General features: G+C 51.5%; 1 protein-coding gene and 1 long non-coding RNA gene across 2 annotated transcripts; both read left to right on the forward strand.

Moving 5' to 3' along the window:
* The first annotated feature begins 277 nt into the window (after window positions 1-277).
* LOC117977346 (uncharacterized) lies at window positions 278-33,719 on the forward strand. The gene is made up of 3 exons (XR_008622393.2): window positions 278-484; window positions 9,788-9,928; window positions 32,492-33,719. It is a non-coding gene; the product is annotated as an uncharacterized LOC117977346 (long non-coding RNA).
* A 15,784-nt stretch (window positions 33,720-49,503) lies between these two features.
* UMODL1 (uromodulin like 1) lies at window positions 49,504-117,508 on the forward strand. Its single transcript, XM_055105199.2, has 21 exons — window positions 49,504-49,998; window positions 54,621-54,863; window positions 62,375-62,536; window positions 63,587-63,708; window positions 66,570-66,756; window positions 68,571-68,711; window positions 77,126-77,380; window positions 80,628-80,740; window positions 82,343-82,562; window positions 87,999-88,136; window positions 89,320-90,150; window positions 92,010-92,267; window positions 94,451-94,563; window positions 97,670-97,883; window positions 99,651-99,788; window positions 101,379-101,698; window positions 104,833-104,978; window positions 105,496-105,732; window positions 106,222-106,381; window positions 108,274-108,358; window positions 115,633-117,508. Exons 1-21 carry the CDS (start codon window positions 49,923-49,925, stop codon window positions 115,812-115,814), a joined length of 4,341 nt encoding a protein of 1,446 aa, XP_054961174.2. The 5' UTR covers window positions 49,504-49,922; the 3' UTR covers window positions 115,815-117,508.
* The last annotated feature ends 24,740 nt before the right edge of the window (window positions 117,509-142,248 follow it).

A 142,248-nucleotide genomic window follows, 5' to 3' on the forward strand; every position in this document is an offset into this window, starting at 1 on the left:
GGTGGCGATGGAACGTAGAGCCCGGACTTTGCTAGGCAGTGGGCAACGGGCAGGAGTCAGGCTCTGGAAGCCTGGGATTCCGAGCTCCTCCAGGGTGTTTAGCCCCTGGGGTGAAGGGGACAGGGGACAGGGCACAGAGCTGTGCGAAGCCCCACACTGGCATTCACCTCAGGCTGATGAGAGTGGCAGTGCGCAGCGGCGCTGCAGGAGGCCGGGGAAGGCGAGGTCACAACAGGCACAATAGGGAGTCGTTGCCAGGCAACCTCTCTAGGCTTCTGTTGTGATTCTGCTTTAGTTGGGTCTGGGGGGTCTCTCTGGAGAGTGGCTGTAAATGCTAGCCTTTGTGCTGGGCGGCAAAGCAAATCATCGGAAATAACCCAGGAGCCTGGCAGGGAAACCGCTGCACTATGGAGAGGACGCTTCCAGATACAGAGGACAAATCAAGTGAAGGGACAGAACAGGTCACACCCAGAGCTGCACAGAGGTGTGTGAGCTGTTCCCACGGTAGTCAGAGCCTCTGTTCCAACTGTCCTCCCTCTGGGTTCTCTCCGGTCCCCAGTGCATGGGCTGGAGTGTGGCCCCTGGCAGAGCCCTGGAGGCCGGCTCTGCTTCCTGCCCCCTTCCAGCTTGGAGCAGCCCGAGGGCGCAGCATTCCTGGGGCAGGCCTGAGCCCTGTGGTGGGCTGAGTTGAGTCCCCAGAAAGGTAGATTGAAGCCCAAACTCTCTGTATGTTTGAACGTGACCTTATTTGGAAGAAGAGTCTTTGTAGCTGTGTTCAGGTTCAGATGAGGCCATCCTGCATTAGTGGGGGTCCTAAATCCAATGCTGTGACTTGATAACTGGGGGATGCACAGGGAGAGGCCGCGTGAAGATGCAGGCCAAGACTGGGGCGATGCTGCTGCAAGCCGAGGAGCACCAAGGACTGAAGACGCCCGCGGGGCGCCGGGCCAGGTGCAGAGGGATTCTTCCTGGGGGCTTCAGAGGAGGGTGGGCCTGCCCGCACCTCACTTTTGGACTTCTACTCTCCGGAACTTTGAAAGAACACATTTCTGTGGTTTTCAGCCACCTGGTTTGTGGGAATTTGTTATGGCAGCCCCAGAAAACGAATACAGGCAACATCACTTAGTGCTTAAGAAAGAGCCTGTGCCCGGGCGCGGGGGCTCAGGCCTAGAATCCCAGCACTTTAGAGGCTGAGGCAGGAGGATCGCTTGAGCCCAGGAATTTGAGACCAGCCTGGGCAACAAAGTAAGATCCTGTCTCTACAAAAAATAAAAAAATTAGCTGGGCGTGGTGATGCGCGCCTGTGGTTCCAGCTACATGAGAGGCAGAGGCGGGAGGATCGCTTGAGCCCAGGAAGTCAAGGCTGCAGTGAACCATGTTGGCACCACTGCACTCCAGCTTGGGTGACAGAGTGAGACCCTGAAAAAATAAAAAAGCCTGTGGGCCCACGTCTCACATCCTGACCCCGCCGGCGATCAAGTGTGTGACCTTGAGTGAGTTACTTAAACTCTCTGTGCCTCGGTCTCCCCATGGGTTGTGGAAGGGTTGAGTTGATGAGTGTAAAGTAGGCAGACAACAGCCAGGTGCCCAGCATGATGTAAGCACCGCAAGAGCACTGGCTGTTGTGAAAGGTGCCGTGTTTAAGAATTGGAGTTTCCTAATGGGTTCAGTATTAGCACCTGTTCTTTAGGGCACAGACTTTCTGTGCCATTTCACCTGTATCCATTTCAACCAGACTTACATCTTTTCGAAGGAAGGCCTGAGAAAATCTCAATTCTCAACTGGAGTGATGATTCAACCCCTTGTTTCCCTTCCTTTTCTTTGGGGTCTCTGTTAGTTTCCTGTGGCCAATGTAATTAATTACCACAAGCAGGGAGCTTAAACATCAGAATGCATCTTTCACAATCTGGAGACCAGAAATCCAGGTGCAGGATTTTACAGGGCCATGCTGCCTCTGAAGGCACCAGGGTAGGGTCCCTCCTCGCCTCTCCCAGTTTGCTGGCATGCCGGCAAGGCTTGGCACTCTTTGGCAGGCACCAGCCGTGCTCCAATCACTGCCTGTCTTTGCATGGTCATCTTCTTGTGTTTCTCTGTATCTCTCCTCGTATAAGGTCCTTGGTCATTGGATTCAGGACCCACCTTACTCCAGCATGACTTCATCATCACTTAATTACATCTGCAAGAACCCCGTTTCCAAATAAGGTGACATTCTTAGGTACTGGGGGTGAGTATGTATCTTTTCTTCAACATATCTTTTTGGTGGAATGCAATTCAACCCAGAACACCACCTCTCACGAAAACGGCTAAAAATGGTTGGGGAGGCATTTTCAAGAACTTTCACTAACAAATTTTAAAGAATAGATTTCACTGTAAGCCTTGGGCAGCCACTGAAGAGTGTGTTGGAATAGCTGCTGAGTGTGGGCCACTACTGGGTGACGTTTCCTTAATGGCTGGAAGAGTGAAGGAATTAGGGCCGAGCGTGTATGCACAAAAACTTCTTCTGTTTTGACTGTATGGGCTTCTTCCTTTCATTTGTTCATTTAGCAAACATGTATTGCCTTCTTTTGTCTTCTACGATCTATGAAAGATAAAACGTGGTGTGAGGACACGGCCCAGCCCCACCGTCGTCTTCCAGCCCCACCATCGTCTTCCAGCCCCACCGTCGTCTTCCAGTCCCACCGTCGTCTTCTAGCCCCACCATCGTCATCTTGGACTCTCTGGGTGGCACCACGCTGTGGGTGCTGCTCTCCTCTGTGTCCCAAACGAGTTTGTGCCTCACTTTGTCGGGTTTTGGCTGTGACTTGGAGCCTCACCAAGCTCCCTTTTCCTCTGTCTCCCATTCTCCTCTCCAGGCCAGGGTGGCTTCCCCAGCCCTCCTCCCTGGGTCCTGCCTGTGCCGAGCCTTCCTCCCAGGAGGGAGGTGATACTGACTTGAGATCTTATGGGTGTTTTGTGTGTGGCTGGGCCTGGCCGACCCTCTCTCCACAGCCTTAGATCATGCTCTGGATGGATAGGACAGTCGTCCTCAATACTGAGCCTCTTTGGAACATACCCACTGATGGTGGTTCACAAGCTACCCACGCCCACAGGCTGACCCAGATCTCCGTGAAATTAAAAAATACTGTGAAAGGAAAAAGAGCCAATGTCATGTGGATAATGAAGCGTCAGCCACTGAAAAATCTCAAAATAATAAATATGGCGTGTTTGTCAGGGTTCTCTAGAGAAACAGCAGCAACTGTGTGTGTGTGTGTGTGTGTGTGCGTGCAGAGAGAAAGAAGGAGGGAAGACTTATCCTAAGGAATCAGCTCATGCAGTTGTGCAGCCTGGCACGTCCACAGTCTGTAGGATGGGCCGGCACGCTGGAGACCCAGGAAAGAGCTGCAGTTTGAATAGGAAGGCCATGGGCGAGAGAGTTCCTTCCTGTTCAGGGGACCTCAGTCTTTCTCTAGAAGACCTTTGGCTGACCGGATGAGGCTCATCCACGCTATGGACACAAATCAGCTTTACTCAAAGTCTACTGATTTAAACGTTAATCTCATCTACAAAAAGTACCTTCACAAAAACATCTAGAACAACGTTTGACCAAATATCTGGGTACTGTGGCTTAGCCAGGTTGACACATCAAATTAACCGTCACCTTTTGCTTAATCTACTTTTTAATTTGCTTTTACTTTGAAAACAAGTAAAGTTTTTGTAAGCCTCCAAGTTGAGATTAACGATGTGAGAAGGAGAATCCATAAACTTTCCTGTTGAACAAATAGCAGATGGATTTTTTCAGGAGGTGGGGACCACACAGGGCTGGCCTGCTGTGACGTGGCAGCCGCAGAGGGGTGGCATCAGCAGCAGACAGTCTCATGTCCTCAGCCCTGCCGACGTCCAGATCACTGTGGAGTGTAGCTATTACTCATGCCTTTTTCTTTGATCTTTGCCTTTTTCCTTATTATTTTTTTCCTTGCTGAAGATAAAAATAAAATGGAAGTAATGATAAAACCACAGTTCATAACCTAAAGTGCCACAAGGATTAATGACAAATTGGTGCCCTGGACATGTTCGTCACACAGCCAATGTCCCCACTGTGCCAGATCCATTTTGAACGTAAGCCGGACTGTCTCACCCCGACACAGTTTCCAGTCCTCTTCCTCCCAGGTTCTCAATGTGGCCAGTCCAGACATCTGCCTTGCACCACTGCCTCCTGGTGACCCCTCCTCACGGGACAGCTGGACACAACCTGCCTGACTCGCCCTCAGACCCCACACCCCACATGGACTGTGCAGACCTATGCCCCAGTGACCCTTCAGTCACAGTGTGACCCCACGGAGCTCTTGCCTGCTTGCTCCAGACCCACCGATTAGAACTCCCGTGGTAAACCTGCTTGGCTAACTCCTTGGTCCCCATAAAGGTGTTGGCCCCTGGGTCTCCCTATCTTTCCCCCTGCCCGATGGTTGAGTGTGCATGTCCCCAGTGGCTCCCCACTCCCGCCAGCCCTGCGAGGTGGGCTGCCCTCTCCTCTTGCGGCCCTGGGAGACATCAGCTGCTTCTGAGCTCATGAGCGCTGCAGTGCCGCCTCCTGATCTCAGCCCAACTCGCTCCTGGTCAGGGCTAGAATTTACAGCCACTCTCAAGAGAGACCTCAGGCCAAATTAGAAAAAAATTAATATTTACAAAATAGCGTGTGTGTATGTGTGTGGGGGGTGTGTGTGTGGAGGGCTGTGTGGTGTGTATGTGTGTACCTGTGTATGTGTGTGGGGTGTGGTGTGTATGTGTCTGTGGTGTGGGGTATGCGTGTGGGGTGGAATGTGTATATGTGTATATGTACATACGTATACACGTTTAAAGGTCAAGCTGTTCTTTAATCAACCAGAAAGCGTAGGACACACATATTTCTTAGTTTTTTTCCAAACTGAGATAGAGAAAGGAAGATGTTTTTAAGTATGTATAAATTCGTATTCATTTTATGAAGAGAGAAGGAAAGGCCCGCTCTGCCAGTGCCCCATTACAGCCCATACACCCTGCAGGTGGCTGGGGCATGAGAAGCGTTGAGTTGCCTCTGGGTGACAAGGGGCCTAGAGCCCTTGCATCTTGGCTGTGTGTGTAGTGTAGGGTGTGTGGGGTGTGCGTATGTGTGGTGTGTGTGTGTGTGTGTGTGTGGCGTGTGTGTGTGTTGTGTGTGTGCTATATGTTTGTGTGGGAAATGGGTGTGTGTGGTGTAGGGTGTGTGTGTGAGGTGTGTGTGTAGGGCGTGTGTGTGGTGTGGAGTGTGTATGTGTGTGTGGGTATGTATGTGTGATGTGTGTATGGTGTGGGGTGTGTGTGGTGTAGGGTGTGTGTGTGTGGTGTGGGGTGTGTGTGTATGTGTGGTGTGTGTGGGGGATGTGTGTGGTATGGGAGGTGTGTGTGTGGTGTGTGTAGGGTATGTGTGGGGTGTGGTGTGTGCATGTGTATGTGTGGTGTGTATGTGTGGTGTGTGTATAGGGTGTGTGTGTGTTGTGTGGTGTGTGTGTAGGGTGTGTATATGTGGTGTGGGGTGTGTGTGGGGTGTGTGTGTGTATGTGAGGTGTGTGTGTGGTGTGTGGGTGTGTGTGGTGTGTGGTGCATTCATGTGTATGTGTGGTGCATGTGTGTGAGGTGTGTGTGTGGGTGTGTGATGTGGGGTATGTCTGTGGTGTGTGTGTGTGTGGGTGTGTGGTGTGTGTGGTGTGTGTGTGGTGTGTGTGTAGGGTGTGTGTGTTGTGTGGGTTGTGTTGTGTGGGGTGTGTGTGTGGTATATGTGTGTGTATGTGTGGCATGTTTGTGGTTTTATTTGTGTGTGTGGTGTGTGTGTGTGGTGTGGGGTGTGTGTGTGGTGTGGAGTGTGTGTGGTTGTGGTGTGTGTGTAGGGTGTGTGTGTTGTGTGGGGTGTGTGTGTGTGGCATCTGTGTGGTTTTTTGTGTGTGTGTGATGTGTGGTGTGTGTGTGTGGTGTGGGGGGTGTGTGTGGTGTATTTAGGGTGTGTGTGTTGTGTGGGGTGTGTTATGCGGGGGGTGTGGGGGTATATGTGTGTGTATGTGTGGCGTGTGTGTGGTTTTGTGTGTGCGATTATGGTGTGTGCATGTGTGTTTGTGGTGTGTGTGTGGTGTGATGTGGCGTATGTTGTGTGTTGTGTGGTGTGTGTGTGTGGGGGGGTGTGTCACACGTATATTGGAATCTGAACCAGGTGCTGTTTGTCATCACTCGGCCTCTGTACTTCGCTGAAGCAGCCCACATGGACGATGGGGCCCTTCCCAGTGCTGCAGAGTCTTGAGCTAAGAGTTCACGTATTCCAAGACAACGCACATGGGACATGGGACTTCCTCCCCCGTGCTCCTCCTGTCCTCCGCCTCCTTGATGAGCTGGACGTGCAGGGAGACCCCAGACCTGGCACATGGCTGGTTTTGCTCTGTGCCTGCACAGACCGGAGATGCCCTTGGTGACGCCGTCTGCTCCTCCCGTGCTTTCAGACACAGTGAGCGCCCTGTACCCAAGTGTGTGTCACGCAGGGGTGCTGGGGTCCCTTTCGTCTCTATTCCCCATTAAACATCTTTCACCATTTTAACATGCAGGCATTTAGAAACTCTTTTTTCATATAATAATTGTCTGAGCTCAGAAAAGCCAGCAGCGTTACTCACTGTCACCGAAGTCCAGATGGTATTTTTATTCTGTGCTCAAATTGGCTTCCTCATTTCTTTCCAGGCCCTGTAAGCAGCTTAAAATTTCCATTTTCCAGGTCAAGCTGTTCTTTAATCAACCAGAAAGCGTAGGACACACATATTTCTTAGTTTTTTCCAAACTGAGATAGAGAAAGGAAGATGTTTTTAAATACGTATAAATTCAGATTTGTTTTATGAGGAGGGAAGGAAAGGCCCGCTCTGCCAGTGCCCCATTACAGCCCATACACCCTGCAGGTGGCTGGGGCATGAGAAGCGTTGGGTTGCCTCTGGGTGACACGGGGCCTAGAGCCCTTGCATCTTGGCTGTGACCGTGGCCTTCGATCGAGCACAGTGGGTGAGGGCCTTGTGAATAAGAAGGGCACCACCACACCCTGTGGGGCCGATGAGCAAGTCAGTTCCTCTAACACAAACTCTGCATTCCTTGTGGCTCCCCAAAAAGGTCAGAGGACTTAGGAGATGGAGAGGAACCAGGAGGTCTTCTAGTTCAACTTGCTCACTTTTCAGATGCAGAGTTCAGTTCACCGAGGCTGGGGCAGCATCAGGATCAGAACCCAGACCCTTTGACCCCAGGGCTCTTTGCCCGCAGCATAGGGAGGCTGGAGAGGGCCCTCTGCCTGTCCCCAGTCTGGGGAAAGTCCTTCTCTGTGCGGCGGTGAAATACTCAAAGAGAAGTGAAGGCGGGGACTCTCTGGGAAGGTGACCTGGGGTAAGGAGCCTGGGTTGCAAGTCTCTGGGAGTCAGCGGGACCCTGCTGTGCCCTTGGCTTTTCCTCTGTGGCCCTTCTCTAGCTCAGGAACTCTACTATGCTGTTCCTGGTGCCACCTGTCCCAGAGGTTGTGAGCCAGTACCGTGTTCTCTGCCCTCAAATATGACTTCCATCTGTTTCCTCCTCAGTATTTACAATGCAGACAGAGATTGCCTGATTCTGGGTTGCCGCCCTTCCACTCTAGGCTGCCTGGGTCAGCTGCGTGTCTGTTTCTGTAGATTTGGAGGGGCCTCATCCTGGGCTGGCTTTGCATAACGAGAACAAACAAGAGCTGTCCAAACTGCTGTGGAACCAACTTTCCTTTCCTTGAGAGGAAGCTGGAATTCAAGGTGCTGAGTGAACCTACTTCCAGACAGGTGGTCCTAAATGGGAACTGTTGCATGGGATCTCAGAAAATGACAGTCCCTAAAATAAGTCCATTTATTTATCCAAAATCACCAAAAACCTGGGAGTGGAACGCAGTCACCTTTGAGACACAGCTTGACAGTGACTGTGGCCTTCGATTGAGCACAGTGAGTGACAGACTTTTGATTAAGAAGGTCACCACCACACCCTACAAGGCTGATGAGCAAGTCAGTTCCTCCAAGGCAAACTCTCCATTCCTTGTGGCTCGAAAAAAGTCAGAGGACTTTGGAGATGGAGAAGAACCAGGAGGCCTTCTAGGTCAATTTGCTCACTTTTCAGATGCATAGCTTAGCTCACCGAGGCTGGGGCAGCATCAGGATCAGAACTCAGACCCTTTGACCCCAGACAGGTAGTCCTAAGATTATTATAAGCTCCGTTTATTACAACTTCTGGGAGCCAATCATTTGAAGCAGAAGGTAATGTTTCCTGCTCTGGTGAAATGAAGACTAGTTGAAGAAAGAGTTTGCAGAAATATTGAAGTGTAGCTCCATTCAGCTCTGTCTTAAATAGTGTTTGTGGCAGCAGTCAGGCCTTGAGGGGTGTTAAGGGCTGAATTGCATCCACCCCAAACTCATACGTTAAAGTCCGAACCCCCAATACCTCCTGATGTGACTCTATTTGGAGGTAGAGTCTTTAAGTAAGTGAATAAATCAGATTCACTAGTGTGGGCCCTAATTCAATCTGACTGTGCCCTTATCGAAAGAGGAGATGAGGACCCAGACACTCACAGAGGGACGGCCACGTAAGGACACGGAGAAGTCACCATCTGCAAGCCAAGGAGAGAGGCCTCCTGGGGAACCAACCCTGCCGATGCCTTGATCTCGGACTTCCAGCCCCCAGAACTGTTATGAAATAAATGTCTGTCATTTAAAACCACCCAGTCTGTGGTATCTTGTTATGGAAACCCTAGTAAATTGATGCAAGGGACAAGGCAGTCAGAAGTGGCATTTGACTTCCAATTAGAAGTCTTACAAATGCTGTAGCCTCCAAGCCCAGGGTCAAGGTGGGAGGCTGTGTGCACTCGGGAAGTGCTAAATAAATGCCTGATCACTACTGATTGGTCCACACATGGGGCCGTGGGTGCAGAAACTGCAGTTGTTTTTAGCAACACCCTCATAGACCTAGGAAACAATGCCATCATCACCAACTACAACTCTGCCTCTCTTCACATGTTAACTTTGTAAATAGAAGAAGATAACTTTGATAATGATGGCCTATAAGGACTTTCTTTTGAACAGGATAAATCTCTGTGGCAGAGATCGCTGGTTGCCACCCCCACATCCACCCTCCACCTTCCCTTCCTTCTTAGCAACAGAGCTCTGCTTTATCTGGAGTGTTTAATGTGCCCAGCTAAAAGACCACTTTTCCCAGCCTCTTGTTCCTTTTGGCCCTCATATGATGTTCTGCCAAAAATATGTCCACGGAAACGTGCTGTGGGGATTCTGGGAAGTCTTCGTCAAGGGGAGGGGACATTTCTCTTGGATCCCTCTGCTTCTTTCCCTCTGTTGCCTGGAATATGTATGTCATAGCTGGTGCTCCAGCAGCCATATTGTTCCTTGAGTTGCCTCTGAGAAGGGAAGCCACATGTGGTAGAACACAAAACCAGGAGCAGCCTGGGAGTCTGGTGGCTTCCATATTTTCCCCGAAACACCTGCTTTCACACTCGTTTTATGTATGAGAATGAAACCTTTCTGTGTTTAAGCCACCGCAGTAAGAGCTTTGCTACATCCAGCTGAGCATAATCCTAACATTGTCTGTAGTTCAAGATGAATGAACGCATCTTAGTCCAAAGAGGTTAAAAAAAGTACCTGAGTGTACATTTGGTGACTAGAAACGCCTCCCTCTTTTCTGGCCCTGAAGGGATGTGAGAACCTCTGGGTTACATGAATCTGGTGCACTCAGATACATGGGGTGTCCTTCTTGTTCCCAGATTGACGACTCTGCTTTCTCTTGGTCCGTGATGGAAGAGGAAGCCCGAACGCACGCCTCTATCAGCAACTCTGCAGCACCGCACTTGCCACTCGGAGAAAATGCTTTGAAAGCCCAGACAGCCACATACCATTAGAAACAGGTAAGAGGGCTGCAGCTGGCAAAGACAATGCGTAGCTTTTTCCTTTCTTTTCACTTGTGTTTTCTTTTCTTGGCTTTAGCTTGATCTTAATCCATATTAGCATTTCCATGTGTTTTCTCTGTAAAAGGAGCGACTTTGGAGCTTTGCAGATTGGAAAAATAAGTAGGGTGAAGGAAGGGTGAGACCTGGGTGAGCCCAGACCCGGGGGTCCAGGATCCAGGCCCTCAGCATGGACTGCCCGTCCCCCAGGCAGGTACAAGCCCAGGGTTGGGGATTGGGTTCATGGAAGAGACCCTGAAGACACCCTGGAGAAGCAGCTGTGTCGTTCCTGGCAGCCACAGTGCAGAGACAAACTGCAGGAAACAATGGGGAACCTGGCCCAGTTACAAATGGGATCCGTGGGCACAAACAAGGGCAGAGCCCAGCAAGGAGGCAGCGAGCACTCTGGAAATAGCATTGTTGGCTGATTGAAGGTGTTTGTGGTTGAACCAGGTGGCCTATTTCAAAATAGCAACCTGACCAGGCGCAACTGGGCTCTCCTTCTTTCCTTACAGATGTTGTGAGGACCTAGAGGCGGGGCCAATCCAGTCACTTCCAGAGGCTGCTCTGGTCCATGCCCCAAGGGCAGGAGTTTAAGAGGTGGTCCCAAGAGGCAGTCCTTGGTCTCAGTCTGGCCTTTTGGGGTCCCTGCACTGGCTGAGGCTCAACACTGCAGGGGAAGGCTGACTCTATCTCCAGCCATCCTGGAATTTCCCTTCATATGCAGCCCATGACAAGCTGGACCCCACAACTCTCTGGAGTTCTGGCCCATGTTGGAGGTGCCACGCTGTCCTCAGAGGGGCTCAGACAGAGGAGTCTGCCTTTGAGGGAAGCAGGTACAAGCCCACCTCATTGCAGCCTCTTCTCTGCTGCTGTGTTTTTACCTCCATTGCTCCAGACTTGGCCTTTGAAAGCTCATGTTGAAACATAGAGTTCCATGAATCATGAGATGTCACTGGTTACAGAGTTTGTTTTTTTTTTGGTTTTTTTTGAGACAGAATTTTCCCTCTTGTCACCCAGGCTAGAATGCAGTGGTGCAATCTCGGCTCACTGCAACCTCCACCTCCCAGGTTCAAGTGATTCTCCTGCCTCAGCCTCCCAAGTAGCTGGGATTATAGGCATGTGCCACCACGCCTGGCTAATTTTTGTATTTTTAGTAGAAACGGGGTTTCACCATGTTGGCCAGGCTAGTCTCGAACTCCTAACCTCAGGTCATCTGCCCACCTTGGCCTCCCGAAGTGCTGGGATTACAGGTGTGAGTCACCGTGCCCGGCCAGGTTGCAGAGTTTTAAAAATTTTTTAAATTATATGCCCAGGTTATCATTGGTCCACTGAGCATTCTCTTGAACAAGGATGAAGACCCAGAAACCCCTCTGCCCTGCAGAAGGCCCCCTCTGGCCCAAGGTCTGTCTCATCTTGGCTTTAGATCAGGGTTCCCCTGGGAGCTTTCCAAAAGCCCAGTGCCAGGCCGCACCCCAGGCCACTCTGGTCCGTTCTCCTGGGGAGGGTGTGGGTGCTCCCCGCCATCTCAGTGTTTGCCGGGGCTGAGGGTTGTTGCCAGATGTGGACACAGGGCACAGCCAGGGGCAGGTGGGTGCTCGAGCAAGGCCCTGCTGTCAGCTCAGGAAGCCTGACCTTTTGAGGGGCCCAGCCTTGCCAAGGGCAAGTGAGCTTCAGCCTCTGAAACTCAGGTTGCTGTGGCCCAGGCTGCAGTTAGAGACCTGGGCAAGGGTGGGTCTTCACTGATTAGCAGCCTTGGGCACATCCTTGCTCTGAGCTATAGGGCCCTCCTGTGTACCCAGGGATGACAGCAGCCCCTTGCAGGCTCACTGTAAAGGTGGAGGCAAGAGCAGTGGGGGCCTTGCACAGTACTGGACCCACACTGCCCTGAGTCTCTTCCACTTGAAAAATATGCACACTCAGATCTGGACGCTCCCTGGGCTGGCCTCCTCCTTTATCTGCTGATCTTCTGACAGACTTCCCTAGCTCCTAAAGTATGTTTTCTCCTTCTTCTTCAAGAGATTTTTGGCCGGGTGCGGTGCCTTGCGCCTGTAATCCCAGCACTTTGGGAGGCTGAGGCAGGTGGATCACCTGAGGTCAGGAGTTTGAGACCAACCTGACCAACATGACAAAACCCCGTCTTTACTAAAAATACAAAAATTAGCTGGGCATGGTGGCAGGTGCCTGTAATGGCAGTTGGGGCTCAGGAGGCTGAGGCAGGAGAGTCGCTTGAACCCCGGAGGTGGAGGTTGCAGCGAGCCAAGATCGCGCCACTGCACTCCAGCCTGGGTGACAGATCGAGACTCTGTCTCAAAAAATAAATAAATAAAATAAAAAAAGAGATTTTCACTATTTTCTCTGTCCAGTTCCTTTGGGAGCTGTTAGCCTGTCAGGGAAGGTCGCTGCCTTTCCCCATGTACTGTGGTTTGCTTATATTAGAGACCAGCAGGTGCCTGTGGTTTTTTCCTTCTCTGCTTTTTTTTTTTTTTTTTTTTTTGAGATGGAGTCTGGCTCTGTTGCCCAGGCTGGAGTGCAGTGGCATGATCTCAGCTCACTGCAAGCTCCACCTCCTGGGTTCACGCCATTCTTCTGCCTCAGCCTCCTGAGTAGCTGGGACTACAGGTGCCCGCCACCACACCTGGCTAATTTTTTTGTATTTTTAGTAGAGACGGGGTTTCACTGTGTTAGCCAGGATGGTCTCGATCTCCTGACCTTGTGACTGCCCACCTCGGCCTCCCAAAGTGCTGGGATTACAGGCGTGAGGCACCGTGCCCGGCCCCTTCTCTGCTTTTTTCCCCTTCCACTGACATTTCACATTTCCTCAACCTGGCCTTTCTGCTTTCTTTAGGTCCTTCCCCCACTCTATGCTCTGTCCAGGTGAAGTTGTGGGTTAATTATAATAATAACCCTCTGTTTTGTCGCTATTTCCTCCCAGGGTGTTCTCTAATCAGCAGAACTTTTCTTCCTCTGGTTCTAAACCTTGGGCTAATCTGACCATGGTTTTCTGAGTGGTTTGGTCTGTGGACACGGAAATCCCCTCTTGCTTGGCTGGGTCAGTTCACTGAGTACCCTGCCCATGGTTCCCTCTTGTCCTCCTAACCCCAGGGGGCCTTTGACGGCCCAGGCAGACAAGTCAATGCAGCGTGTGCTGGTGTGTGCATGTATGTGTGACGCGTATGCACGTGCATGCATCATAGTCCGTAATTTACACACAGCGAGTTGCTTCTCCCCTTCCGCTGGTCGTTGTTTCCTTCATTCCCTTGGGCCTGATGTTGCACAGTTGCTTGGTGGAATTCCCGCTCATTTCCCAGTGAGAGAGCAGAAGAAGTAATCAATTGATCTCCGTGGGATTTGGTCTAAGTGAAGAAAGCACAAGTGAGAATTTTACATCACCCTTTGGGGAAAGGTTTTGGTCCAAGAATTTTATAATGACCATGTTTGGGTGTGGATATTGTGCCCAGCAATGGGAAAACATGATGTTTTGATGAGGGGTTATGAAAACTGATTCTTGGATGTGTAGACACTAGCATTCATGAATTGCCAGATTCCATGGTACGGTGACAGAAGGACCTTACCATCTTGGTTTAAGTGAAACACAGTGTATTAGTTCATTTTCACATTGCTGATAAAGACATACCTGAGGCTGAGCAATTTACAAAAGAAAGGGGTTTCACTAGACTGACAGTTCCACGTAGCTGAGGAGGCTTCATATCTCCTCAGAAGACAAGGAGGAGCAAGTCATATCTTACGTGGTTGGTGGCAGCAAAGCGAGAGCTTGTGCAGAGAAACTCCCATTTTTAAAACCGTCAGGGCTGGGGGCGGTGGCTCACACCTGTAATCCTAGCACTTTGGGAGGCCAAGGTGGGCGGATTGCCTGAGCTCAGGAGTTCAAGACCAGCCTGGGCAACATGGTGAAACCCTGTCTCTATTAAAAATGCAAAAGTTAGCTGGGTGTGGTGGCACACATTTATAATTCCAGCTACTCAGGAGGCTGAGGCATGAGAATCACTTGAACCTGGGAGGCAGAGGTTGCAGTGAGCTGAGATGGCACCAGTGCACTCCAGCCTGGTTGACAGAGCGAGAATTTTTCTCAAGAGTTCGAGACCAGCCTGGCCAACATGGTGAAACCCCATCTCTACTACAAAATACCAAAAATTATCTGGGCATGTTGGCACACATCTGTAATCCCAACTACTGGGGAGGCTGAGGCACAAGAATCACTTGGACCTGGGAGGTGGAGGTTGGAGTGAGCTGAGATAGTGCCACTTCACTCCAGCCTGGGCAACAGAGTGAGACTCTGTCTCAATACAATAAAATAAAACCATCAGATCTTGTGAGACTCATTCACTATCAGGAGAACAGCACAGGAAAGACCTGCCCCCATGATTCAATCATCTCCCACTGGGTTGCTTCCACAACATGTGGGAATTACGGGAGCTACAAGATGAGATTTGGGTGGGGACACAGAGCCAAACCATATCACATAGTCATGGGGCTGTGGAGGCCCAGGGTGGCTGCCTTCAACCCCACAGGGGCTGCTAGACACCCTCCTCCAGGATTTGAACTGATGCACAGCACGATCGGGGGCAGGACCTGGGTGCAGCTTCCCCCACTCTTGTGCACGTCCTTAGATAGTATGTGAAGCAAGGCGCTAGCCACAGGCTCCAAGAGTTGAGAGTGCTGGGGTGCCTCATCAGGAACTGTGGTGCCCCTGCAGCTCCTTTCTAGGAAGGCAGAGAAGGCACTCATGTCAGCACCTTTCAGCTGGTGTCAGGTCAGACAAAGGCACTGTCTCCACTGCAAACAAACACAATTCTTTTTTGATGAATCAGAAGTCAAGAAACCAGGCCTGCAACACAGTAGTGAAGAGGTAGAAACAATCCAAAAGTCCAATAACAGATGCATGGGTAGGCAAAATGCAGGACGTCCATAGAGTGAAATAGTATTCAGCCATGAAAAGGAATGGAGTACAGGTACATGCTACAGCATGCGTGAACCTTGGAAAAATTGTGCTAACAGCAAAAGAAACTATCATCAGAGTAAACAGACAACCTACAGAATGGAAGAAACTTTTTGCAAGCTACCCATCTGACAAAAGTCAAATATCCATAATCTAGAAGGAACGTAAGCAAACTTACAAGAAAAAAACAAACAACCCCATCAAAAAGTGGGCAAAGGATATGAACAGACACCTCTCAAAAGAAGACATTTATGTAGCAAACAAACATATGAAAAACAACTCATCATCACTGGTCATTAGAGAGATGCAAATTGAAACCACAATGAGATACCATCTCATGCCAGTTAGAATGGTGATTATTAAAAAGTTAGGAAACAACAGGTGCTGGTGAGGCTGTGGAGAAATAGGAACACTTTTACACTGTTGGTGGGAATGTAAATTAGTTCAACCATTGTGGAAAACAGTGTGGAGATTTCTCAAGGATCTAGAACCAGAAATATCATTTGACCCAGCAATTCCATTACTGGGTATATACTCAAAGGATTATAAATCATTCTACTATAAAGACACATGCACACATATGTTTATGGCAGCACTATTTACAATAGCAAAGACTTGGAACCAACCCAAATGCCCATTAATGATAGACTGGATAAAGAAAATGTGGCACATATACACCATGGAATACTATATAGCCATAAAAAAGAATGAGTTCATGTCCTTTGCAGGGACATGGATGAAGGTGGAAGCCATCTTTCTCAGCAAATCAGCACAGGAACAGAAAACCAGACACCGCATATTCTCACTCATAAATGGGAGTTGAACAATGAGAACACGTGGGCACAGGAGGGGAACATCACACACTGGGGCCTGTTGTAAGGTGGGGGGAAGGGGAGGGAGAGCATTAGGACAAATACCTAATGCATGTGGGGCTTAAAACCTAGATGACAGGTTGATAGGTGCAGCAAACCACCATGTCACATGTATACCTATGTAACAAACCTGCACGTTCTGCACACGTAACCCGGAACTTTAAGTAAAATAAAAAAAAAATTAAATTAAAAAAGAAAAGAAAATATTGGGCTAAGTAAAAGAAACAGATACAAAAGACCCAAAATTGTATGGCTCAATTTACATGACATGTCCAGAATATGCAAATTCGTGGAAACAGAAAGCAGATGAGTGGTTGCTTAGGGCGCAGGGTGACAAGGAGATTAGGAGGATTGAGGAAGTGACAGCTAAAGGGGCTTCTTTTTGGGGGTGATGAAAATGTTATAAAATGGATGGCGGGGATGGTCACACAACTCCATGCTAAAAAGTGAATTGTACCCTTTAAATGGGTGAATTGAATAGCATGTGCGGTATATCCCAATAAAGCCATTACAACAGAAAGAATCAAGAAACAAACAAAAGTGGCAGGGTTGGGAGGACGGGTCTGGAGGTCGCAGGGAGGGTCACAGTCCCCAGGGCCCAACTGGGAGCTCTCCTGTTCCCCGGAAGACATGCTGCCACGGCCCCTCCCACCAGTTGTCACTTAATCTCAGGAAGAGTCTGCCACAAATGCCCCGTTGCAACGGCTCTTCCCAGCAGAAGGGGAGAAAAAAGAGGCCCGAGTCCCCGGGAGCTGATCAAAGGTCTGAGCTGTGCTGGCAGTGACCATTGTGCAACTGAACAAATGCGTGGCAGGAATATAAACAGACTCCACCTTTCAGCATCGAGCTTGGTTAGGAACATGGCTTGACAGCCAGCTTCGTCTTCCTAAGCCGATGTTAAACTCCATCCATCACTTTCATTCTTTGCATGAATCTTGTTCTTTCTATTTGGAGCCATGTACTCTGGGTCTTAGAGAATGGAAACAGGCCCGAAAGCCTGTCAGATGGACTTAGGATAAATGAGAAGTCATTCCTTTCGCCATGGCGTTAGGAAGATGACGGTGACCCTGCAGGTAGAGATGGCCTTCCAGAGTGTATTGCCTGAATCCTGCCTATATCCAAGCTGGTGAACCCTGGCTGCCTGCCGGCTGAATGATGGGGTCATTCTCAATTCCACCCAGCTCCTAGCTTGCTGTTGTTTTCCTTCCCATTGGCCTGTGGCTCTCCCTTCCTTGGGTCCCCAGCCCCTGCCCTCAGCCCCACAATCCCGGAGCTGCATTCAAGCCCCTCACGGCCTTCTACACTCTGACGTCTTGAGAACAAGCACACAAATGACTGTTCATTCTGTGGTAGACTGAATAAAGGCCCCCCAAGATGTCTGCATCCTCATCCCCAGATATGTGACCCCAGAAGGCAAAGGCACTTGGGAGAGGTGACTAAGTGAAGGATCTTGAGCTGGAGAGATTTTCCTGGATATCCAGGTGGGCCCCAAATGTCATCACAAGGGTCCATGTAGGGAAAGAAGGAGGGCAGGAGGGTCATTGAAGGAAGTGGAGATCAGAGCTGGAGAGAAGTTTGAAGAGGCTGGCTGCCCTCTGGCCTTGAAGATGGAGGAGGGGCCACGAGCCAAGGGATGCAGGCAGCGTCTAGGAGCCAAAAAAGCAGGAAATGGATCCTCCCCTGAAACTCCAAAAGGAACACGGCGCTGCTGACACCTTGATTTTAGACTTCTGACACCTTGATTTTAGACTTCTGACATCGGGAACTGCAGGGTAACAAGTTATTCTGCCTGGGCTGCTGTAACAAAACACCATAGACTGGGCAGTTTATAAACAACAGATGTTTATTTCTCACAGTTCTGGAGGCTGGGAAGTCTGAGATCAAGGCGCTGGCAGATTTAATGTCTGGCGAGGGCCACTTCCTGGTTTATAGCTGGCATCTTCTCACTGTGTCCCCACATGGTGGAGGGGGTGAAAGGTCTCTTTCTAGGGTCCCTTTTATAAGGGCATTAATGCCGTTCATGAGAGCCTCATCCCTATGAACTAATCACCTCCCAAAGGCTCCATCTCCTAATACCAGCACCTTGGGGGTTAAGATTTCAACACGTGAATTTGGGTGGGACACACTCAGTCTGTAGCAGGTAATAAGCATATGTCCTGCAAGCCCTTGAGCTTGTGTGCTTTGTTACAGCATTGACGGGAAACTGACACATGGGTTTTACCCTTGGCAAAGGCAGGGAAACAGGCAAGGTTTCACAAGAAAGGAAGCTGTAAGATCCCGAAAGTCACTAGTTCTGGAGGACACTGTCCTTCCCCCAGTATCAACAGACCCAGGTCTGTTTTCCACGGTTCTTCTCTGACTCTCTGGTTGAAACTTATCCAGGGAGTTTCCCAATTCTTGTGTGTGTGGGGGGGTCATCTTGCCCAACCCTGGCCAGGTTGGAGCTTGGGCCAGGTGCCCTGGGTTGGCGGCAGGGCGGCTGCTGGGGGTGTCCTGGCCACTAGTTCTGATGGAGCTCCAGCCTCTCCTCACCTGTCAGGAGCAGGTGAGGAGACCTGCTCACATGACCTGCCCCTCCCCATCCTGAGACGCTGGATGCCCATGTTTTCTTTTTGCCGCCATTTCAGAGTCTGCTGGGGAGGAGGGCGAATGCCGTGGCCCCCCTTGTCAGGCGGCCCTGCTTATCTCTGCAAGTTGTCTCTGGATGTCTCACAGGAGCCTTCACAACTCCAGGCCCTGGAGGTTGGCCGAGCCCTGGAAACTTCCCCAGCAGCCCTGGGGCCTCATTGCTGGGTTTCAGCCTGCCGCACTGTTCCCTGGGGCTCTGGTGCTGAGAGGCCCCTCCCTCTGAGGGGCTCAGTTGCCTGGAGTCTGTTCAGCAGCTGGAAGAGGAGGCGGTGCTTCTTCACTGAGGCTCTCTGCCTCATGTGCTTTGCCGTCTATGTTCTGAGTTGATGTCTTGACAAAGACCCCCTCCTTGGTCGTGAGTGACAGAGCAGGGGCCAAGCTCCCTGTGTCTGGTGGCCTTGAGCCCCTTCTGCCATGCCCAGCGGGCTTCTGTCCCTTTTGCTTCCAAGTCCCTGTTTTCCACGATGGTAGCTTTGAGCTCTCCACTCCTTTGAAACCCCGACCCTAATGATGCCGGAGGGAGCCCTCCATGCTCAGAGGACCAGCTGCAGCCACCTCTTCAAATTCCTTTTGACTCATTCTTGCGTCATCACTGGATGCGTGGTTGAGTCCTTGCTTGGTAGCAGGGGCTAGGGATTCTGTGGTTATTCCAGCCCACTAGGAGTTTACGGTGTCATGGAGACTACCGAATACAGAACTATACAAACATCTAATTCCATTGTGATGAGGGGTGTGATGAGAACGTTCAGGGCAGTGCGGCAGGGCCCATATGGTTTCAGGGCCAGTGAGGCCATCCATGAGTGTGATGTGTAGGCTGAGAGTAGACACCTGAGCGGCAGGGAATGGACTGTGTCTGTGTGTGTGCGGATGTGTGTGTGCTTTTGCTTACCACAGGGCAGGACGCCACATTCCAGATACGTTTGAAAGGACGTCCGACTGCTTGTTCACTTATCTGTCTGGGAACTGCTCCTGGAGCACCACAATGCCAGGCCCCAGGCTGGGGCATGAAGCAGTGTGGACTGAAATGGGGAGTGGACGCCAGCGAGTGGTCACTGCCTTCTCTCTGGAGGGAAGGAAGGTAGCAGCTTGGGCAAGAGCGATGGCCAGGAGAGCAGGGAGGCTGAATGGAGAAAGAACGGAGAATGGTCAGAAGGTCCTGGGTGCCCCAGGGCCAGAGGCTGATTGAAAGTGCTGGAAGAGGCACAGGGCGGGTCCCAGGGGCCTCTAGTCTCCAGCATGAACAACTGGGAGACCTTGGGGTCCCTTGAAGGAGAGAGGCAGGCACAGAGAAGTGAGTTGTGGGGTCAAGGGGCTGTGAGCTCCTATTCCCGCTTCTCCTGGGGTGAGTGATGGTCGGGAAGCAGGGAGTGCAGCAGAAAGAAGGGGGACGCCTCAGAGAACCCCATGTGACTGTTCTGTGGCCCTGATGCGACTGTTCTGCAGTTCTGATGTGACTGTTCTGCAGCTCTGATGAGACTCTTGTGGCTCTGTTGTGACTGTTCTGTGGCTCTGTTGTGACTGTTCTGTGGCCCTGATGCAACTCTTCTGCGGCTCTGATGTGACTGCTCCTGTGGCTCTGATGAGACTCTTCTGTGGCTCTGATGTGACTGTTCTGTGGCCCTGATGTGAATGTTCTGCAGCTCCAATGCGACTGTTCTGCGGCCCTGATGCCACTGTTCTGCAGCTCTGTTGTGACTGTTCTGTGGCTCTGATGCGGCTGTTCTGCAGCCCTGATGAGACTGTTCTGCAGCTCTATGAGACTGTTCTGCAGCTCTATGAGACTGTTCTGCGGCTCTATGAGACTGTTCTGCAGCTCTGACGTGACTGTTCTGCAGCTCTGATGTGACTGCTCTGCGGCTCTGATGTGACTCTTCTGTGGCTCTGAAGTGACTCTTCTGCGGCTCTGAAGTGACTCTTCTGCAGCTCTGATGTAACTGTTCCGTGGCCCTGATCGACTGTTCTGTGGCACCCACATTCTTCAGAGCCACACTCAGATGGAAGCTTTGCTGTGTGCAGGGGATGAAACCAACTGTCATTCATCCTGCTGGAGGCCAGGATGTCTGCCACACCCCCCGGGGCTGCCCCCTGCCTGTCTTTCCTGAAGATGTTCTCTCTCTGGCCCTGTTCCCAGGGCAGGCTGAAGGACAAAGGACAGGAAGGTAAGGTCCCAGGAGTGACCCCCAGTGTGGAGGCTGAGAGTTGTTGGATAAATGTCCCAGCTCCCTCCTCCCTCCATGGGGCAGTTCTGGGGCATGTTCTGCTGAGACCTCAATGCAGTCCCAGTGGGATGAACCGAAGTTCCCTCTGGCAGGGACCCTCTCTCTAGGGTACCTGCACTCCTGCCTTCACTGTGCTTCCTGAGATCACCCCCAAAATCAACTGCTTGCCCCCAAATCTTTGTCGTAGGGTTTTCAAGAGAGGGACGTGAAGCAAAGACACTCATGAAAGTTCTTTGTATGTACTATGATTGGCTCTGTCAGTTTAATGGAAAAGTTGGTAATGCTGCATTATTATTATTAATTATTATTATTATTATTATTTTGAGACAGGGTCTTACTCTGTCACCCAGGCTGGAGTGCAGTGGTGCAGTATCAGCTCACTGCAACCTCAACCTCCCGGGCCCAAGCAATCCTCCCATCTCAGCCTCCCAAGTAGCTGGGACTACCGGCACATGCCACCACACCTGGCTAATTTTTTTGTACAGATGAGATTTTGCCGTGTTTCCCAGGCTGGTCTCAAACTCCTGAGCTCAAGTGATCCACCTGCCCTGGCTTCCCAAAGTGCTGGGATTACAGGTGTGAGCCACTCCACCGGCTGCATAATTTTTTTTAATGAGAAAATATCTTAGGAATAATGCTTGGTGAAACATTTTATTGAGTCATAAAGGTTCTAATTTACTTATTTGGAGCTAGATTTTTCTGACATTTAAAAGCTTGTGTCTCAATTAATTTGCCGTGTAAAAACAACACGTGGCTGCACACTGCCATCCCACCTAGGTTAGGTATGAGCAGAAGGAGGGGAGCAATCCCACAGGCATGGATTTGGGGGCGGGGTGACCTTCCTAACATGTTTTAACTTACACCGTGGAGGCACCTTCAGCTGTGCCTGCATCTGAGGTCAGTTCCGATTCCCACATCCGCCCCCCTACACACACCTCTTCCCTCCATTCCATCCCGCTAGTCTCTCCTGCAGGGTGAGATCTGAAATAAACAGAAATACTGCAGATGTCAGAAAGCAGGTGTCTAAAGCACCCTGCGCTCTTGAGCCTGTGGCAGCTGCAGGTTTTTAAATTGATAGCAGGGGTGAATCAAGAAGGCAGATGCTTTGCTGTGGCCCCACCCAGGGCCAAGGACAAGCGGAGGCTCTGTTGACAGTCACTCTTCCTTCTAAGACTCCAGGTCTGTGATGTAATTACCACCAAAAGCAGAATCAAGCCAAGTTGTCCAATATGACTTAATTAATTATATTTCACCTGTAACAGTGACTAACTGGTCCATACTTGTCGGGCCTGCTCTGGTGGACGGCAGGTCAGTCTCTGCTGGCCCCCTGATGCTCATCTGTGCTGCCTGAGGATGTGACAGAGGCCCATCCCGCTACGGGGCCCAGGTGTGATGCTTGGGGGAGGCAGCAGGACTCCGAGGACCACAGATTTTAAAAAGCACAATATTTTGGAGCATCTTTTTACCCTTTTGTTATGGAACGGTTGTCCCATCCCCTGATCCTCCCACAGATCCCTCGTCTCAGTGCTTGGAACTTGCTTGGTTTAAGAAGTCAGAACAGGAGGGCTGTGATAATCACACGCTGATAATTGTGAAGCACAAGGGTTGGTGGTCTCTGCCTGAAGGGTGGGGAGGGGAATGTGCGAGCCGCAGGACGCCCACCAATGCCGAGGGGCGAGGCACAGGGAATTCTAACCTCTCAGCAGTGGGTGGTCAGCACGGGATCTTCTTTAATACCATGAATAGTGTTTCCAATGACATTAACAGTGACAATGGCAACTAAAAGCACGCTCCGTTTTACAAAGTGTTTCACATCCATGGTTTTGTTTGATCCTGACGATAGCTTGTGAGTGAGGTTTTCTTTATAAAGCCTCATTTCACCCAGGAGGAAGCTGGGGCTCAGAGAAGCTAAGTGCGGCCCTACCAGCCAGTAAAGGATAGTGCCGGGGCCCAGGGAACCTTCCGAGCCTCGTGGCTGGGCTCTGGCTGGGTTTGGTGACAATGGCTCTTTCTCTGGACAGTTGTGGGTGCACAGGAAGGTGGCCCCGTGGGCCTGGCTGCAGCAGCTCCATCTGTGAGTTCCCGTCCAGTCCCCAAGAGCCAAGGGCATCACTTATCAGACGACCGACCGAGAGCCACGTGAAACCATGGGCCTTCGCTGGTGTCCCTTTAGAAGCTCGAAGATATCCCGCATGTCTCACAGTTTTGGCCTGAGGCTTCCAGCCCACCTCACGTATCCCATTCCACGCTCCTCACCACCCAGCCTGCCTCAGCTCGGTGTCTTCTGGGCTCCTCATTCCAGCCTCGGGGCACCTCCCTGCAGCCCCATGCCTGCCTCCTGTTCATTGTGGCTTTGAGCCCCCAGAATGGGTTTCTTTGGGAGCTGGTGGTCTCCAGCATTGGAGGTAAATCCTGCAGAAGTTGGACCCCCAACTTCCATCATCAGATGGACTCGACGTAGCTGTTTATATCTTCAGCTGGGCAGCCACAGCATGGGTTTGGTTGAAGGGAGAAGAGAGAAATTGATTTCAAAAGTTGATAATTAAATGTGTATGATTTTCTTATTTTTCTCTTTCTAACTTTAAGAGGATCTTCTTGGTCACAGATCCTGGGCTATTTTATTTTATTTTATTTTACTTTATTTTTGAAGCAGAGTCTCGCTCTGTTGCCTAGGCTGGAGTACAGTGGCATGATCTTGGTTCACTGCAACCTCAGCCTCCTGAGTTCTAGTGATTCTCATGCCTCAGCCTCCTGAGTAGCTGGGATTACGTGTGCCCGCCATCACGCCTGGCTAATTTTTTGTATTTTTAGTAGAGATGGCTTTTCACCATGTTGGCCAGGCTGGTCTTGAACTCCTGACCTCAAGTGATCCACCTGCCTTGGCTTCCCAAAGTGCAGGGATGACAGGTGTGAGCCACATCCTGGACTTTACATGAACACTAAGCCCAACCCTCCTCTGGCCCAGTCACCGGCTTTCACTTGTCCTCATGGGCCATCTCCCGCACCTCAGCCCTACCCGACCTGCTCCTCTGGTTCTGTTTAGTCTTGTCTGGGCCTCTGTCAGCCAGTGGCCACCAGAGGAGGTGAAGGCTGGGTCACACAGACTCCCTCCTCCCCATTGTCCCTGAGCCTCTCAGGCAGACCTGTTTTAGGGTTTGGGGGGTGTGGAGGTCTCCCTGGGGGCTGGCTAGGATGAGCCCAGGGAGGTGGCTGGGGATGGAGTGAAGGATGTACCCTGTAGAAGCAGACCCTCAGTCCTGACCATGCCCTCCTCCAGGACCCTGAACGGCTAGGCCGGACACATGCCAGCTCCTTCCACTCTTCCTGCCTCTCGTCTCCTGAGGCTGTGTGGGTGGGGGTGGATGGGGCATTAGTACAAATTTTCCCACCTTCAGACTTTCAAGAGCCATGATTCCCATGTTTGTTTGTTTTTTGAGACAGATTCTTGTTCTGTCACCCGGACAGGAGTGCCGTAGCTCAATTTTTTGTTTTTGTTTTTTTTTTTTTTTAGTAGAGATGGGGTTTCCTATGTTGGCCAGTCTGGTCTGGAATTCCTGACTTCAGGTGATCCACCTGTCTCAGCCTCCCAAAGTGCTGGGATTACAGGTGTGAGCCACCACACCCCACCAATCTCATGTTTTTACTGCCCTTCCCTTCCCAGATCACTGGAAGCCCATCTTGGGATAGTCCCCTTCCCTTCCTGTCCTACTTAGAACAGCTACATTCCAATGGTCCCTTGTAGTTGGCTGCGTGTCCCTGGTGTCTGTCAGGGCACAGAATGCAGCTGAGGCACCTTGAGTCTGAAAAGTTGGAAGGACGGAGAATTCAAAATTGGCTTTGAGTTGAAAATGGAATTCAAATACAGTCAGCTCTTCTTGAGTATTGGAATTAGTGGTAGAGGGTGTGTTGGAGGTACAATAATGATGTGTGTTTGAATGTCACCCCTCCACTCCGTCCCAGTGGTTCTGCACGTCTAACTCTATCTGACTTAAGCTCATATGACCCATATTACCCTCCCCAGACAACCCCCAATAGGGAGGTGTGCATGGGCGAGGGGAGGTGGGGGGGGGGTTGCTGGCTGCTCAAGAGCGACATGGAGGACCAGGGCCGCACAAGCTCATTTGGAAGCAGATGGGGACAGTTACCTCTAACAGCTTCATGACTGAATCACACCACAACCACTGGTGTCCTTGGCCATCAGAAATCCCTTTCCCCAACGGAGTGGGGAAGCTGCTACGTGAGCTAGCTACATAATATCAAGTAGAATTAGAGGCGCTTGCTTTCCATGTTGAACCTAATCATAGTTAGTTATTACTTCCCATCCCCGCCTGGCTTAGTTTGTTCATTGTGCCACTATAAAGGAGTGCTGAGGCTGGGTAATTTATATATACATATATGTATGTACGTATGTGTATGTATACATGTATAGTTTATTTGGCTCATGATTCCAGATGGCTGCAAAAGTCCATGGTTGGGCATCTGCATCTGGGGAGGGCCTCAGGCTGCTTCCACTTATGGGGGAGGGCAAAGGGGAGCTGGGTGTGCAGAGACCACAGGGCGAGAGGGACCCAGCGGGAAGGAGGGGAAGTGCCAGGTCCTTTTCAGCAACCAGCTTTCTTGGGAACTAATTGAGTGAGAACCCACTCACCCTCAGGGAGGGGCGTTAGTCCTCTCCCCTCCTTATCCAAATGCTTCCCATTAGGCTCCACCTCCAACACGGAGACCACATTTTTTTTTTCCTCAAATTTCTTTTTTCACTGCAGCCTCAACCTCCCAGGCTCAGGTGATCCTCCCACCTCAGCCTCCTTAGTAGCTGGAACTACAGGTGCCCTCCACCATGTCTGGCTAATTTCTATACTTTTTTGTAGAGGGGGGTCTTTCTATGTAGCCCAGTCTGGTCTTGAACTCCTGGGCTCAAGCAATCCACCTACGTTGGCCCCCCAAAGTGCTGGGATTACAGGCGTGAGCCACCACACCCAGCCTAGGAGACCAAATTTCAGCATGAGTTTGGAAGGGACAAATATCCAAACCATAGTCTTTGTTTCTTAAAGGATCTGGACCTGGCAGGTGATCTGGCAGGTGACTTTAGGTCGCTATGGGAGTCCTTTAACTTTTACACAACTGCAATCTCCACGTCCACCTCTGCTTAAACCACACGGAGGCCGGCTGCCCAGCAAGTTTGAGAGCAGCACCTTATGAGTTTTCTGCTGATCATTCCCCTAAAGTGAAGTGCAGCCAGCCAAGGTAGTTATTCAAAACCTCGCTCAGTGCCCACTTGGCTTCCTCTGCCCAAGACAAGATGGCTTGCTCAGGAAGAAACACCTGCTTCCCCAGTGGCAGCATTGTTGCAGGGCAAGGAGCAGCATCCACGACTCTTGTCCTTTCTCTGTGTCTCTAAATGCAAAGGCCAAAGATGGGACATTTCAACAGATTCAAGCCAAGGAGAGGGTGGGAGAATCATAGTTTTTAAAATTTGTTTTGGCCGGGTATGGTGGCTCAGGCCTGTAATCCCAGCATTTTGGGAGGCTGAGGTGGGCGGGTCACAAGGTTAGGAGTTCAAGACCAGTCTGGCCAACATAGTGAAACCCTGTCTGTACTAAAAATACAAAAATTAACTGGGTGTGGTGGCACACACCTGTAGTCCCAGCTACTTGGGAGGCTGAGGCAGGAGAATCGCTTGAACCCAGGAGGTAGAGGTTGCAGCCAAGATCGTGCCATTGCACAGAGGAAGACTCTGTCTCAAAAAAAATATTGTTTTTAAAACAATAAGGCAGGATTTAGACATTGGTAACTGACTATCCCGTGTTTATTTGAAGTACCATGGAATTTTAGTGGCAGTATTTATTCAAAACCTGTCTCAGTGAGAAAAAAATATTTGGTTTCCCAGAGACTGTGCTGGGGGAGGAAGAATTCCAGGAAGCCACAGTTGGGCTTAAGCATCTCTAGTCCAAACAGCTGGGGAGCCATCGGTTTCCACGTCTGTCGGGTAATTGAATGACATCACTGGGCTGAATCCGGGGTGACTGTGCGGCAGGGGGCTTTCGGCTTCGAGGGAGAGAGTCTCACCATTTCTTACCTATAGGAAAAATACCCATTGCGCATCTGAGAATTTAGAGGGTAAGTAATGTCCAACACCAAGCTAGAATATTAGGCCTTGGGGAAATTTATTTTGGCTGAATGGGATTTATTTTAAGATTCTGAAGTCATTACCACTGCACTTTATTTTCTGAGTAATGTGCCTGTCTTGTAGACTCTCGGGAGGAAATGCTTCACTCCAGCTTTATTTAGGTCATTACCACAAGGCCAAAGCAAAGACCACGTGTGAGGTCACTGACTGGCTGCTGCCAAGGGCAGGTTTATGACCATGCAGTGGATGCCTTCCCGGCAGCCCGGCCACCAGGCTGGCTGATGCACATGCCCAGCTCCCGCACGATGCTTTTTAGCCTACAAGGTGCTGGGCTGTTAAGGGGCGGAGGTTCGGGGAACAGGGGCTACGCCAACGCACAGGTAGATAGGGGCTGGTCTGCTTCCCCTGGGGCTTCAGGAAAACATTTGAATGTTTCTTTCTTCCCCAGTAACAATGAGCAGGTTGCTCGGACCACTTGCCAGGGGCGTCTAACCGACCTCTTCTACGACAGGCGTATTAGCCGCTTGTCACGGGTCAGGGACAGATGGAGTGGACGGTAGTAGGAATCTGTATCGGAAATCTGTGTCCGACCTTCCTTTACTGCTTCCTGGGCTTAAAAACCTTGATTAAAATGTTTGTCTCCTGGCTGGGTGTAGTGGCTCTCTAATCCTAGCATTTTGGGAGACTGAGGCAGGAGGATTGCTGGAGCCCAGGAGTTCGAGACCAGCCTAGGAAACAAGGCAGAAACCCCATCTCTACAAAAATAAAAATAAATTAGCCAGGTGTGGTGGCCTACGTCTGTAGCCCAGTTCCTGGAGAAGCTGAGATGGGAAGATCACTGGATCCTCCCACCTGGTTAAGCCCAACCAGGAGGTTGAGGCTGCAATGAGCTATGATTGCACAACTGCACTCCAGCCTGGGTGACAGAGCAAGACTCTGTCTCAAAACAAAAACAAAAACAAAAACAAAAAAAGGGCTTCTTTTTTTCCCCCCTCATAAAAGGCATATCCTACACCAATTTTTCCTCAAATATGAATAGGCCCAAGAACCACCTGTAGATCTTGTAGAGCTGCAGATTCGGATTCAGTAAGTCTGGGACAGGGCATAGGAGTCTTGCAAGCTCCCAGGTGACACTGATGTTGCTGGTCTGGGGCCACACTTTGAACAGCCAGGCCCCAAGCCTCTCTCGACTCCAGGAGACATCCAGGGCTGGCTTGCTCATTGCTTCTCCTTAGCATGGTGCGGTGCCCACTCTGGGTGCTGGGGTCCACATCCCCATCATTATTATGGTCAGCATATAGCTGTGACCTTTCTGACATCAATGTGGATGTGCGATAAGTCCATGTTTGCGGGAACCTAAGGAAAGACCCACTTATTCATCATCTATGAAGGTGTGGGTAGGAGACCCTCAGATCTAGGGAGACGAGAGAGCCATGCAGAGAAACGAGAGTCAGGAAGAGAATGAGGAGCTCTGGGCATGGAGGTGGACACCAGGGTCCAGTGGGGAAGCTGAACGGGGCCTGGGCCTCTGCAAAGAGACCTGGCGGGGAGGGGGCAGAAGTGGGGTGCTCACCTGTTGGCATGTCCAGGGCGGGGTGGTGACAGATTCAGGCTGAAGTTCAGGCTAAGCCCTGGAGACCCAGGCAGAGTTGACCCTGCCTCCTGGGGACCAAGGAGCCTTCAGTGAACTGTCACCCCTTACTGCAGAGCCCAGGACGTGCAGACAACATGTTTTGAATGAATGGAGTGGAAGTCAGGTACAAATATGAGACAAGGGCCTGACGCTGTGTGTAATGCTGGGTCAGACCCGTGGGCAGGTGAGCAGTACTTGTTTAGAGGGGACCTTGGGCCTGGTTTCCCTTGCTCTGTGGTCCTGCTTCTGAGCTGAGTAGCTGTGGACCTATCGTGGGGAGAAGGAACTCAGAATATGCCCAGCTCAGAGTCTGGGTCTTAGAAGAGAGAAATTGGGGGCGTGGTGCAAGCCCTGAGGGCATTCAGCTGTGTGGTCCAGGGGAAACCACCATAGCTTTGTGGGGTCAGACTGTGAGGCTCAGAACCAGGCAGCTGGCCCCGCCCGGGTGTTCTACTCCACACACGCCGTGTGAGTTGCTGTTCATGTGGTCCAGGGCACTGCCTCACCCTGAGCATTTCATCCACTGGACACTGGGTATTTCTCATCGCAGAGGAGCCTGCACAGGCTACAGAGCACGACCAGGCTGAGCGCTCCGAGAGGGGCCCTGGAGGAAAGAATTTGCAGCATGATGTGCCCAGTCCTTAGACCCTCTGTCCGCAGGTGTGTGGCCTGCAGCATACCTGTGCATTCTGTGGGTCACCGATGTCTCCAAGAAGGGAGCATTTTCTCCGGAACCCAGCAAGGAGCAGCTGATGAAGGCCTGCTGACTGCTTTTGGCTTTGCGAGTGCTCTTGAAACCTGTGTACTCCCCAGGAGCTCTGGGCAGCTGCTTCGGCTGCAAGAAGCCTTCACTCACAGATATGGATGCGTCCCAGGGCACCTCACTCCTGCCTTTATTCTTCCAGCCACACGCCAGGGGTCCCCAGGCCACCTCCACTGAGATTAGGCAGTGTGTTTCTATCATGATTCACACATTAGCCATTGTGATATACAATTTTAGCCTTAGAAAAAAGTTGCAAGAATAGTACAAAGAAACGTTTGTACACTTCAACCAATTCATTAATTGTGAGCATTTTGTCTCATTTGCTTAATATCCTCTCTCTAGTATAATCTCTATGTATATATCTTTTCTTACATGTATATAGTATCATCTCTGTCCATGTACATATCTTTTCATATATATGTGTGTATATATGTGCATATACATAGATGTGTATGCAAATATATGTGTGTATGTATGTGTGTACGTGTGTATGTACATATATGTGTGTATGTGTGTATATGTGCATATACATATATGTGTGTAAATATATGTGTATGTATATGTGTGTTTATATGTGCGGATACATATGTGTATGTAAATATATGTATGTATATGTATGTTTGTATATATGTACACACACATAGATTTTAGGGCAAGAACTATTTAATGAGGTTGTGGACATCAGGTTTCTTTTCCCAAGTGCTTTGGTGTGTATTGCTAGGAATATTCATTCTCTTATATCACTGACATTGTTATATCCTACCCCTGAACCCATCATCCTTATTCAAATAGAATGCCCTTTGCAACCACTTTTTTTCCAGTTTAGGATCTTTTCTCAAATTCATGCTGTATTTGCCTTCATGATCTTGATGATACTGAGGGAAGGATTATTTTCATTTTCTTTAGTAAAGAAAGTGCAAAACTAGAACCAACAACATCAAAGTCGCTTTTATTGAAAGGCTTGGAATCCACAAATCCTTCCCATTGATCAGCAAAATCCAAAAACCTATCCGCTGGGTGGGTCTCCGCATGTGGCTGACCTCCAGGGAGCAGGTGGGCACGGTGGCCTGTTTTCAGGTTTGCAGTGTATGAGGCGACACCATCTGGATACTGGCCTCCTCCGAGTCTGTATGACTGAGAAGGCAGCCCCTGGTTCTCCAGTCTTGACTCTGGTTTCAGATGCTGCTCTTGGATCAAAAAGCAGATTTCTGGCCACGCTCTTTGATCACAAATTTAATTACAAAATTTGCTCTAACCTCAAAGGAATGAAAACTTACCAGCTAAATGAAAGCTGCAAGTTGCTAGATTTTGACTTGATCAGCCTGTCTTTCTGTAACCAAATAATCATTCTTTGTCCCGATGCGATGTTGGTCACCCTCAACATCAAAGCCCTTTTGTGGGGTGCCTTTATCTCTCTGAGGGCCTGTGTGGTGCAGATAAGGGGAGTGAGAGGAGATGATGTGATCGCCCTTGGCCCTACTCTTACATCCGGAGCCAGCGGTGGGACTTAGACCGTAGCATCCTGACCTGACTTCCAGGCTCTGCTTCCAGCGGGAGAGCTTCTCCAGCAGGCTGAGGACACATGCAAAATTAAGATACATTTTCAGGCTGGCTTTTATGTTAAAAACCCCAACTTAAAATTTTTTTTCCATAAGTTATTGGGGGGCAGGTGGTATTTGGTTACAAGAGTAAGTTCTTTAGTGGTGCTTTGTAAGACTTCGGAGCATCCATCACCCGTGCAGTATATACTGCACCATATTTGTAATATTTTATCCCTCGCCCCCCTCCAACTCTTCCCCCTAAGTCCCCAAAGGCCATTGTATCATTCTTATGCCTTTGCGTCCTCATAGCTTAGCTCCCACGTATCAGTGAGAACATATGATGTTCGGTTTTCCATTCCTGAGTTACATTACATAGAATAATAGTCTCCAATCTCATCCAGGTCACTGCAAATGCTGTTAATTCATTTCTTTTTATGGCTGCGTAGTATTCCATCATTGTATTATGAAAATTTTCAAACACACAGAAAAGTGGAAACAATTGTAAAGTAGACACTCTAGGTTCTACAGTCAATATTTGCGGTACTTTATCACATATCTACCCACCCGTTTATCTCTCATCCATCAACCCTTGGCATCTTGTGTTTAATGCATTTCAAAGTAACTTGCGGACCTCCATTTGTTTCCCTAAATATTTCACCTGGCGTATCATTAATTAGAGCTTCATATTTGTTTACAGTCCTCTTTTGAGGTAAAATTTAGATACAGTGTAATGTGCAAATGCTAAGTGTACATTCATTGAGTTCCGACAAGTGCATAAACTTCTTTCAAGGCTTAGAACATCCCCAGAACCCTAGAAGTTTCTCTAATGCCCTTTCCAAGCAATACCCCCTTCAATCTTCAGAAGCAAGCACTGCCCTTATTTTTTCTTCACCATAGATTTGTTTTGCCTGTTCTAGAACTTTATAGAAATGAAGTCATGTCGCATGTAGTCAGTTCTGTCTGGCTCCTTCCATTCAGTGTGTTTTGTGCTATATTCATGTCATTTGTGACGTGCTGAGGATTCATTTCTTCTTGTTAGTGAGTAGTATTCCATTTTAAGAAGATATAATTTGTTTTTACATTCTCCTCTTAATGGGCTGTTTCTGGGTTTTGGCTATTATTCATAAAACTGGTGTGAACAAATATTTTTGTGGACATAAATTTTCTTTTATCTTGAGTAAATATCGGATTGAAATGGTTGGGTCTGGGGTAGGTGTATTTTTGGTTTTATAAGAGACTTCCAGGCCCTTTTCCAGATGGTTGCACCACTTTACATCCACCAGCAATGCTTGTGCGTTCCAGTTGCTCCACAGCAGCACCACTAAAGTCTTTTTAAAATGTTAGCGATTCCCGAGTGCAGCATGTATAACCTTCCAAAAAATTCAACATCATCTTCCACTGTGTTTCCATCCATCTGAAGCCTGTTAGAATTTATCCAAATCCAAATCAGTAAACCCAGAGTCAGTTCTCCAAAAATTGTGTGGAAAATCTAAAATTTATCTTTACTACTGCTGGCTGCCCCCTCTTGGCACTTCTGTGCTCTTAGGCACCAGGAATTTGGTAACCTGTTTTCTCATCTCTTCCATTGTTTTGTTTTGTTGGAGACAGGGTCTCACTCTGTCACCCAGGCTGGAGTGCAGTGGTGCCATCATAGCTCACTGCAGCCTCAACCTCCTGGGCTCAGGTCATCCGTCCACCTCAGCTTCTCAAGTAGCTGGGACTTCAGGTGCACGCCACCACACTCAACTAATTTTTTTTTTTTTTTGTATTTTTTTCTACAGATGAGGTTTCATCATGTTCCCCAGGCTGGTCTCATACTCCTGAGTTCAAGCAATCCACCTGCCTTGGCCACCCAAAGTGCTGGGATTACAGGTGTGAGCTACTGCGTCTAGCCCTCTTCCATCGTTTTCAAGGAAGGATCAGGGGTCAGCTGTTCGCATCTTGGTACGAATGAGTTTGTCATTGGATCACCTCCCTTGGGAGGAAGTCTTGCCCTGGGGATGTAGGAACAAGAACTAACATGCTCAGTGCCTCCTAACAGCCCCACTTTACCTAGTGTGTCAATTCCCCACAGACAAGTAAACTGAGGCCCAGGAAGCATCGTTGCCTGAGGTTGCAGAGTTGATAAGCAAAGGTCTCAGTCCCTGTGGACTCAGAGCCTGGGCTTCTCCCCTGGGACCCTGCAGCTCCACCGGCAGTTATTCCAATTCTTCCTCAGGTGTTGGAGGCTTGTACGGAAACTCCTTGCTTCTGTCTCTCGCTCAGCCCTTAGAAAACCTCCAAGAGATGGCCACTCCTGCCTGTGGTGCAGAGAACGCCCAGGCAGAAGACCCTTGGAGGCTCAGACAGAGAACTCACTGCACTTTCAGTCATCCTGGGCTGGCTCCCCGGCCCCTCTCACGTTCTTTATGGATTTGGCCCAAAGTCTTCCAGATGGATGGAGCTGTGGGCACTGAGTCTGGGAATGTCTCAGCCCACCTTGGCTCCCTTCTCCAGCAGGAGTGGGGGTGTGTGATGTCAAACAGGCCCAGCCTCTCTCTCAGACCCGGTTCTGGGCCCACACAGCCCCTTCTTCCTGAAAGCAGAGGTGGCAGTAAGAGGATGGCTTTGGCCTTTGAATATTCTCAAGCGATCCAAGTTCAGAGTATACTGTTGCTGTCCTCTGTCCCTGAAGCTTCTCTCCTACTCCTTGGACAAACTCACTTCTCCCCTCAGGGACTTCTCTCATGTAGCAGAGTGTACACCTGCTGCCCCAGCAAGGCCTTCACAATGATCCAAGCCTGGCCTGTTGCTCCAGCTTCTGGAACCTCCCATGGCCTTCGGTCTACTTGAATGCTCCTGAGGCCAGGTAGCTCATCACTGCCGGAGGACCTGTTGCCACTTACTTCTAGCCACAAGAAATATCTGCCTGTCCTGAGCAAAACTCACCTTGGAGGAACTTCTTTACTCCCTTGTTGAATTTTTGGCTCTACCAAATAAACATGAATTGCTTCCCTGTGACAGACCTCCAAACACTTTCCTCTGCCTGTGTGTTGTTCATCAGTGGTGTAGCCGAATCCAGGGCGAGGAGGACCTGCATTTTAGCTGGTGTTAACTGGAGTGGAGGGAGGATTAGGAGTGGCCTTCGGGTGGACAGGAGGCATGACAGGCTGCAGATGGTGGACCAAGCCTTGCTGTGCCCCCGACCCAGCTCGACATGCACACGTGGGTGGTTCTGGCTCCCTGGGTGGGAAGAATGGTGGGGTGGGTGGGCATTGTGAGCCTGGCAACCAGACCCCACGGAATAGCAGGGAGGAGGAGGAAGGACCCCCTCCAAGAAACAGTGGAGTGAAACCTTAGTGCCTACTTCACAGCCCATCTGGGGTCTCTCCCTGCTTGCTTCTGGGCAGAGGGTGTCCATTATACCACAAGCACAACCTTGAAATGTGCTGGAGCAGGAAGTCACGCAGGACCTCATTACCCAGGACTTTCCATACATGAGGAATGCAGGGCTGAGCAGGTGAGATGCGGTGGTGGGAGGCATGCTGCCTGCTCCCTCTCCTGATTCACTGGGATTTTGGGCTGCAGGCGGTCAGAAGGTCTCATTTTGGGGGGTTCTCAGCAATAGATGGGGATACAGTAGGAGGGCAAAGTCACAGAAATTCTCTGCTGGAACTCCAAGACGCAGGCGCTGGGAACCGTCTGCAGGACCAAGACCCAGAGTTGGACCAGGATTAAAGGTGGTGGGGGGTGTGGGGTGCCGAATGTGAGGAACAGAACGGAAGTGCAGGAAGATAGCCCGACCTCCAGGAGACACCATCACTCTCGGTGTTTCCCTCCCTGTGCTTCTTTCTTCCAAGAAAGGGTATTTCCAAGAGGACAGATTGGTTGACCAAAAGGCCATTTTATTTCTACTTCATAAAAATAGATGAAAGGAGACTTGAAATTATTTTGCCTCTTACATCACTGGGTTTGGGTTCTGGAAGTCCCTGGAGGGTGTGCCTGTAGCCCAGCCTTCACAGGTAGACATGGAGGTCATGCAGGTCACATGGCTGGTTGACACCTGTAAAGCTATGATGGCCAAGCAGAACTTTGCCGGGTATCTCTGGTCCTATTCCCTCCCCCGGGTCATCTGTCTCCCTCCTGGAATTGATTGATTAAGTGCTGTCCCTCCATTTCGTCTAATAGACCACGGGAAGGATAGGCCAAACAAGAAGGGCCTACTTCAACTTACAAGTCAAGTCAGGGTTTCAGAACACCTGATCTCCAACCTCTGTCCTCACCACAAGCTAGCCCGACAATGTCCTCATCTGATTTTCTCAAAATAGTTTGGGCGATCTTGAGGGCAAATCCCATTAAATATCTGTACCCAGTCTAGCATCCAGAGTTGTCAGCGTTCGTGAGCAAACAGATATCAGAGGCATCAGTGTTCGTGAGCAAACAGATCTCAGAGGCGTCAGCATTCGTGAGCAAACAGATCTCATTCTTAGTGAGAGTGCTTCTCCTCTGGAAGCTCTTGAGGAGACACCCTCCTTGCATCTTCCAGCTGCAGGTGTTACCGGCAAACCGTGGTGCGCCTTGGCTCACAGCCACATCTCTCCAACCTCTGCCTCCTCGGAGTCCTTTTCTGTCACTTAGAAGGACACTGTCCCTGGATTCGGGGCAATGCTAGGGCAGGATGATCTCATCTCTGACCTTACATCTGCAACAGCCCTTTCCAAATAAGGTCCCATCCTAAGATTGTGGGTGGACATGAATTTTGAGGAGACACCATTCGAACATATCTTTGTATCTCTTCCTTCTCAGGGTGTGTCCTACCCCTCACAGCTTATTCTTTTTCCCTTCAAACACTCTGTTGAGACCCTTACACGAGGTGGTTTCCCCAGACACCACACAGATCTCTCCTCCCTAACGAGTTCCGCAGACTCTCTGGAAGTCTGGCTGGAAATGCTGCTCTCCCTTTTTCCTTCTGGGATGGAAAAATGCTCCCGATGGCTCCACCAGTCAGTCAGTGAGACGTTCCAAACCGGTCTTTCCACTTGGGCTTCCTCATCTGTTTATCTTTTATTTATACAAGCCTCAAACCACTGAACACTGCTTGGTAAACATTCCCTCATTTACTATGCAAATGCTAGCACGGGGGCCCACGCCCGCCCTTCCCCAGGAAAGCCACTGAGTGCTGAATGCGGATGGACTTTCTTCACATTCTTTGGGGTTTTCGGAAAGGGTATGTTTTTCCTAACGTCACTTCAAATGTATTTCTTAACAAAAACCTCCTAACCTTTGGAAAATGGAAAAGAAGTTACTCATCTGGAAGGAAACTCCAAGTTTTTAGGAGCTCTACCAAACCCCTGAGTGACTGCGGTCACCTCGCCTGCCAGCATGCTAAGAAGGCATTGTCTTGCCACAGGGCTGGGTTTCTGCCAGCGATTTCTGCAACATGTTATGTCTGGGTTATGTATTTGAATTCCCGGCCAGGATTTTCTGGTGGGTCTCCCTACCCTCCGTGAAAGAGTCCCTGTGCAGTGCCAGCCCTGCATCGTGGTTCTCGCAACGCCTGAGCATTCTGCACGTCTGGAAATGTGGAGCAGCTGGGAGGATGAATGGCCGTCAGCTTCTGAGTCCCTCCTCATCTTTACAGCGCAATAGTGAGAGTCTTTTTCTAGGTCAGTGGTTTGTAAAATGGCCAGCTTTAGAGGGAACCACCACCCTTCTAAGAATTGTAACTATATAATCACATGGCATTTAAATATATTACCAAGACCAAGGGCATCAGAGGGCATCAGTTTCTCAGCTGGGAGTGACTTCCTCACACTCCTGGATTCCCTCGGCAGGAGGCAGATGAAGAGAGCTGCTGAAAAAGTGACTTTCCTGGTTTGTGATCTCCACGGGAAAGAACATGCGACCCGTCTGAGCCTTGAATGTCGGAATGAAGTGTTTTGCTGCTGGTCACGGCTATTCTGGGAAGCACGGCTGTGGGTCTGTGAGGCCATAGAAGAGGTCCTTAAAATAAGATGCATGCCCGGGAGTTGGGAGCGATGAGCGGCTGTGGGGAGCCCTCTTCTGCCTGCTGCTTCCTGGTCCTACCGTAATGTGTATGTGGGCTGACCCCAGGCCATTCAACAAGCACTTATTGAGTACCTACTGTATGCCAGACATGGGCTGGGCCCCAGGAGGAAGTAGTCTTAGGTCCTGATTCCTCCTTTTGTTTTTGTTTTGTTTTGTTTTTGTTTTCGAGATAGGGCCTGGTTCTGCTGCCCAGGCTGGAGTGCAGTGACCTGAACATGGCTCATTGTAGCTTAGACCTCCCGGGCCCAAGTGATCCTCCTGCCTCAGCCTCCCGCATAGCTGGGTCTACAGGCACACACCACCACGCCTGGCAAATTTTTTCTTTTGTATTGTTTTGTAGAGACAGGGGTCTCACTATGTTGCCCACGCTGATCTCAAGCTCTTGGTGTGAAGTGATCCTCCTGCCTCAGCCTCCTAAAGTGCTGGGATTACAGGCGTGAGTAACCGCGCCAGGCCCTGACTCCTCCCTTTGTGCTGCCCATCACCTATCAGGGCAGGGGAGACCTTCACTCACATTGTCACAGAATAAAGGAACCAATGACCTCAGAGAAGCGACAGCGAAGTGGTGTTTTAGGTGTCGGGAAGTGGGATGGCAGTGGGCCGAGGACTGAAGGGCAGCAGGGAGGAATGAGAATTTGAATTGGCGCTGAGTAGGATGAGTGTTTGAATTGGCACTGATTGGAATGAGTATTTGGATTGGCACTGAATGGGTCAATATTGGTTCTCCCCTTTTGGGTTGATGCTGATTTGTGGCCCTAGCATCCCCCAGGCAGGGCCCCAATTGTGTTGCTTGAACTTGGCCTCTGACCCCAGGCTGACGTGGACCCTGGGTTTAGCTGCTGCCGCTCGTGGGTTTAGCTGCTGCCGCTCGGCTCTGCTTCTGTTGCATTCCGGTTCTGGTCATCTGCTCAGTGGCTCAGCCCCTCTGGGGATGGCTCTTGCCATGTTTAGTCCCAGTGTCAGGAGTTTCTGGTCCTGGAGTCAGCCCTGCCACTCTCTGGAGGACCTTCCCGAGGCCAGCTGCCTAATCCCCAGCCCCGATCCCCTGTCTGTGGCCTTGTGTCGTTGTGATCCACACTGTCCTGCCCACCACGCTGTCACCTGCTTGCCTCAACGCTGGCCAGCTACTGCTGAACACCCTTGGAAGCCCTGACCTGGCCCAGGCTGAGTGTCCCCTCCCCTGGCCATTTGTGGGGACAGCTCCTCCAGCACTGGCTGGCTCTCATCGGGGTCCATTGGGGGCCACTTCTAGGCTAGACCCTCACTGCCTGCCTGTCTGTCCCTAGAGACCACCAATGGCAAGGAGTCCATCTGGCCAGTGGTCCCATGGACAGTGGACTGTGGACAGTGACAGCAGGTTGGACAGTGACTGCGGTGGACATGACACAGCCCTGTCTTGCAGGGAAGGTTGATTTCAGGGTCACTCTTGCACTTGATCTTCCTAAGGAGGAAGCAAGGAAGCCAGCCTCTCCAAATCGCTGATTGCATCCTGGGGTCTCTGAGCAAGCTGGCTCAGTTGCCACCTGTGGGCATGCACTATTCTTCCACTTGCAGATTAGATGCCAGGCCAAGTGTCTTCCAAAGGCCACCTAGAAAGCAAACGCCAATGGATCTGGGGTTAGACCTGGCTCTGCAAGGACGCAAAGGTCATGGCAGCCCTCTTCCTCCTCGTCGTCCTCAGCGGTCAGCGGCTTCTGATGTCTCTGTTCCCCAATCGCTGCATACTTGTGCCTCAGAGCTGAGCTTCTTATCTACCCTCCACTGACGCTGCCCACTCGGGAAGGAGCCTCCCTTGCTCTGAAGCTGCCACTCAGGTACGGAGGCTGGAGGGCCCCATAGGGGACAGACAGGGTGGGTAGGGGAGTGCTGCCTGCCTGGCAGATTCACCCAATGCCAGCATTTCTCATCACAGCACCTCAGACAAGGCAGCCTGACACTTAACAGCCCTCATTATCTGACCTAAATTCCTGCTGAAATTGAAGTCGGCCTCTTCTGATTCTGCCCCAAGTGATCTGGAGGCCTCGGTCACCATGCCCCTGTGAGGGGTCACACCCTGTGCACGGAAACTGATGGTGACCAGGGCCACGTTCGCTGGTGCCCTGCCTTGATGCCCACTTCTAGAGAGGCAGAGCTCTCAGCACCTACATTGTCCTGGGGGCCGGGCAGGCCGGGACCTGGCGTGTGGCTGGAAGGGTGGAGTGATAGGGCAGTGGAAATGCATCTTGTGCCCTGTGCTCCGGCGTCCCTGCCCTCTGCATGGGTTCCTGGGTGAGGCCAGCTCCCGGCCCCAGCCTCTCTGGAGGGCCCAACTGACCAGTCTCCCTTCAGGCTTCAGTGTTGGTGCCACGGACCCTGTTGTCTGGGCATAATTGGGCGTGGGATTATGTTTAACCTACAGGTGCACACCTGTAGTCCCAGCTACTCGGGAGGCTGAGGTGGGAGGATTGGTGCCCAGGAGGTCGAGGCTGCAGTGAGCCCAGATCCTGTCATGCACTCCAGCCTGAGTGACAGAGAGAGACCCTGTCTAAAGAAACAAACAAACAAAAAAAACCAGCCAATTACTAAACAAACAAAAAAGCAGTGAGGGTCGGACATGGTGGCTCATGCCTGTAATCCCAGCACTTTGGGAGGCTGAGGCGGGAGGATTATGTTTAACCTGTTTAACATCTTCCCCTTTAGACTCTGTGTGAGTCGGCTTGGGCTGGGAACAAAGCAGTGCAAACTGGGAGCTTAAACAACCGACGTTGATTCCCTCACAGCTCTGGAGGCCGGAAGGTCAAGATCCAGGTGTCTGGACAGAGCCCTCCTGGCCTGTGCTGGTGTGGGCGGGGGCGGTGGTCCCTGGTGTGCCCTGGCTGCAGCCGCCTCGCTCCCCCTCCACCTCTGTTGTCTCATGGTACTCCCTTCTCCATTCATTTGCATCCAAATGTCTCTCTTTTTAAAAGGACATATTAGATTTAGGGCCCACCCTACTCCAATTTGACCTCATTTTAACTACACTTGCAAAAATCCTGTTCCCAAATACAGTCACATTCACCAGTTCGGAGGGGTAGGACTTCAACATATCTTTTTGAGGGACACAATTTGGCCCCCAAGAGACTTTAAGGCTTTTGGAGGCCGTGAGCGGGTCCCACTGAGGCCCCAGGCTGGCCTGCAGCAGGCAGGGCCGGCGAATGTGTGTGGAAGGAGTGGGGCAGGGCAGAGGCCGGCTCTCAGATAGGCAGCTGAAGAAAAACCCGGCACATCCACGGGGAGTTCGTGCTGGTGTCTTCTCTCTCTTTTCCTCTCCTTTCTTATACGTTGGGCTCTTCTCAAATGTGAATTTTCCGTATCAGCATCCCTCCTGCTTGCCCACACCCTCCTCCCACCACCCAAGTCTCACTTCCTGTTTTCGGCCTTTCGCCTGAACTGCTTCAGAAGTTGAAACCCCACAGGGCTGGGCCTGCCCCCGCGAGGCGTGTTTTTTTCTGGAAGGAGGAAGCGGCAACAGGTTACAGGCTGGAGGCTGTCCCTGTGCTCAGATCCCACACACGTCCCCAGCAAGCCCCAGCCCCTGCCCTGCGGGAAGTGGGGTCTTGAACACTGCCCCGTGGGGCTCTCTCAGGGGCAGGTGAGGCAGCGTCTTCTCGGGCCCTCATTTCCCTCAACTTGTCTCCAGGGCAAAATCCTACACAGTGGCACCCAGTGGCCGGCCCTGACTTTGATCTTGGGTGCTTTCTTCTCCACCCAAGAGGCTCTGAGGTCATCTCTGTATCAGAAAATCAGCAAGATCCGCAGCGGGACAGTGGGGACTGATGGCCACTGTCATCAGCATCATGGTGAGCACTTGAGCTGTGGTTTCCTCAGGACAAATTGGCCTTCCCCACATGAACTTGTGGCAGGCAGAGAATCTAGGTTGGGACCCTGGACTGCACCCGGTGCTGGGCTCCTGGCCTTTTCCCTCTCCGCCCTGCTAAGGCTGCTGTGCTGAGCTCTGGGACCGTCCAACAGGGAGAAAGGCCTTGGGACAAAAATGACACTTTCTCAACATCACCCACTGTTGAGGTTACAAGAAGCAGAGAGTGTGAGAACGTTTCCAAATGAAAGTGGGGGAAGGATCGCAAAGAAGCAAGTTAGTTAGGGATGTGCCCAGCCAGCGCCAGTGCCAACGCCGAGCCGCCTCTGCAGGGGAAACCGAAGCAGATGTGGTGAGATAATACATCCAACCCTGAGCGCTACTCTAACCTGCCAGAGGCGGAGGGTTCTCAGTGAGATGAAAGCATTACAGATGCGTTAGATCTAAGGGAGGGGCCTGCAGAGGTGCAGCTGGCAGAGAAACCAGGGAGGGGCTGAACTGTCAGTCGCGACCACCAGGGATCTGAATCAGTTCACCGACAGCCTTGGGGACATTCACCTTGGGCTCCACAACCTGTCAGAAATGCCCCCAAGCCCATAGGCATCGAGAGAATGGCCAGGTTGTTTCAGATTGACACATATCCTAATGTACGAGTCAGCCCACACACCCCACGTGCACTGAGCGTCTCTTGTTGTTCACCCCAAATAAACTCTGCCGGAACTGGGGCGGGACTCGCAGGGGTGGAGAAGTGGGGAGACGGGCAGAGGGCAGAAGTGGATGGTGAGAAGAGCCAATGGAGGGGCCCCATGAGAGTGAGCAAGGCTGCACCCCTAACCGATGTCCTGGGGCTACTGTACAAACAAAGAACCACAGGCTGGGAGGCTGAACCACAGACCTGCACTCTCTCGCAGCTCGGAGGCTGCGGGTCTGAAATCGAGGGGCTGTCAGCGCTGGTTTCCTCTGGAGGCTGCGAGGGAGAAACCGTCCCCTGCCTCTCCCAGGCTCTGGGGTGAGCCCTTCCTGGCATCCCGGGCTCATTGTAGATGGATCACTCCAATCTCCATGGCTTCTCAGGGCTTCCCTCCATGCGCCTCAAATCTCCCTCTCCTTCCTTTTGTAAGGATGCCAGCCGTTGGATTTAGGTTCACCTTAAATCCTGGATGATGTCATCTAAATTACATCTGCAAAAAGACCCTTTTTCCAAGTCAGTTGACATTCACAGGTACCTGGGGTTAGGATTGGACATATCTTTTGCAGGGGTGCAGGGGGCTGCCATTCAGCCCACTGCACAGGGTGACCTTGTGCCATTCAGCCCGCTGCACAGGGTGACCTTGTGCCACTCAGCCCGCTGCACAGGGTGACCTTGGCCAAGGGCCCTTCGCTTTCACTTCCTCATTGGCAAGCTGCCCTGTGTTTGGACTGGGTCGAGGCTGTCAAGCTTGCTGCCCCTCGGAGTCCCCCCTGGTGTCCCCCAAACAGATTCTAAGCTGCTTTCCTGGGGCTGGAGGCCAGGCATTGGGATTTTTTAAAGAGCTTCCCAGCAGGTGAGCAGCCTTTCATGGGTATCAGGAGACCTTCCTGGCAAATGTGGTGAAGGTCCTTCCTCCTGAGCGATGCCTTAGACCCAGGGAGGCTGCTCACCTGATCGTTAGGACAGGAGCAGCGGAAACCTCTGGCCTCAGTCCCCCTGGAGGAATCCCTCCCTCTAAGACTCTGGGACTGGTGCACGCAAGGAGCTATCGTGAACATTGCTCCCAACTGGCCGCTTGCTTGTCCCCCGGCTCCCCTTGGCCCCAGTGGCGGCTTTGCCTGAATTAGAGGGCGTGAGAACCACCTGTGCCTCAGCCCCGCAATTAAAGCAGGAAGCCCTTTCGGAAGCAGCCGTGTGCACCAGCCTCCCACGGGTGGAGCAGAGCAAACCACCCACTTCTGCCCTCTGCCCTTCTTCCCTCTTCTCGACACCCTGCGGCCCCCCAGTTTCAGCAGAGTTTATTTGGGGTGAAAAACAAGAGACACTCAGTGCCTGTGGGATGTGTGGGCTGACTCGTACATTAGGACGTGTGTCAATCTGAAATAACCTGGCCATTATATGGATGCCTTTGGGCTTGGGGGGTTTCTGGCAGTTTGTGGAGCCCGAGGTGAATGTCCCCAAGGCTGCTGGTGAATCAGATCCCTGGCGTTCTCAGTTGGCCGTTCAGCCCAACAGTTTCTCTGCCGGCCGTGCCTCTGCAGGTCCCTCCTCTGATCTGATCGGATTAATATTTGAATCAATAGACTGAGTCGAGCAGAATGTGGGTGGGCCTCATGCAATCAGCCAAAGCCCTGAAAAGAGCAAAAGGGCTGCCCCTTCCCCCGAGGAGGAGAGAACCCCTCCTGCCGGACAGCCTCCGAACTGGAACATCAGCTTTTTGCTGCCTTTGGACTTGAACTGAAACATTACCTCTCCCTGGGTCTTGAGTCTGCCTACGTCGGCACGGGAACTACACGTCGGCTCTCTTGGGCCCCAGCTTGCTCACCTGCAGGACTCACCCTGCAGGTGGTGTTGGACTTGTCAGCTCCATAACTGTGTGAGCCAATTTCTTATAATCACAAATTTCTTTCTTTCTTTTCTTTTTTTCTTTTGAGACAGAGTTTCGCTTTAGTTGCCCAGGCTGGAGTGCAAAGGCGTGATCTCGGCGCACTGCAACCTCTGCCTCCAGGTTCAAGCGAGTCCCCTGCCTAAGCCTCCTGAGTAGCTGGGACTACAGGCGCCCACCACCACACCTGGCTAATTTTTGTATTTTTAGTAGAGACGGGTTTTTGCCATGTTGGCCAGACTGGTCTCTAACTCCTGACCTCAGGTGATCTGCCCGCCTCAGCCTCCCAGAGTGCTGGGATTACAGGCGTGCGCCAACATGCCCGGCCCACAGATTTCTTTCTTTTCTTTTCTTTTTTTAAAATCAGTTTTCTGTTTCTCTGGAGAATCCTGACAAAGAGTGCATATCTGAGAATTTTAAAATCATTTATTGGAACTATTGAATCTGTTGTATTCTGTTTTTACTTTTGAAAATCCTTGCGGCTGGGGGAATGTACACCTTCTCTCTTTTCCTCTTAAACATTAAAGCCTGATTCGAGGTAGAGGCAACTCACTCTTGTGATGTCCTTTTATCCCAACCTCAGCCCCGGCAGAAAGACTCCGCGCCTTGGGACATTGGTGTTTTCCAGGAGTGACTGTGCTGGGGCAGCTGCCTGTTGCGATGAGGGCTGGCAGGGAACGATCCCCTCTGAGTTTGGCGTCACTTATTTGGAACCCTCCAGCAGAAAGCTTTCTAAGATGCCACACTATAAACTCATTCATGCAGTTATTGCGTTTCAGTTCAGATTCTATTGCTGTTGCTTCATTGTTTCAAAGCCACATGATGATATCCATTACTGGGTGCAGAATGGCCCTGATGGGTCTAGAAGCACCATGGTCTGACCCGTCCTAAGAGATGATCCAGTCATGAAATGCTGGTGCAGGTGTGGATCGAGCCAGTTATCTTCACCATCTGGAAACAAGACCCTGAAGTCCAGGTGGCCAAGGACTGCACCAGATCTTTTTCTTTTTGAGGCGGAGTCTCGCTCTGTCACCCTGACTGGAGTGCAGTGGCATGATCTTGGCTTACTGCAACCTCCGACTCCCTGGTTCAAGCGATTCTCCTGCCTCAGCCTCCCGAGTAGCTGGGATTACAGGCATGCACCCCCATGCCCAGATTTTGTATTTTTAGCGGAGAGGTGGTTTCACCATGTTGGCCAGGAGGGCCTCGATCTGCTGACCTTCTGATCCGGCCGCCTCAGCCTCCCAAAGTGTTGGGATTTCAGGAGTGAGCCACTGCACTCAGCCTGCACCAACTTTTACAGACAGGCTGGAGTCCTGTCTAGAAGTCAGGACACCAGGCCTGGCTGGCACCCTATTCTCCAGACCATGCTGCCCTCCGTGGCCAGGTCCCAGGACCCAGACATAGGTGGATTTTTGCTTCTGACTTGCATTCGCTCTTTTACATGAACCGTGAATTCTTTGTCCTAACGTTACTTGTTAGGACCGACAGCATTCCTGATGGTGGTGCTAGTGCTGTTATCAATAAGCTCCAAAGCTTATCCTTGATGCTCACGATCTCAGAGTTGGAAGAGGCCCTGGCAAGCACCCAGGCCAGTCTTCTCTGGTAAGTGCCCTATGCCCTTAAAACCACCTCAGGATTTCAAGGACAGAGACAAATTAAAAATAGAGGCTTAATTCTCCTGATTGAAAAGAAGGGAAGAGATTTTTCTCTCCTTTTTCTCTGAGCATTACTCTTTATTTATTTATTTATTTTTTGAGACGGAGTCTCGCTCTGTCGCCCAGGCTGGAGTGCAGTGGCGCAATCTCGGCTCACTGCAACCTCCACCTCCTGGGTTCAAGCAATTCTCCTGCCTCAGCCTTCCGAGTAGCTGGGATTACAGGTGTGTGTCACTATGTTTGGCTAATCTGTTTTGTATTTTTAGTAGAGGCAGGGTTTCACCATGTTGACCAGGCTGGTCTTGAACTCCTGACCTCAGGCGATCTGCCCAGCTCAGCCTCCCAAACTGTCTCCTGGCCTCTCTGGTTTCCTAGGGACGCCAAAAGCCTAACTTAGTCGATCTTGCTCCAAGCCGCAAAACTACCTCCTGTCATGAAGATAGGAGTTCATTCTTCTTCTAGATACAGACAATTAACAAACACAGATGGTAACCCCAGTGACCAGGTGGTTCTGGGGTCAACGGTGTGTGACAAATGGCACTGTCAGGGCCTCTTCCTTAAGGACTAGTTATTGTTTATGTTGAAAACACGCATGCAGTGAGTTGTACCTGTTTGAGTCTTTAAAAGGATAAGATCCTTTCTTTGCAGTCTCTTAGCCATTGCTTGTGATGCATATCATCTTCTGGCTTAATGGTTATTCAATAATGAAACTTTTCTTTCTTTTCCACCTTTGTGGAGAGGTTTTCTGAGTTGAGAGCACACGTCTTTTTTCTTTCTTTTTTTTTTTTTTTTTGAGATGGAGTCTCGCTCTGTCCTCCAGGCTGGAGTGCAGTGGCGCAATCTTGGCTCACTGCAACCTCCGCCTGCTGGGTTCAAGCAATTCTCTGCCTCAGCCTCCCAAGTAGCTAAGATTATAGGCATGTGCCACCACACCTGGCTAATTTTTGTATTTTTAGTAGAGATGGAGTTTCACCATCTTGGCCAGGCTGGTCTTGAACTCCTGACTTCGTGATCCACCCCCCAACCCCTCCCAAAGTGTTGGGATTACAGGCATGAGCCATTGTGCCTGGCCAGCACATTTTATTTTTAATTATATTTCCCCAGTAATGGCCTTACCTACATTTAATGACAATAAGTGATGGATACTTAAAATACACTCTAGTTCTAGAAGGCATTCCCATACATTAATTAATTTGGTTTTCATAAAATCAGGAGGCATTAAAACACCATTAAATTAGAAGGCATCACTATTCCCTTTTGGTAATTTCCCATTTAGGAAACCGAGGCACTGAGTGGATAAATGCCACCCAGGGGACCCTGTCCAGCCGTTGGCAGAATGAGGACTGGACTGAGGGTATTTGGCTCCTAATCCAGGGCTTTCCCCATGTTCCACTGTGAGGCATGCAGGGTCTGAAAACACACCGGCACGTGCGTGTCCACCGGCCCCTGGCCTTAGCTATGCCTTTGCTGTGTTACGGAAGCACCTCTGAAGGCCTGGACGCCTCTTCTGGGAGTTTCTCGTGTCTCTTCGCCTTCCGATCTGCTCTGGCCTTGCCACGAGAAAGCGACAGGCCCATGCTGCTCCTTGGGGCCTGGAGACAATGTCCCAACCCCAGGCCGCACCCTCGCTTTCCATCCAACCTGGCAGCTGCTGCCCGTGGAGGGCCACAGTCTCCGAAGTGGAATGTGGAAAAGGAAAAGTCATTTGGGCTGTGATAAGAAAGCCGAGCTTCTGCAAAGGCAAACGGAAACAGAGACAAAGACGAGGGCACGTGTCTGTGTGAGTGACGGAGAGAGAGATGGGGGAGGGGAGCAAAACAGAGGCGGCCCGGAGAACTCTCCAGAAGGGTCCGAAGGCTGCCACATGGAGGAGTGGCACTCACTGTCCAGTGTGAAGGTGGACCAGGCTTCTCGGGTGTGGTCATTCCAGCAGGAAGGCCAACCGTGATTCCATATCGTGAGGAATTTTCAGGCAGAGCCATCTGTCCACAGAAGGGACCATCCCACTGGATTCGTGGCCTGGTGTTCAGGAGGACAGGGTCCCGTCCCCCAGGTCGTGTGAGCACCCGAGTCACCCGGATGCCGGGGGGCCTATCCTCCAGTGCCTGAGTGAGAGAGGGGCGAGGCTGGGAGCCTGCATTTTCTATATGTTCCCTCCCCATGCAGGTTGTCCCCACCCACACCCCGAGAAACAGGGTGTTAAGTCAGCACCGCTGTCGGAGAGCCACCTGGATGGGCTGGATGCTGGGCCGGATGACTCAAGGTCTCTTCCAAGTCCAAACCATTTTTTGGTTGCATGACTCTCCTCCCTAGCTCGTCCTTACATTCTCCGTCACAACCAGCTTTCCCTGAAAATAAACCCAGCTGGCCACCCCTTGGAGATAAGGGCTTCTCCCACCCTGCCTCTTTCTGCCTGCACCTGCCTGGCAGCCGTTACCATGCATGCCCATATACATATGAGTGAATATGTGTACATGTGTTAGTGTGGGCATGTGTGAATGAGCATGCATGAGTGAGTGATGTGGCATATGAGTTTGTGTTTGTAAGTGTGAACGTGTGTCAGTATGTGTGTGGACTTGTGTGAGTGTGTCTGTATGTGTCGGTGCACATGTGAGTGTGGATGTGTCTGTGTTTACGCCCAGTGTGAGCGCATGTATGTGAGTGTGAGTGGGTGTGAATGCCTGGGCATGTGTGCCCTGAAAGCCAGCATGGCACACCAGTGGCCTCCATTGTCTCTCCAGCCCTTGGATGCTGTGTGGGGGATGCTGGCCTTTCTGCACAGAGGCCCTGAGCGAATTTGGGGCTCTCTGCTGGATGGACTGTGGAAGACACACCCCGGCATTGTCGGACACCAAGTGCTGGAGAATTCTCTCCCTGTTGGGTTACAGTATGGGGTTGTTTTTCTCCTCAGAGTGTTTACACGGACAGGGCAAATGTGAAAAATCCCTCCGGCTGTCATGCAGGAAAATATGTATAAAGGATAACTGGAGAAAAATGCCTTCCACGGACAAAACACAGACAGAAACACACACACACACACACACACAAACAGCAGGGGTATCTTTCATTGTGCCTCAATAAAACAGAGGTTGAAGGAGAGACCAAGCTAGAAACAGACTGTTAATTTTGGGATTTTTTTCTTTAATCATTTTAATATAAAGAGACAGCATGTTACAATGACATTTTATGGATGATTGTAAATTATTATGAAGTCCTCAACTGGTAAAATGTCTTGATTTTGTTCCCCTATCTTGGGGTCTGTGGTTAAATCATGACAGACCAGCAGTGGAGTGGAGTGTGAAGAACTGCGGCTTGAGGCTTAGACAAGCCTGGGTTTAATCTCTTGTTTACTGGCTGTGTGGCCTTTCTGAACCTGTTTTCTCACCTGTATAATAGGGACAAAGGACCTATTTCATAGGGCAATCATGAAGATGAGAGACAACGGTCCACCAGACGAATTTTGAGTTTTAACCTGTAATATTATCCCTGATTTACCTTGATATTTTATAGACATTCATACATTATAGTAGCAAACATTTTGAGATGATATATACAAGATAATACAAATTCATCTTGCATTTTAAAATGTTCAGATTTACTTAAATCATAATACTTTTTATTCTTTTAGTGTTAATAAAATTTCACTTTCTTGAGTATTATATAATAGCTTTAACATTTATTCTTTTCCTATGAAAACGTTTTTTAATGAGCCAATTCTGCGTGAAGCTTTTGGTTTTCTATAAAAGCTGCTGTGTTCCAAGGACACCCGTTGTACACAGCCCCTTTGCTGTGATATCATTTCCAGCCTCCTTTTTGTATTCTTGTCATGGCATCTGACGTTTAGTCATTAGCCAAGCAAATGCAGCAGTTCATCATCTCAGAGATTAATCTACAGAGAATAAAAGAGGTAGCAACGTTGGTGCGGGAGGTAGGCGAGAAGGTCCCTTCTGGAGGAATCGTTTTGTATCTAGAACACCAGGGAATTATGCTCCCGAACCATGCAGCCAACGTGAATCTTTGTTAATTCATCTGAATGTTTCCTCAGTAAAATCAACAAGATCTTCTTCATCCAATGTTAAAAATTGGGCTTCAGCAGTCAACACTAAGAAGTGAGAGGCAATCAACGGTGCGGTATGAAAACATCATGAGCTAGAAAGAACTTAACATGAGATTTAGAAATCTACTTCACATATACCATGATGACTACTGAAATAAAACATTAATCACCTGTATTCTTATCACTCCTCAAAATGTTTTCTTCCTGTCCCAGGGCCCTTTCTGGAGTTTTCTCCATGCTTATATAACTGTACAGAGTTGTCACTTTCATGGAGATGAAATTGCATGCGTTGCTGTTTTGACTTCACATTGTTAAGTATTTGTTTATGCTACTAAAACTTCATGGTGAGCATTTCAATGCCCGTGTAATGCTGCATCCAGATGCTCTGTAATAATTACTCTCCCACTCTCCTGTGGCTGTCCAATTATGTAATTTCCCACTTTAAGTCATAATAAGTAATGCACATCCCTGTGACCACCGCTTCGTGCTCTCAGCCCAAGCTCTGGGAGGAGAGGACTGGGTCAAAGCACCTGGACATTTTTGTGACTTTTGAAGTGCATTGTGGAACCGTGTGAAGGACGCTTTTCTGAACGTGATGTACCACTTTGATTTGACGCTGTTTTCTTCTGCCAGTTCAGAACGATAGGGTAAGAGAATACTCCGTGTTGATGGAGAGACTCAGATTTGAGTCTCAAATGTGTTTTCTGCGTAACAACGAGATGGGATCCAGCGATGCGGTCTGGGCTTTTGGGTACTCACCTTTCCTAAAAGATGCCATCTGCTTGGAGCAGAATAGGCTGTGACACGCAGGAGCCCCCAGGGAAACGGCCATGGCAATGGTGGGTGTTAACGAGCAGGCATAAGGGACTGCTCCCAGCGGTGCTTCCTCTGAAGTCATTGCCACCTGCAGCAGCACAGGGGACAGAAAGGCCGTTTCTCCAGGTCCAGGCAGCTCGGGCCCCTATGAGCCCTGGTGTAGCAGAGACCCAGGCTTCTTGGTAGAGGCCCAGAGCCCTGTACTGCCACCACTGCCGGACGATGCTCAGGACCTCGGGGCTAGCACTGCTGGCTCTGGTCAGTGCTGTGGGCCCAAGCCAGGCCAGCGGCTTCACAGGTGAGGGGTCTGGGCTTGGCATGGGCAGTTCTTAAGGAAAGGGGCTCCCTGGCATGGGTCTCATGAGGACAGCCCCCTGCGGAGACCTGGGCAGGCAAGGACGCCTCTGCTTGGAGAGGCGACATCTGTTCTTTTGTGGACAAGCTTTTCGGTAAGCGCACATGGTAGCAGCTGTGGAGGTGGGGCAGGAGTGCCGGGTGGGGTTTTGGGAAGAGGACTCCCCCAGTGGGAACCTGTTGCTGAATCACCTAGACGTTCGTGGGGGTAAAATGCAGATTCTTAGCCAGCAGGTCTGGGGTGCAGGGCCTGGAACTCTACATGTCTGTGGGTGATGCAGATGCTGTGGGTCCTCAGATCCCACTGAGAACAGTGAGCTCCTACAGACACAGAAGAAAGGTCTCCTGAACCTTGGTGCATTCAAGTCCTCGCTTATAGATTTTTAAAAAAAAAGGAGACCTAGCCTGGGCAACATCATGAGACCCCATCTGTACCAAAAAAAAAAAAATTAGCCAGCCATGGTGGTGCACACTTGTGGTCCCAGCTACACAGGAGGCTGGGATGGGAGGATCACTTGAGCTTGGGAGGTCCAGGCTGCAGTGAGCTAAGATTGCTCCACTGCACTGCAGCCTGGGCGGCAGAGCAAAAGCCCCCAAACAAACAAACAAACAAAAAAAGCCACAATACAAAAACAAAAAAGAAAGGGAGACCCAGAATGGAGCAGGGACTTGCCCAGGCCACACAGCTCACAGGGCAGAGTCACCACAGGAGCCAGAGGCTGCACCAGGGCTCTGTCCGGAGTTTTCCCAGGCATGCGGAGAGCAGAGCAGCTTCTAAAAAACACACGGGAGTTCTGAAACCCCAGAATCCAGGGAAATGGGACTGCGGAATTTTAAAATCATTTTCCTCTTAAAATCTGTCATATTCAGTTACAAATTTAAAGGAATCCATTCTGTTTCTAAAATCAACTATGTTTTTGTACTACTTTAACGTTTTTCACCCAGAAGCAGGATTTTGCTTTGTGATTTGTGAAATGGATTTTCCCATTGGAACAGGTAATGTGTAGACCCCACAGTTCAGATGCATAATGGGTGGGTATCCTGGGAAGCTGGAGAAGGTCTTAGGAGGTGTTTCCAGAACCCCTCATTGTATATGAGGACACGGGGCAGAACCTCAGCAACCCCACACGTGCTCGCCCCGAATTTTCCCTGTGTGCCAGCACTGCCTTCACAGGCATGACCCCACTTCAGCCTTTTGCAGCCACAGGACATGGCTGTTATTTCACAGATGACAAGAGAGGGGCACTGGGAGGGCATGACATGGGCGCAATCATGCAACAGGGGTTTGTGAGCCTGGGTGTGAGCGCAGGTCCATCTGACCCCAGGACTCTTGTTGGCCCCAGAGCATTAGGCTTTCCCATCTCTGAGACCGGAATCCAAGACCCCCGACTCCTGCTCTGATGGCCCTTGTGGGTCTTTGCGGAATGGCAGGATCTGCTAACTGCTTTCTTCTCTGGGCTTGGCCAAGAAGCCAGGCTTGGGATGGCACGTGACCTCGGATAAAATGTTCAAAACAAAACAGGGCAAACATCTCCCGGGTTCCACAGGAGATGAGTGTGTGTGTGCACACGCACGCGCGTGTGTGTGCATGTGCGCGTGTGTGCAGGACGGCTCTGCTGCGGACCAGCTGGGGCCATGTAACGATCAGGTGGGGCCCTGGCACCTCTCTAGAGACCAGGAGCTGTAAGTGTCCTTAATGTGGTTGGCATCTCTGCTCAGGTTACGATGAAAAACGCAAGCTAGATCCACTCTGCTGAGTTCTTGGTGCAGGAAGTCCTCGGCCTTTGCCTAGCTCGGCGTGGTCACTGAGTAGGTGAGCGCGTTCCTTCCGGCCATATTCCACCGTTCTTCATGCAAGTCACCTCTAGGCTCTCAGCCAAGCTGCCCTGGTCCCGGAAGCTGATTTGTCCTGTTCCACCCCGTACGATGAGGACCTCCCGTTCCTTTGCAGAGCTCCCAGTAACTACCCCACTGGTGATGCCAAGCAGCAGGTGGTCCCCATCCCCAGAGGCCCTGCTGAGCCCGCAGGGTGATTTGGGGTTCAGCCCCCAGAGGAGGTTGCAGCTCCAGTCCCTGTTGCTTGTGGAGTGGGGTCGCTGTGCAGCAAGTGTGTGGTCCAGCACCTGTGTTCTGCCCAGAGCAAATCTGCAGCCTCTTCCCTCACCGTGTCTGAGGGCTGGCTCTGCCCTGTTTCTTCCTGGGGTGAGTAACAAGCCCCTGGAGTCCTGCTTTCTGCACACTTGTAGGTTGCTGTGAGGTCCAAGGAGGGAATCTTCAGAGATGCTGCCCCAGTGGAGCGAATAAGGACAGCAGTGGTTTTGTGATCATTTCTGCTCCCATCTCTGTGTTCCTCCCCAGAAATCAATCCAGCTACTCATTGAGGGAAATCAACTGTAATACTGAGCCCCCACCTCTTGGGGGTACAGTCTAGTAAAGCTTAGAGCTCAGGGGTTGAGTGTCTGAAATGCAAGCACTGTATGTCAAATCCTCCGTTCATCCTGCACTGAGAGTCCATGTACTCAGGGCCCCCTGCTAGGTGCCACGGGGGAGCTGGAGGGGACCCTTCACCATCCCTGCGTGCACTGGCTAGGGCTGCTATAACAAAGAAACACAGCCTGGGTGGCTTAAACAGCAGAAATGGATTCGGTCACAGGTCTGGAGGCCGGAAGTCTAAGATGAAGTTGCGGGCAGGGCTGGCTCCTCCCGAGCCCCTGCAGGAGTCTCTGCTCCGGGCCTCCAGCTTCTGGAGCTGCTGGCAATCTTTGGTGTTCCTTGACAGGTAGAAGCATCACCCTGGTCTCTACCTTCTCCCTGTGTGCCTGTCTGTCTCCACATTTCCCTTTAGTATAAGGGCCAGTCATATTGTATTAGGGCCCACCCTAATGTCTCCACTTTAACTTGATACCCTCCGTAAGACATTACTGCAGATAAGGTCATATTCTGAGTTACTGGGGTTTAGGACTTTAACACACTAATTTTTGGAGGAACACAATCAATTCAAACTAGGCAGTAGGGGCTCCCGGGGAGATGGGAAACCCAGGCACCACGTCAGGGGATGTCCATGACCAAAGAGTCTCGTGGTGAACGTCATGGGGCCAGGGGTCTCGAGAATGTCATGGGGCCAGGGGTCTCGAGAACGGAGTAATCACGTTGATGGGGGGGCGATGGGCCTTGTGTAAGGGAACCGGGCTCCAGTGAGAGCTGTGTGGGGCCCGACAGGGTAAACCTGATGCTTGTCCTGCAGCGGGGGTGACTGTGCCTCCTCCTGATCACAGTGGTAACGGCTGAAAAGTTGAACTGGTCTTTTTTTTGAGATGGAGTCTCGCTCTGTCACCCAGGCTGGAGTGCAGTCACATGATCTAGGCTCACTGCAACCTCCGCCTCCTGGGTTCAAGCAATTCTCCTGCCTCAGCCTCCTGAGTAGCTGGGATTACAGGCACCAGCCACCACAATTTTTTATTTTATTTTTTATTTTTTATTTTTTTTCAGAGGGAGTCTTCACTCTGTCACCCAGGGTGGAGTGCAGTGGCGCAATCTTGGCTCACTGCAACCTCTGCCTCCTGGGTTCACGCCATTCTGCCTCAGCCTCCCAAGTAGCTGGGACTACAGGCGCCCACCACCACTCCCGGCTAATTTTTTGTATTTTTAGTAGAGAGGGGCTTTCACCGTGTTAGCCAGGATGGTCTCGATCTCCTGACCTCGTGATCCGCCCACCTCGGCCTCCCAAAGTGCTGGGATTGATTACAGGCATGAGCCACCGTGCCCAGCCCACACCTGGCTAATTTTTAAAAAATATTTTTGCTGGAGATGGGGGTTTCACCATGTTGGCCAGGCTGGTCTCGAACTCCTGAGCTTGAGTGATCCGCCTGCCTCGGCCTCCCAAAGTGCTGGGATTACAGGTGTGAGCCACCAAGCCCGGCCTGAGCTGGTCTTTTATCATCAACAAACTTCTCACACACTTGCCACAGAGCGACCCCACTCCACAGGTGCTTTAAGTACCTGCTTACTTATCTTCCACCTCATTGAAAAGAAAGCCGTCATTGTCATATCCTGGCCACAGCAGGCCTTCAGTTTGCACTGTGGAGGGAACTGCTGCACATTCACTTCCCATGTGGCAACCTTGAGGCTCAGGGGGACTAAGAGATAGATGTGCACGAGATTCTACAGCCTGTGGAATCAGCTCACATGGAGCAGAACAAAGGGACGTGATCTCTAAGCGTTGATTCCAGCGCTGTGCTCTCTCCTTCGTATATGGACCGTGAGACCCCTGTGCTTCAGGAAGCATGCGTGGGGCCCAGGTGGCACCTCCTCCTCGGTCACAGCGGCTTTCTTAGCAGGCCAGGCTACGTTTATGCTTTATTCTTCTGTGCTCACTCATGCAACAGCCTTCCTGGTGCACTAGCAGGCAAAGGCCGGTGGAGAGGGCTGGTGGGCAGCTTCTGAGAGGCCTGCCCGAGTGCGGGAGGTGTGGTCTCACTTGCTGTTGCAGAGGGACGCCTTGCGGATAACCGCTCGCACGGATCTGATCCTGGTGTTCTCAGTCGCCTTCTTGCTTGCCTCTTTTAGAAAAAGGCCTCTCCCTGTTGGGCTACCAGCTGTGCAGCCACCGTGTGACCCACACTGTACAGAAGGTGGAGGCCGTGCAGACGTCCTACACGTCCTATGTGTCCTGCGGCGGCTGGATCCCCTGGAGGCGGTGCCCTAAGATGGTTTACCGGACCCAGTACCTGGTAGTGGAGGTCCCCGAGTCCAGGAACGTGACTGACTGCTGTGAGGGCTATGAACAGCTCGGCCTCTACTGTGTCTTGCGTGAGTCCAGGGCTGCTGGGCTGGGGCGGGGCCACCCTTGCTGTCGAGACGCCTGATGGGACAGTCACCATTGGCATCCATTGGCCCCGAACTTGCTAGATCTTCGAGGAGCACGGCTCCCAGCCTTGACCAGGCAGCAGGTCATCGGCAGGGCTTTCCCTGGCCCCACTCTCAGGTTTCTGAGTCCGTGGGTGGGGGTGAAGTACAAGAATTTGCCCTCCTGACAAGTTCCTGGGTGACACTGATGCTGCTGGCCCAGAGACTCCACTTTGAGAACCTCTGCTGTTCTCAGAGGGCTCCTGGATGGCTTTAAAAATGCAGATGCCTGGGTCTCTTCCTGAGAGAGTGTGAGGGAATTGGCCCAGGGCGTTGAGAGAGTGTCAGGGAATTGGTCCGGGGCGTGGCATGGGTGTCGGAAGTTTTCAAAGCTCCCTGAGTGATTCTCATACACCGCTGAGTGTGAGAGCCAGCACTGAACTCTCTTCTACAGCAGCCTTTTCTTTCTAAAAGCTGCAGTGAAATGCTTTCGTAGCCAAAATCCTATTCTGAACTCCAATATGTGAAAGAGCTGGAAGGAGCCCCGAGCCTACCACCCTAAGTGCTCAGAGGCCCCCAAGTCCTCCCGCTTCCTCAGTGCAATTTGGAAGCTGCTATCCTGTAGGATGCTTGGGGTCAGTTACCAGGGTGACCTGTGTGGTTATGCCAGGCCAGGGTCTGAGCTGTTGGGATAGGGCAGGGACTCAGGGCTCAGCCTACTGACACGCAGGTGATCTCTTCCAGGGGAGGGGTGTGTGTGTGTGTGTGTGTGTGTGTGGTGGCTGCTAATTTTGAGTCAATACCAGATCTGCAATGAGTTTCTGTACAGTCAGAAGGTCCTGCCTCGCACCCCCACTGTGGAGGGATGTGGGGATGTGTGGCTCCAGCTTGGTGTTGGCCAGGGTCACTGAGACATAAGGGCTGTGACCTCCAGAGTGCAGAAGCCACCAGCTCCTGGGTGCCCCAAAGGGGATCCTGCAGGACCCATCCTTGTGGCCTGAGACTGTTGTACCCAGGCGAGTTAGAGAAAACGCCATACTTTGAGACGAATTAAGAGTCTTTTATTAGCCGGCGATGGAGAGACGGCTAACGCTCAAAATTCTCTCGGCCCCGAAGAAGGGGCTAGATTTTCTTTTATACTTTGGTTTAGAAAGGGGAGGGGGGGTCTAGTTAAAACAATTTTACAGAAATAAAGTAGGTAAAAAGTTAAAAGGATAAATGGTTACAGAAAAGTAAACAGTTCCAGGTGCAGGGGCTTTAAGACTATTACAAGACACGAGGCTTTGGGCGTTATCAATCAGACGAATTCCTGGGAACTGCGGATATAGCTCGCCACAGTATCTTATCAGTTAATTGCCTTCTTGGATGTGCTGGGAGTCAGCTTGCACGAGTTAAGTCCTTGAGGAAGGGGCTGCCAGGGAAAGAGCCAAGATGGAGTCTGTCTGGCTCTCTTAGCTAAGGGAGAGTCCGTTCAGGTGGAAACACGCCTAAAAACAGGGTTAGTAAAAACAAGGTTGGGCATTACAAGACCAGGACAACAGCAGAATGGAGCGTGGACTCCACAAACCAGGGTGTCTGCCTCCTCCAGAAACCAAGGGCCCCAGATTGTAGAGTCTGGGGTCTGCATAGATCTGCATGCTGGGCCATCCTGAGTGGGCCCTCCCTCAGACCCCAGTGCTATTTCACTGATGACAGGGAGAGTTGATGCGTTTCTGTTGCCCTGTTCAGAGGGCCAGGCAGAGAGAGGGCCTGATGGTTTCGGGTGTGCTGTTAACAGGCATGTTCCTCTTTCAGGAGTGTTAAAACAATACCACCATAACCAACACCTCCATCACCAACAGAAACCAGGCAGGGCCAGCTGATCCCAGATCAACACCTCCATCACCAATAGAAACCAGGCAGGGCCAGCTGACCCCAGAGCAACACCTCCATCACCAACAGAAACCAGGCAGGGCCAGCTGATCCCAGAGCAACACCTCCATCACCAATAGAAACCAGGCGGGGCCAGCTGATCCCAGAGCAACACCTCCATCACCAATAGAAACCAGGCGGGGCCAGCTGATCCCAGAGCAACACCTCCATCACCAATAGAAACCAGGCGGGGCCAGCTGATCCCAGAGCAACACCTCCATCACCAATAGGAACCAGGCGGGGCCAGCTGACCCCAGAGCAATGGCCCTTCTGTACTCTCATTGGTTCCCTAGAGGGCCACTGGCAGGACAAGGCTATGCCTTGGCCATGCTGCTCAGGTGCTGGTCTAAGGAGACCCTTCCTGTCCTGATGCCTGGCCCCATTTCCACTTTCTTCGAGGGCCACACACACAGAGGGGCCTGCTGAGCTACAGTTGCTGCTGTGCAACAACTCCACTCCTAGGGGATAGCGGGGGGCCATTAGGACACAGGTGCTGGTGCCACGGCAACTCGGTTTAGAGCATGTGGGCTTTGCAGTCAGGACATGCCCTGTCCTGTCCAGTCTTACCTGTGAAGGCCACACCTCTTCCTACCTGTTGGCATTGTCAGGACTAGTGAGGGGAGGAGGCCCTGGGGGAGGCTGATCAGCAGCCCCTTCCTGCCCCCGCTCTGCAGGGCCACACCAGCCCCACCCATGCCCACCATCACCTTCTGTAAGAGACCCTGGCCTGCTGCAACAAACAAGTTAATTCCCTCCCAGAAGATAGGGAGGCCCCTCCCCACCACCTGCCCTGCATCCTTCACAGACCAGCCTCCAGGAAGCGCCTCTTGTTGGAATCAGCCGCACTTTTAGAGTGTTAACACCTTTAATTAGGGACTCACCAGGGCGATGCCCTTGCAGTCAGGGAGTCCCGTGGGTGAGAGTGGGCTGCCCTGGGGAGCTGCAGGGAGTGGAGAGCGAGGCCACAGGGAGGGACGTGGGGCATGAGGGGAGGTGGACTCAACCTGTGGGCCCTGAGCCCCTCAGTAATGGCCCCTCAGGTTCTAGAAGGCTCACTCTGGCACAGTGAAGAGGGGGCAGACCTAGAAGGAGGAAGGAAGAGAAGAGGGAGGGAAACAGGCACTGCCTGAGTGCATTCTTTCTAAGAGGCCAGGGCAGGAGACCCTTCAATCCCTCAGGCACCAAAGGAATGAGTATCCCTGGCTCTGCAGGTGGGGATCCAGGCTAGGGGAGGCCCGCGCCTCCACCACCGTGGCACAGTTCCGGGAAGGCAGGCTGGGGACGTGGACCGGGGCTCTCTGACCCCCAGACAGATTTTTGGGGGTTTACCAAGCTGCACTTTAGTGTAAGGGGGTTTGTGGCATTTGAGTGTTGTGGCTGTGGCGACTGTGGGAGGAGGAACATTTCAGGGCACTGAGGACACGGAGTTCTTTCTCAGAAAGGCCCCTGCCTGTGCCGGGGCCTGGTGAAGGGCACAGCCCACGAGGCTTCTGCAACTCCTGCCGCTGGAGGGCCTGTATCCCATTTCTTCCCAGCCCCACGGTCAGAGACACCATGCTGGTGGTGTGAAGGCGCCTGTGGTGGGCGGATTTACACCCCGGATTTTGGCAGCGCGAACTTCTCCATGCTTGCACAGCTCTTTTGATCAAAGCCGCCTTTTTCCGGGATGCCGCACAGCAGGTTGGCTCCTTGGAGCTGGATGTGAGATGGTTTCAGTAAGTGACCTGTTGAGCACCATGACTCTGATTTGTACAGAATGAAGCAGGGCCCGAAGCTGGACCTGGCAGATGTTGGAGGCCCCTGGAAATACTGCGAGGCGTGAAGGGCAGGAGATGCTCCTTCCTCTGCGGCAGGGCCTCCAGGTCACCCGAGTGTGGGTGACTCACACCTCAGCTGCCCGGGGGCCTGCGCCTCGGAGTCCTATCCCCCAGACAGTGGTAAAATGCCAGCCATGTTTCCTCCTTTCTCCTCCCACTCAATAATGACTTATGCAAAAAAGGGAAGGGAAGCATGGACACACACGTGATATGACTTTCAGTGACTTTTTCAACTTTTTCAGTCCAGCATTTGGAATGCGATGACAACTGGTGCATTATTTTAAGTTTTTAAAAATATAATTACAGAAATGAACACACGAGCTGTACAGAAAATTTGGCAACACAGAAAAGAACAGGAGGAGGAAACGATCCCAAGCCTGCTGCTCACGGATAACCACCTTTCACATGTTGTTTATCCAGGGCAGACATTTCACAAGAGGATGGCCACTGTGTCCAAGACATTTGTAGCACGATTTTACCACTCAGCAATGTATCCACAGCAGCTTTCATGCCCATGAACATGACTCCACTGCATGCTTTTACGGCCACATGGCATTACCTCATACACACATCAGCATTCATTGAGCAAGCTCTTGCCACTTAACAGTCAGTTGTTTCCAATTACTCATTATCATACATAATGCTGTGATGAACATCATACAGTACAAACACGACTGTGCACAAGTTGGATTATGCGCTGAGGATGAATTCTGAGAAGTGGAACCCAGCATCTTAGCTGTGCTCCGTAACTCCAGTGACACCCCAGTTCTGCGCAGGATCAACCTCCTGGCAAACTCAGCCTCGTTAGGCAAGTCCAGGACCCCCAGAGGACCAGGAGACTCCCCAAAACTTCCTGTCCCCGCATGCTGATGACCAGGGGCCCTTTGGTGAGAACGTCCTGTCCCGACCAGGCAAAGAGGCCCCGAGGAAGGAGGAGGGAGACAGGAGCGACTCCTCCCCAGCCCACCCAGTCCTCAGCCCTGGGAGCCTTGGGTTTTGTTGCTCAAACACAAAGCTCCCCTGTTGCCTCACTGGACCATGACTAACAGTGTTGCCAGGAGCTGAGCAGTTCTGTTTTATTGTTTGCATTGAGTTAGGGAAGAAGGAGATTTGTGACTTTCTACCAAGTTGGACTTGTTCAGCGTTCTCAGGGCACTCAGTCAGCTGACCAGCTCCAAGGGACGGAGGGGCTTCCCGGCAGTAGCCAGTTAAGATGCAAAGCTTTCACTTAAAAACACGCCTCTGGTGATTAGGCAACTATTTTTAGAAGCCAGTTTTGGGGGGATTGTTTCTATTTAAATAGGCTTTTAGTTTAGAATAGTTTTAGATTTGCAGGGAAGTTGCAAAGATAATGCAGAAAGGTCCTGTACCCCCCAACCCAGCTTCCCCTAACGTTAGCATCTTACAGCTCTCGGGACTACTTGTCCTAAGGAACCAACACTGGGCAGTGTCAGGAAACTCCATAGTTTATTTGGATTCCCCTGTTTTCTCCTGAATGTCTTTTTCTGTCCCAGGAGCCCACCTTCCATTTAGTCCACATGTCTGCTTAACCCTGAGGCCTTTGCTTTTTGCGCTGGGAGACAAAGCAGAGACCTTCGGATTCTCAGCAAGCCTCCACCAGGCTCCTGGCGTTGCCCTCCTCGAGCTGCACCCAACGTTCATTTTTCATGCACGGCCATTGGTAGAGCTGCCTGGATGATGAGGAGATGAAGAGTGAGTCAGGGACAATGCAGGAAAGAGAGTGCGGCTGAGAGGAATGCCCACAGCAAGGCCGGGCGCCAGGCAGACAGGGCTGTGTGAGGAGAGCGGGGATGCAGGCTATCTGCATATTCCGTGACCCTGGCTGCCCCTGCTCTGGCCAGCTGAGCAGTGTCCTTGGTGATGTGGTCCCAACAGAAGCCAGGGCCGCCACCTCTTTCTTCATTGCAGAGTGCTCTGCAGAGAACTTGGGGGACCCGAGAGGCCAGTCCCTGGGACTGCAGCCTGCTGAGGCTGCCCTTCCGCTTGGCCAAGCCCACCAGTTGTCCCCACCCTCGCGGGGGTGAGTCCAGGACCCAGTTACCAGCTGGCCTCCTCTAGTCTTCTGGGCTCTGAGAGGTCTTCAGCTGTGCGTCTAAACATCCCCGGGCCATAGACACACAAAGCTTGCCATGCATCTGGGCAGGAACTGGACAGCTCTGAGTAAAGCGCCAGGGGGGCATGGCACCCACCGTCAGGGTGGCTGGCTATGGAGGCCACAGAGCGGGGCAAGCCTTCTCTGGGGCCCAGCACTGGGGTCCCTCCTCCCTCTGTGTCCTCCTCATGGCTGCCCTCAGCCTTGTCCTGGAGCGCCCATCTTCTCAGCTTCCTTCCGTCCTGGGAGATGGGGTCATCTCCTGCCCTGGGCCCACCTCTGCCATCTTGGCAAAAGCAGGCTCTGCGGCATCGGGCACACGCTCTGCTGTCTCCTGACCCCTGGGGTTCGGTTTCTTCTCCTTGCCCTCCTCTTGTGCTTCTTGGAGCCCTGAGCATCAGCCCCCGGACTCCTGACAGCTTCCCTTTGGGTGGATTCTCAGACTCCTGCAGTGCTTTCTGAGACCTCTATAAGCCCCTTTTCTGCAAAGCCCACCATGGCCTCCCCCTGCAGCCTTGGCTGAGGTCTGGTCCCCAGGACCAGCACACCTCCCATGGGGACCCCACCGGGTTGGCCTCTTGCCTTCCTCATCTTTGCCTCCTGCAGAGGCTGGCCGCGTTTCTGTGTCTAGAGCTGCATCCGAGCTGCACTCACACTGTGAAGGGCTGGGGAGCTGTGCAGCCAACAGCCAGCGGGCTGGCCTCAGTGGCCGCCTCCAGTGCCACTCTGCCATGCGTCTCCACATGGGCGAGCAGTGGACATGTCCGACTTCACATTTGCACTGCCACACTCCTGGTCTACACCAGGCCGTTCTTCCCGCAGCTTTCCCCAGCTCAGGAATGAAGCCCCAGGGATGCCAGACCCGAAGCCTGGGAGCCTTCCTGAAGCTGCTGCTTCTCTTACACCCCATCCCGTCTGTCAGCACATCCTGTGGACGCCCCCACCTCATCTCCCCAGGGTCCCATGCTGCACTCACCTGCACTGTCACCTAGGTCGGCCCCCACCACACCCCACACCAGGCCTGTACCTCGCCTTGTGGGCGCCAGGGCTGATGTCTGCAGAGCTGCTCCGAGCTCCCCTCTGCCCAGCCTAGGCATGAGCCCCTCTCCAGAGTGTCCTTCCAATCCCCCACACTGCTTCATTCCCTGAGGCTCTCACCCCATCTGAATATCTGTAGATCTCCTTGCACTATTGTTCCCCTACTGGAATATAAGTTCCCTGAAGGCTGGGCCCTGGGCACCTGGCATTGTGCCCGGCACATAGCAGGTGCTCAACAAATATTGAATGAATGAATGAATGAATGAATGAGCTATCAGGACTTGAAGCAGCAAGGGGCCCTTTCAGGGGGTGGTGGAGCCCCCTGGACCTGGACTTCTGAGGCCTAGAGGAAACAGAGACACCTAGGACCCCAGCTGAAGCTGCCCTGGAAGGACAGATGGGCAGAGGATATGAAAGCCAAAGCCAATGGCCCTCCAATGGGGTGGGTGTCTGCCCAGGCATGGGGATGGGCCCCGAACAGGCCACAGACCTACAGGCAGAATTCAGCACCAGGAAGCACCGACGTGAGGTCCCCGTGCAGCAAATCAGGTTTGTCTTTTATTGCCAGCATCATTAATTGTATCATTTTCTCCCAGCCCTGAATCAGTCCAGGCAGTTCACGTCAAGACCCGGGGTCTGCCCCGCAGAGGGGCCTGAACCATCCACCTCCCCCTGCAGCTTGGACACCGACTGTCCTGGACTTGAGAAGTGCTGCCCCTGGTCAGGGGGGCGCTGCTGCATGGCCCCTGCACCCCAAGGTAGGCTGCTGCGGGCCATGCTTATGGACAGGCAGCAAAGGCGGGTCTCGGTGAGGCCTGATCTGTGTGAAGGTGTGGGGAGGAGTGTGTTTCTAGGAGCAGTGACCGATTTCATCAGGAACCCCCACCGTGTGCACAGGCAGCGCCTGCTCTTAGATAATTTCTTAGTCAAAATCTGACCACTGAACTCTCGGGGGAGAAATCTCATGGCGCTCTTAGGGGCCCTGAAATGGGAAGACACTTCTGGTGGAGCAGAGACCCGGATTTCCCAGTTTGCCTGGAGAGGCCAGGAGCTCCAGGTAGATTAGTTGCAGGTGTGGAGCTGGCTGTGCCTGCAGTGCCACAGGGGCCTGACGAGCACCACAGCACCCGTAGGCAGGCCCTGCCACCTCAGATGTGCGCCTGCTGGTCTGGAAAGTTCTCTTTTGATTGGGGTCTGCCTCCAGGAGAATGGGAGAATGGGATGGCCTATACATATATATATATGTATAATGTTACATATTATTTAATATTTAAAATATTATATATTATAGCGTTAGTATGGTATGCAGTAATAAAGCAATAGTATACATAATATCAGATATTATTATATGATAATACTATATCATTATACTACATGCTATTATATAGTATATATCATATTACATATGATTATACTATCCAATATTTGTAGTATCAATAAAATAATGACAAAATATAAAGTAATTTTCTATATCAACATACTATGACAGTATAATGAGGCTGATAGGCTCTATTTACCTCCTAAGCAGATCTCTTCAAGGGAAGGCCTGCTGCTGTGGGTCCCAGGCCCAGCTCACCTCTGAGCAGGGATCGGTGGTCTTCAGGGACATTAGGATGGAGAGGAGCGAGGGGCGGGCAGTGAGGACATCCCCCGTCTCCTGTGGTAGATGTCTTTTTGCAGGGAGGTAAATGCAGAGCAGGGCCTCTCATGGCCTCTGGTTCCCTCTCCTGCCCCCTCTCCCACCCCAGCGGCTTTTGTGACTTCAACCTGTCCTGGGTCCATAATCATCAGTGTTTTCCCTCGTGCAGCTCCAGAGAGGGACCCTGTGGGCTCCTGGTACAACGTCACCATACTGGTGAAAATGGACTTCAAGGAACTCCAGCAAGTGGACCCCAGGCTCCTGAACCACATGCGCCTTCTGCATTCCTTGGTAGGTGAGACAGACGGGGGCTGCCTGCACCCTCCTTGTGGCAGCTGCTCAGGCAGACCCAGGTATGGGGCCGTGGAAGGGACCTGGGGGTTGGGGAGGGTGATGTTCCACAAATGGCCCCAAATGACTGACTCTGAACGAAATTCTAGTTCTTAAAAAATCAGCTTCAAAGAGGTATGATTTACATGCAACAAAATGCACACAACTGAAGCGTGTAGTTGGCTGAGTTGTTATGTGTGTACCCTCATAGGCCCGCCTGTCGTGGTGGAGAACGCGGATCCCTAAGCTTGCAGGGGTCTGCAGTCCCAGCAAAGACAGCCTAAGCCCCGAGCTCTTCCCTCACCACCCTCAGTCCCAATTTCTTCAAGTTCTGGCTCCTGCTTCGTGGAAGCCAGCACCAACCTGGGAGTGCCGAGATGGGAACCGTAGCCCGGGGCTGGAGAGCACCCTGGGGTCCGATGGTTAGCAGCGCCCCTGGCCTCTCCACACAAGTCAGAAGCACACCCCAGGGTGACATCCAAAACCGTCTCCAGACGTCGCCCACTGTCCCCTGGGGATAAAAACAAACACCCTGGCTGACCCTTGCTGATGACACAGGTCATGCTTTCTGGCCCATCAGCAGTGATTACCAACCAGGATGTCTTCTCCAGCTCAGGCCACCATCAGTCTCGGGAATCCCAGTGTGGACAGGGCGCTGCGTGTCCCCAAGGCCGCCCTCCTGGGGGATGGTCTGGCTTCAGGGCCGGCTGCTGACAGGGGCCTGTGCTCAGAGGGGCCTCAGCTTGGTCTAATGTGCTGCTGTTGCCTCTGGAAATGCCGAACACTTTTCAGACAAGGGGCCCCGCATTTTCCTTCGGCATCTGTGTAGCTGTTCTGTGCTTCAGATCTTTTGTGTGTTCCATATGTCCCTGGGTGTCTTGGTGTCAAACCCAGGGTTGGGTCGCTCCTTGGCCGTTAGACTAAGCTGGCTGGGAGCCCAGATCAGATGGTGCACACCTCATGTTGTTCTGGGCTGCTGGCCAGTGAGCTGCTAGACAGGTGGTCTGCAGCCTCGGCCTTAACAGCCCGGGCTAGGAGTGATTCCTGTTTCCTCTTAGCTTGTTAAGGGGACTGCCCAATTGGCCAGTAAGAAACTAGCTCTGAAGCCACACTGCCTGGCCCTAGTGTTGCCACTCATCAGCTGTGTGACCTTGGGTAAGTCACTTAACCTCTCTGTGCCTGAGATACCTCCTCCATTAAACATAAATAATCGGCCAGGAGTGGTGGCTCAAGCTTGTAATCCCAGCACTTTGGGAGGCCAAGGCAGGCGGATCACTTGAGGTCAGGAGTTCAAGACCAGCCTGGCCAACATGGCAAAACCCCATCTCTACTAGAAATCCAGTAATTAGCCAGGCGTGGTGGCACGTGCCTGTAATCCCAGCTACTGGGGAGGCTGAGGCAGGAGAATTGCTTGAACCCAGGAGATGGAGGTTGCAGTGAGCTAAGATCGTGCCACTGCACTCCAGCCTGGGCTACAGAGCGAGACTCTGTCTCTAAATAAATAAATAAGTAAATAAATAGAAATAATCATAACCCTGCCTGAGACAGGGCCATGAGTTTAAATCATACATGTAAAGAGCTTGAGATGGTTCCTGAGATTCCTGATGTGTGTGGGGCCTGAGATGTTGTGGTTGTTGTGTTTTCAATATTGCTGCGTGCCACCTGCTGTCTCCTCGTGCATGTAGGTTTCATGTCTCCAACCAGCCCATTACGCCCTGCAGAAGCGCCTGCCTTGCACAGGGGTCAGGCACCAGCAGGGGCTGGTCTCTGAGGCCTGCTTCTGCTGCTGAATAAGGGGTTCCGATGAGGTCAGGGCTGGTTCCCAGTTCTGTATGCTAAATTATGAGCTGCATCTCCTCCCAGGAAGGGGCTTCAAGTGTGTATTGGAGGACTCCTGCTCTCCCCAAACCTCCTTTGGAGCTCCCAGTGGAGGCTTGGGGGTTTGCTGGCGAAGTCTGTTCCGGTGATCACTGGCCTGGCTGTGCAGCTGCTGGTTCACCTGGCTTCCCAAGGGTTGAGATTTCAAGATATTAAGCTGAAATAAAAATACTGCATATGAAATGAGGAAAGTGATCATTAAACCTCAAAAAAATAATTGGATATGTACAACAGGAGACCGTGGCTTTTGATCTCGAATTGCCTAATTCTAGTTCTAATTCTCTGTTGTCAGCTGCAAGAGACCTGCAGTCTTGGCAAGGGCAGAAGACCGAGGGTCCTAGGTCTGGCTGCTGTATTAGTGTCCTGGGGCCACTGTAACCAAGGACCACAGACTGGGGGCTTCAAACAACAGAAACTTATTCTGTCACAGTTCTGGGGGCTGAAGAGTCTGAAATCAAGGTGTCGGTAGGGCTGGTTCCTCCTGGGGCCTCCAGGCCTCTCTCCTTGGCCTGCAGACCACTGTCTTCTCTGTCTCTTCACACTGTCTTCCCCCATTCATGTCTGTTTCTGTGTTCAAATTTCCCCTTTTTGTGAGGGCACCAGCCATATTGGATTAGAACCCACCTTCACTAATTATATCTGCAGTAACCCTATTTCCAAATAAGGTCACATTCTGAGGTACTGGAGGTTAGGACTTCAACATATGGATTTTAGGGGACAGAATTCAGCTTATCACAACTGGTACTGAAAGGTACTGATAGTTCCGGTTTGTAGGACTTTTACTGGGATAGTGATGGATAGATAAGTACTGCAGAGGTTCTTTGCTGAAGAGCAGAATGGTGCGTGTGTGTGGACAGTTCATTTCAGCTCTGCGGGCCTCAGTCTCCTCGTCTGTCTGACGGGGTGTCCTTCTGCCGTGTGACACTCTGATTCTGCCTTCACAGGTCACCAGTGCCCTGCAACCAATGGCCTCCACCGTCCACCACCTGCACTCAGCCCCTGGGGACGCCTCCACCACAGTGTCGCGGCTGCTACTGGGCCTGCCGCGGCCACTGCCTGTGGCCAACGTCTCCACCCTGCTGGGCGACATTGCGAAGCGTGTCTATGAAGTGATCAGCGTCCAGGTGCAAGGTTGGGCTTCCCTCAATCCTCCCTCTGGGGAGGCTGCAGGGCGGTGCCTGAACAGCCAAAATGCAAGGTGGACGCTAAAGCCAGACCAGTCCTTTGTCTTTTAAAGGAGGTTTAAGTTCAGGAGCAAAAGAATAACTGGTTCAAGTGTGTTCATCCCACAGGTGTGGGACTCATCTTCAGCTCACCCTGTAAATTCCAAGTCCCCAAGTGCAGACCTCGAGAACTTATTTTGCCCCCCATTTCCCGCCCCTCTCCTCTTCCCTCCATCTCTCCTCGGATCCCTCTGGCCTCCTGCCCCCTCGGCAGGCTTCTCCTTCCATCCTAGTGGACACTGGAGTGCAAATCCCAGAGCCACACACAAAGAACTTGTTTCTTCAGTTCTTTGGTTTCCTAAATTTCCCTCTCGCCTCTTTCCCACCCTTGCCAAGGACATCCTTGTACTCCAAAGGCTCCTTCAGCACAATTTGTCTAAAGTTGAATTTGTATCTGGCAAAGCACATAGACGTGGCCTTGTTTCTGGGAGAAATTACCTATTCTTTGTTGTTGTTCTATGTCAGGAATTGGCAAGCCTCATCTAAAAGGGATCAGATAGTAAATATCTTTGGCTTTGCGGGCCCACGTGCTCTCTGTCTCAACGACTCAGCCCTGCTGCTGTAGTAGTCACAGACAGTCCGCAAGCAAACCCCTGGGCTCCCGTATGGCTTCCTGTACCCAAGCAGGAGGCAGCCAGGCTAGTCTGCTGCTCCCAGGGCTTTGCAGGAGGGTGGCTGCCTTGGTGAAGCCTCTTCTATGACACTGAGGAGGCACGTGACAATGCCAGGGCTCAGAGCCGTGTGAAAGCTCTAGTGATTGCATTGATCTCCCTTCAGATCCGCACATGTTCTTCAGAACCAAGCTGCATTGCTCTAGTGCCATTAAGCAAAGTGCTCGTTCTGTCATCTGCTCTGTCAATGACCTTTGGCCAGAGGTTGCAGGAGCACACCTGTGGGTGGACCAGTTGAGTTTATTATTCGAGGCAGCAAGGGAGAACCCACACCATGGAGAACCATGAGGTCTCTCAGTAAAAGATTGTTAGAAAGAACCTGTTATAGGAGGTGGGTTTTGATTGGGTGGTTTGGGGAGGGTCTAGGGAAGTGTGATTTTGTTCTGAATTGAATGCCGTCAGAAAATGGAGGCAACTCCACGACTGGGAATCTCAATACATCTAAGCAAAAGAGATGGGAACAATTGCATAAAGATAAGCCATAGTTTGTAAAGAACTAATAATCACTTATTTGGGCCAAGGGAGGGGCATTAGTATTTTGTGGGTGACACATGAGCTTATCACGCTGTCTGTACTTAGACAGCATTATGAAGAGGCCCTGTCTGAGGCTGGTTGCTGTGAGATGGTTCTGTTTGGGAGGCCTGGGCCAGCCTCAGAACGTCAGGGGTGGCTCTGGGTTTCCTTGTTGGCGCAGAAAACACCCACTGATTTGCTTTACGCTTGGGGTGGGATGTTTTGGCCCCGTCTTTTCATGACCACTCAGACTCAGTCCAGCCCAGAGTGATTTGCTCACATGAGGCTGCCCGGTGAGCCAGCCGCGAGCCCTGCCTGAACGTGGGCTGCTGCTTGGATGAAGATGGCCAGCAGCTGCACAGGGCCCTCTAAGACGAGACTTCCATAGTCCCCCTTGGGATCACTGCCCAAGGCACCCCTCAACCGACGTGGCACAAATCCGTGGCACGAGTCCACAGAGGCCGTGTGTGTGCAGGTAGATGAAGATGACGAGGTAGCTGCGACTGCTGAGTGTGGGTCCTGCTCTCCTTCCCTGTAGATGTCAATGAGTGTTTCTACGAGGAGCTCAATGCCTGCTCTGGAAGGGAACTGTGCGCAAACCTGGAGGGCTCGTACCGGTGCGTCTGTCACCAGGAAGCTCCAGCCACATCTCCACGGAAGCTGAACCTGGAGTGGGAAGGTAACGGCTAGGCTCTCTCAGATGGCATGGGAATGGCTTAATTCCTGTTTGCCCCTGGAATACTCACCAGCAGTGCTTACAGCTGCAGCATTCACCCCGAGATAACTCTGCCATGAAATATCTTGCTTTTATTATTATTTTCGCATCACTCTGGTATATTGACTTTGGAAACAAAGGACACAATTCTACTTATAGCATTCTGCTTTTAGTAGTGGTATTTCCATTTACAAAATATAGTGATTCTCAATCACTGAAAATGTCAAATCCTAGAAAACAGCAGTCCCACGTGTGTTGTTAACATTGTTCTCGAACAAGTTGTTGGCCGACGATTCATTTGCTGAACCTGTTTTTCTGAAATAGATGATTCTGATGATTCAGACAGTTCTGATGTTAGTTCTGTTTAGAAGTAATTCCAAGAACAATTTTTATATTTTGTTTTCATATTGAAAATCAGTTAGATTTGCTTCAGCCCCAAAGAGCTTGTTTATGTAAAATTAAATGAGTGCCGGCAGTGAGCTGCCCTTTTTTTCTTCGAAACGGGAAAAGGGTGAAGGCATTTTTTAAAGGCTGGATGGTCTTCAGACCACAGGGACTCTTCTTGCCAAGAGGGAACGGCTGGCTAACCGGCACAGAATACACTTAGTTCTTTCAGCCATTATTGATCTTCTAGTGGGCCACCCTCGCATCTTCTTTGGCTTAGGAAATGTTGATTTAGGTGCTATTCACTGTGCTAGGTGCTGGTAATGGAAGCATGCAGAAGCAGGTCCTAATCTCTGCCTGTCTAGTGGATTGTGGAAATGGAGACTTTTTGGCGCATGAAAGGGCAGGACTGAAGTCTGCACTGGAACCACGAGGATAAGCTGGGACCATCCCTAGCATCGCGGGATCAGCCTGGAGAGCAGAAGAGCGGACTGGGTGTGGGGGGAAGCATGTAGATAAATGTGCCCAGGTCTGTCCCTGTTGGGAGTGGGGAGGGATGTACCAGCCAGGACTGGCACATGGGATTGGCTCTGCCATCAAGCAGCTTGGAAGAAGAAGTAACTGTGTAATCTGAAATGTAGGAAGGTGCTATAAAGACGATACTCTGAGTGCAGGAGTCTAGGGTGTGGAAGGTGATGGAGAAAGGGATTCCGGCAACATTTTAGAGATAGAACCTCTGGAACTTATTGATTAATTCAGTGAAGAAGAGGAAAAAGGAAAGAAGACGGAATCCAGATATCTTGATTGGACAGTGGAGTAGAAGGTGTTTCCATTGGAGGGGATGGGGAAGACCCGAGCTGTTGTTATTATTGTCAATAATAGTTATAGCTGAGATGGAGTGAGTGGCGGTGCCAGGCTGCTGATTGAGTTGGACGCGTGGTGCTGGAGCACAGAGGCGGGGCTGGGCTGCACACGTGAGTCCAGGGTCACCTCCAGGTGACACTTAAACCATGGTATGGCTGAGAGAAGGGAAGAGGCCTGGGGCCTGTGGCCAGAGAACCCCAACAGTGCCAGGTCAGTGCAGGAGGAGAGGCTGCAGAGGACCTGGGTAAGGCAGGAAAACAGCTGGAAGGGCGTGCGCAGCAAGGTCAGCAAGGAAGGCTCAGCAAGCCCCAAGCGAGCAAGTGGTAAGCTGGCCGGCAAGCAGGGAGGGTACACGCATGGGTAACAGCAGGGCAGGAAAGTGCCTGTGGGAACTACGGGGATCCGGTGCAGACTTCAGGAGCGCAGAAGGGAAGCAGCCAGCAGCCCGGGTTAGGAAGACAGCTGGAGGAGAGAAAGAAGCGAGAATAGCCGAGAATCCTGCAGGGAAGCTTGACTATGAAGAGGCTGAGGGAAGGAAAGCCTGATGTGGAGGAGGCTGTGGACTCCCAGGGGGTCTCTCAAAAGACAGGCGAAGCTGATCCCGGCTCTTTCTATTCCCTGTTCCTTTCCAGGTTTTGACCTTATTGAATGCAGGGTTGAGGTTTTTTTTTTTGTTTTTTTTTTTTTTAAACCTTATTTAAATCCTGCTACATGTATAATTTTATAAGCTGCTTTCTTCAGTTCCTATAATGTGTATAAAGTTTCCAAGAAGAAGCCTGGTTTTCACCATGATAATTATTGGTGGTTGAAAACTAGTGGCTTTCTAAAGCAATCATATAATATTCTTTCCCCTCACGGGAGCACTTCTGTTGCTTTCAAGAGTCTGGAACTGTAACCTTGTGACAGGGGTTACAGGGAATCTCTTTATATCCAATTTGAATTCGTTAATCATTTAATTTGCATGTTCTTTTTCCTTAAAAGGGACTCAACAGTGAGGACCGTCCCTTTGTTCACAATAACACCACAGCTGGCAGTTGCCCGCACTTCACGCGCTCTGGGCTCTGCTCTGAGCACTCTGTGGGTATTGCTTCGTTTAAATTCTTAGAATAACCCCCAAGAGGCAACTACTCTCCTTAAGCTCATTTTTTTTCAGAAGAGGAAATTGAGGGAGACGAAGGTGATTTTCTTGCATAAGATCCCAAGGCTGGTCCTCTGAAGACGCACATGAACCAGCTGTTCACGACTCCCTGCCGCCCCCGTGTCCCAAGGCCGTCTTCCCTAGGAGCCCTCTGGCGGGGACCTGCCTGAGAGTGTGATGGCCTCTCCCCTGCCCTCGGGGGCTGCCTTTTGTCCCAGTGCACTCAGGAAGACCGCCATGCCCTTTCCAACCTTCATGAGTGCTTAGGACCAAGAGTTGGGTAGAGCTCCAGAAGAGTTGAATTATTTTATTTGGTGTTCTAGAACCCAACTAGGAAAAGGAGTCTAAGGTTCTGGTTTATTTATTTATTTAATTAATTTTATTTTTTGTTTTTTATAGAGACAGGGTCTGACTCTGTCACCCAGGCTGGAGTGCAGTGGCGTGATCACCGGTCACTGCAGCCTCCAGCTCCCAGGCTCCAATCTCAGCCTCTGGAGTAGCTGGGACCACAGGCATGCACCACCACAGCCATGCGCCACCACAGCTGGCTCATTTTTAAATTTTTTTGTAGAGACGAGGTCTCACTGAGTAGCCCAGGCTGTTCTCAAGCTCCCAGCCTCAGGAGATCCTTCCTCCTTGGCCTCACAAAGCGCTGGGATTGCAGGCAGGAGACCCCGTGTTCAGCCTAAGATTCCGATTGGCTCTTCTCGTTGTCCTGTGGGCGAGGAGTGGGGGGAGTGGACCAGTTCCCAGAGCCAGCTGTGGATGTGGCGGGCTCCAGGGTCAGATCTTCCCCCCATCACCAGGAACATTCCCCTCCTATCAGAATGAGGCTGTGTGGGGAGAGCGGACTTGCCTTCCACCCACTGGCAGATGAATCCCTGGTGCCCCGCAAAGAGCAGGCACTCCACAAACGTTTCCTGGATCAATCACGGAAAGAGAGGTTTTCACAGTGGTCATCCCCGGGGTCTCCAGGTATTAAAAATTTCCAGCCCAGCTCTGCCAGCAAAACACTGAGAACTCTCCTGTACCCTGCAGCACGTGGCCTTGAGATCCACTTAGAACTTCGCGCCGCGTCCACACCCCACGGCACCCCACTAAGCTCTGCAGTGAACTGTCTATAGATTCCTGCTCTGTGGCTTCCAGGGTGAGAATCCTGTCCCTTTCGTGAGCACAGAAGGTTGGAAAACAGGTATTTTCCGAATAGTTATTTTTACCCTGGTCAGTCATCTGGAAAAATATTAGATTCTATTTACGGTTAGGTTTGTTGGCAGTCACACTCTGCCGTGTTGCTTGGCACAGTGAACTGCCAGATTGCGTCAGGATACAGGGCCGCTCGAGCGACCGCCAAACACAAACAGGGGAGGCTGTGCGGCCCCAGCTTCACTTCTAATAGGGCAGGACACATTAATCCAGTGTTTCCAGATCAGCAGTTTAGAGTGAATTCCAATTGCATATTGCTAAGGGAAACAGCATCCCCGGCACCTTCCCTGCTGAACCAGAGATGAGTCACGGCTGCCCGGGAAGAAACAAGGGCCAGACTGTCAGACGTGGAGAACCCAGGGTGCTTTAGCCAGATAGAGGCAAAGTTCTGAACTTGTGTTCCTAGCTGTGGATGGGGAGGGCTGTGGAGCAAGGGCTCTGGGGCCTGAAGTTTAGATTATCCGCATTGCCGTGGCCTTGGGTCATACAAACCCAGAGTCAAGAGCATCATTTTCTAGGGCCACATTTAAGGGGGACACTGAAAAGGGTCCCCATTTAAGGGTAACCAAAGGAGGGTATCCTGTCTAATGAAAAACCAAAAACCAAGTTATAGGGGCCTACCCTGGAAGAGAGGAGTCAGGGGTAGAAGGAAGATTTCTAGTTTTAAAATACCCCCAAGGTCTGTCCAACAAAAGAGAGATTGGCCTTAGCACGTTAGAAGTTGGTTGGCTGGTTTTACAACACAAAGAAAACTCTCCAAGCTGTGCTGTCCAGCCACGGGAACAGCTGCTGTGAAATTTCGTTAAAGAAGGGTTGGGAGATATGTAAGTTTCCCGGGTTTCCCTAACAAAGGCCCGTGAACTGGGTGGCTTCAAACAAGAGAAATGTATCCTCTCACAGTTCTGAGGACCAGAAATTTGAAATAGTTACCACTGGGCCTAAATCAGGTTGCCAGCAGGGCTGTGCTCCCAGGAGGCTCTGGGAGAATCCATTCCTTGCCTCTCTGCCCTCTGGTGGCTGCCGGCATTCCTTGGCTTGTGGCTGCATCACTCCTTTGTTTTCTTCTGCTGTTTTTTTTTTTTTTTTTTTTTTTTTTTTGAGACAGGGTCTTGCTCTGTCACTCAGGCTGAAGTACAGTAGCACAGTCTCGGCTCACTGCAGCCTCCACCTCCCGGGTTCAATTGATCCTCCTAGCTCAGCCCCCCAAGTAGCTGGGACTATAGGCACACATCACTACGTCTGGCTAATGTTTGTGTTTTTTGTAAAGATAGGGTCTTGCTATATTGCCCAGGCTGGTTTCAAACTCCTGGGCTCAAGCCATCCGCCCACTTTGGCCTCCCAAAGTTCTGGGATTACAGATGTGAGCCACCACGCCCAGCCCTACTCCATCTTCAAGGTCAACATCTTTGTTTTTTCTCTATTCCAGCTTCATACCGCCTTCTCCTTTGTGTGTGTGTGTGTGTGTGTGTGTGTGTCTGTGTACAAATCTCCCCTGATTCTCTTTTATAAGGACACTTGTGATTGCATTTAGGGTGTACCTGGGAAATCCAGGATTATCTTTCCATCTGAAGATACTTCACTGAATCACATCTGCAAAGATTCCTTTTCCAAATAAGGTCACAGTGCTAGGTTGCAGGGATTAGGACTTGATATCTTTGAAGCTCATTATTCAGCCTACTACTGGTGATAGGAAAGCTTAGTAGTAAGGCAAGTGAATTTTGCTATTTCCTATTGTTCAGCTTTGCCATTTACTACCTACTTGACCTTTCTAGGCCTCAGTTTTGTCCTCTGTAAAATGGGGATCCTAGAAGAACCTATTACCTGGGATTGCTGTAAGGACTAACTAGGATAACATGGCTGGTGCACACAGCACCCAGGAAACATTACCTGTAACCATGTCACTGATAGCTTGGCTGGTTTGTGACATGGATGTCATGGGAGGGAGTAGTGCAAGGGGCTCACACCAGGGAGTTAATTTATAGCTCCCTGCAAGTTCCTACCGTTGCATAATGCATGCTGCGTTAGCTTGGACACTGTGGACCTTAACTCATCATTGTTCCCTCAGTGTTTATGGCGATGCTGGGTGCATAGTAGATGCTCAATTAAAAAAAAAATTGAGCCATAAGAAATTGGTGCCCTTATTGGTCAAATATGGACAATTCCAAATGCTTCAAGGTAACACACTGGAGAAAGGGCCACACAGATATTGGATGGGAACATTGTCCTCAGGGATAATGCATTTCTTTGGATTAGATTAGATTCTTTTTCCCCAAATGCTCACAATCTCTCTTAGTTGCAAAAGTCACTGACGGCAGCTTCTGCAGATGCCTTGGAGGGTTTCATAGCATTTGAAATGCCAGGTTTGCAGGTCCCCCATCCAGTGATCCAAAAACCCCCTGGAATCTTAATTTAAAGAGTAAATATACTTATTAAAAGAGGTAAAGCATGCATTGCCAGCCCCGTACCCTTTGAGACTTCTTTCCAAACACCATTCCTCTGCGTTCTTTTCTAGTAAGTACGGGTGCCCTTTTAATTTTAACTCCGCTCCGTTCAGAAGCACTCCTTATAGAATGCGTTTTTAAATGGCCTGTAATCTGGGTGGGCCATCTGTTGTCCCACCCATGTGCTCTCTCGCTCTGTGTCAAGTTTGATATCTGAATGGCAACAAGGAGGCAAGGTTGGAGCCCTGGGTGTGGGTTGGAGGCTGCTGTTATAGCTGCTGCGCCTGCTCGTGGCCGCCCCACTTTCCTGTTTGCAGGGCGTTTTGCTGTCACACCATCCTCCACCAACGTGGATTAAAAAAATGCTTGGGGCTGTGTCCTGACTGTACAAAAATAGAACAGTCAGTGCTTTTAGCAGACTTTTTGGAAAAGAAATTGTAGCCCTTCCTTCCTTTTTCAGTGAGACATATGTTCCCAAGGAACAGACTTTAAGAAGCTGGGTGGTTGTTAGAAGGCCAGGCAGTGAGTGGGGGGTCTTTTTGATTCCAGGGTTCTGGTGACCCTGGAGACGGGGGTGCCACCCACAATCTCAGGTCCCAAGCTTTGGGCCACCCTCAGTTGAAGCATTTCTGCTTTTCTTGCCACTAAATAAAATATCATAAAGAATGAATCCATGTCTGTTTCTCTGACCAGTATGCCGAAAATCACTGGACAATCCTGTAAAAAGTATAGATGCGTCTTTTAAAAAACTACATTCTACCCCACATCCTAGAAGTGTTATTAGGACACATCAGAATTTGGATGGATGTCACTGGTCCTGTCCGAGTGAAGCCTGTCCAGATTCCAGTAACAGATGCTCATCTGCTGGGAGGTGGAGCGGCAGGTTCTCAGTGAGGGAGCTCACCTACACAGGGACCAAGATTGAAAAGAGGCAGCTCAGTCTCAGATTGGAAGGAGGAGACAGCAGGGCTATGTCGCGTGGTGGTGACTGGGCACTAAATTGGATTCTGAGCCTCTCAGCAGCCAAGGCGAAAAGGGAAATGAGTTGGATAGTGTTGGGTTTTTTTGTTTTGGGTTGTTTTGTTTTTTGTTATTGGGAGAAAGCAGGCACACGTGTCTAAAAACAGAATTCTTTTCATGATACTAGAAAGCATATATCCTACCAGTCCTTACAGAAAAGGCTTTGGGAAGCCACACATTATAAAATTATTATTTTCTTTACCATGGTTTTGCAAAATATATTTTTAAAAGTTCTTTGTTGCTTATTTTTATAGAGCTTAAATTCTGATGTGAAAATTTTGGTGCGTAGACTGGGGGCCGTCTACTTTTTATATAATTCTTACTGCCCAGACACTTGCTGTACAGCCAGAATGTTTTTAACCAAAAAAGAGCTTCAATGCTATTTGAGCACTAGAATATATATAGGTTGGTACATCAGAGCTTTGCTCTCTGAGGCATGGATTTCAATAGGAAAGCATAAAAAGGGCAATAAAGGAAGCTCAGCCTGATTTCTGAGTCCGGCTTCCTGATGAGGCCATTGTTTACGGCGTGATGAGTCAGCCCAGTGCAGAAGTTCTCGTGCAAATGATCAAGTGCTCGTCATGAATCAGAGCAGCCCAGGGCCTCAGGAGAGGCTGGCAAGGCAGTATTTGTAGATGTGGCACAGAAACCTTACACTGTCGTGGCCATTGCTACAAATGTTTTCTGTACAATGACTGTATACAGGTCCCCAGAGAGACTGTTCTGACTTTCTAGTAACCACCGATTCTGGATCCCAGAGAGCCCCACGACTCAATGCTGTTCACTGTGTAGACAGAGGCACACTTGGATGACTCCCACCCTCTAACTTGGCTCAGTGATAGAGAGGCTGGGATTTCAACTTCAGACCTCTTGCTTCTCCATTTCATCTCAAATATCCCCATCACCTAATGCAATCCTGAGCTACCTTCCAAAATTACTCAGAAGCCTAGAGAGAGAGAAGATTGATACCTCTGTTTTGAATGAATGGGTTTCATTTATTATTGGAAAAAAAAACAGCGAGTGGGTCAGGCGTGGTGGTGCACACCTGTAATCCCAGCACTTTGGGAGGCTGAGGCAGAGAATTGCTTGAACCCGGGAGGCAGAGGTTGCAGTGAGCCGAGATCACACCACTGCACTCCAGCCTGGGTGACAGAGTGAGACTCTGTCTCAAAACAAAAAACAAAAAATAGCCAGTGCTGTCCTGGATGGGTCAACTTGATCAATACATCGGTGAGAACCAAGTTGAGATGAGGCTGTGTTACCTGCTTCAGAAGATAAAGCCGCCCTCACTGACCCTTTGCTCATCTTCTCTGTCTGTGCTTTCGTAGATTGTCCTCCAGTCAGTGACTACGTGGTCCTCAACGTCACCAGTGACAGTTTTCAAGTATCCTGGCATTTAAATTCTACACAGAACCACACTTTCCATGTCCGGGTTTACCGGGGTATGGAGTTGCTCAGGAGCGCCAGGACACAGAGCCAGGCACTGGCGGTGGCTGGGCTGGAGGCTGGAGTGCTGTACAGGGTGAAGACCAGCTACCAGGGGTGCGGGGCCGACGTCTCCACCACGCTGACCGTCAAAACCAGTAAGGCCCCCAGTCAGAGACCCACGTTAGCTTGCGAGCTTGTCTTTCTATCCCAGGTCCGTGGCCCTAGCATGTCGCGTTCTTCTTCCTATAACCAGGGCACCAGAAGTCACTGACCGCCCTGCACTTCCTCCCTCCCCTCCCAGTCATCCCACTGCCTGCCCGGCATTGCACCGGCCCGCTGGTGCCTTCACTGGCTCCCTCGCTTCCCTACATGTCGTCCTGTTAGGGGTTCACTCTGCCGTGTGAGGGGACAACATGTGGACTCAGAAGCACCAATAAAGCATCAGCTAGGGTGAAGCAAAGGAATAAAATAATAATAATAAAGCAGAAGGTGGCAGCTCCTGGCAGGCAGATCCGGACCCTGCCCGCTTACCCAGCAGCACTGAAGCCGTCTAAGTTCCCTCCCTGAGAGGGGGGCATCGCTGACGTTTTCACACCTTGCTTCCCTCATGATGCATGTAAAGCGAATGCCATGCCCACCACATTGGTGCTGGGACAAAACGTTTTTTCTTTTTGAGACAGGGTCTCGCTCTGTCACCCAGGCTGGAGTGTAGTGGTATGATCACAGCTCGCTGCAGCCTCGACCCCCTGGACTCAAGTGATCCTGCCACCTCAGCCTCCCTAGTAGCTGGGACCACAGGCACACACCACCACACCAGGCTACATTTTTTATTTTTCATACGGATGGAGTCTTGCCATGTTGCTCAGGCTGGTGTCAAACTCCTGGGCTCAAGTGATCTCAGGAGGCAACTTTTGTCTCCAAAACACACACGACGCACACATGAACTTGGGACTTGTGTCAGGAAGGCAGCCGGTGTGGCCCATCTGGGTCTGTCCCGGGCAGCCCGCTTGGCTCTGCCCGTGTCTTGCTCCCCACTTGCCTGGTGCCCAGTGGTGCCTAGACTTGGTCAGATGAGGCCTGGCTGGTGGAAGTTTTCCCCCAGGCTGGCATCTGTGGCTGTGGGGTGTGAATGTGGGGTTGCTGGAGCTCCATTCTGGTTCTGGGTTCCGATGTGTGTCCCTGACGTAGAGCCACTGGGAGCCCTGGGCTGTGGGCTTTGGGCTTCATGTCTCAGCAGAGTGTACAGAGCATACAAGTTGCTGCATGAAGACCATACTGGGGCCTTTCTCACTCACAGGGGTTAATGCTAGTGACAGTGAGTGGTGGTGGAGAATGAATGGCGGAATGAGCGACCTTCTGTGGCTCAGCCCTACACCCTTTTCAAACTGATTTGGGGCGGACCTCAAGCTAAGTCCTCATAGCAGCCAGCACGGGCATCCAGAAAGCCCTCAAGCACCCCGGCCACCCTCGACACAAGCCCTGCACTGTGCACGCGGCATCCCGTTCCAAGCCGACTCCACCTCATCTGCTCATTTCATTTCCAAAGTAGCCAGTACTGAGGGGAGGGACACTCTTTTCCCTTTTTGGAAACTGAGGCCTGAGAGGCAGTTCCATTACAGAACCATCCTCCAGGGTGCAAAATTGATCTCTATTGGGAAATGCAATAGGAACTTGCAGCTCCCTCCCCACCCCAGCAACCCCGTGCCCTCCTCACCCTCCCCACCCACCAACCCCGTGCCCTCCTCACCATCCCCACCCCACCAACCCCGTGCCCTCCTCACCCTCCCCACCCCAGCAACCCCGTACCCTCCTCACCCTCCCCACCCTCCCCACCCCAGCAACCCCGTGCCCTCCTCACCCTCCCCACCCACCAACCCCATGCCCTCCTCACCCTCCCCACCCCAGCAACCCCGTGCCCTCACCCTCCCCACCCCAGCAACCCCGTGCCCTCACCCTCCCCACCCCACCAACCCCGTGCCCTCACCCTCCCCACCCCACCAACCCCGTGCCCTCACCCTCCCCACCCACCAGCCCCGTGCCCTCCTCACTCTCCCCACCCCACCAACCCCGTGCCCTCCTCACCCTCCCCACCCCAGCAACCCTGTGCCCTCCTAACCCTCCCCACCCCACCAACCCCGTGCGCTCCTCACCCTCCCCACCCACCAACCCCATGCCCTCACCCTCCCCACCCACCAACCCCGTGCCTTCAGGAAAAAAAATACCTGCATTCCAATGTCAGGCACAGATAATTTGGAAGACTCTAGAAGACTCTTGAATTACCAACCTATTCCACTTCCCAGCCTTGATTTTCTTTCCTTTTCCAGATTATAAAAATGCCCTTTTTTTGTAGAGCCCTTTTTTAAGGAGCCCAATTTGCTTTAAAGGCCTTGTCTAATTCCACCTTGTCATGAGCCTGTGACGCCGGGAGGCAGCAGGGCAGGTGTTACGGTGGCAGCTGATGCCCAGAGCCTCCAGGGAGTCCAATTCCCAGGGCCCTGGAGGAGGCCGCCAGTCCACGGGGCTCTGTGATACGTCGGGGCCTGAGAATCGGAGGCCACATGGAGTGCTCCTCCCTCTTGCTAAGATGGGAGATTCACAGGGGCCCCAATTGGGAAATATACAATATATAACATTGGTGGCATTTCTGTGGCCTTAAGTGTGGTGTGCATAGGTGACACACTCTGATGGCCCGTAGCTTGCCAGCTGGGAGAGAGCCAGGGTGTGGCACAGCTGCGGGTGGCTGTTAGATAACTAGAGAAACGTGCAGAATTGCCGCCGACCTGCTCCTGTGCCCGCCGACGCTTGGGTTGTGCATGTTGGGTTTCCTTTCAGTAATGAAAGATGAATATTCCCGTGTCCCATCTTGAAGCTTTTTTCCATCTTTGCTTATGCCCCAAAATAACGCAACCTCCCTTGTAAGTAAGCAACCCTACCATTTTGACTGGCAGAGTACGTTCTTGAGAAGTTGGACTTTCAGAGCTAAATTCTGGAACCTCCCGGGCAGGTTGGAACCCATTGGTCACCCTGATGTTGGGGGCCTGAGTAAGAGCCTCGTGTGAGTACCTGCTGGGCCCTGTGGTTGTGAATAGGGCAAAGGAAAGCAGCAGCCACCCCACGGGAAAGGACCCTCCATGCTCTGGTTGAATCCCAGTTCCCGTGGGTACGGGCTGTGTGTGACGTTTGTACCTCCTTCCTGGGATGTCTCTGCCCTGGACATAAAAGTGTTTGTTTATTCTCTCATTTCTTACATTTATTTCCCCCAATTAGGATACCTCAATCTAAGATTCATGCCTCAATCTATTAAAAAAAATTATCCACCAAAGAGTAGGCTTCATGGAAAACATTAACAGACAAGTGTGTGACTTTTGACCACAGGCTAATTTGTTTCACTGTCTGTCTCAGATGCCCAGGTATTTGAAGTCACAATAAAGATTGTAAACCACAACCTGACGGAGAAGTTACTCAACCGCAGCAGCGTGGAGTACCAGGACTTTTCTAGACAACTGCTTCACGAGGTAAAGCCACAATGCAGACAGAAATCTTTTCTTGGGTGTTCTGAGTGAAGACATCAAACACAAGCAGTTAATTCCTGCCCAGCTCTTCCTCTGGGATTGTGGCAAAAATACATGTTACTGCAGCTTCAGGGGAGGCCAAACCCAAATCGCACAGTGATTAGTCAAAAGCTTTCCCCCTGCTTTTATGGGGTACTTAATCCAGATACTGGGCCAATCCATCTTTAAAATATGTGCCTTTATTCAAATGGTGTACACCACTTAATCCTACTGTTGGATTTTCTGTGGAACCTTCTGTCTGAGGGCCCTGGCTTCCAGCTATGGGGTAGCTTCATTAGTGAAGCATTTACCAACAATCATGGCATCCATTCCTCCCTCGTGACTAAAGGGAGACATCAGCAGACAGCCAGGGAGAAGCAAGCCAGTGGGAAGCACCATCTATCCACAGATGGTGCATTGGAGGGAGAAGTGACTTCCTAAACTGCCAAGAATCACATAAAGTCTGAGGTTTTACCCTCCCTGCAAACTAACAAGTGAGTCTGCCACAGTTTCATGGATGCTGGCAGAAGACATGAGACTCCTGGGCCAGAGACAGAAGACTGTATTACTCACAGCACAGCAGGCAGCATGCGTGTGCTGCTGTGCCGGTTCCCCTTCCTGCACCCGAGTCCCACAGAGGTGATGCAGAGGGGACCAGGGGCATGAAGCACACAAAGTGGGTCTGCACCTGAGCTGAGGAACCCCAACTCTAGGGAACCTGAATCTTTTATAATGGGTGCAAGCACTGGCTCCAGAAGGAGACATTATCTGTTACATCAGACAGTAACAAACCTGCCCTTTGCTCTGGAGGGAGCCACTATCTCTCCCTCCCAAGGCTGTTCACTATGCAAACATCCTTGGAAAGATATTCTGGAACAAAAGGGCAGTTAGTGCGTCTACTTGCAAGATGTGTAGAAATGCCAGAGACCCATAGAGTGTTGCTTCCCAACATTCGCCTGGAGGGGGAATCTGGTTTTCAATGTTTTCAGAGAATTCCCTCCCTTTTTAAATGTTAACTCACTTGTGTGTGCAAGTATGGGTTGGCACAAAGGCGGGGAACCAGGTTGGTATCTCCCTTGCTTGGGCATGGGTAGCCCTAAGCACCTGGCTCTGTGTGCGTGTTTTGTGTGGGATACAGCCTAGTAAGAGGGGGGACAGCTCCAAATAGCCATAGGCATTGTTCCTTGGTGGGGCCTCTCCATCTATCAATCCATCTATCAATCAATCAGTCTTTCTCACACACTCACACAAATGACCTTCGCACCAGTTTTCAGGACACTCAGAGGGGATTGTCCATCTGATGCTCCACAACTGGGAGCTTGATTGCAGTGGTCGCTGTGAGTCCCCAGCACACACCAGGCCAGGCCCGGCTGTCCCAGGGAAAGCCCAGCTAAGGTGCTGTGAACAGACTTCTCTGCGTGCTCTGAGAGGTCGGTCGTCAGGTGCCTCCTCTTGATTGTAGAGGAGAGAAATGGCTCCAAGCACCATCCATCGGTCACACCTGGAACCCTGCTTAATGGTCATTAAGACGTTGATGGATGTCTGCTGTTGCCTTTTCTTGGCTAGGTCGAGAGCTCCTTCCCACCGGCGGTGTCTGACTTGTACCGGAGTGGGAAGCTGAGAATGCAGATCGTGTCTCTCCAGGCGGGAAGCGTGGTCGTGAGGCTCAAGCTCACCGTGCAGGACCCCGGGTTTCCCATGGGCATCTCCACGCTGGCTCCCTTACTCCAGCCCCTGTTGGCAAGCACAGTGTTCCAGATTGACTGGCAGGGGACACGCGTGCAAGGTATGGCCCGGCCACCCGCCCTGCTGCCTCATGTCCTCCAGCTCAGAAATCCTCTTGGTGACTTTATTTGAGTCAGTCTTTCCTTTATTTCAAAGGGTAAAGAAATGCAAATCCTTATTCTATCTTCCTCCACCGGAACCAGGGGCCAGGGCAGTAGCCCTGAATAACTAGCTCACCTGTGTCTCATTGGTCAGCCCAGGACACTGAGTGAAACGGGGCTGGAAGGTCCTCTCGGGGGAAAGGGACAGGAGTTCACTGTGTCTGTCGTCAGGGCCCCCCAGCACTTCTGGGCAGCGGGACAACTGCCCACCTGTGGGTCTATTTCTTTTCTTTTTTTCTTTTTTTTCTTTTTCTTTTCTTTTCTTTTTTTTTTTTAAGACAGAGTTTCGCTCTTGTTGCCCAGGCTGGAGTGCAATGGCACAATCTCGGCTCACTGCAACCTCCGCCTCCTAGGTTAAAGTGATTCTCCCACCTCAGCCTCTCCAGTAGCTGGGATTATAGGCGCCTGCCACCATGCCTGGCTAATTTTTGTATTTTAAGTAGAGACAGGGTTTTACCGTGTTGGTCAGGCTGGTCTCGAACTCCTGACCTCAGGTGATCCACCTGCCTCAGCCTCCCAAGGTGCTGGAATTACAGGCGTGAGCCACCGTGCCCGGCCTCTGTGGGTCTATTTCATTATGCTGTGTGTTATTTCATTTTACTTGGTGTTGCCTTGAAGCAGGCGGTCATGGACACAGGACAGACACAAAGACAGAGACAGAGAGATAAAGAGAGAGACAGAAAGGCACGGAGACCAGGTTCTTGCTGTCCTACAGCAGGCACGGAGTTCTCTCCTGGCTGTGAGGGCACACACAGTCTCTAGATCCACAAGCTCCAGTTTTGGGCTCAATCTGTGGAGTGGGCACCTCTCTGGTCATCTCCTGGGGTGCTGGGTCTTGGAGCTCAGCCACATGCTGGCTTCCTGTCCCAACCTTCCCCCAGCAGGAGGTGCCGGGAAGAACTGGGTTGGGTGTGGGGACTTCTACTCTTTGAAGTCATGCCTGGAAACCTCAGCCTGGGGTTACTCTGTTCACTTGGCACTCCCTAAGGATGGAGATACTACAGTGGCCCCTGTACCTGGTAAGATCCCGCCTAGCTGGGCTGCAGGGTAGGGCCTGAGGTTGGGGTCCACAGGGTATGCCCCCAGCAGGGTCCTCAGTGTGTGACCCCGTGATCCAACCTTCAGGTGGATCCAGCCTTCAGGTGGATGCCACCCAGCCTGCCCTCCACACCTCCCTGCCTCCCTCCTCCCATCCTCTGGGACTAGGGCTCAGGCGATTCCAGATCCCTGCCAAATGAGAACCTTGGCAGCAGGGATGTCGTGGGTAGAATGGTGGCCCCCTCCAAAAAGATATGTTCACCTGGGACTTCAGAATGTGACCTTATTTAGAATAAGGGTGTTTGCAGACACGATTAAGTTAAGGGTGTCAAGATGAGGTCCTCCTGCCGTTGGATTTGGGTGGGCCTGAAGTTCAGTGACAAGTGTTCTTATACGAGACAAGAGGAGAGACACAGACACAGAGGCCAAGATTGGAGTGATGCAGCCACAAGCCAAAGGAGTCCTGGAGCCACAAGATAAGACACTGGAAGAGGCCTGGGAAAGCCCCTTTCCTGGAGCCCCAGAGGGAGGGCGGCCCTGCTGACACCTGGAGTTTGGACTTCGCCTCCGGAACGGCAGGAATACATCTGTGCTGTTTCAGGCCCCCCAGCTGGTGTGTTTGTGATGGCAGCCACAGGAGACCCGTGTCTTGCACTTCTAGGACTGGATGAATACATTGTAAGCATTCGCAGCACCCCACTCCCCACGCTGTTCCAGTGGTCCTGAGAAGTTGTTAAGCTCCTTCTGCAGGCTCTTGCCCGGCAGGGTCCCGGGCAGGCTGTGGGCTGCTTCCTCCACATTTCAGAGCTGAGGTGCTGGTGCGGGCAGGTCTCCTGAGCTGGGGGGTCAGCTCTGTGGCCAGTGATGGTGATGCCTCAGGCCGTGCATGGCTGGGGAGGCGGCCCTGCCTCTGCACTCTTTTGACTCCATGACTACTGGTGTCTTCAGACGCCAGAGTCGGGGGAGCAACCATGGGGCACTGCCCCTGCCTGGGGAGGCAGCACGAGGCCTGAGCCCAGCTTCTGGGGGGACATCCACCCCCACAGAGAGCCCCACCTTCATGGCGAGGATCTGCAGAAGAAGACATTTGATACTACTCAGCAAAAAAAAACAAGAAATGAAAACACAAAAAGAGCTCCTCTGAAGAAGAAAAGGTATTTGCGCTGTGGTCCACGTAGAAATAATGTTGTTGGCACAACTAGAGCATTCCTCAGTCATTCAGGAGCACTCCCTGCCTGTGCGTCAACATGTCCCAACCCCGATAGATGAGGCGAACAGCAGCCCGTGGAGGGGTCAGGTTGTCGTGACCTTATCTTTACCCTTAGGCCATCCATCCCGGGGCCTGGGGTTTCCTGCGCCAGTCACGGTGGGCTGTGTAGGTGGCCATGTGTTCGGTCTTTCCCCAGGAGGTATGTACCATGTGCTGGGAGGCCTGGAGGCTGAGCTGCCCCTTGCGCCTACGAGTTGCACCCTCACAGCGGCGGCCAAACCTCCTGCTCACTTTGCCCCATAGGAAGAGGTTAGAGTGAGGCGGAATGGGTTGGAATCCCAGCTCTGACACTCACTCACTGTGGGATGCTGCACAAATGACTTCCTCTCCCTGGGCCTCAGTATACTCATCTGTGGAATGAGATTACAGCAACATCCCACCTCCTATGGCGATGGAGTAAATTAAGGCACAATGCCTGTGTGGGTTTAGCCCAGTGCCTGTGCATGGCGACAGGGCATTTCTGATGGCCCCTCCAGCGTTCAGGGCTAACTCTTCCAGGATTAACTTTCATATCTTGGATGAGAGCTCATCTAGGAAGGTCTCCTAGCAACCCCTGGGTTCCCACTGGTCCTTCCTCCTCACGGGGCTCCTTTTTGAACCCCTCACATCACTTCCATTCAATCTCTTGCTCCTAACAGCACGGCCCCTATTCCTTCTCTTCCCAACATCTGCTCTCAGGAGAGATTCTCATACAGTGTGCATTTGTTCTAGAGTGAGGGTCATCACTGGGCTTCTACGAGGCACCACTGTGAACCCTCTGCACCGACCTCAGCCGGAGGAGCAGGACTCCCACCGGCGTCCTTCTGCGTCAGAGGCCTTGTGAGTCTTCTGGGGCTCTGGAATCAACGCCGCTTTTCCTGGGGCCAGAGTAGGTGGAGCTGAGCTCCCCAAAGCTTCCAGTTGGCTGCCTGCTCCCACCCGCCTCGCCACTGCGCGAGCCCTTTCCATCCCCTCTGCAGAGTGAGAGAAGGGCCGTGAGTAAGGATCCTGGCCTGGGGCTGTCACCATCCCCCTCACCTGCTGGCCAGGCTAACCTACTGCAGGCTGCTTCCTTTCCTTGGGTTCACGGGTACCACTATTTGTCCAGCGTCCATTTGCGGTGGCATTAGGATGAGGTGCTCTGTGCCCTCTTTCTCCCAGTGTGAATCTGACACACGCCCCCAGGAGAGTCCGAGGGGCATCACTTCTGGAGGACACCCTGGGCCCTGAAAGACAGCTCATGGTCCAACTGAGGAGCCTGCACCTTGCTGGGACAGGGTGGCCCAGGAGATCTGGGGTCTGTACCTGCTCCTGGACCCTCTCCAGCTTGTTGTTCTGGGTGGGGCCAGCTCAGGAGGGGCACCTGGGCTGGGAGTCTCTGAAGTAGCTGCCCCCATTGCTCCAGGAGAGGGCTCAGCCCTTGTCCCAGCTGCGGGGCCAGCGGGAGCAGTGTGCAGCGTCCTGCCCTGGGCTCTCACTGGCTCTGTGCCCTCGCCTGGCCATCCCGGGAGGGTGCAGAGGCTCACTGGCAGCTCTTCCTGCTCCCACACCTGCCTCTTCCTCTGAACTGGAGGGCCGGCAAGCCTCAAGGCTTAATGCAAGACTAAATACAGCTGTCAGCGCCTTCCTCTGAGCTCGCTTGGGAGCTGTCTGGGGGGACGGAGGAGTGAAGATTAGGTGAATCACCACGCCCCAAAATAGACATCAGGTGCTTGGTGGTTTGAGCCAGCGTCTTGCCTGGTGCCTCTGCTGTCCTCCGTGGACTGCAGCCCAGCCAGCCTAGGCTCCATCCCCAACCCGGAGCACCCCCAGGGGAGTTACCTGTAGGCTGGAGGTTGAGTAGCACCCCAGGAAGAGGTGTGGGTTGGCAACAGCAGTGTTCTGATGGCAAGGCAGCCCCCAGGCCATGCTAGGGTGGTGGCATAGCTGTTGTGGCAGCTGACGAGCTTGCTGTTCTCCAGGGAAGCTGCTTCTGTGGAGACCGCAGGAAGCACAACAGAAAAAAACCCACAAAACGAGCCTCAGAGCACTCAGCAGCAGGGTTTTCTTTGCCCAGAACTGAACTGGTCCTGCATCGTGGCTTAAATTCCAACTGAATTGGAACTTCTCTGGCATGCCGGGTGTGGGTTCGTTCCCGAGCACCTCCACCCGCAGCTCTGCAGAAGCACGCGCAGAAGGCACTGTCACCTCCAGCAGGGCCTGGCCCCGACGACCTCAGCTCAGCCACCCCATGGGAGCTACATTGTCCTTGTCCTCACCTTCATTCCCCTCAGGCGGGCCCCCCGGTGACATGACATCACAAGTCTTTGGACACAGGAGGAGGGACATACCTGTGGAGACACCCGGGTGCTCTAGAATATGGCGTGGGAAGTTCATGTTATACTCAGCTGGACTCCCACCCCCACCGCGCGGGAAGTTCATGTTATACTCCGCTGGACTCCCACCCCCCGCGCGGGAAGTTCATATTATACTCAGGCTGACCCCCACCCCCCCACAAGAGAAGTCCATGTTATACTCAGGCGGATCCCCACTCCTGGCGTGTAAAGCTGGTGTTATGCTCCGCTGGACCCCCACCCCCGGCGTGGAAAACTCATGTTATACTCCGCTGGACCCCCACCCCCCATGCGGAAAGTTCACGTTATACTCAGCTGTGTCCCCACCCCTGGCTCAGTTACTTTCCTGTTTCTTGGTTGAGACACTAAGTATTGGAGAATGTTGGCACATCAAAGAGAGAGGAGAAAACATTTCAAGTTTTGGGTGTGGAAACAGAATAAAGAAGAGAGGGCTAGATGCACACCCGTGGGTGCTAATATTTAAGGAATGAACATTTCCTAATCTTTGCCCCCAAATAAGCCAACCAATGTGAAGGTGGGCACAGGCAGGCCGTAAGCTTGTCATGAGAGTGTTGGATGGATGCCCCAAAAGTGCCCCTGCTCCCGGCCGTTCACTGCAAAGACGGCTAGGAAGGACTCCTTCCAGCATGGGTCTGTCTTCTGATCACTCTTGGGCTGTTTTCTCATGGGTTTTGACTTGTGTCTCCCCCTGGCAGACTGGGACGAGTGTGTGGACAGCGCGGAACACGACTGCTCACCGGCTGCCTGGTGCATAAACCTGGAGGGCTCCTACACCTGCCAGTGCCGTACCACCAGGGACGCCACCCCCTCCCGCGCAGGCCGGGCCTGTGAGGGTACGTGTCGACCCCCCCTGCCGACTCTGGGAAGACCCCCTGCCCGAGAATCTGGGGGTGGGGCAAGGTCCAATTCTCCATAGGCACAGCGCTGAGGACCTATGGTAATGTTAGGGGCCTACAGAAATGTTTTCATTTCAATTTATTTTAAAATCAGAAGAAAGAAATTAATAGAAGGATAGTAAATATACATAAAACAATGAATCTAGCTTGGATTACACTCATCTCTATCTAAATGCCATTATAAAATGTAATTTTTGATAGATTTTTAAGTGGAGGGGTGCAGGGGATCCATGAAGGCCAAGTTCCTTGGGCCCACAGAAGTCAGGATGCAGCCCGGGGTCGAGGGATTCCTTCCCCAGTGGCCTGGAGCCCGAGAGGGTGTGGCCTGGAGCCCGAGAGAGTGTGGAAGCCCAGAGAAGCTGCAGAGAGGCCCGATGGGGGCCGCTGAGCTCTAGTCCTGCTGTATCGGCCCCCAGTCTTTTCTGTGGACCAGTTCTGATGAGTGGGTCGGGGATACCTGGGATGCTGAATTGAGCAGCAGGAGGAGGCCACGTAGGGACCTAAAATGCAGTCACTGATTAGCAATGTCGGCCCGGACACAGGCGTGGCAGAGGCGCCCAGCCACTGGCTTGCCAGCCCCCGCTGAGGGCTTTCTAGCTGGAAGGAGCAGCCGAGACCAGTTCCCTGGGGAGAATATTCCTTAGACACTGCGTGTGCTGTCCTGCTTCCTAACATCCCACACCTTGTCTTCTGTTTTTCTCATTTGCCTAATGTCCTGCAAGTCGATGACAGCATCCAGCACCAAGTCCCACATTGAGCACAAATCTGGGGGAAATTGTCCCATTTTCCCAGTCCTGATGGATTAATCTGAGGCCTATGAGAACCAAGCCCTGCATTCAAGCCCGGGTTTTGTAGCCCCCCAGGTGGATCCCTCACCCTCAACTTCAGTTTCCTCATTTATCCAGTGGAGAGGCGTGATTTGCCTTCAGAGAGCCCCGGGGAGCCTGCAAACATGGGCCCATGAAACACTCCTGAACGCTGGCTGAGCCCGCCTGCGTCCCTGGCCAGGTCCACTCCAGGATGCAGAGCAGTCCTGCTGGACGGCCATGCTGCCCTCCTGGGAGGGCTCTTACTCATGGGTGGGATCCAGCAGGCTCTGACAGTGGATGTGTCTTGGCAGGTGACCTGGTGAGCCCCACGGGCGGTGGACTGTCTGCGGCAACAGGGGTAACGGTCCCAGGTCTTGGCACGGGAACAGCAGCCCCCGGCCTAGAGAACTTCACCCTGTCACCCAGCCCTGGGCACCCTCAGGGCACCCCGGCAGCAGGCCAGGCCTGGACCCCAGAGCCCTCACCCAGAAGAGGGGGCAGCAGTGTGGTCGGGTATGACAGGAACAACACAGGAAAAGGCGTGGAGCAGGAGGTGCCCAGCACTGCCCCGGGTCTGGGGATGGACCAGGGGAGCCCCAGCCAGGTGAACCCCAGCCAGGGGAGACTCAGACAGGAGAGCACCAGCCAGGCGAGCCCCAGCCAGAGGAGCACCAGCCAGGGGAGCACCAGCCACGCGAACTCCAGCCAGGGGAGCCCCAGCCAGGAGAGCCCCAGCCAGGGGAGCCCCAGCCACGCGAACTCCAGCCAGGGGAGCCCCAGCCAGGGGAGCCCCAGCCAGGAGAGCCCCAGCCAGGCGAGCCCCAGCCATAGGAACACTATTGGGGTGATAGGCACCACCTCCTCCCCGAAGGCTCCTGGGTCAACCCACAGCTTCCCTCCTGGGGCCACAGATGGCCCACTGGCCCTCCCTGGACAGCTACAGGGAAACTCCACCATGGAGCCACCCTCCTGGCCTTCCCGTACTGAGGACCCCACCGGCCACGTCATGTGGCATGCCACCCGTTCCACCCGGGAAACACTTCTGAATCCCACGTGGCTGCGAAATGAGGACAGTGGACTCTCCGGTTCTGTAGACCTGCCACTGACCTCCACCCTCACAGCTCTGAAGACCCCCGCCTGTGGTGAGTTCCTCGAATGGTGCATGGGGACTAGGACTAATAGGACCCACAGCCTGTGTGAGCCTCTGGGGCAAAGCGCCCGCAGCCGTGGAGTCGCAGGCTGCTAGCAATGCTCAGGCGGCATCCTCATCTTGTGCGTGAGGAAACGGAGGCACCCAGCAGCTGGTTTCTAGTTGAGTTAGGAAGACAGCTTGGTCCCCTTGCCTGTCCCAGATCTCTCTTCCCCATCTCTTAGGGCTCCCTGTCTGCAGCAGCTGGGGCGGAGGTCTGCCTTCAGGAGCAGGCTTTGGGCCTTACTTGTCGCGTTAGGTGCTGGAGCCATCCCCTGAGGTGTTGCCCACCCCCGCTGTCCTGCCTCCTAGCAGAACTGTGTCCCAGCCCCGATCGGTGTGATGACACCCCCACAACTCTGCACCCCCCCAGTAATGCTGGACTCCCATAGCTGTTCTGCACCCCTCAGCTGTTCCGTCACCCTGCCAAGCGTTCTGCAGCCCTGCAGCTGCTCTGCACACCAAGGTGTGCTGCACCCCAGCTTTTCTGCACCCCCGGCTCTTCTGTACTCCCAGCTGTTCTGCACCTCCCCAGCTGTTCTGTATCTCCCCAGCTGCTCTGTATCTGCCTAGCTGTTCTATATGCCCCAGAGATTCTGCATTTCCCCAGCTGTTCTGCACCCCCAGCTGTTCTGCACCTCCCCAGTTCTTCTGCACCCCCAGCTGTTCTGCATCCTCAGCTGCTCTGTATCTGCCCAGCTGCTCTGTATCTCCCCAGCTGCTCTGTATCTGTCCAGCTGTTCTATATGCCCCAGAGATTCTGCATTGCCCCAGCTGTTCTGTATCTCCCCAGCTGTTCTGCACCCCCAGCTGTTCTGCAACCCCAGCTGTTTTGTACTTCCCAGCTCTTCTGTATCTCCCCACTGTTCTGCACCTCCATAGGTGTTCTGCACCTCCCCAGCTGTTTTGTGCCCCCTCAGCTGTTCTGCACCCACAGTTCTGTAGTTCCCCAGCTGTTCTTCACCCCAGATATTGAACCTCCGCAGATGCTCTGGATTGTCAGCTGTTCCGCACCCCCAGTTGTTTTTTTACCCCCTAAGTGTTCTGTATCCCCATCTACTCTACACATCCAGAGTTCCTGCACCCCCCAGCTGTTATGCACCTCTAGTCATACCGTAACCCCCAGCAATTCCATGTTACTTGTAGAAGATTTAGCCATCACCAAACCCCCAGGTGACATCTCAGGAGATTCACAGCAGGAATCTGTGCAGGAGTTGGATCTCGGCCGTGACAGCCCTGTGAGCTTGCAGAGCTAGCCTGCCTCTGGATTTCATCCAAATGAGCTGTTAAATGTGATCTTCCTCAATGCATTTCCTCTGCTAAGCAGCACAGGCTCTAAGACTAAACTCTTAGCCCATGTAAGTCAGTATTACCGAGGGACCTGGGGTCTTCCTGTAAGAATGGCTCTCTAGCCAGCATTGTCACCAATGTCAACTCCTAGTTGGACCCTGGGTAAATCCACCCAGGGGTCAAGAGTAGACAGTCCATCTGAGGCGCCACCAAGAACCTGCTCAAGAGGCCTTCATTTTGGGGAGTCCAGGGGCCTCAGGGATGTATATGAACCATCTGCTGAAACAAAACAAAATCAGAAGCCATTTGCTATCATCCCAAGGAGGGGCAAGGATGCAGGCCCAGGAAGCCCGGGCTTGGGAGGTTTGTACAGGATCCTACTCACCCATCACCTTGGCGGCCATCACCTGCAAATTGCTCATGTCCCCATGGTGATGAATTTGATTTTTGGCATTGGGCGAGGCTTCTTTTCTCCTAGAAATGGCTTGATTGTAATTTTGGTGTTTATATTCCACTTCCCAGTTCCTGTCTCCATTGGGAGGATCATGGTCTCCAATGTGACCAGCACCGGCTTCCACCTGGCATGGGAGGCGGATCTTGCTATGGACTCCACCTTCCAGCTCACTCTGACTTCCACCTGGAGCCCTGCTGTGGTCCTAGAGACCTGGAACACGAGTGTGACACTGTCGGGGCTGGAGCCTGGGGTCTTGCACCTGGTTGAGATCATGGCCAAAGCATGTGGGAAAGAAGGTGCCAGAGCTCATCTGAAAGTGAGGACAGGTAATGGGCTTCCATTTGTTTTTAAAGAGAGGAACAAAAAGTATGAAAAAGACTTTCTGTGGGTTAAGGCTTAAGAGAGCTGGATTTGTTTATGGGCTGCTAGGTGTCATTGTTCTTCTCAGCTTAGGGACATCCGGCTGGCTTCAGCAGGCGTGCAATGATGGCCAGACAGGAGGTGGCTTATTCAGGAAAAGGCATTAGGCAGCCCACGGGTACGGAGGTGGCAGCAGAGTGCCATAGACTGCACCTGGGAGGCTGCAGGTGTGGCTCACCCATGTCCTCCGGGGGAGGCAGCATGGAAAATGCACGCGGTGCTCATCTGTTGAGCTGCATCCACTCCCTCTGATCTCAACAGTCCTACAGAGGACTTGGCTTTCAGGAAGGACATCAACAGATAATCGGCAGTCACATGGATGATCTGTGAGCAGCCTGCCAGAGCCTGGGGCCACAAAGTAAAGAATTGAGCAATAATGAATCAAACATAGACTCCACTGCGTTCCAGCTGGACAGTGACAATATTACACATATTTGGATGAAATTCCTCTTTTCTTTTCATTAGCATCGCTACCCGGGTATTTTCTTATGTGTACCTTACCTGGGTAGTCAAGAGCGTGTCTGATGTTGCAGGCTGGTTTTCACGCCATGGGCAGCTTCCCAAGCGTTGATAGCAGTGGTCTGCACGGTGAGGCACACACCCCTTGAGGGAGGTGTAAGATAGTTTCACACCATGGGCAGCGTTGATAGCAGTGGTCTGCACAGTGGGACGCACAGCCCTTGAGGGTGTTCACACTGTGGGCAGCGTTGATAGCAATGGTCTGCACGGTGGGGCGCACACCCCTTGAGGGAGGTGTAGGATGGTTTCACACTGTGGGCAGCATTGATAGCAGTGGTCTGCACAGTGGAGCGCACACCCCTTGAGAGAGGCATAAGATGTTCTATTGGGATGCAATAATAGAAGTTGAGAACTATGTATGTGCTTTAAAGTACTAATCAGCCATGGCCTGAGAAATTAGAGAACAGATGGAGTGCATGACATGAATTGTGCACGTTCACGAGCAGCTGGAGAGGAGGGAGATCAGTGCTGGCTGGACAGTCAGACAGGGTGGCTCTGGGGTCTGAGAGCCAGAGTTGGGCCTCTGAAGGTCTCAGCTGCTCTGGACGGGACAGGCTGCATGGGGGACCCCAAACCTGTGGGTGCACTTATACCTGCTCTCACCTGTGCACCTGTCCTGCTACTGATGGCTTTCAGACTGGGTTGCTCATGCCAGCCATGGAGACTGAACCAGAGGCCCTCAGGGGCAGCAACAACAATGATCTCAAGGACGTAGAGTTTGGGGTTCGCCCAGGAATGCATAGCAGAATGGCTCTGTGGTTTGTCTTAAACTTAGTGAGAAGCTCTGGGGAGATGGACTCTAAGCCCCCTGAGGGGAGAGCTGTGTCTTTCTCCTTCACTGTCTAGAATGCCTCTGGCACATGGCAGGCGCTTCGCAAATATCTGGTGAGGGACTGACTGAACACTGGGGTGGCTGCCATGCCAGGGCCAGGATGGGGTGGCGACATTCCTGGACCACATTTATGTGCCACATACTCCTAGAAGCCCTCTGCGGAGGGAAAAGATTCAGATGGAACAGATGATGCCAAAACAGGGACTGCCCATAGACCAGGGGAGGTGGGGCTGCTCGGGGAGGAAGAAGGGCTGGCCCTAAACAAGACCCCTGGGCACCCTGCGGCCATGTGGACTCTGAGCAGAGGCCTGGCCAGGGCCCTAAGTCCTGGTATACCTGGGACAGCCCAGTTTGCACCCGTAGCCCTGGCAAAGTTATTTAATGGTGCTTCCACATGCTTCAAGTCATGCCAGCTTGCTGGGAAATTGTCTGAACCCCAGCATGGGGCAACGGCAGCAAGGAAGGAAGGCTGTGTGTGGTGGGGAGACAGTTGCAGGGGCCGAGCTGGCTCTGTGGCCTCTGGAAGGTTCTCCCACTGTGTTCAGGCTTTGTTCTGTGTCCTCTGGAATCTGATGGGCTGTGTCCCTGAGCCCTGGCACTATTCCTTCTTTCTAGAACATGGGTTGGCTTTGGTGTGATGCTCTTCCTGGACATGAAAATACATTTATTAATATTGAAATGTTAGTCTGTTATCTAATACAGCACCAGTTCCAAATGTGCTTATCCTCCATCCTGCAGCAGCCCGGAAGCTCATTGGAAAGGTCAGAATCAAAAATGTCAGGTACTCAGAATCCTTTCGCAACGCAAGCAGCCAGGAGTGTCGAGATTTCCTAGAACTATTCTTCAGGACGGTGAGTTGGTGATATCAGCCCTTAATTCCTTTCAGGAGGGAAAGGATGGAAGGCTGATAGAATTCTAGGTTAGGCACGGTGGCTCACCCCTGTAATCCTAGCACTTTGGGAGGCAGAGGCGGGCACATTGCCTGAGCTCAGGAGTTCAAGACCAGCCTGGGCAACATGGCAAAACCCCATCTCCACCAAAAAAAAAAAAAAAAAAAAATTAGCCTGTCATGGTGGCACATGTTTGTGACCTCAGCTACTCAGCAGGCTAAGGCAGGAGAATCTCTTGAACCCAGGAGGCAGAGGTTGCAGTAAGCCGAGATCGTGCCACTGCACTCCAGCCTGGACAACAGAGTGAAACCGTGTGGGGAAAAAAAAAAAAGAATTCTAGTCTCATCCAACTAGGAATTTGACCTGTAGGTCCTATGAGCTCCTCATTTCTGAAGGAAGCCAGGACGTTAAGCTCTGGCCTGACTCCCTGAGTGTCCCTGGATCTGCCCCGGCGAAGACATGGTTAGCAGACAGGAGGCACAACTCTTCCTCTGCTGCATCCTTACTTCACACTTCACTTTCTGTCCAGTGAAACCTGTTTTTCAGTTGTGGAACCTATGAAGCAGAAAGTCCCTCCACGGTTTTTTTTTTTAAACCTGTAAAAAATGAGATTTATTTCATAGACCATAAAATCTACTTTTAAACTGTACAATTCAGTGGTTTAGACTATTTTTCAAAATTGTGCAACCATCACTACTAATTCCAGAACATTTTCATCACCCAAAAAGAAACCTTATACCCATTAGAAGTCACTCCCAGCTGGGCATGGTGGCTCATGTCTATAATCCTAGCACTTTGGGAGGCTGAGGTGGGTGGATCGCCTGAGGTCAGGAGTTCTAGACTAGCCTGGCCAACATGGCGAAACCCCATCTCTACTAAAAATACAAAAATTAGCCGGATGTGGTGGCGGGTGCCTGTAATCCGAGGTACTCAGGAGGCTGAGGCAGGAGAATCGCTTGAAACCAGGAGGCAGAGGTTGCAGTGAGCTGAGATCTTGCCACTGCACTCCAGCCTAGGTGACAGAGCAAGACCGCATCTCAAAAACAGAAAAAAAAAAGTCACTCCCTCTCGCCACTTCCTCCAGCTCCTGGTAATCACTAATCTGCTTTTTATCTCTATAGATTTGCCCATTGTGGACATTTCACAGAAATAGAATCATACAATATGTGACTTTTTGTGTCTGGCTTCTTTCAGTTAAAATGAGGTTTGCGGGTTTCATCCACGTGGCAGCATGTGTCAGCACTGGATTCCTTGTTATGGCTGGGGCATAACCCATGCAGTCTCATCCATTCATTCACCGAGCGCACTGGGCGGCTCCCCGCTTCTGTCTGTTATAAATAGTGCTGCGATGCCCCTGCCTCAGAGAAAGTTCTTTTCCTGCTCTTTCCTGCATTCCTCCCTGCCATCCCCTCAGCATTCTCCAGGACGCTATCTGTTACCATTTAGTGACGTGGCTTCTTGTGGACTTTTTGAGGTATAGGGAGTGCCCTTGTCATAATCTAGTGATTTTGTTTGCACGGAATCTCACATTGTAGATTTCCTGAGTCTGAGCTCAGCACAGAGAGGGTTTGACATTGCCACCTAGTGGCCTGTCGTGGTAATACCGTAGCAGGGCTGCACACCCCAGCGCTTCACCCACAGATGAGAAGATTCTACAGCCTTTGGGAATGGCCTAGCTCATTCCCTGCTCCTGGTTTGTGCATTCAACAGTTGTTGACGGTTTGATTAATAATGTGATTTCATTGATAAGGTTAAATAGTAGTTAGAATATTAAACAACAAACACTGAATCCTTCCACCTGGCTGTAGTGGTCAAAAGAGGCAGCTCCGTTTCCTTCCCGAGTTTCTTGATTAATCTTTCCTCTTTGAACCATTTCTTCCTTTGCCCATTTTTGGGGTATTGTTTTTCTGTTTGCCCAGAATTTCAGGACAGCAAATAATTATACAACTTAATCACAGAAGTAGGATGTTAAGAGAAATTTCGGGGGTTTCACTTGCTGATAACCGCACACGTGGATGTCAGGAGGTGTTGGCTGCAGGCCTCGGTCCCTGGCTCTTCACCGCTTCCTAGCAAGGGGCCTGGAAGTTTGCTTAGAGGTTGGTTTGAAATGCAGCTAAAAGTCACATTAATCCAAGACTGTGCCAGATTCCTCTGAGAGAAAGAGGAAGAACTGATTGTGAAGATGGTCACGACAACAGTCATCTACTGAGCCAACCAAGGGCAGCTGTGGTCTCCCTGGGGTCCACAGGCTCTGAGAGGGACAATGGATCTGTTCACCTTGGTGGCCCAGAAGCCGGGAAGTGAGTCCATGACCCAGGCCTTGAGCCATCGCACCTGTGAGGACAAACCCTGGAAGTACCCATAGGAGGTTTGCATTGAGGATGATTGAAGCTCATTATAAGATTGTTTGCCTTTCTGGGTGCTGTGACCATGATGGGTTAGCATGGAATCAATCATATAGTGTGTGGTGTGTGACTCTGTCCAAAGAGACAGAGTAGAAAGCAGGGCGTTCGGGGGCAGGAACCCCCTGTCCTAATGGGGATGTTGGAAATGCTCACAGGAAGCAGTCTGGGGAGAGGTAGGGAGGAAGAATGAAAGGGGGCATGTTCTGCAGTGCCAGGAGCAAAAGGGCTGTTCCAGAGAAGGCAGCGGGGAGTGGTCTCCCTCCCCACGACCCTGCACTCAGCCCCCTGCCCTCGGTGGCTGCAAACCAGGAGTATTAGGTTCTAGAAGCCCTTGTGAGCCCCCAGCAAATTTTAAGCCCCATGAGGTAGGGTCTCTGCCTGTGCCCCAAGTCCCACCCTCGCCCCACAGGCATCTTTCTGAAGCCGTTTACTGGTTTGGGGGGGAAACAAGGGCTCTTCTCATATCACAGACACTCCCAGGCATTTGTGCTGGGCTTGAAAACACGGCAGACAGGAAAGGGGCCCAGAACCAACCTGTGGCTTTTACTTTGTGCCACGGGCCAGCCCTGCTGCTGGGCAGACTGGCAGGAGGAACCGCCTTGAGACGGGCATCTGTTTCCTCTCAGCGTGGGGACCTCCTCACATGGCCTCTTTCCCCGCAGGTGCGGGGCTCCCTGCCAGCCACCATGTGTCAGCACATGGACGCTGGCGGGGTCAGGATGGAAGTCATCGGCGTCACCAACGGCAGCGTCGTGGTGGAGTTTCACTTGCTGATAATCGCAGATGTGGATGTCCAGGAGGTGTCAGCTGCATTTCTCACCGCCTTCCAGACCGCGCCTCTGCTGGAGGTGATCAGAGGCGACACCTTCATACAGGGTACGAGAGGCTGGGACGGAGCCTCTCCCGTGTTCCGGAACCAGAGGCAGCCAGAGGGCAGCCACCACCCTTCGCTTTTGAAAGATGTTGTGTTGTGCCCATGTGGTCCTTCTTCCCCCAGAATTAGATGAAGATGTGGAATAGATAGGACCCTGTCTGTCCCTCTTATTGTGATTATAATTGTGTAAAGGTTGAAGTGTTGAAAACATCTTTGGGTGAACCTGCAGATCCCCAGGGGTGCTGCTTTCTTTCCGGGTCGACTGCCCCCCCCCTGCTGCTTGTTTCCATGGGCTGAGGGCAGACGCATCCCTCTCTGCAGCCAGACTCTCCCCCAAGCATAGTTCCCAAGGAGATCCCAGTAAAGATAATTAACGAGAAAAGCAGGGAGAAAAAGACAATTCAGTTTCTTTTTTCCTATCATACTTGAACATAAATGATGAATGGCTTATAGTTACATGTATCAGAAACAAAAGACTTTTTAAAAATTGAAGATTCATATTAATTTTTTGATTTTTAGAATAAGAAGGACTTCCTAAAGAAAATACGATTTTTACAGGAAAACGATGAGATGCTGACTACATGCAGAGATAAATCAAAATAAAGGCACCATTTTAAAGTAAAGTAAACAAAAAATTTTTCAATAATTTGGTGAAGTGTTAGTATCCCAATATATAGAGAGATCATACAAATAGATGATAAATATTAAGAACCTGATGGATAAATGCACGGAAGCTCTACACAGACAAGGTATAAAAGAAGAAATATGAATGACTAACAAAGATGTGGTAACCCAAGACATCCCCATTAGAATGCATTGCACTTTTTGCCCATCAAATTGCAAACAAAAGGTCTCTTTACTGCTGACATGAATACTGGTGAAAGTGTAGTGAGGCAGGTGTTTGCACAGATTGGTGGTGGCAGAAGGATTTGCTCATGCTTCCTGGAAACCAGTTTGGTGACATAAATCAAGCGCTTTCAAAGTGGCCATCCACTTGGATTCTGAAATATCACCTCTACGACTTTGTCCTAATGAATTTGATCTGTTTGGACCATAGTTTAAATACAAAGATGTTCATCTTCAGTGTTACTTTAAAAGCCAAAGAGTTGGAAATCACCAATCATCCAGTAACAAAGAAGGTGCTAAGTTACGAGGTGTCCCTGCCCCAGGCTGTTATGCAATGATGAGAATAGCGGTTTGTGGATTTGCATGGAGCTAGTTGGTGGCAGAGGCAAGCTATGCTCTCAGAGCATGCCTGCATTTTAAAAGGCCGGAAGGAAATACGTCCACATGCTAACTTGCCCCTGGCCACGCTTTTCTGGTTCTTATCCATGTTCTGCAGTAAACCTGTTTTGCTGTCAACAATCAACCCAGCATCATGGCGAAAGGCAAATGGCCTGAGGGCCTTCTGCCCAGGGTTGGGCTTGCGGCCTGGGTCCCTTGGGCTGGACTGAAGTGGATCTGGGGGCCTGTGCATCTCCTGGTTACTCCCGGGAACTGAGGGGATGGCCCTGCTCTGCCCAGATCCCCCTCCCAGCCTTGGGCCAGAATCCTCCTTCCAGAACAGCCCCTGCAGACATACTTAGCCATTCCCAGCCCCAGCTTCAGGAAGCCTCCTGTACTTTCCAGAACTGGTGAGCTTGACTGCAGTCTGCTGTGGCTGGAGTTTCCAGCTTTGTCTGTGAGATGCACTCTCCCCCAACCAGGCTGCTGTGAGCCCACAAGCCCCCAGGGATGTTCTTCTGTTTTGTCTTCTAAACGTTGGGCAGATTACGACGAGTGTGAAAGGAAAGAGGACGACTGTGTGCCGGGGACATCCTGTCGGAACACCCTCGGGTCTTTCACTTGTAGCTGCGAGGGAGGAGCCCCCGACTTCCCTGTGGAATATTCTGAGAGACCCTGTGAAGGTAATGTTGTCAGAGTTTCTTCTTCTGGAATACTGTATCATAATCGGTTTTTTTTAAGGACATTCACGTGCAAAGGGCTTCTTGTCCCTCTGAGGTCATATTTTTATGTCCTGGGGAAGTTTCCTGTGTGTGATGTGGGTGCACGTGTGTGTGTGTGTGTGATGTATGTGTACGTGTGTGTACATGCGTGTGCATGTTCCTTCCCATTCTTTCATATGTGTCCAGGCTTCTGGGCAGTGCCTTATCTCTCTGAGTGCTAGCTCTGATATCCATGGAGAGAAAATACACACATACATGAGGTGTGAACGTGCAGATGCTGAGCGACCGTCTTGTGACACACGCAGCCGTGGGACACGCGACACGGGGGAATGTTTCCTCTTGGCCACTCTTTCCACCCAGCTCTTTTCCTGTTAAACGGGGTCTTAGTGGATTTAGCACTGACCCCACATTGGCCACTGCTATCCAGGAATCTGCGTCAAGTGAAGGGAGGTGGACATTTATACCAGTGAGTGTGGTATCCGGGGGGCTATAGAACGTGTCCTGCTTGAGGTAGAATCAGGAAGCACAGAGGAGGCTAAGTTGCTTCAGTCCAGTGAGTGTGGCCAGGGAGGGCTTCCTGGAAGTGGTGTCTTGAAGCTGGTCTTAATGGATAGCTAAGATGGCACCCAGCAGGGAGGGCAGGGCATGGTGGGTGGGTGCCATGGTGAGAACAGAGCTGGTGATGGGCATGATCTCACGTGCAGGGACCTGCAAGCGATGGGTGGCAGAGAGCGAGAAGCAGGCTGCCCAGGGAGGCGGGTGAGGCAGCAGCCAACTGTGAAGTCCTCAGCAATGGTTTGGACTATGGCCCAGAGACAGGAGTGAGCTGGGTGGAGCTGCAGGGTGCTGGGGCTGGGCAAGCCCCACTCTGAGATAAAAGAAGGCACAAACCAGGCCCACAGATGATGGAGCCACTGCTGAAGGAGGGTGGAGGGCACGTGCGGAGCTGTGTCTGGGGTCTGCTTCCATATAGACCACCCCGAGAACAGGTGGGTGGATTGGAAACCTTTCCAGGCCCCTTGTTCTCCTAGGCATTGAAACTGAACCTGCTCTGGGGGCAAGAAGGGAGCTGGAGTGGGAAGTTTGGGCACAAGGACCTCAAGAGGAGGCATCATTACCCCATCTTAGAGAATAGACTCAGGGCTCTCAGGGCAGAAGACTCACCCTGTATCCACTGGCTTGGCACATCCCCGGCATCAGGTCCCTCGGTCCTTGGCCCTCGGGGGCCCATGGTGAGCGTGGATCCCTGAGCTGGTGGAAATGTGCAACATGTGCATGTGTGCGTGTGTGTGTGTGTCTGCACATGTGTGCGTGCGTGTGTGCATGTGTGTGCATATCTGCGTGCATGTGTGCATGCACGTGTGTGTACGTGTGTGTGCATATGTGTGCGTGTGTGTGTGTGCACGTGTGTAGTTGTGGCTGGAACATGCGGTTCCCAGGTGTGGCTGCTGCAGAGTGCAGGGCAGCTCCAGTCTGCTGCTTACCCCTGCCCCTCCATGCCAACCCCAAGCACAGAGCCACTCTTTGCCTTTTCCTCCTTGTGCCTTGCAGGTGACTCTCCTGGCAATGAAACCTGGGCCACCAGCCCAGAGAGGCCTCTCACCACAGCAGGGACCAAGGCTGCCTTTGTGCAAGGCACCAGCCCCACCCCCCAAGGCCTGCCCCAGCGGCTGAACCTGACCGGAGCAGTCAGGGTGCTCTGTGAGATCGAGAAGGTGGTTGTCGCCATCCAGAAGCGCTTCCTGCAGCAGGAATCCATCCCCGAGTCCTCGTTGTACCTCAGCCACCCCTCCTGCAACGTGAGCCACAGCAATGGCACACACGTGCTCCTGGAGGCCGGCTGGAGCGAGTGTGGGACCCTCATGCAGAGCGTAAGACCAGGAGAGCCAGGCTCAGGATGTACACTAGGGCGCAAGGGGCTCTAGGTTACATGGGCCTCGATGTGGGAGGGCCAGGCAAGACTCTGCACCCCGAGGGGAACCCAGCAAGGGGGGTTCAGGACAGGGTTGAGTTCTCAACCAGGGACCAGCCTGCACCCCAGAATCGGAAGGGAGCTGTGAGTCCACCCAGGAGGGACTCTGGTGCAGAGTGCTGGGGCAGGCTTCAGAGTCATGGCTTAAAACTCCTCCCTGCACAGACAGGATGAGAGGCAGTGGGACAGGAAGAGGAAGGAAAGCCAAGGAGTCGTGTGTGATATGAGAGTGTGTGTGTGTGAGTGTACGTGTGTGCATGTGTCTGAATATGTCTGTGTATGTGGGGGTGTGAATGTGTGTAAATGTGTGAATCTGTGTGCGAATGTGTATGTGTATATGCATGGCTGTGCTTATATGTACGTGCGTGTGTGTGCATGTGTATCGCGTGCTTGTGTGCGTGTGGGTGTGCATGCGTGTATGAATGTGTGAGTGTGTGAATGTGAGAATGTGTCTATGTGCATGTGTGCGTGAGTTGAGCATGTGTGGATGCGTTTGTCCATGTGTGAGTGTGTACGTATGGGTGTGTGTTTGGGGGGCATTGGATGGCATTAGTCAGAACTGCTCTGTCGGAGGGACTGTGTTCCTAGCGAACATTCTCTATTTCAGGGTCCTGGATGGGCTGTGGGGCTCCCAGGACAGAGGGAGCCCAGGTGGGGAAAGTGGGTTTTCCTGGCCTGAGGCCTTCGCACCTCTGTGTGCACAGATGGGCTCTGGCACCTCCCCTTGCAGGTGACTCTGGGCCAGTGCGTCCTGGGTCTACTCTGAGCCTCTAGTGTGTGGCACCCACGAGGTAGCTGACCTGGCTCCAGGTCCTGCTTCTTCCCAGGGTGCCTCTGTGTCACAGCAAATGCTCCCATGCAGGCCCTTGTTCGTCTCCAACCCCACTTGGCCACATGGAGCACAAAGGCTTCGTGTTCAGGGCCCTGCTTGGGGGACAAGAGGAGGGGAGAGCCAGCACCTTCCACCAGCTCAGCCTGGTACTGGACACAGGGGCCTGGGCCGCATGGGCCTGGGAGTGCAGGGTGGATCAGGGAAGCTGCCTGGAGGGGCCGGTGGCTTCAGAGGGAGCCCGTGCCGGCTCTGGGTTGGGGAAGTGGCCTTCTGGGAAGGGGCTCGACCTAGAAAGGAGGCCAGCATCGTTCCAAGGGTGAGTGAGAGAGCTGTGAGTGTATCCAAGGGCCATGCCGGGGGTGGCTAGATGAGGGAGGCTGGAAACCATGGCGGAGTTAAGAGTCTGCCTGAGTGGTTCTGGCCAGGTGGGCAGGGATGGAAGGGTGGACTCGTGGGCAGGGTGGGGTGTGAGGCCTGGTGGGAAAGGTGGGGCTGTGGATGGGGCTGAGCAGGGAGCAGTGCCTGGCCTAGGAGCCAGGGCCAGAAGGCTCTCCTAATGGGGACATTGTCCTCATCGGGAGCTAGGCAGGAATGGTGGTTCCTGGTCGTTGGCAGGAACTCTGGGCCCTGGGCTTCTGTCCCTCAGGACCTTTGAGCAGTCCAAGGCATTGCATTCTAAAAAAAGGGATTGGGAGGGGTGGTGCCCTGAAACCGCCGTGGACCTGCTTGGCTGAGAGTTCTACATGCGTGATGATGTTTAGTCCCTTAGCAACCGCATGGGTCAGGCATCATCATCCACGCTCTGCGGCTGAGCCCTGGGTGCTCGGCAGGGTCCATGGGAGTTGAGGGTCAAAGTCACCCTGACGCCGAGAAGCAGCCCCGTCCCTGTGGCTCTGCCTCTTGAGGAGCCTTGAGGGGGTGCTGCTTCTGGTTGGGGGTCTGGACACACTCCTTAGTGGGGACAGGGCGGCCTCTGGCACTGGATGGGGCAAAGCTGTCAGATGAAACCCAGAGTCCTGGCATGGGGTGTCAATGTCTGGGAGCCGACAAAGTGGGAATCGGGTGGACGTCCTGAGCAGGAGGCTGGGACATGGACCTTGGGGCTGAGTAAGGAGCTAGCCCTGGGGAGCAGAGGCCAGAAAGCCCCAGGGGCTGAGGGATGAGGTGGGGAGCCTGCTTGGAGCCTGGAGCTGGGACTGAGGGTGGCCAGGAAGCTGAGGGATTCACGTGGACTCGTGGGAGGCCATCGCAGAGCACAAGCTTGCCTGGGAGGCACAGCTCACTCTGCCGAGCTTATTCCGCCCCCTCGGGGGCTCTTCGGATCCTTCCTGGGCTGAAGGAGTGACCTGCACTGTTTCAACAGCTACAAAACCTTCCTCACCCTTCAGCCCCTCAAACGGCACAACTTAAGCAGAACTGCCCAGAATTAGTTTTCTCCCTCAAAGCTTCTTAGACGGCCACCTGGAGGCCGAGCATTGGCAGCAGGGGGGTGTCTGCAAGGGGGATGGGCGGTGATCAGGGGCTCCTGTGGCTTCTCGGCAGCTTCCCTGGTGACGGAGGTCTGGGGTGAGAGGTGCACGTGGGCCGGGCCACGGCGGCATCCTCAAGCCTATGCAGGCCTCTTGCAGGGCTGCGGGGCCAAGTGGAGGGGCTGAGGCTGCAGGACACCCTGCCCGGTGCTCAGATCGCCACCCACACAGCGGCAGCTCCAGTGGAGAGACAGCGCCTCCCAGGACTGGGGCCCTGGGCGGAGCCTGCAGCCGGCAGCTCCCTCTGTGTTTTTCTGAACCAGACCAATGCTTGGCTTGATTATTAAATGCAGCAGGGTTTGGGGCATGTTGAAAGAAAAGGGAATTTGTCTCTGATGACTCACCCAGTCCCTGAAATCCACAAGAGCTCTTGACGGTTTTGACACTTGTCAAAAACTAAGTTTCCCAGAAAGACTTACTTGTGCAGCTGCCACGGAATCCACACAGGTTCAGGTGCTGCCTCCTCTGGTCAATAGGGAATGAGCAGAGGCCGAGCCCTTAGGCTCTTAGGCAGTTTATGGTTGGGAGAATCGCCAGGGTCTCGATGCTGCTGGGGAGAGGCTTTAGAGAAAAACGTCCCCCGTCCCCCCAGCACCTAGAGCCGTGGCCCACAGCAGGGCGTGGGGGGCCGGCTGGGGCCTGGGAGCGCCTCATGCTCCGCTTTGTGCTCAGAATGTGACGAACACCGTGGTGAGGACCACGCTGAGGAACGACCTGTCCCAGGAGGGCATCATCCACCACCTGAAGATCCTGAGCCCCATCTACTGCGCCTTCCAGAATGACCTGCTGACATCCTCCGGCTTCACCCTGGAGTGGGGGTAAGGGAGAAATGCCCCGGCTGCCCCACAGCCCCGTGCCTCCAGACCACCTGCGCTTTGAGAGTTCTTTAGGGTGTCAACCACTTAAGGACCCTTCCTTGAGACGGAATATACAAATGGGTGTGGCCCGGCTGCTCCCCAAATTTTGTTCCCTCTTCCCACTCAGGGCTAGCCAGAGAAGGCCAAATATGTCCCGTGGCCAATCCCATGGGATGGCCCTACTTCCAGTGAGCCACCCCGGCAGGCCGCCACCCAAGCCTCCATCAGGCACCACTTTTTCTATAATGGACCCCTCACCTTCCACTGAGTCTCCACCTGTACAACTGAGGGAGGCAACCCCTGGACCAGCCAGCCCTGAATAAATGGCCTCCAAGTGCTCTCATTTGGGGTTGAGGGGGTCTTCTCGTTCATTTGCACGTTCCTCTGGAGCTGTGTTTTAGGGGAGAAGTGGGAATGGGAGGGGCCATGATAATGCGCCTCCTGAAACATGCCTCCTGCAAGCTGCTTCCTCTTGCAGGGTTTACGCCATCATCGAGGACCTCCACGGCGCTGGGAATTTTGTTACCGAAATGCAGTTGTTTATCGGAGACTCTCCCATACCTCAGAATTATAGCGTGTCTGCCAGTGACGACGTCAGGATCGAAGTGGGGCTCTACAGGCAGAAAAGCAACCTCAAGGTGGTCCTGACGGAGTGCTGGGCAACCCCGTCTAGCAACGCCCGGGACCCCGTCACCTTCAGCTTCATTAACAACAGGTAGGGCTCAGGAGTGCAGGCACCCCCATCCAGCAATGCCTGGGGCTTTATTAACAATAGGTAGGGCTCAGGAGTGCAGGCACCCCCATCCAGCAATGCCCAGGGCTTCATTAACAATAGGTAGGGCTCAGGAGTGCAGGCACCCCTGTCCAGCAATGCCTGGGGCTTCATTAACAATAGGTAGGGCTCAGGAGTGCAGGCACCCCTGTCCAGCAATGCCCAGGGCTTCATTAAGAACAGGTAGGGCTCCAGCGGGCACTGCCATTGCCTGGCCTTGCTGTGTGGCCAGCTCTGGGCTCTGCAGGATTTCCAGGCAAGTGCTGTCATGGACCTGGGTTTTGGGGAATAAATGAGGTGCCCGGTCCTCGACTTCCACGGAGCCTGTGGAATCTGCGAGTGTCGTCAGATGTAGTCGTGAGTAAACTCACCTGAGAACAAGGACAGCGGGGCTCGCTGACAAGCAAGGAGTCCCATTTCCTCTCTTCTCAGCTGCCCCGTGCCCAACACATACACCAACGTGATTGAGAACGGCAACTCCAATAAGGCCCAGTTCAAGCTGAGGATCTTTTCCTTTATCAACAACTCCATCGTCTACCTGCACTGCAAACTCCGCATCTGCATGGAATCCCCCGGGGCCACGTGCAAAATCGTAAGTGTTTTTTGGTTTTCTAAACGTTTGGTTGGATTCACGTTCCTTATTGTTACGGTTCAAGGCTCTGTTAATAAAAGCCTAGGGCTCGAGTGGCTCGGGGCCAACCTCTGGGAGGAGTCGCTGTGCCTGTCCTGCAGACTCCGCGTCTGAAATGGTATTTCCACAGCAGGCAGCCCTTGGACGGAGGACTCATGTGGACTGGTGGGCATTTCCCATTTCTCAATGGCTGAGCTAAGTTCCTTCTTCAGCCCATAATATTCAACCGGCTGTCGCATCGGCACTGCCTTGCCATGATACCTAGTGCTTCTAAGGTGATTTATAGGTGTAAAAATATTTTTTAAATATTATTTTTAACAACATTGATGGAACATACTAAATATCAGCCACTCTGTTATTTAATAAAAGTTTTTTCCCCTTCAACAATCATGCAGGGATAATTTTACATTCCTGTTTCCTTAGATTTTTGAATTTGAAATATGCTTTGTAATCCTGAGGTTTGAAAACTGTGCTTTATATCACAGACAAGTACATGAGGTTCCCACATGTTGGTCGCCTGTTGTCTGAGGCAGGGGACAGCTTAGGGAGCTCTGCTGCTTTTTGCTCAGTGACCGAATGCTTCTCTCTCCTCGGAGGGAATGCTTGTTCCTGCTCTCATCTGAGCATGCGTCGCAGAACACGGCTGTTTTCCTGGGTGACCAAGCTCTGAGCGTCTGCAGGACGTGGATAGAGAAGCAACACAAGGAAGGCTGATTCTGTTCGTGTCTGTTTTGCTCAAACACTAGATCTTCCTGAGCAATGGGACAGAAGGAACCTCAGGTCCTAATGACAGCAGGCTGAGGGCCACACACGAGGAGCCTGCCCCTGGTTCCACTGGAGCCTCAGAGATGACAGGAGCACGGACGGCCACCGCCAGGCTTCGTCTCTGCAGGGAGCGGCTGGCTCTCAAGTTCTCTGCAAGAGAATTCTTTACAAGAGGAGCGGCACACAGTGTGTTTTTCAAGCTCCTTTAGGATGGATAGGTAGTGTATGAGCTTTCCAGGCTGCTGTAGGAACGTACCACAAACTGAGCGGCTTAAACAGTGGAAACTTATTGTCTCTGTTCTGGAGGCAGGAAGTCCAAGATGGAGGTGTCAGCCGGCTGGTTCCCTCTGAGAGTTCTAAAGGAAGGATCTGTCCCAGGCCTCTCTCCCAGCTTCTGGTGGCCTCGGGCGTTCCTTGGCTGGTAGACGGCATTTGCCCTGTCTCTCTGTGTTGCCTTCCCTCAGTACACATCTGTGTTTGTGTCCAAATTTCCCCTTTACAGAGGGACACCAGCCATAGTGGATTAGGGCCCACCCTGATGACCTCAGCTTGATGATCTGTTTCCAAATAAGGTCACATGCACAGGTGCTGGGATTTAGGACTTCAATCCCTTTTTGGAGGACATGTTGCAGCCCATCTCAGGCATCTAGTGAGCAGATCCCACCATGTCACTGAGCCAGGCAGTCTTTTTTGTAAGGCAAAGGTGTAAAGGGGAACAAATGGCTGCAGCAACCTTTGGAGAACACAGAGGGACTCTGAGGGCTGTGACCAAGACACAGTCCTCAAGGGACCCAAGGAAGCAGCTCTAGCAACCAAAAGCAGCTCAAGGGGTCTTCTCCAGCCTGCTGCTCTTGCAGACCTCACCTCCTTCCCCGCTGACGCCTGGGCCTGCCTCTAGTTGCACTGGGACCCACCACCCTGGTCTCACCAGGTCTCCCACTCCTCTGTCTAAACTCAGCCCCCTTGCCTTGCAACTTCTAGCAGGATAAAATCGCATACATCACGTTAGCATCCTTGATAGTAGCTCCTTTCTCATAAATGTTGTTCAATTAATTTGACGTTTCTCTTCTTGGAAAAAAAAAAAATAGAATTGCAATAACTTTCGGTTGCTGCAAAATAGTGAAACCTCTGCCACACACCAGATGTCCTGGGGACCCCTCATCCGGTCTGAAGGTGAGTTGATGACTTGGTTTAGACAATGAAAGAAAAGATGCAACCGATTCCTTTTCACCAGCATGTAAACCAAAAAGCAACTGTTGTGAAATGCAGAACTCTTGAGAGACTTCTAAGAGGCTTATCATAACAGAAATACTAATAGTTAGTATTCACTGAGAGCTGCTACGTGTCAGCCTGGCACTAAGTTCTTTACATGCAGAATGTAATATGCTCCTTTCAGCAACCCTATGGAGCATGAGCTATTACCATACCCATGCTACAGATGAAAAGACTGAGGCTTCAAGAGGCCAGGCACAAAGTTACATAATGAAGTGTTTTGAGCTGCATAATATCAAGCTGGTGAAGTTTTCTGACACTGGGTAAATACATCCAGTGGGCTGTTAAGAGATAAGAACTCAAGCTATAATCAGGCCATGTCAACTTGTGTGTGTGTGTGTGTGTGCACACGAATGTTCATGCACAAGGAAAAGCTATTTTATTCAAAAGATGCAAAAAATGGCATGTCTGTTCCCCCTCAGTTTAAAACTTCCATTAGCCAATTACATTGCATGTATTTTCAAAACCCCACATCAACTTTCCAGAAAAACATTTTATTTTCTATATGGTCCATCATCTTATTTTGAAAAAAAAAATACATTGGTTTGGGGAAAATTGTGTGCTTTGGGTATTAAGAGAGAAACCGCTAGTTGTCCTGTAGTATCTCTTCTCCTCCCCTTTCATAGAAATAGCGTCCCCAGGTTTTGCTGGTACATGGCTGCCAGGAATAAAAACTGTAATTCCAACCTCCTGGCAGCTAAGTGTGGCCATGTGAGTAAGTTCTGACCAATGACATGTAAGTGGGAAAGTCATGTGACAACTTTTAGAGGTGCACCCTCCTTAAAAGACGTCTGTGCCTACCCTCTGCCTCTTTCTTCTTTAGAACTGTGGGGCCCAGTCCTTGGAGGGATCTGGCTTCCCCAGGACACCGTGGGCAAGTGGCCAAGGCAGGCCTGGGTTCTGACCTCCACTTTTTTTTTTTTTTTTGAGACGGAGTTTTTCTCTGTCGCCCAGGCTGGAGTGCAGTGGCGTGATCTCAGCTCACTGCAAGCTCTGCCTCCTGGGTTCACGCCATTCTCCTGCTTCCTACTCAGTCCCGAGTAACAGGGACTATGGGCACCCACCGCCACGCCCGGCTAATTTTTTGTATCTTTAGTAGAGACGGAGTTTCACTGTGTTAGCCAGGATGGTCTCAATCTCCTGACCTCATGATTTGCCCGCCTCGGCCTCCCAAAGTGCTGGGATTACAGGCATGAGCCACTGCTCCCGGACTGACCCCCACTTTTATGACAGAAGGAAAGAAACTTCCATGTCCTTTAAGCCACTGCTATTTTGATTTTTTTCTCTTGCTTGCTGCTGAGCCTAATCCTAGTTGTTTTTCCTTTTTTTGTTGTTTTTTTCCCTAATCTTGATGACCCTCTCCCTTCTCTGTCTTTCCCTGTATGAGAACTTCTGGCGTTTGGATTCAGGGTGTGAGCCAGAATCTGAATGCTGCTCAGCTCTTGGCCATGAAGCTGGGGAACAGGAGGAGGGAGGTCTTGGCCATGAAGATGGGGAACAGGAGGAGGGAGGTCTTGGCCAGTGACTCAACTGCTGGTTCTCATTTAAAGCATTTGGGAAACTAAAAGAGTAGACACAGGTCCCAGGCCACACCCCAGGCCTACACACTCAGAATCTCTAGAGTTGGGTCCCAGGCCCCTGAGCTGGTCATCAGGTGACTGTTGGTCAAGGTGCTGGGACAACCTGCTTCTCCTCACTCTTCATTTTCTTAATTTCCTGGGAAGAACGGGTCAGCCTATTTCTTTCACCCTATAAGAAATAGCATATGTGTGAAATATGTTCTCATTAATAGATAATGTGTTCTTTCATGAATAGAAATTAAACTTCCTCCTTCATTCATTGATATCATAGGGAATGTCATGACTAGGGGGTGAAAAGCACTAGACTTGGACTTGGGACACCTGAATTTGATTATAGGCTCTGACACTTATGAGCTGTATGGTTCATCCATCATCCACCCATACATCTATCTCATCTTTCCATCCATCATTTTTCCGTCCATCCATCCATCTACCCATTCATTCATCTATCCATCTATCATCCATCCATCCATTCATCCCTCCACTCATCTATCATCCATCCATCCATCTAGCCATTGGTCATCTATCCACCCATTCATTCATCTATTCATCCATCATCCGTCCATCCATGTATCCATTGTTCATCCATCCATCCACCCATTCATTCATCCATCAACCATCCATCATCCATCCATCCATTCATCCAATCATACATTCATCTGTCATCCATCCATCCATTCAACTATCATCCATCTATCCATCCATCATCCATCTATCATTCATCCTTCATTCATCCATCCATCTATTCATCCATCCATCCTCCATCATCCATCCATCTGTTCATTAATCCATCCACCCACCCATCCATCCACCTATCCATCCACCCACCCACTTATTCATTAATTCATTCATCTACTATGTTTCAGATACTCTGATTTTTCTTTGCAACATGCCCTGCCTACCTCATAAGGTTGTTGTGAGTGTCTAATGGTAACTAAGAATTCTTTGTGAGGCTAAGATTTGTGAGGTTGAAACTAGTCTCCCTGGATTCACAACTTGGCTCTGACACCTAATAATTTTGTGGCTTTGTGCATGCTGCATATGAATTGTGCCTTATTTTCCTCATCTGTGAAAAGGGAATAATAATAATTCCTACTTCATAAAGAGCCTGGCCCATAGAAGTTATTGAATAAGTGCTACTTTTCACTTGTAACCAGTAGAGCACTACACTGGCATAACCAAAGCAGGAAGCACCGAATGTAATAAGGGTGTAATTGCTCAGGTTCAAGAACAAGGACTGTAAATATTCATGTTGTTCAACATTCTTTCTCATTGTGTTAGTAGCTTTTGTTTGATCTATGACTATCATACAAATACACAGCAAAATCATTTAGACACATGGAATCTCCCAGTTGGTGGGGACTCGGCTGCATTTTAATAGTGTATATTAACAGAAACACTGTTGGAGACTGCAGAGATGAGAGGAGGCTGGCAGACAGGTTCCTCAGGACCTCACCGCTATCCGCGGCCTCTGAGCTCCCACGCTCTGTCCCTGCCATCACCATCACCTCCATTTCAGGGAAGAAATGAGAACAACTCAGAGATTTTAGGGAATGTGCCTAAGCTCACACAGCTGGTACCTGCACGAGCTGGGCCTGCGAGTGCAGATCCAGGCTGCTCATAACCCACTCTCCTCTCTCTGTCTCCTGGGGACTGAGCTGGCTTCATTTTGAGGCTTCCCTCCACCCCAGCCCTCACATCACACTCACGATGTCTTGGCACCACCACAAGAAAGTCCCACAGCCTGGGTGGCTTGAACAACAGAAATCTGTTCTCTCTCAGTTCTGGAGGCCAGAAGTCCAAAATCAAGGTGCTGGCAAAGCCACAGTCCCTCACAACATTGTAGGGCCGAGTCCTCCCTTGCCCCTTCCTCGTTTCTGCTGGATGTGCCCAATCTTTGGTGGACCTTGGCTTGCAGCTGCCTCCCTCCAGTCTCTGCCCCCATCTGCACATGGCCTTCTTTTTATAAGGACACCAGTCATGTTGGACTAGGGGCCTATCTACCTGCTTAACTACTTGCACCTGCAACAGTTCCATTTCCAAATAAGGCCATGCCCCACAGTACTAAGGGTTAGGATTTCAATATATCTGTTTTTTGTTTTGTTTTGTTTTGTTTTTGAGACAGAGTCTCACTCTATTGCCAGGCTGGAGTGCAGTGGCATGATCTCGGCTCACTGCAACATCTGCCTCCTAGGTTCAAGCGATTCTCCTGTCTCAGCCTCCAGAGTAGCTGGGGCTACAGGTGTTGTGGGCCACCACGCCAAGCTAATTTTTGTATTTTCAGTAGAGATGGAGTTTCACCATGTTGGCCAGGATGGTCTCGATCTCCTGACCTCATGATCTACCCACCTCAGCCTCCCAAAGTGTCAACATATCTGTTTTTGCAGGGGGTGAGGGGTTCACAATTCAACACATAGGTAACCCTGTATATTGACAATTTAAGAAAGAATCCATTTGGGCATCTTCCCTGAACGTCTGCCACCAACAAATAGTACATCAGCATGATAATTTTTGCATATTCAGATTTTGGAACTCCTCCATGGCCTTTCTTTTCCCAGCTGGCCCACTTATTTCACATTCATGAGCATGTCCCTGTGCCAAAAGGCCAGGAAATTTCAAGGATAGTGTCCAGGGAGTGCTCAGTGTCCCAGCAGGAAGGGCCTGGAGCAATTACTGTAGCTGCTCAGCAGTGAGGAGACTGAGGCAGTGGCTGAGCTGGAACTCAAACCCCTGGAAAGGCCCTGTTTCCTCTGAACCTGGGTTCTTTTTTAATTTTTTAATTTTTAAAATTAATTTATTTATTTTTGAGACTGAGTCTCGCTCTGTTGCCCAGGCTGGAGTGCAGTGGTGCAATCTCGGCTCACTGCAGCCTCTGCCTCCCGGGTTCAAGTGATTCTCCTGCCTCAGCCTCCTGAGTAGCTGGGATTACAGGCGCGCACTACCAAGTCTGGCTTTTTTTTTTTTTTTTTTTTTTTTTTAGTAGAGACGGGGGTTTTACCATGTTGGCCAGGATGGTCTTGATCTCCTGACCTTGTGATCCGCCCGCCTCAGCCTCCCAAGGTTCTGAGATTATAGGCATGAGCCACCTTGCCTGGCAATTTTTTATTTTACTTTAAGTTCTGGGATACATGTGCAGAACGTGCAGGTTGTTACATAGGTGTACATGTGCCACGGTGGTTTGCTGCACCCATCAACCCATCATCTAGGTTTTAAGCCTCACACGCCTTCTTCCCTTTCCCTCACTGGGTTATATCCCCCTTTACAAAAGCAGCCATTGCTGAGTCTCAGCCGTCATTTAAATTTCCCCCGCATCGTGGACTGACATGTGGTCCGACGGTCACGATGCATACACAGCTCACGCCACATGCATGGAGCCTCCCTGAACAGGGAGATAGATGCCCTGTTTGGCAGGATGCCTCACCAGTGGCTGTGGGAAATTACCATCCACAGTTTTCAGAGCTTGCTCTCCACTTCTAGCTAATCTGGCCATGGGGAGTACCATTCCTGGACTTTGGTGTCAGTCAGTGGGCAGCACTGGCCTGTGGACCCCCTGTGGCCAGCCCTGAGCTAGTGGTTCAGTTCGGAGCACACAGAAACCTAGCTGGAGACGTGGCAACTGAACAGGGATGGGTCTTTCCCAGGGCTGAGAATCCAGGGCCATTCCGGGCTGCAAAGGGCCAGCAAGAGTGGGTCTCCTTGGTCTTTCTGCTCCGCATCCTCAGGGCAGCACCCCCCCTTGTGCTGGCAAGGTGGCCCGTCACTCGAGGCCCAGGAGGAAGGTCCACTACAGAGCCCCTGGGGGCTGGATTTAGTGTCCATCGTGATTTAGGAGTTGTCTGGGGAAGTGGCCGGCCGGGATCTGGGGGCCTCGGTTGCTTGGGGAGGGTGGAGTCACTTTGGCTGGAGGGTGGGAGGTGTTCCCTGTCCCTCTCTCTGGAGGAGGGATGGTGTGGTTCTAGCTGGCTCCACCCCAGGGATCCCACAGTGCCGTTGTTGGATGGCTTTGCTGATGGTGACGCTCCATGCTGTTCCCTGGGGGACACACAGCAGCGTCCACTCTGGGCAGACTGCCCGGAAATCAATACAGGGAATGAAAATGGGATCTCAGATGCTCCTGGTTGCACAGAAAGGCTGTTTCCAATGCAGACCTCCCTGATATGTGGGGATGAACACCCTGAGATGGAGGGGACTGGGTGGTGCAGGATGTGGCTGTGACCTGGCTATAGACGCCCTTGACAACGAATTATACCCACACACGGTGGGCAGAGGGTCACATCTCCCCCTGGGCTCATAGGGGCCAGCCAGAGAGCCAGCAGGCAGCTGGCATCTTTCTCAGGCAGCACAGTTTTTAAAAAATTAAACTGAGATGAAATTCACGTAACCTCAAGCTAACTGTGTTAGAGTAAACGACTCAGTGGTGTTTAGTACATTGAGTGTGTTGTATAGCCACCAACTCCATGTAGTTTCAAAACATTTTCCTCACCCTAAATGCAACTTCATACGCACGAGTCCCTCCCCATCCACCTTCCCCCTGTCCCTGAAAGTCACTCGTTTGCTTTCTGTTCAGTTCCGGGTAGTTCCTATGAACAGTGTCATGTTATCGGTGCCTCTTGGGCCTGGCTTCCTTCACTCAGTGCTTTCACTCAGCGTGACATCTTCAAGGTTCATTTACATTGCAGTGGGTCAGCGCTTTACTCCTTTCATGGTTGGGTCATGTTCCATTGCACGGTGGGGCCACAATGTATGGATTCATTCACCTGTTGGTGGACACTTAAGTTGTTGCCACCCTTTGGCTGGTGCTGTGAACAGGGGTGTGCAAATAGCTGTTTGAATCAGTTTTCACATCTTTTAGGGTCCGCACTCTGTTTTTCTTTTTTTTTTTTTTGTTTCTTGTTTTTTTGTTTTGTTTTGTTTTGTTTTTTCTTTCTTTTTTGAGACCGAGTCTTGCTCTGTAACCAGTCTGGAGTACAGTGGCACGATCTCAGCTCACTGTAACCTCCGCCTCCTGTGTTCAAGTGATTCTCCTGCCTCAGCCTCCCGAGTAGCTGGGACTACAGACATGCGCCACCATGCCCGGCTAATTTTTGTATTTTTAGTAGAGACGGGGTTTCACCATGTGGGCCAGGATGGTCTCAATCTCTTGACCTTGTGACCCGCCCGCCTCAGCCCCCCAAAGTGCTGAGATTACAGTCGTCAGCCACTGCGCCCAGCCCGCACTCTCTATTTTTTAATTGCTCCTCTGGGTCTGGGGATGGCTCATTCCTCTGTGTTGTGGAGCCTGTGTAGGCCCAACCCGTGTGTCCATGCAGGGAATCTGACTGGGCTCTCCCCCTCCCACCAGGAGGACCTGCTGGTCCCACGCAGCCCCACCCTCATGGCCCAGGCCTCCCCAGGCTGCACTGTCCTTACTGCAATGCTGTCCTGGGCTTGGACACCTTCCTCGGCTTTGGTAACCCACAGGCACACGGGTGCACACGTGGGCCTTGCATTCCCCGTGCTTCAGATCCATCAGCCCCGGATCTGGGTGGAGGGCTTGCTCTATCGCCTTCCTCCCGTTTGCTCAGATCTCTCACCTGTGCCTGTCTCCTCCCCGAGGTGAGCCTCCACATGCAGAAGCAGGCCTGGGTGCCGGTTATGTGGTCCTTATTGTGGTGGCCATCTTCGTGCTGGTGGCGGGAACAGCCACCCTTCTGATCATGCGCTACCAGAGAATGAATGGGAGATACAACTTTAAAATCCAGTCCAACAACTTCAGCTACCAGGTGTTCTATGAATAGGAGGCGCAGGCTGACAGGAAGGTGGGTGCGGAGTGGGGTGGGAGGTGCAGGCTGAGAGGAAGGTGGGTGCGGAGTGGGGTGGGAGGTGCAGGCTGACAGGAAGGTGGGTGCAGAGTGGGGTGGGAGGTGCAGGCTGACAGGAAGGTGGGTGTGGAGTGGGGTGGGAGGTGCAGGCTGACAGGAGGGTGGGTGCGGAGTGGGGTGGGAGGTGTAGGCTGACAGGAAGGTGGGTGCGGAGTGGGGTAGGAGGTGCAGGCTGACAAGAAGGTGGGTGTGGAGTGGGGGCATCTGATGTGCATGTCCTGCCTTGCCATCCATGGTGATGGGGACGGCCAGCAGGATTCAGCCAAGGGTGGATATGTGTGTGTCTGTGTTTTGTGGCCCTTTACGGAGCGTGCAGCCTCCCTTCTGAAAAAGCAACCAGGAGCAGGCAGAGAGGGGAAACTACAGGTAGGTTGGTGAAGGTTCGATCGCTTCACATACCCACTGGACTGGCTCCACGATACCAGTGGCAGTGCTATGTGGGTGACCACAGGACCCAGGGGCCCACCACAAATCCCATCTCTGCCACCCACTCTCTTGACCACCCGGGCAAGGTCCTGAGCCTCTTGGTGCCTCGGTTTCATCATTTGTAAAAGAAACCATGGTAACATTTCCAGCCGCGTGGAGGGTGTGAGATTTAAATGGGAAGATGCCCAAGAGGCCCCGCTATGGGGTCTGACGCCCTCAATTGCTGGTGGATCCTAACGATGGTCCTCGGCCGAGTGTCTCTGAAACCTGGTGCTCGTAGGGATTGTCACGTGTGGTGTGGATGCCACAGTGGACCCCCCACACCTTGCTGCTCCTGCCCGCAGCCCCGACTTACGTATGACCTTTTGAGGCTGAAGATACTTCTCTGATCTGCCCTGTGGACTTTTGTTTTTCCTGGGCCTGCACATAGTTCACCACAAATGAATGACAAGCATTATGGAGGGCAGTATGGTTAGTATAAACCTTCAGTGGGAAACGCCAAGACTGGGACTTTTGTAAAGATTTTCAGATTTTTTTTTTTTGAGATGGAGTTTTGCTCTTGTTGCCCAGGTTGGAGTGCAGTGGTGCGATCTTGGCTCACCACAACCTCCACCTCCCAGGTTAAAGCGATTCTCCTGTCTCAGCCTCCTGAGTAGCTGGGATTACAGGCATGCGCCACCACACCCAGCTAGTTTTGTATTTTTAGTAGATACAGGGTTTCTCCATGTTGGTCAGGCTGGTCTCCAACTCCTGACCTCAGGTGATCCACCCGTCTCGGCCTCTCAAAGTGCTGGGATTACAGGCGTGAGCCACCGTGCCCGGCCAAATTTTGAGATTTTTCTAAAAAAAAGAACATGCCTGTAATCCTAGCACTTTTGGAGGCCAAGGCAGGAGGATCACTTAAGCTTAGGAGTTCCAGACCAGCCTGGGCAAGATAGAAAGACTCCATCTCTACAAAAAATACAAACATAAGCCGGGTGTGGTGGCACACACCTGTGGTCCCAGCTACTTGGGAGGCTGAGGTGGAAGGATCCCTTGAGCTCAAGAGGTGGAGGTTGCAGTGAGCCGAGACTGCCTCACTGCACTCCAGAGGGAAACCCTGCCTCAAAAATAAATAAATACTAATAAAAGAAGAAGAGAAGCAATCATGAGGCTTATCTGGCAGCGTGTGAGACTGCTGACTCCAAATGCTGTAAGGGAAGCATGGCGGCTTCGGCTTCTGGGGAGGCCTCAGGAAACTTACAATCATGGCAGAAGACCAAGGGGAAGCAGGCACATCTTCCATGGCTGGAGCAGGAGGAAGGGGTTGGGGCAGGTGCTACAGATGTTTAATCAACCAGATCTTATGAGAGCTCTATCATGAGACAGCACCAAGGGGATGGTGCTAAATCATTTATGAAGGATCCACCCCATGATCCAACCACCTCCCACCAGGCCCCACCTTTAATATGGGGATCACATTGAACATGAAATTTGGGTGGGGACACAGATCCACACCATATCAACTGCCCACCCTCTCAGCCAACAGGAGAACAAGGAAAGACGAGAGGCCAATTTTCCCTCGGATGTTTTAATTTCGAGGAAGGGGGACATCCAGCATGACCTAGCACCAACCCACCAGATGTCCTTAGAAAGCTAGCGGGATAGTGTTGGCCTCATCGCTAGGATTCACATCTTAAATATTAAGTAAAAGGCACTGACACTTCCTCGTAACTCTATCTAGGGAGGTGACTGGCCTCTAGCACTGGCCCTGTCTATGCTGTAAGGGTCCTGAGACCCCAGAATCGTGCGCATGTTAGTTACCAGGAGTCCTGGCAGGAGAGACGGGAAAGACAAAGCTAGCACAAGCATCCCCCTCACATGGGCAGAATCACGTCCACAAATGGGTGGCGTTTTCTTTGAAGTTGCCCAGCAAGGGCAGCATGGAGGTTGCCTTTTGGAAACGTGTGCTGTAGTCTGGGCTTTGCTGGTGACCTGGGAGGATTGGCTTGAGTTCTCTGGGCCCCATTTCCTCATTTTAAGATTGGAGCCAGTGTCTACTACACTTTGCTGAGTTGTTTCCAAAATCTGTTATCTCAAGAAAATAAGGACCTGAGCACAGGGAAGACGGGCTTGGCTGGGGACGCTGCCTGCCTGACGAAGAGGGGGCGGGCTGGTATTGACAATGTCTCCTGCCCAGGATGGGAGGCAATGGGGTTGGTGAGGAGGGGGTCTTCATGGCCCAAACCCCATGGGCCCCAAACCAGAGGCCAAAAGCTACCAAACTGAGGAAGCTTCCTTATTTTTCACTATTAGAGTGTAAAGTTGAACTGAAACTTCGCTGTTGTTCCCTGCCCCTTTGGGATCCCCGGGGGTGGCTGAGGACGCAGACCACAACTGAGCAGCAGCGCCTGCCTCCCGGGGAGGCTCAGGGGTCCTGGGAAGGCTCCTTCCCTGTAACCACAACAGTTGCTGCCTCTCAACTGGGACAGCTGGTGTCCCCACTGCAAGAATTAAGAATTGTGGATCCCCTTGCACAGCTGCTAAAATACAAATTCTCCGGGTCTCTGATGAAGGGGAAAGGCAAGGGGCATGGTTCTAAGGGTCCATCAGTCATGTGAACACTAGTGTAAGAAAGGCTCTAAGCTTGGTAGCTAAGAGAGCTGACCCCAGAGCCAAACGGAAATCCCATGCAGCCCCAGCTCGGCCACCTCCCAGCCATGTGACCTGGGACGCCTATCCCTTCCTGCCCTGGACCTCCCAACCACGTGACCTGGGACACCTATCCCTTCCTGCCCTGGACCTCCTAGCCACGTGACCTGGGACGTCCATCCCTTCTTGCTCTGGACCTCCTAGCCACGTGACCTGGGACACCTATCCCTTCCTGCCCTGGACCTCCCAACCACGTGACCTGGGACACCTATCCCTTCCTGCCCTGGACCTCCTAGCCACGTGACCTGGGACGTCCATCCCTTCTTGCTCTGGACCTCCTAGCCACGTGACCTGGGACACCTATCCCTTCTTGCCCTGGACCTCCCAACCACGTGACCTGGGACACCTATCCCTTCCTGCCCTGGACCTCCCAGCCACGTGACCTGGGACACCTATCCCTTCTTGCCCTGGACCTCCCAACCACGTGACCTGGGACACCTATCCCTTCTTGCCCTGGACCTCCCAACCACGTGACCTGGAACGTCTATCCCTTCTTGCCCTGGACCTCCCAGCCACATGACCTGGGACGCCTATCCCTTCCTGCCCTGGACCTCCCAGCCACATGACCTGGGACGCCTATCCCTTCCTGCCCTGGACCTCCCAGCCACGTGACCTGGGACACCTATCCCTTCTTGCCCTGGACCTCCTAGCCACGTGACCTGGGACGTCCATCCCTTCTTGCTCTGGACCTCCCAACCACGTGACCTGGGACACCTATCCCTTTCTGCCCTGGATTCCCATCTATAACACAGGATGCTAATAACAGCACAACCTCACGGGGATGTTGGGAAACAACAGACATTGTCAACATCAGCCCACCCCCTCTTCGTCAGGCAGGCAGCTTCTCCAGCCCAGCCCATCTTTCTTGTGCTCAGGTCCTTATTTTCTTGAGATAACAGATTTTGGAAACAACTCAGCAAAGTGTAGTAGACACTGGCTCCAATCTTAAAATGAGGAAATGGGGCCCAGAGAACTCAAGCCAATCCTCCCAGGTCACCAGCAAAGCCCAGACTACAGCACACGTTTCCAAAAGGCAACCTCCATGCTGCCCTTGCTGGGCAACTTCAAAGAAAATGCCACCCGCTTGTGGAAGTGATTCTGCCCATGTGAGGGGGATGCTTGTGTTAGCTTTGTCTTTCCCGTCTCTCCTGCCAGGACTCCTGGTAACTAATATGTGCAGTATTCTGGGGTCTCAGAACCCTTACAGCATAGACGGGACCAGTGCTAGAGACCAGTCACCTCCCTAGATAGAGTTACGAGGAAATGTCAGTGCCTTTTACTTAGTATTTAAGATGTGAATCCCAGCGATGAGGCCAACACTATCCCGCTAGCTTTCTAAGGAAATCTGGTGGGTTGGTGCTGGGTCATGCTGGATGTCCCCTCCTCGAAATTAAAACATCCGAGGGAAAATTGGCCTCTCGTCTTTCCTTGTTCTCCTGGGGCTGCTGTCTTTCGAAGTGAGAACTGTCTCACCAGTTCTAAAGTTCCTGCAGACATCTGCTCTTTGAAAACCATCAGCCAACCCACCCACCCCCACCAGGTCGACCCTTGGGCAGCCCCACTCAGAGATGTTCCCAGAGTCCTGGTGGGTTCTCCACGGATGGTGCAAAGGTGCAGGGGCCCCAGCTGTGCTCGTCCGGCTCAGGTATCGGCACCAGCCACCCCCACCAGTTGGCGTGTCAGGAGCATCGCTCGCCTGAGGGCAGGCACAGCCCCATGGTCCCCGTTCCACTGGGCACTCTGGGAGTGGCTGCCTTTTCATTAGGGGCTTGATCTGTCCGTCTCCAGTAAACATAGACGCCATGTCCTCGGGTTGGTGTTTCCTCCACTACCCATCCTCCTGGGGTTTTCTGTATTAACTTTACCTTTCCCGCGTGCAAGCTGACCCAGGTGACCTCTTTCTCCACACAGGTCGCCGTGAGTCAACCTGCCTCCAGAACCTCAGAGCTTCCCTGGTGGGCTCCCCCGGGATCCCCAGTGTCTCTCTGCGCCTCCACCCATCCCTCGGTTCTTAACTCTTCAAGCCTTAACGGAGGTCTGCTCTGACGGGTGGGCTCTGCCAGAGCCCGGGTGAGCCCAGAAAGGAAGACAGCAGCCACCGTCTGCCCCGAAGAGGCAGGCCGTCCTGTAGGTCCTAGAGGAGCCACAGCCCACGGGCAGATGAAGGGGCTGCGGAAGACGGGGGTAGTCCTGGGGGTGCTGCGGCTACACCACCACCCGCGCGACCCCCACAGCCCAGACCTCCCAGGCCTGTGACCCTCCACACCAGCCCTCAGAACCCTCCTGGGCTTGCCCTCCCTTGGCGTCCGTCACCCTTTGGCAAATATAGAATATTTCACATTCTCAGAGAGACCCGACCGTGCTCTTGATGCTTTTGAAAATAGGTCAGTCTTAGAAATATACTGCTAATGTTATTTTTAGTGGATGTTTATGCTCTTTGACTTTTCTCCTGTGTACCAAGGTATTGCTTTTATTTACACGACAGCGACTCAAAAGGCACTCGATTAATGTGACAACCTTTTCAATAAGTAGAAATAACGTAGGTACACATCACTCTTTACATTTTTCTAAGCATTTTCACAGCCGTTTCTTCATATAATCTGACCACAGTGGGAGGTGTGATTTACCCATTACACAATGAGAAACCAGAGGAGCTGATGAGTTACTTAATTGAGGTCACAGAATGAATTAGCAAGAAAATGGTTCTAAAATCTAAGTATTTTAGTCTAGAATTTTCTCCATTATATCATCCTAAGAGATAATGCTCTGTACTTCATTTGAAATAAACTGGAATTGTATTAGATAGCTCACACCTGAAAGTAGAGTGTTTTTCCTCAATGAACTTAGAATTATAACATGGCCTTAGTTTTCAACCCATGATACTAATTTTGTTGAATATAATTAATTGTCATTCATACAGAACATTTGGGGAAAGGAGTATTTTGATTTACTGGATATTCTCAGAGTCAGTAAAGAATGACAGTGGGTAATATGTGTGGATCACAGATTCTGATCAAGTAGAATCAATCACATAAGACACTGAAATGTGGCTGGTTGTGCTGGATGCTCCATTTGGGATGGTCCATCACAGGCTCGCTGAGCATCCAACGAGGGCCGGTGCTGTGTTGGGCACGCTGGGGAGGCCAGAAACGCATCTCTGGTTCTTCCCAAGTCATGTCCCGCTGTTCTGATGTCAGCTGAGGAGCTTTCACTTGCCTTTCTTGGAAGAGCATGACACATATTCAGTAAAACCAGCTGTTGAGCCCCATGACTGTGTGGCTCTTTGGATTTCAGATAAAGTCATTGACATATATTTAAAAACCCTGTCTTTCAAACTTCATCTACAGTTTTCAAGTAATTTTTTTTTTTTTGAGACAAAGTCTCGCTCTTGTTGCCCAGGCTGGAGTGCAATGGCATGACCTCGGCTCACTGCAACCTCCGCCTCCCGTGTTCAAGCAATTCTCCTGCCTCAGCCTCCTGAGTAGTTGGGATTACAGGCTCCTGCCAACACGCCTGGCTAATTTTTGTATTTTTAGTAGAGATGGGGTTTCACCATGTTGGCCAGGCTGGTCTCGAACTTCTGACCTCAGGTGATTCACCTGCCTCAGCCTCTCAAAGTGCTGGGATTACAGGCATGAGCCGCTGCGCCTGGCCTCATGTAATCTTAATACATGTGCCACGTCTGTTCATTTGTGTTTTCTGTAATAATGAAAACTTGGTTTCCTGTCATCCTACCTCCCCCATCCAAGTCTATTCTTCGACAAACACTTCCTGAGCACTCACAGTGCTCCAGGCCCTGAGCTTAGTGCTCTGGGCGAAGTGATGAGAGGGACAGACCAAGCCCTGCCCTCACAGAGCACACGGTCTTGTGGGGGAGGGAGACGCTGAAGTCAGATGATGACAGCCATGGTAAGTACTGAAAGTGATGATTGCATGTGTGCTGTGAGATGCCCCTGACCTGGTCCCTTCATCCACCCATCTAACCATCTAACCATCTACCCATCCATTCACCCACCCACCCACCCACCCATTTGTCCACCTGTTCACACATCCGCTGGTCTGTCCATCCATCCACCCACCCACCCATCCACCCATTCACCCATCCATCTGTCTGTTCATCCATCCAACCATCCATTCATCTATTCAACCATCCATCCATTCATCCACTCAACCATTTATCGATCCGTTCATCCAACCACTCACCCATGCATTCACCCACTCATCCACCCCTCCATCCATCCATCCACCTCCATCCACCCACCCACCCATCCACCCAACCATCTGACTGACCATCCACTCAACCATCCATCCATCCATCCATCCACCCACCCATCCATTCACCCATCCATCCATCCATCCATCCAACCAAGGAATGTGTATTGAGTCCCAGTTTATATACTGACATGAGGAAGACAAGAAAAATGAGGCAGAGTTTTTGCCCTCAAGTATTCACAATCCATCTGAAGAAAAACCCCTGTGGATACTATAATACATGCAGTAAATACAGGGAGGCCTCTGGTGGAAGGAAGAGAGAGAAACAGAAAAATGCACGTCTATGCATATGGACTTGTGCACCTGTTCCCATTACTTCATTGGAAGGGCTTTGGGATGCTGCTGTGTCATGACTGCTGTTTAAGAATATTATCAGCATGCATATTGCTTGCAGCTTAAACCCTCCAATCCTAGACTGTTTCCACTGGCATGGCTTAAGGGATTAAATCCAAAGTGTATGGAAACAGAAGGAGGAAGGGAGGGCCCCTGGGTGGCCCTTGGATGTCTGTAGAAGTTGTTCACTGCTCTCCAGTGCAGATGTCACCCCAGGGTTGTGCAGTGCACAACCTGTGAGGCCAGACTTCAGGGCCTTGGAGACTTCCCAGAAGATCTCTTAACAGACTGAGTGAGCAACTCAAATCCTCCTGTCTGTGGAAGCGGGGAGACTGACACAGACATATTCTATACAAGCCTCATTATAAGCCCTCCACAAATGATTGTTTTCACTGCACAGTTGAGGAAATGGAGACAGTTAGCAACTTTTCTGGAGCCAAACAGCTGGCCAGTGAAGGAACTGCAATTTAAACCAAGCTCATTGGGTGTAAAGTTCATGCCACCCTCTGCTTTCTGTGGGGGATGGGAAGGAGGGTCTTTGCAGACTTTAGAACTCAGAGTACCTCTGAGATGTGGGAAGAGGGCTTAGGGGTTCCCCAAGGCCAGTGGGCCTTGGGCTCCTGGGGTTCTGGGTCCCTGGAGGTTCTCATGTTCAGACACTATTGGGATCTCAATCTTCCTGGCCCAGGATCCCAAGCTGTGAATCACTGGAAAGTGGAAGATCTGATGGAGGTGGAGGGTCTGATGGAAGAGAATCTGATGGAGGAGGGTCTGATGGAGGTGAAGGCTCTGATGGAGGAGGGTCTGATGGCGGGGGAGGGTCTGATGGAACTGGAGAATTACTGGGGCTTTCCATGGGCCCTCTGGCCGAGGTTGCATCTCTCCATGCTGGCCACTAGATGGTGACATTAGCTGGAGTCCACGCTGGAAACCGAGTGTCCCCTGAGTTTCCGCAGCAACCACATCCCTGGGTTCTCTTGTTTGTTCTCTTTCACTGGATTTGAGCCTCTTGCGTGTCTGAAATTGTTCTGCAGACCTGCAGGCTCCGGGGCACATGTGTGCAAAGGTGGTCCCCTGGAGGCCCTGTAAATAGCTCAGAAAGTGAGGCTGGTCTTCTTCAGAGACTGAGTGATTGCAAAGTGCAGGACAAATGAGTCTATGTGGGGGCCACAGCACGGACGTCCACCCTCCCATCTGGATTTCCCAAGAATGGGAGACACTTTTCCCTCCCTTCCCATTTCTGGGAGGAAAGGGGCAGATGGACAGGTGAGTAAGACAGGTGACAGAGAGCCAGCAGCCCCAGGAGCTCGTGCTGGGGAGGCCCAGGTGAGATCCCTGTGGCTCAGGAGAGGACCTGTGCATGTGGAAGGGATGCCCGCAATGCCCAGTGACACCTCTGTCTATTGTGGAGGGTGACGGAGTCTGCTGAGGTAGCCACATAAGCACCTAAACCAGAAGTGAGTATGCAAAACGGCCCTGCATGCTATAAGTCATCAGATAAGAGGGGCTGGACAGGGGCTCCCCAAGCCTGTCCTCAGCTGTGACCAGGTGGCTAGCAACCCTCTTTAGCTTGAGCACCTGCTTTGTCCCAGAGAGGGAGTATTAAATGTCTGCTGTTCACCCCCCAAGCCCCGTCTCTGTCCCTCCTAGGGAGGAGGGCTGTGGTGGGAGTCAACCCTCGCATCCCATCTCTGTCCCTCTTGGGGAGGAGGGCTGAGGTTGGAGTCACCCCCTGTGCCCTGTCTCTGTCCCTCCTGGGGAGGAGGGCTGAGGTTGGAGTCACCCCCTGTGCCCTGTCTCTGTCCCTCCTGGGGAGGAGGGCTGCAGTGGGAGTCAGTCCCCGCATCCCGTCTCTGTCCCTCCTGGGGAGGAGGGCTGAGGTTGGAGTCACCCACTGCGCCCTGTCTCTGTCCCTCCTGGGGAGGAGGGCTGAGGTTGGAGTCACCCCCCGCACACCGTCTCTGTCCCTCCTGGGGAGGAGGGCTGCAGTGGGAGTCCCACGATGCAGGCTCCTCCCAGTTCTCTGCTCACCTGTGCTGAGGCTCTGCGATCTGTGGAATGGGGCCGTGTTGCAGGCTCTTGTAAGGATCAGTGTTGCCCACCGAGGGCCCAGCGCACAGGCTCCTAAGGTGACGAAGCACACATCCTGCTGCCAAAGTCACAGCAGCAGCGGCACCCTCAGACGGGCCCGTGGGCCTCTCCTCCGCACGGTGTTGGGTGCCGAGTGCCTCTTGTGGGCTCTGGGCTTCGCGTCCAGCACTGCCAAAGTTGCCCAGGTTTCACGGGAAGCTCGCGGCAGGCCGGGCCCAGCAGCCTTCCGGGAGAAGGACACTACGCATCTGCGGCCCTGCATGCCCCCAGGAGCCCATGGGCTCCAGCACGGGGGTGGGCAAGGGGCGAGAGTCTGGCCCCTCATCTCCTGGCAGATTTCAAAGTGTGGTCAGAAACATAGCTGGACTGGGCAACTGGCTGAAGTGGAAGTCATCATTCAGCTAATAAGGCTTGATCTTTTCTCCATCCCCTGCTACTGCTGGTGTCTGTGCTGGCCTGGAGCTCACCCCACCTCACCCGGGCAGAGCAAAGGCCCTTGGCTGGCAGATGCTGGAGGGTCTGTAAACTGTTGCTGGTGAATGCCCGGCTGTGGACACACAGCAGATGCCTGTCAAGGGAGAAGGAGCCAAGGAGAGCCCTGGGGATTCCCAAGAGCTTTAGGGTGTAGGGACAATCACCCAGGCAGGCTGATTCTGCGAGGCTTGTCCCTATAGCAGGAGATGGCCTGTGCGAAGTGGGACTCCTGGGAAGGAGCAATGAGGACTAGAGGGAAGGGGCAGCATGACTCCACAGGCTCTCACAAGGGACACAGCATGGACATGCTTCTGGCCTGGATGCCCCTCTGAGTCGACAGAGATCCATGTGCCCTGGCATCAAGGTCAGGCAGGGGAGACGTGCAAGGAGTGGAGTGGACACCAGAGGGGCAAGCACCACGGTGTGGACACCGAGGGGAGCCATGGGTCCTGGGGGTGGCCTGGGACTGGACTGTTGAGTCTTGGGTGGGCAGAAATTGTTCCCCTCATCAAGGACTGTAGATCCTCACTTGCGACACCCAGGACACCAAAGCACTTCTGTTACTGGATAAAAGGTCTTGACTGTGTGTCATCCAGGCTCTTTGTGTTGAACAAAAAATTGAACAGAATGCATAAACAAAGCAAAAAAGAAGGAAGCGACGAAAGACAAAGCAACAAAATAACAGTAAATAAAGTGCAGGTATATTGAAGCTAAAGTACACTTCACAGAGTGGGAGCAAGCTGGAGCAGGTGGCTCAAGAGCCCCCATTACAATGCTCTTTAGGGTTTTTATAAAGCTCAAATAATCTGGTGACACCCCTAGGCACCCTTTAGAAGCCTCCAATTAGTCAGACCCTATGAAGGATTGGCCTGTGACCAATCAGAAGCTGAAGTGGAAACTTCTGTCTTATTATCGCTGGAGTGAGGATGTGGCCCGTGTGCTGCCTAATCTTGCCTAGAACTGGCTGCACCTGCTGTTCTTTTGCTTATCCCTTAACCCTTGGTCACCCTAATCCCTATTCTCCTGTCTCAGTTCTGATGGAAAGAAAGTGACAGATGACCTGGAGGTTCCTAACCCAGAGAATAGCTAGAGTTTGCATCCCACAAACTAGTGTGAGACTGTGGGAGGCTAAGGGCATGGGCTTTGCGGTTGTGAGAGTTTGGAGGTTGAATCTCAGCCCTCCTATGTGGGGCATGTCACCCAATCTCTCTGAGGCCCTGTTTCCTCATATTTACCCCACCTGTGAATTGAAGCTGTTGCTAGCATTGGTTAGGGAACTTTGGGCAACAAGCAATGGAAATGTCAACTCCAACAGTCTTTAAGGATAAAGTCAATTTATGACCCCTTGCAGGTGAGAAGTCCAGGCCAGGGTGGAGCTCAGGTGTGGCTTGCTCCTGCAGCTCTCAATGGCCCAGATTTTGTCTGCCTTTTGCTCTGCGTTCCATGGTATTAGTTTAACCCAAAGCTCCCTCTTAGCTCCCAAATGGCTGCGAGCAGTAATCAGGACTAATTGCTCATTTGTGCATGTCCAGCTGAAGACAGAACAGGTCTTCCCCCAACTACTGATTAAAAGGCTGGGTTAGGCCAGGTGCGGTGGCTCACGCCTACAATCCCAGCACTTTGGGAGGCCGAGGCGGGCGGATCACGAGGTCAGGAGTTCCAGACCAGTCTGGCCAATTGGTGAAACCCCATCTCTACTAATAATACAAAAATTAGCTGGGCGTGGTGGCACGTGCGTATAATCCCAGCTACTCTGGAGGCTGAGGCAGGAGAATCGCTTGAACCTGGGAGGCAGAGGTTGCAGTGAGCCGAGATCATGCCATTGCACTCCAGCCTGGGCCACAGAGTGAGACGAGACTCGTCTCAAAATAAATAAATAAATAAATAAATAAATAAAATTTAAAAAGGTTAGCATCATCTCTTGATTGAAATGTCTTATGTGATGTCCCCAACTCCGAACCTGTCGCTCTGGCCAGGAGGATGTTGGGTGCTCCTGATAGGCTGAGGCCTGGGCTATTTGCAGTGTCAAAGGGAAAGGCCTCATGCTGTTGGTTCATTAGTGAGAAGCCACAGGAAGGTGACATGCCAGGGAAAGAGACTAGGCTCTGTGTTTTGGGTTCACGGCACCCAAGCCTGCACCCAAACATGGAGGAGGGGACTTGAGTGTCTTTTGAATGGGTCTACACTGATATTTGCTTCTCTGACCTCCGAAGGCTCCATCTCCTAGGACGTTTTCTGGGAGCCAGGGAAAGCAGGATAGCAGAGCCTGGTCACGTAGTGCTTTGAGAATGCGCTGGGCGGGCGAGCGGTGCCTTCTTATTGGGTTGTTCTTGTGAGGAGCATTCTGATTCCTACTTAGAAGCCCTGAATGAAGGTGGGAGCCCCTGACGATGGCAGAGGCAGGTATGTCTAGGGTCTGGGGGCACCTGGTGTCATCTACTTGAGTCCTCTTTGAACTCTGCATTTGGCAGCTGAGCGATACCAAGGAAGTCACTTCCTCTCAGCGTCAAGCACCTGTGCTCATCCTCAAAGGGGTCAATGACGCTTAGGTCACACTCTCCAGGGCCCAGAGCTGCTGAGCTGCACACATGTACGTTTCTCCATGAGACCATCTTGGGGGACAAGTGCTGGCACCCCCACATGGTAGGACAAAGACAGAGGCCTTGAGACATTAGTAACCTGCCTCAGATCACACAGCTGGGGCCAGACCAGAGCCCAGGCTGCCCGCAGTCATGTCCTAGGCACCATTTCTCATGGGCATCGTTGAGTGGGAGTCTGGGCTAAACAAGACCACACTGGTTTTGATGACGGCATTTTCTGCCCCTGTACCGCATGGTAGGCCAGGGCCTCCCTCCCACCTGGCTACGCTGCGCCTCCACCTTCACTCTCAGTCTCTGTAAAGACATGTTTTGAGTGCTTGGGGCAGTGGCTGAGAATATTAAAGACATAACACAGGGGCGTGCACAATGTGGGGCCTTGGTACAGGTTGGTACAGGTTGGATCCATGCCTGCCCTGGCTCTGGGACCCTCCTACCCAGGATAGAGCTAGGACAGGTGGGGAGGGGGTCACTACCTGGCATGATCCGCCAGGGGCTGGGGCAGAGGGATGGAGCCTGCCTGGCAACAGCCATGATCTGCCAGGGGCTGGGCAGAGGGATGGAGCCTGCCTGGCAACAGTTCCGGGGGGGGGAGGTCCTTGCTGGGACTTCCCCTTCCCAGGACCGCCAGTCCCCCAAACACAGCGGGAGCCCTGGTCAGGGAGGCTGGTAACCTAGGGGGAAGCCAGTGCTGGAGCTCTGGCTGAGGATGGAGCAGGCACTCTCTGTTCAACCCTCCAGGAAGCCAGCATCACCAGGTGGCTGGGGTGGCTTCTGGCCTCCACTGTCTGCACGCTGTGCCCTGGAGCTGCCTTGGGAAGGTTTCGGCTCCTGCAGCTCCCCCACGCCAATGCAGACATTGGCCTCATTCAGAGCAGGTCCGCTCTTACCCAGGGGCAGGCCCCTCTCATGCGGCCCGCTTTCACTTTATCGGCGTCACAATGATCTGACCTCCTCCTATTGATCACGCACAGCATTTCCTGGGACTGAGTCTAATTTCTAATATCTGCCCCATCAGGCCCCTCCTGGGCAATCCTCTTCCTTCCTGGAAGGTACATTAAACTCTGAGGTTTCACAACGGCTGGCTGCATCCCTGTGCAGGCAGACAGGACCCCACACACCCAGGCGAGCCCTCCTTGGCGGCCTGTTCATCTGCAGGGATTCTTCCGGTTCCCCCTCTGGACAGCCCCACGGCCCAGATGCCTTGGCTTCCCAGCCATAGATCCCTCATTGACCTCCCCTCCTTGCTGGGGAGAGGCAGGCGCTGGGTCATCCATGGGGCATGAAAGTGACGGCTACACCCTCCAAGCCCGCTGGGTCCCTCTGCCGGGTGCCTCCCATACCTGCCCCTCTGCAGTTGAGCAGGTGAGATCTGCTGGGGGAGGAGGTGGCCCCAGGATCCCTGTCGCCGTCCCGGCCTCCCCGCTGCCCTGCACTGGCTCCTGGGCTTCTCCTTGGCCCTCAGTTCCATGGCTTCCTGGCTCCAGCCTCCTGCCTGGGGCTACCCAGGGCCGTCAGGGGCTTAGTTGTTCCAGGAGGCTGTTGTACACAGAAAACACCTTCATGGCTGCTTGAACATTTAATATATAATTTATTGAGGTTAATTTAAAAAAACAATTAGTTTTCCTTAAGTAAACTCAATTCATGAATCTTACTTATTTGTTTTATATTCATCTGGGAGCTTTTGGCAATCTCTTTCAGAGGGACTTTTGATTAGTGTTTGACCAACTCAGTTGAAAAAAACCCTCATGAACAGTCAATTCTGTTAATTAAATTCCCTCAGACATTTACACTGAACTTAGAAATTTATTTGATTTTCTTTTTAAGACACTTCAGCTGCCTGACCCAAGTACTTCAGAGGACTCTGAGAAAACCACTGACACCTTTGTAAACAGGCAGCTCCCAGAGTCCAGGAAACATTCCAATTCTACTTATATATCTAGTTTGTTTTGCTCACACCTTTCAATTTAGAATCACTAGTCTGTAGAGAATGGCGCATTTTAAACTAGAATCAGCTGTTCTGGGGAATAAACTAGGAAAGTGTGTGCTGTGGGAGCCGCTAGTATGCCTCATTCTCTTACACACTGTAAACACTTTCAAACACATACACAGACTGTTCCAGAACACAGCAGGAAAGTATTAATATGATAGGTTTGATTTACTTCATCATCTGCAAACAATGGTAAACCTTCCTGGAGTTGAAGTGCTTTCTCCACTGTGGAAGCAATTTCCTGTAGCAAGAATGGGGTTACTTTCTCTAAGTGTGCGTGATTTCGGTCTGGGCTTGAGACCTGGGATCATAGGCCTTCTGGATGATTCTGTGATGCCACTGATGAGAACTTTGGAAGCTGCCCTGACACAGACCTCCACATCCTCCAGAGGGGCCAGTCTCCCAGGCATGACCTGGTTCAGATAAATCATTCCCGGATCCTTCCATCAGATTAGTCTGTGCCCATTGCCCGGTGACTTCACCACTGATTAGATTCAATGTTTCTGCTTCTTCTCGAGTTATTTTCAAGCTCTTCTGAACTGGAGAAGTACAACTGATTAGATTCAACTTCTCTGCTTCTCTTTCAAGTTATTTTCAAGCTCTTCTGAACTGCAGGGGTACAACTCTCACAGGCAGAGTCTCCATGTCTTTTGTGCTCTGCCCAGCTAGGTGGTTTCTGGGCTGTGATGCTGCCTGGTGCTCTGGGCTGCCCCTTGATCTGCTTCTGATTTAGCATCTGGCTCTAGCTCCTCCACTGTGGCCCTGGCCCTACCTGTGCTCTTGCAAGGAGCGTTTGGCCTATTCAAAACCAAACCCTACCACCCAGTCTGTCCACGTGTACTTAGAGAGTGTGGCACAATTGGTTGGCTGTATAGGACTGTGGGCTTTAGAGACCTTCATACACATTTGATCATTGATCCTCACAAAGGCTGTGCAATTAGCAGGCATCCTCCCAGGTTCATAGGTGGGGAATTGATGCCAAGGCACGTGAAGGGGCCTCATCAAACTGCATAACCAGTACCCTTAGAACCTCGATAGCAAGAGCGGACATTGATTGGTTCTGTTCTTAGAGCTGGATGCTGTACTAAGAAGTTTACATACATGATCTCAATGATGCCCCCCAAGAATAGCACGGTTTGGGAACTGTTACCACCCCCGTCTCACAAATGGGCACTCAGGACCTCACAGAGGATGAGCAGCTCGGTGAGGCTGAGATTCCAGCTGAGGCACCCTGACCCCAGAGCTTGAGCTTAGCCTCAGCCTCTGCAGCGCTGCGTTTCCCCTGACATCAGCCCCGGCATCGCCGCCTGCAGTGACTTTGGACACAGTTATAGGTGCCCTGCTTAACTGCACCTAGAGGAGGCAGGGTGGGTGAGCTCTATCAGGACAAATCCTGGGGGTGGCCCCAGCTGCAGGCAGGACTCGATCCTCAGCAGAGTGGCCACTGTACAGAAGGCCATGTCAAGTCAGAGGGCGCAGGGTGGCACTGCAAGGAAGGAGTATGTCCAACACTCAGCACCCAGGCTGCAGCTGGAGGGGGCAGCAGCACAGCTTTCTGGGCAGGCAGGCAGCTGGGGACACCTGTCCAGGGGCAGCACTGTCCACTGCCAGGCTGGCTGATTGGGATGCAGGAGTGAGACTCTATTCCCTGGCTTGGGCAGAGGCAAGGTTTCTAACATGAATGTTTGTTGAACTTTTATTATGTGCTGGGTGGTGAACCATGCACTTCACAGAGATGATGCCCTTGAATGTGCTCTTGGCGGCAGGAAGCGTTTTCCTTATTCTTCAGCCAGAGAAACTGAGCGCAGAGCGAAGGGAGCTTGGCCAAGGTTGTCCGTGAGCGGTGTCGGGCCTGACCTAGCACGCCACACCTGGGCAGGTCACCAAGGCTCTGTGCTTCAGGAACCAGGCTGGGGAGCCCCGGCCCAGCAGCAGGAGCAGCATCAGGCTGTGTGGGACTAAGCCCTGGAACATGGGACAGGAGAGCTGATGCCCTGATTCTCTGGAGCCTGAGCCCTGGGACCCGAGCTGGGCTGAGTGTGTGTGGCCCTCTCTCAGGTCTCAGTGGCAGGGGAAGGAGGTCGTGGGGACTGGGGACCAGTGCGTCCTTTTATTCATCACCTCATAGCTACCTCCTCCCAAACCCCATTAGGATACAATGTGTCAAATCTCAGACAGCAAATCCTTCTCTCATAAAGGGGCAGGATCATCTCCATCCTGTTTGTTCCAACAGAGGCTGTAGTCAGGGGCAGTTTATGGGGGAAGAAGGATGTGCTGGGGGCCCCCAGGACCACGCTTAGGCTTGATGCTTCTCTGGAAAGACTCACAGACCACAGAAGTCACAGTTTGTTACAGCAAAAGGAGGCAGATTAAAATCAGCAAATGAGAAAGTCACACAGGGTGGGGAGGGACCGGGTGCGAGCTTTCAGCTCCCCTCGCAGTGGGGTCACCAGTCAGCACCCGTTACCTCAGCGTTGATGTGTGACAACACTCACGGTGCCTTGCCACCACCCTGGGAGCCCTGAGCCTTGGTGTCCACATTTTTATTAGGGGTCAGCCATGAAGGCATGGAGCACCCACATGGTTGCCCACGGCTTCTCAGCCCCCAGCCCCCAAGAGGTCAAAACTGTGACCCAGGACCCCAGAAGACCAAGCCAAACCTTTACCCTAAATCCCCTGGTTAGGGTAAACCGTCCAGCAGGGCCCCAGGTCCCAGGTCTACAAAGACATGCTTGTCGGGCGGGATATTCCAAGGGCTTAGAGGTCATCACCAGGCCAAGCAGGAGCCAGTCCTGTGGAATGTGCAGGGTCTGGACACCCAGCCCCACTGAGTGAGCCCTTCCCCGCACAGGGGACAGGTGGTCTGGAAGGGAGGGGCATGAGTGTCTGAGGGTGCCTGTGTCCATGGAGCCGCCCTCTGAGCACTGACGTCTCATAAAGACGTGTCCCGGCTGTTGGGGGTCAGCCCCTCCTGTGTCTGGCTCTGATTTCCCTGCAGGGTGGGGAAATTGCCCCACCCCAGGCACTCAGGTGCAGCTGGACTAAAGGTCAAGGGGGCATTAGCTCAAGCTCAGAGCTCCTTGACTTCAGCTGTGCAGAAACGATGAGCGCCTGCTGGAGGGACAACTGGTGCGTGCAGCTGACGGCACGCAGCTGAGAGGAGACGCCCCTCATTGGTTTTGGATGCATCATATTTTACGCATCTCCGAAGGTGTTTATAATTTTTTTTTTCAAGTAGCAGAAATCGCCATCAACCCAGCAAAAATAAACATATCAGTAACCATGGTGACTTCAGCCTTCCAGCCCTGGGCAGAAATGATCTCAGGCGGACACAGAGGGGTGCAGGCGTGGTTCTAAACGCTGGGTTCTATTGAAGGTGGACTAGATCTGATTGAAACTCTTCACAGCTGCTGGTGGTTGGAATTCCAGGCTCCCTGCAGGTGTCTGCCCTTCCCCTGGGAAGCCTCAACAGTGACAGGGGCTGTAGCTGCTGGTGCCCGGGCTGGTCTCCTGAGGCCACCACTAGCTTCCTAGGGAGGGGCTTTACCCAACTAGGACCCAGGGCCGCAGACCTGGGCACCGCTCAACCAGGCTTCCTTCCTCGGGCCCGGACCCACTATCTGCCTGGGCTTCTGTTGCACAGCGATGATGCCAGGAAGCCCACATATTCCAGCGTTCACCAGTGCACACCACCACACATCGACGCTGAGGGAACAGGTGCTGACTGGTGACCCCACTGCGAGAGGAGCTGAAAGCTTGCGCCCGGTCCCTCCCCACCCTGTGTGACTTTCTCATTTGCTGATTTTAATCTGCCTCCTTTTGCTGTAAGAAACTGTGACTTCTGTGGTCTGTGAGTCTTTCCAGAGAAGCATCAAATATTCCAACATTCACCAGTGCACACCAAAATTCTCTCTGTGGATTTTGGGAGAGCGAGAGCGAGAGAGAAACAACAGCAACGAAACTCTAAGGAAGTAACGGTGTGAAGAAATAAATTAACATGCAGAAAATTTCACATAAGGTCCATCCGCATGGCCTCCCCAGGCAAAGCTTTCACCTTCTTCCTAAGGCCCAGCCTCCCCCTGGAGAAAAGGCCATTCATCCACCTGCTGGCGAGGGAGAGGTGGCCCCCAGATTCTCACACACAGGGTCACGGAGCTTGTCCTCCCTCCCAAACCACCTTCACTTCGGATCTGCCTGGACGCTGATTAGACTGGAGAGAGGAACAGATCAGAGACACTAGCCCAGGGTGGGCGGAGGAGGGGCCAGGAGGCAGATGCAAAAAGGGGAGCCTGCCAGGCGCAGTGGTTCATGCCTGTAATCCCAGCACTTTGGGACGCCGAGGTGGGCAGATCACTTGAGGTCAGGAGTTCGAGACCAGCCTGGCCAACATGGCAAAACCCTGTCTCTACTAAAAATACAAAAATTAGCTGGGCGTGGTGGCAGTCTCCTGTAACCCCAGCTACTCGGGAGGCTGGGGCAGGAGAATTGCTTGAACCCGGGAGATGGAGGTTGCAGTGAGCTGAGATTGCGCCATTGCACTCCAGGCTGGGGGACAGAGCGAGACTCCATCTCAAAACGCAAACAAACAAACTAAAAGGGGAACCTGAGACCCCCAGCTGTGGCTGCCCTCGGTCTACACTGCTGGCAGCAAGTCCAGTCCATAGTTTTTTCAGACTTTGAGGCCCAAATCTTTGATCTGGAAGGACCTGGGATCGCCAACTTGGCAGGGACTAGAGGGTAAAGGGTGGAGTCTGTCAAGGCGGGGTGTGGGGTGCCCTGGACACAGAAGACTGGATTTTGGGTCTTTATCCCTTATTGTCTCCGCAGATGCTTTTGTGAAGACAGGTCTGCTCTTCAGGTGCTCCCCTCTGCCCCTGGGTCCTGAGGGCACCAGCCCTGCCTCCCCAACCTTCTTCCAGGTGAGAATGCAGGTCAGGCTGGAGGCAGACACCTGCAGATCCTCCTAGAATGCGGGGAGCTGGGGACTCCAGATGTGGGAGTCCTGATACCCACAGTCCAGCTGTGGCCGAGAAAAGGGGCATTTTCCACTTTGCTGATCTATTTGAAGGGAATAACACCCAAAGATGGCTTTCTCCCAAGTCATGGACAGACAAAGGCAAACACGAAAACACCATCAGCCTGGCTGGCTCCGGGCCATGAAGCCTGCGGGGCTGAGCAGACTTCTGCTGCATCTGTTGGGAAACAATGCACAGTGGCCCTTGTCCCGAGGATGCAGGCTGCCTTTCGATCACTGCTGTTTCTGGAAAAAGAGAGCCCAGTCTTCCCAGAGAAGCGGGCTTAATAAGGACACAACCCTTCTGTACTCATGATAATCACAGCTCACGGCCGTGGAGAGCTTCATAGCGCTCCATCCTGTACTGAGCCCTACACATTTATAATCTCATTTAATCCTCGTAACAATCGGGCAAGGTCAATATCACCGTCACGGCTCCCCTTCAGGAAGCTGAGGAACTGCCCAGGGCCCCAGGATAGATCGGCAAGGGGCAGGGTCAGCCTGAGACTCCCAGCCCTTAGCCCACAGAGCCTGGGGTCACAGCGGTGAAAGAACGGGACATACAAATGCAGAGGGCTCCTGCTCTAGGGTCCTCTAGGTGCTGTCACAGAGGACCACACAATTGGTAATTTAAAACAATGCACATTTATTCTCTTAAAGGTCTAGAGATTGAAGTCCTACACAGGTCTCCTTGAGCTAAAATCAAGGTACTGCAGGGCTGGTTCCTCCCAGAGGCTGGGTTTAGGGAGGGTCCACTTCTTGCCTTTCCCGGCTTCTAGAGCCGCCCTGAGGCCTTGACCCTCGGCCCCTCCTCCCTCTTCAAAGGCAGCACTGGCGTGGAGGCCTTCTCACATCTCATCCCCTGAGCTCCTCTTCCGCCTGCTCTTTCACATTTAAGGATCTTGGTGATCACTTTGGGCCTACCAGGATAATCCAAAATAAACTCCTGATGTTAAGGTCAGTAGATTAGCAATTTTCATTCCACCTGATACCTTAATTCACTTTGCCAGGTAAGGCAACCGAGTCACAGGTTCCAGGATTAGGAGGCAGAAAGGGCTTCAGCCGGGGTTGACGCATTCAGATGTGTGCTCTCTATGGCCTTTCTGTGTCTTGGCCTGGCAGTCCTGGAGTCGTCCCTGCTGGCAGGGACAGGTGCTGGAGTCAGCTCACGCCGGCTTCTGAGAGCCCAGTGGGGAACGGCTGAAATGTACAATTAATAAATTGCACTAAAACAAAGGTAACTTGAGTTTTGAGCATTTGTTACCTTTGTTTTAATACAATTTATTAATTGTACATTTTATGGTATTATTATGATATAATTTTATTGTGATATAATTTTACGATCATCATGCTGTGGCAGTTATTACCTCTGTTGCATCTGTATGGCAGAAATCTTGTGTAACAGGAGGTTTGCTAGGGCACACCGGTCTCTGCATTGAGCTTCGTCGTGTCCACAGCTTGAACCCACCATTGCAAGAGCATTTACGTCACGGAAATCAGCATGTGCTACAAATCGAGGCTTGATTTTATCGTCTTATTGATTATCTAGACTCAAGGAAATGATGAAAATCTTCGATGAATGCAGATTAATCTACAAGTGTGCTATTCTTATAACTGTTACACTGTAAATAGCATAAAACGTTGTCAAATCGTAGTTGAATTGCAGCTGTAGGCTGGCTACAAATATGAGAGTTTGGCCAAAATCAACAAAAGCATCCGTGTGGACCAGTTGGCTCTATGGAATTTATGATAAAAAGTCCTGTATATTTATTATTTGTAAATTGCGTGCTTCCTTTGCATGAATAAAATTTAGAGTGGACTGATGTACAGATGTTTACACACACATCTTTTCTGCAGAGAGCTTGTTGTTAAACATTTGCCAGCACACCCCTGCCTCCCCCCCGCAACCCCCACCCCGCCAGCCTCACCTTCCCGGCCCCACACTTTGTGCTCTCGTCCTCTGAGCCACGAGCACTTTCCAGAGCTTTCCTGCTGCACCGATGCCCTCTGCTCAGCATGGGATGACCCATCCCAACCATCCTCTCCCCTTGCCTGGCCCATCCTACTGGTCCCCCAGGCATGGCCCAGCAGTTATTCTCTCCAGGAGGCTGTCCTGGCTTCTGGGTTGGGTCAGTGTCCTTCTGTGTTCTGGGGGTCCCGGGTTTTCCCCCATTGCACCCTGCGGGAATCGTGCTTGCTTCTCTGTGTTTAGGACTGGCCCCTGGCTGCCTCGTTGGTGGGGCCATAAAACTCTCCTTTTGTGCCCCAGAATCTAGCACATTTCCTACATAGTAGATGCCTGTGACCTTTCCCAGGCACTATGGAACCACTAAGGCAACCACAGTGTTGAATTTTCTTCCCTGGGGATGAGCTTTGCTGGCTCTAGACCTTCATATAAATGGAGTTGCACAGTCTGTACTCCTTTGTGTAAGATTTCTCTCACATGGCATGGTGTTCTGAGGATCACACTGTTGCATGCAATGGTAGGCCAAGCCTTTGATGGATGAGTATTGTTCCACTGTACAAATGCACCATGGCTTGTCAATTCGCTCTCCTGGTGACAGACACACAAGCTGAGTCCAGGATTTGCTTTGACTTGTCTTGGGTAAATATCTAAGAGTGGGAGGTTAACTCATGGGGCTGTTGCATATTTAATTTTATAAGATCCTGCTGGACATTTTTCCAAAGTGGCTGTGCCATTTTGCCTTCCAACGTGTGAGAGTTCTCATCATACTACATCTTTCCCAACAATTGGTGTTGCCATTCTTTCTAATTTTAGCCATTCTGTTGTGATCTCTTTGTGGCTTATGGGTATTTTCCTGATGTTGATGATTTTTGCATGTGCTTTTTGGACATCATGTATCTTCCTTCGTAAAGTAAAAAGTTAGATGGGCTCATGCCTGTAATCCCTGCACTTTAGGAGGCCGAGGTGGGTGGATCACCTGAGGTCGGGAGTTCGAGACCAGACTGGCCAACATGGTGAAACCCCATCTCTACTAAAAATGCAAAAATTAGCTGGGCGTGGTGGCACACGCCTGTGATCCCAGCTACTTGGGAGGCTGAGGCAGGAGAATCTCTTGAACCTGGGAGGTGGAGGTTGCAGTGACCTGAGATCGTGCTACTGCCTGAGCGACAGAGCAAGACTCCATCTCAAAAAAAAAAAAAAAAAAGATTAGATGGATTCTTGTCATCTAAATGTTCTTGTGAACATTTGTGTATCAATATTTGTGTATTTGCTCACTGTGAACATTTGTGTATTTGCTCACAGATGAGTAAGACTAAGAATAATAGTCTTGAAACATTCATCTGTGAGCAAATACACAAAAAACAATACTGGAATAATCAGTGAATTGGTTAAAAATAAACAGCTCTTTTTAAAAAATTAACTTTATTGAGATGTAATTTGCACATTCAACAATGCACCCATTGTAAGTATACAGTTCAATGCATATGTCCTGAGGGAAGGTTTGAGGTTCCTTTTTCTTGTTCTCATATGGACACCCTGTTGTTCCAGTACCATTTGTTGGAAAGACTATCCCTCCTTCCCTCATTCAATTACCTTAGCATTTTTTGTCAACAATTAATTGAGGGTATATTTCTGGACTCTCTGTCCTGTCCCATGAATCTTTATGTCTATGTTTATATCCATACTACAATGTCCTGATATAAGCCTTAAAAGTATGTAGTGGAAGTCTTCTAATTTTATTCATTTTCCAAAAAACTTTTGGCTGTTCTAGATCCTCTGCATTTCCATATTAAATTTTTGAGTCAGCTTATCAATTTCTACAAAAAAAGAATGCTAAGCTTTTTAAAGAGTTTTGCAGAATTAATGTTATTTCTGCCTAAAATGTTTAGTAGAATTCACCAATGAAGCCATCTGGGGCTACAGTTTTCTTTGAGGAAAGCTTTTAACTACAAATTCAATTTCTTTAATAGATACAGGAATATTCAGGTTATTGATTTTTTTCTTGAGTGAGCTATGGTAGTTTGTGTTTTTCAAGAAATGTTTTTCAATTAACTTGTCAAATTTATTGGCATAAAGTTATTCATAATATTCCTTTATTAATCATTCTTTTAAAGTTTGTAGTATTTATAGTAATGTCCTCTTTATAATTTCTGATATTGGTGACTTCTGTCGTTTCTCCTTTTTAAAAATTTTTTTATTTTCCTATCTAGAGATGTATTAATTGTGTTGATCTTGTCAAATAACTTGGTTTTATTTTCATTGATTTTTCTATTCCTTTTTTCTCTTCTGTTTCGTTGATTTCCACCCTCAGGTTTATCATTTTCTTCCTTTCATAATTTGAGTTTAATTTGCTTTTTTCTTCCTTCTTGTGTTGCAAATATGGATAATTGATTTGAGGCCTTTGTTCTTTTTTTTACATAAACATTTAATGCTATCAACTTCCCATTAAGTGCTACTTTAGCTGCATTTCACAAATTTTGATATGGTGTGATTTTATTTTCATTCAATTCAAAATATTTTCTAATTGCCTTTGTAATTTGTTCTTTAGCCTATGGGCTATTTAAATGTGTGTTATAATTTCCAAATACTTGAAAGATTTTTCACATATTTTTCTCTTATTGATTCCTAGTTTAATTATCTTATGGTTAAAAAACAAATACTACATAATTCGAACCACTTTACCTTTATTATGATTTGTTTAATGGCCTGGAATATGGTCTATCTTGGTAAGCATGCTACATGTACTTGGAAAGAATGTGTATTTATTTGTCAGTAGTTGGGTGGAGTGTCAGTAATTGTGAACTGGGCAAGCAGGTTGATAGTGGCTAGTACTTTGTTCCTGAGTAAGGAACATATTCTTACTAACTTCCTGTCTACTTGTTCTATCCATTACTGAGAAGAATGTTTAATTGCCAACTCTAATTGCTGATTTGTCTGTTCCTTCTTTGAGATCTGTCAGCTTTTCCTTTATGTATTTTTGGAGTTCTATAATTAGGTACATTCACATTTAGAATTGTTATATCCTCATAATACATTTCTTCCTTTATCATTCTGAAATGTCCCTCCCTATCCCTGGTAATATTCCTTGTTCTAAAGTCTACTTTGCCTGATGTTAACATAGCTATGCCAGCTAATTTCATGCCTAGTATATGCATGGCATATTTTTTCTCATGTTTTTAATCTTTAATCTATCTGTGTCATTATGTGGATTTAAAGTCAGTTTCTTGTAGACAGCATAAATTTGGGCCCTGCTTTCTTGTCCAGTTTGACAGTCTTTGTCTTTTAATTGCAGTGCTTAGCCCGTTTATATGTGAGATAATTTGGGTGTGGTTGAGTTTAAGTCTACTATCTTGTAATTTGCTTCATTTGTCCCATCATTTACTTGTTTCTTTTTCCTTTTTTCCTCTCCTATTTTGATCAATTGAATATTCAGTATTTTTTTAAAATCATGGTAAAATACCCATAACCTAAAATTTAAATTGTTTTTTAGTGTTTCATTTTATCACCAAAACTGGCTCGTTGGTTGTACATTTTTTGTTATTTAGTGGTCGCTCTGTTGCTTTTTAGTATCAGGCTCTAGGGCATCTTCATTTGTCACAGGCCATCTCCAAATCACGGGACACCTCTTCCCCATGTAGTATAAGAACCTTACAACTATAACTGTGTACTTTCATTTCCCTACCCTCCCTTTGTATTATTGTTTTCATACATTTTACTTTTACACATGTAGGATACACATGAACCCTACAATACATTCCACATCATTTTTAAGCGCTTCTTTTATGATCACAACTTAACAGAAAAGTAATTTTTAAATACAAATATCATTAACATAAGATGTCAAAATGACACAGCAACTACATGGCTTCTTCCTCTTGCTTCTAGAATGTACTGTTTGTACTTCAGTTGCAGCATTTTTATGCTGTTATTATTTATTTGTCTTTCTCTTGCATTAGACAATAAGTCCCTTGAGAGTAGAAACAATATCTATTCATCTCGTAACTTTAGCACAATGCTTGGCACTCGGCAGGAGGTCAACAAATGTTGTACCATCACTGATTTCCTGACTGTCCAAGTGACTGACTGACTGAAGGAAGGAATGATGAGCCTGCGGAAACACACATACCACACGCAGGTTGGGCAGGCTCTAGCACACGCAACCAGATAAGCACCCGCCCCCTTGATAACTTTTATGTGCGCCTCCTCCCCTCTGTCCTCACCTCTCAATGTTCAGCTTCTCATTTAAAATTTGGCAAGAGGAAAGAGGAAATCATGGACCATCAAAGAGTGCCTTAAAGAGAATGGACTTTTAAAATGCACAAATAGGACTCAGGTGGACCCTAAGTTTGGCTGCCTGCCAGAAGCTGCTGAACGTGGCCCTGTTGGGTGCGTCATTGTGTCTGGAGGCCTTGGGTGTGTCTGTATTGTGAACAAATGTGACTGTGGGTGAGGTCTGGAAACAGAGAGTGGGTCACTCTGGATCCGTGTTCTAGCTG

Source organism: Pan paniscus, chromosome 22 (genome assembly GCF_029289425.2).
Source record: "Pan paniscus chromosome 22, NHGRI_mPanPan1-v2.0_pri, whole genome shotgun sequence".
NCBI lineage: Eukaryota > Metazoa > Chordata > Mammalia > Primates > Hominidae > Pan > Pan paniscus.

Bases quoted from the DNA above. Each gene is read 5' to 3' on its own strand.
- UMODL1 (XM_055105199.2), top strand. From the start codon at position 49,923: ATGCTCAGGACCTCGGGGCTAGCACTGCTGGCTCTGGTCAGTGCTGTG. The intron at 63,709-66,569 runs GTAGGTGAGACA...CTGCCTTCACAG, and splicing joins TGCGCCTTCTGCATTCCTTG to GTCACCAGTGCCCTGCAACC. The intron at 108,359-115,632 runs GTGAGTTGATGA...CTCCTCCCCGAG, and splicing joins ACCCCTCATCCGGTCTGAAG to GTGAGCCTCCACATGCAGAA.